Here is a 144,179-nt window from a genome sequence, read left to right as displayed (position 1 = left end):
GAGTCATGTTCCATCTGCTCCTCCCCCTCTTTTGTCCCTCTGTCTCTGGACAGCGGGACACGTCCAGTCATGTCCCAGCATGTTGGACAGTCTGTCTAACATCTGGTAAAAGACAGAAGTTGAAAAGGGACAACCCGCCAAATTTAAAGTCCCTTATGGCATTTTATTGTGAAGGAAATTTGAAGTTGTCAAACTTTTTCTACGTGTAAAATATTTTAAAAAAAGAAAATAAGTGTTTATGAATGATTTATTCTTATTTTTCAACTTCTTAAATGTGAATATTTTACTCCACACAACAAGGAAATCATTCGATCAATAATCATTAAATCAACATTTCCAGGTTTGGGAAACAATCTTCAACTTTTTCTACATTTTCTTACATTTTATGGACCAAAAAAACTAAGTAAAACTAACTATATTATCACATTTATATATATATATATATATATATATATATATATAAACAATATATGTATATATATACATATGTATGTATGTGTGTGGAATAATAATAATAATTAGATTCATTAATTTATAACATTAAATCTCTAATTTTTCTATTGATTTATATATATTTTTAATTGGTGCATGTTTTTGTTCTGCCTTTGGAGACTAAATAAAATAAAATAAAAGCATTCCCAAATGATGAATTGTGTCATATATATATATATATATATATATATATAATTATGAACAGCTGTAATTAGTCTTGTGTTGTTATCATTATCATAATAATAACAATAATAATAATAATAATTGATTAAATGTGGTTATTTAATATATTTAAGGCATATCATTCGTCATACACAGTCATTCACGTCATCTTTAAAAAGCTTCACAAATTCTGGATTCTGGATACAATTATTATTATTATTATAATTATAATTATTACTATTAACATTATGATTATTTTGTAGTAACTTCTACAGAATAAACACCATAAGCATCCAACACAAGTCACATGACCCGGAGGTTGCGAGTTAAGTCAAGTTAGAAAGACGTTTAAGGGAAACATCGCAGCCAGGGACCGTCTACAAAGTGCAGCGCCGTCAAACTTTCTGTCAACTTTACAGCGAAAAAGTGTAAAAACAGTTTGCCCACGTGTGAAGCTCCTCCCCCATCACAGGTCACAGTCATGGATGTATTATAAGAACTGTTCACATAGCCGAAAGGCATCATGGGGGGTAACACTACTGCGCATGCTCATGCTCTACACAACCAGGAAATAAACGCAGAAGTCAGAAACTTTTTTGGCATATGTGCTGGGTGAGCAACTCCATAGGAATGAACACAACCAGAGGGGCGGTGCTCTATCCAGTTCTTATAATACATCCATGATTCCAGTCCATAACTTAAAAGTATTAAAGGTATTTTCAGCTCGATTTAAGTTAGTGTCCACACACACACACACACACACACACAGATGAACAGTGGGTGTAGTTTCACTCACACTTTGGTTTTAATCTCCTGCAGAACGTTAAAGGTGAGATTTACTGTGACACTGAAGCGTTTCTCTCAAACCAGACGTTTGTCGTGTTTTTGTTTTAATGAACCAAAGTATCAAAAACAAAAGGATGGAAGAAGACGTTGCAGTTTATTCACAGACACACGCAGACGCCTGCGTCTCTTTAACCGTGTGAGAGCGGGCGACGGGTAAACGAGCCTCTGTCTGCACTTAAATAAAAACAAACAACACGTTTCCTCGTCTGCAGGGCGTGACAGATAACACACACACACACACACACCAGAGTCAGACGAGTTAAAGACGCCTCGCTGCCGACGCCACATTTATCAACTGATTGTTTTGCAAATCAATGGGATGGTTTTCATTTATTTCCTGCATGGCCAATTGTATAGAATTGATATCATTTTCATTTAAGCCTGTCATTTTTACATGCTGTATTTGTGCTACTTCTGTATTTTGTCCCAGATGCTATATGTTGAATTGTTGTATTTTCATCTTATTTTATGTAAAGCACTTTGAATCACCTTGTGCTAAAATGTGCTATATAAAGTTGCCTTGCCTACATTTTTGATAATAATAGGCTACATTTAATCAAAGTATTTTACATGACTCATCACATTTATCATACAATTGATGGTAGATTATTACATGAAGAAATGCAATGTTGGTTATCATTCTATAGGAAATAATCATATGACAGATCTATTGATTGTAAAAAAGTTATTATTTATCTAGAATCATTTTAGCAAATCAAGCAATTCAATGGAGACGAGAACCCCTATTACAGTAAGTGAATGCAGGTGACAGCAAATCAATCATCTAATTGTGGTTTGGTGTACACATTCAATCTTTTATTTTCAATGCCTCAATTTCCTTTTATTATATTTTTTTGCTAATTAGTTTAATTTTGTATTTATTTGTGTCTTATTTTTTATTATATTTTATTTTGGTGATAATGTTCTTTAATGTACTTATAGATAATATATAATTATTCGTATAAATAATTTCTTTAATACATTTTATTATATATTTTATGTTTTACATATTATTTTATCATTCCATGACAGTTGTGTGTCTCTGTTTCTATCTATTGGACATTCTTTGATCATAGATGGTGCTAAGCTTCACTTTTAGCCTGCTACAGACCAGGTTTGCCCGGCAGCATAAGTTACCATGGTTACATGGCTGGCATTCACATTAGCCACCTTGGTGGAACAGGGTTGAGGCTCAGATTGATGAAAGGAAACCTGAGCCACAGTTATGGCTTAGCCATGGTGGAGGCTTAGCCAGAGTCATAGTTTCCATGGTTACTGAGTTGGGGCTAATCTCAACCTCTTTGATGGAACCAAACTCTCACTCATATTAGCCAGACTTGGCCATTTAAGCTTGGCTTTGCCTTTAGCCTGCTTGATGGAATACCCCCCTGAGCATGAACCAACAGGCCATCATATCAGAACAATATCTAAATCCATCAACATAGACTGATGAAGAACTGAAACAATAATGTCTTATGTCTTCAGTTGTCCAATTTTCCCATCCTTCAGCACGCTTCCTACAGCATTTAAGTGTGTGTCAGTGTTGTTTGTGTGTGTTGTACGTGTGTGTCTGCGTTGTACATGTGTCTGTTCTTCTGCTTGCTTTACAGAAAATATAAAGGTTTTCCCCACACGTCAGAAATTGTTTTACTGGTGCGGCAAAAAAAATGAGTCAACAGCTTCTTACAGAAGAATTGACATCTCTTTACATTTCAAGCTGATTTTTCAAACGCTGTAGCTTTGGCTTTAGGTCTAATGAGAGCAATACCTGTTGGATGAACTGAAATGTGAGCTTCATAGTCTTGGGGTAGTTAAGATGGAGTGCATACGTGAGTCACAGAATGCACATTGCTGTCGGCAGATTTTGAATGTTGTCCATCACAGCTTCTCCCTCAGTGATGATTTGCAACGAGGCTGGACTGAGATGCTGGGAAGATGTGTGCACAGCACCTTCACGCTCAATGACAAGTGTCCCAATGTCAAGGTCACGAAAAGAATCATCATCATCATCAGATTCCTTAATAAAGAGTAACAGAAGAGCACAATCATTACATTAGAGTTCTCATTTGAAAAACAAGTTTCATCAATATAAGAGTGTCATGGCAAAAATGATAAGAAAGCAAGAGCTTACTTACAAAGCCTGCTTTAAAGAAGTTTGTGGGGTTGTCCCCAAGGATGATAGGAAGCCCTCTGAGCACCTGTGTCCGGAGCGCAGTTGGCTCTGTAGTCTTTTGGGAATTAAACACAGTAACACAAGTTAGATAGCTAAAATGAAAAACAAATAATGATCTATAAGAAAGCTTAAACAAACCAAGCAATGTTTGGATTAAATTATACAACTAATAGAGTATCATTGTGATATGATGTTTTTCAAAACCTGTGAAAAACAATGCCAAGTACAAAATGTCTATGGACCTACATTAGTCTGTTGTGAAATCTGTGTCAACAACTGTCCAACATTCCCTCTCTTGGATCCAAATAACTCCAGGAGACGAGGACTGTGCCGATCGATGTTCTCATAAAAGTCCTCCTTGAGGTTCTTGCCCACGATCCTGCTGAACTCCATGAACACCTGATAAATAAAGAGTTCCACACTAAATTAGTTACACTACTAGAGACTATTTCTGGCCTGAACATCTTCCAGTTGTGTGTTCTGTGCTCCTTACTTCTGTGTGCATTAAATGTAGAATACACATGTGTGTGAAAGTTACACTGGACTCTGTGATTTACCTTTAAATGTGTACTGTGCAAGTGAGTGAGAAAGATCGCTTCTGTGCAGGGTGCAGAAAAATCACATGACTGACAGTGAAAGGTTACTTGAGCAGTTTGACTTTTATTTGATCGTGTTTGAAACGATAATGTTTTAAAAGGTGACCCCTTTTATCACAGATAAACTCACAATACTTACACTTCCAAAGCTTCCTCACACCACAGGGATCTGTAAAAATAGAAAACGAGAACATGTTTAGTTCAACAACTCAGCTCAACAACGTCACTGTTAAATACAATAAGGTATTAGAAGCGAAACGACGCCGATGTTACAGAGAAAACTGACATGTTAACGAGCGTGTGTGTGAGAGTGAGTGAGAGGGAAAAAGAGCGGCCAAGGACGGGTCAAGCGGATCAACGCGCTGCAAGCAGCTCGCGGTGTTCGCAACGTAACCTCCTCCATAGCGCCTGCTACACTTCTTTACCCAGACAGCGGTAGAATCGCTTTTCTATTGCGTAAAATCACGGTTATAGAAATGATACAGTCGCGCACACTCGCCGGTATGTGAGCCGTCCTCAGACTGAGGACACGAAGCGAACATTAACATTCAGCTGACTCTTCTTTGAGTTAAAATTAGCTAGTGTTAGCAATTAGTACTATTAACGTGATGCACACGTTCAAAAAAAAATATAAATAAATACAAACTAATTCAAATGTGGTTAGCCCCGGTTGGAACAAGGGCCTTTCTGCATGGAGTTTGCATGTTCTCCCCGTGTGCGTGGGTTCTCTCCGGGTTCTCCGGCTTCCTCCCACAGTCCAAAAACATGCAATGTGGGGATTAGGTAAATTGGACACTCTAAATTAACCGTAGGAGTGAGTGTGAGAGTGAATGGTTGTTTGTCTCTAGTTGTGTGTGGCCCTGCGATGGACTGGCGAACTGTCCAGGGTGTACCCCGCCTATCGCCCGATGTAGCTGAGATTGGCACAGCACCCCCCACGACCCTCTGGTGGAGGATAAAGCGGTTAGATGATGACTAACTGATGATGATGACTAATTCAAATGTGAAAGTAGTTGAAGAGTTGATGGATGAAAGGAACTTGGTATGTATTAATGATGGGAGAGGAACGAGGGTGAACACAGCTACAGGTTATGAGTCAGCATTAGATGTAACACTAGTGTCAAGTGTCATTGCGGGCGTTAGTAGTTGGGAAGTCTGTGCGGATTCCACTGTAGGTAGTGACCACTACCCAGTGACATGTTCGGTAGGAGAGAGAATGGAAGTAAGTGCGAGTGTACAAATCCCAAAGTGGGTATACGCTAAGGCAAAATGAGATCTGTTTCAGGAGTTGAGTGAGGAAGAACTGACAAGAGTGGATGTTTCAGGAGATATAGAGGAGATAAATGAGAACATAACCTCAGGAATTTTAAGGTCAGCAGAGGGAGCCATCCCCCAGAGTAAGAGCAAGATAAATAGGAAACTGGTACCGTGGTGGACAGAAGAATGTCGTCAAGCTGTTAAAAAAAGAAACAGAGAATTTAAACAACTCAAAAGAACCCATAGCGTGCAGCAGCTAGTCCAATATAAGAAGGCACAGACAGTAGTGACAAGAACAATACGCCAGGCCAAGAGGGCAAGCTGGAGAGAATTATGTGAAAAAATAGGAAGAACGACACCTGTAGGAGAAGTATGGGGAATGATAAAAAAGATGGGGGGAGATAGAAAGTTATGGGATTATCCGGTCATGACGTGTGGGGAGGAGACTGCAATTTCTAACAGGGATAAGACAGAAATGATGGCAAAGTCATTTCCAGGAGTACATGGCATTGAACATCTATCAGAAGAGGGGAGGAGGAGGAGGAGGAGAGAGAAAACAATGAATCAGTATCCAGGTGTGCTAGACAGGAGGGAAGAAACAGGGGAAGCAACTGAGGGACCATTTACTATGGCAGAAATGACGAGGGCAATAAATAAATCAAGACCAACCTCCCCAGGGAAAGATAAGATATGCAATATAATGCTAAAACAACTAGGGGAGAGAGCATTATTAAAGTTGCTGCTATTGTACAACAAGGTATGGAAAGAGGGAAGATTACCAAGTGCCTGGAAAGAAGCAGTAGTGGTCCCCATAAGAACACCCAGTAAGGATCCCACACAACCCACTAGTTACAGGCCAATAGCCTTAACATCAAATCTGTGCAAAATAATGGAAAGGATGATAACAGAAAGATTAACACAATGGATGCAGTGATAAGGCTAGAGACAGAGATAAGAAAGGCACAGGCAAATAAAGAAGCAGTAGTGTCAGTGTTTTTTGATATTGAGAAAGCATATGATATGATGTGGAAGGAAGGATTATTAATAAAGCTGTGCAAGATGGGTATAAGAGGAAGGGTGTACAACTGGATTAAGTAGAGAATGGGACCCCTCAAGGGAGTGTGATTAGCCCTTTACTCTTTACAGTAATGATCAATGACGTGTTCTCAAAAGTACCAGAGGAGATAGGTATGTCAATCTTTGCGGATGATGGGGCCTTGTGGAAAAGAGGAAGGAATGTGGCATATGTTGTGGGCAAAGTACAAGGGGCTATTGATGAGGTGGTGGAGTGGGGCTATGACTGGGGATGCCAGTTCTCAGTGGGAAAAAACCTAGACAGTGTATTTTAGCAGGAAACGAAGAGAGGAAGGAATGAAACTGAAAATGTACGGGAATGAGCTGCAAAGAGTTGGAACATTTACAGAGTTGGGGAGCTAGTTGCTCGGCACTGAAAAGAGTGTATGTGGCTTTAATACCATCAGTGTTTGATTATGGCAGCATTGCCTATGGGTCAGCTGCTAGATCAAGGCTTAAGAAGCTGGATGTGATTCAGGCACAGGCGCTGAGAGTCTGCAGTGGGGCTGTTAAGACAACACCAGTACCTGCGTTACAGGTAGAGATGGGAGAGGTGCCTCTGGGGCTGAGAAGGAAGCAGTTGATGGGAAATTCGAGTCGATTAGAGTTAGAACTGTATAAGTTTATGTGTCTGAGCGAGATCATTGTTCAGTGATAAGATATGATTCTGTTAATATTTGACTGCAGTTGATGGAGTTGAGTGTAAAGTTCAGATCAGAGCAGTTATTTGATCACATTCATCACATTTCCTTCAGATAACACTTGAGAAAACTTTGGTCTGTGTTTTGTTCGCTGTTCAGCAGCAGAATCACTTCACAGACGTTCAGCAGCTTCATGACGATCATTTCCAGCCTTCACAAGGTAACAGAACTAAACTCATCTCATCACACGTGACTTTGAGTGGACGTGATGTTTTTACTGTGAAGCTCATGAATCTAACGTCACTGATTCTGTTGTTCAGCGACTAAAATGTTTGGAAATCACTGGTTTAGAGGACATTTGTGCTTTTGGTGAAAGAGAAGTTCTGCTGGACTGAAAGATCAGATAGTGACTGATCATTTTATGTTTCCGGTGAAAACAGATTACTGCCATTGTAGGTGAAAAAAAAGGATCCACAAGGTCATCTTTTGATAAGATTTAAAGAAACTAAAGTTAAATTAAACGTTTATTCTCAATCATCACAATTAATGAGATCTCTCTTTAAAGAACAGATGTTTAACATACATATGTATCTATCTATTGGGCAGCTTCTTACCTGACCACCAGAGGGCGGTCTTCTTGCTGACCGGCCCACATTAGGTCAATGTGGTCCACCCATGTTAGCAGAACTTGTAATGAGCGAGTTTTATTCTCCCAGCAGGTGGCGCTCTGCTATGAATCAGCTCAAGGACAGTGAAGAGGAAGCTCCGCCCTCTAAAACCACTCTGTGTGAGGAACATGAGGGTCAGAGGTGAGATGAGGATCTCATGGATCATGTCACAGCTCAGTGTTTTATTTACACATCATGTGTTTGTAGGAGGATCCATCAACAGAGACCAGACTCTGCTGGACCTGGACCTGGACCCAGCTGTGTGTCCATGAAGAGTGACCGGTCCATGAATGAACCTGTGAACTTCAAACAAGAACAGAGGTCAGATGATGGAGGGTGGAGGTCTTCACAGGTCAACAACTCAAATGATCCACCATGTAGCACCACAGACACCTAATATTTGAAAATTCAGACCCAGAACCAATCAGACCCAAGACATTCTGGACCCAATTCCCAAACAGACCCGTCCCCATTTAATCTCAGATCTGGACCCATGAAAAAATAAGAAGTGTTGAATAATTGTGGAACAGTCCTGGCTCACATGCTTGGGTTTGGGTAAAGTGATCTGACTGAAGATGTGGAAGTCTTAAATGTGTTAATCAGTGTAGTGTTTGACACCATCTGGGTCACACTCAACCATTTCTGACACAAACCTGTTTTCCTTGTGTCTCCTGATACTGTAGATCATTAATGAGATCAATCACAGCAGATGTTGTATTTACATGTCATGTCCTGTGTTTGTAGGAGGATCCATCAACAGGGACCAGACTCTGCCGGACCTGGACCCAGCTGTGTGTCCATGAAGAGTGACCAGTCTATAGATTGTTATATTGACTTCAAGGATGGACAAAAACATGGTGAACTGATGTAAGAATTTCACACATAGTAACACACACTTACATGATCCTCCACCAGGGGGAGCCTGTCTAGTCCAAAACATGTTGATTCCAGAAAAACACTCTTCTTCTCTTTAGTGGACCAATGTTGTTTTTCTGTCTCCACTAAACGTCTTCAGCCTGTCCTCGTCTCTGAAAATTCCAGCAGTAAATCTAGTCAGAGTCCGTGATTGGTCAGGGACTCAACGACAAGCCTCTCTGATTGTGTCTTTGAGACTTCACACATAACAAACACTAGAGACTGTCCTTCAGGGACTTTTGTCTTCAACCTGTCAAATTCATGTCATGTGAACTTGGCTGAAGAAGAATCGTAGGTGCAGCACATTGAAAACCTTGTAGAAACAAATGATTGTTTAGTAAATGACACTGAATCTTTTCTCCTCAGAGTTGATCAGCAGAGGACAGAGGTTCTCAGTGGTCAGTCTGTCCAGCAGCATGGAGCAGACCTGGACTCCATTTTTAAGGTGTGTAAATGTACAAACATGACACTACTGTTAATACTGAAGCAGAGTCCTGGTCCTGACAGTCTGGATGTTGCTCTGTGGACCTGCAGGACTTCACTCTGTCACTGATGAGCTGAAGTTAAACTTCACATGTTCTGTTCCAGCTGCTGGAGGAGAACATCATCTGCTTTGTGAAGAACGAGCTGAAGAAGATCCACAAGGTTCTGGATACAAATCACACAGAAGTCTCAGAGAGTCAGAGGGAGGATGAGGAGCAGAGGAGTAGCAGAGAGGCCTTTCTGAAGATCACAGACGACTTCTTAAGGAGGATGAAGCAGGAGAAGCTAGCTGACAGTAAGAGGACTTTTAATGTGAAAGGAAGAACATCTTATTTTCTCAATGATCCACTCACTGATTTATTTTCTTGTGTTCTGTCAGAAATCAGAGCTCCAGCTTGTCGACGTGAACTCAAATCAAACCTAAAGAAGAAGTTCCAGTGTTTGTTTGAGGGTGTGGCTAAAGCAGGAAACCCCACCCTTCTGAATGAGATCTTCACAGAGCTCTACATCACAGAGGGAGGGACTGGAGAGGTCAATGAAGAACATGAGGTCAGACAGATTGAAAGAGCTTCCTGGAAACCAGACAGACCAGAAACATCCATCAGACAAGAAGACATCTTCAAAGCCTCAGCTGGAAGAGACGGACCAATCAGAAGAGTGATGACAAAGGGCGTGGCTGGCATTGGGAAAACAGTGTTCACACAGAAGTTCACTCTGGACTGGGCTGAAGACAAAAGCAACCAGGACATACAGTTCATGTTTCCCTTCACCTTCAGAGAGCTGAATGTGCTGAAAGAGAAGAAGTTCAGTTTGGTGGAACTCATCCATCAATTCTTCACTGAAACCAAAGAAGCAGGCATCTGCAGGTTTGAAGACTTTAAGGTGGTCTTCATCTTTGATGGTCTGGACGAGTGTCGACTTCCTCTGGACTTCCACAACACTGAGATCCTGACTGACGTCACAGCGTCCACCTCAGTGGACGTGCTGCTGACAAACCTCATCAGGGGGAAACTGCTTCCCTCTGCTCGCCTCTGGATAACCACACGACCTGCAGCAGCCAGTCAGATCCCTCCTGACTGTGTGGACATGGTGACAGAGGTCAGAGGGTTCACGGACCCACAGAAGGAGGACTACTTCAGGAAGAGGTTCAGAGATGAGGAGCAGGCCAGGAGGATCATCTTCCACATCCAGACATCACAAAGCCTCCACATCATGTGCCACATCCCGGTCTTCTGCTGGATCACTGCAAAGGTTCTGGAAAACATGCTGAAAACCAGAGATGGAGGAGAACTGCCCAAGACCCTGACTGAGATGTACATCCACTTCCTGGTGGTTCAGTCCAAAGTGAAGAAGGTCAAATATGATGGAGGAGCTGAGACAGATCCACACTGGACTCCAGAGAACAGGAAGATGATTGAGTCTCTGGGGAAACTGGCTTTTGAGCAGCTGCAGAAAGGAAACCTGATCTTCTATGAATCAGACCTGACAGAGTGTGGCATCGATATCACAGCAGCTTCAGTTTACTCAGGAGTCTTTACTCAGATCTTTAAAGAGGAGAGAGGCCTGTACCAGGACAAGGTCTTCTGCTTTGTCCATCTGAGTGTTCAGGAGTTTCTGGCTGCTCTTCATGTTCATCTGACCTTCATCACCTCTGGAACAAATCTGTTGTCAAAACCAACAATTAGCCAGTTGACCAGACTGTTTAGAAAAAAACCTGAACTGAATCATCTGCACCAGAGTGCTGTGGACGAGGCCTTACTGAGTCCAAATGGACACCTGGACTTGTCCCTCCGTTTCCTCCTGGGTCTTTCACTGGAGACCAATCAGAAGTTCTTAAGAGGTCTACTGACACAAACAGGAAGTGGTTCACAGACCAATCAGGAAACAGTTGAGTACATCAAGAAGAAGATCAGTACGAATCTGTCAGCAGAGAGAAGCATCAACCTGTTCCACTGTCTGAATGAACTGAACCATCGTTCTCTTGTGGGGGAGATCCAATGGTTCCTGAGATCAGGACGCCTGTCCACAGAGACACTGTCTCCTGCTCAGTGGTCAGCTCTGGTCTTCATCTTACTGTCATCAGGAAAAGATCTGGAAGAGTTTGACCTGAAGAAATACTCTGCTTCAGAGGAGGCTCTTCTGAAGCTGCTGCCGGTGGTCAAAGCCTCGAACAAAGCTCTGTACGTGGATCAGTATATAAATATTAATAAGACATATTCTATAGAGCACAAGACAAACATGTTTAACCTTTTGTTCATCACTGTTTTCTACCTCAGACTGAGTGGCTGTAAACTCTCAGAGAGAAGCTGTGAAGCTCTGTCCTCAGTCCTCAGCTCTGTGTCCTCTAGTCTGAGACACGTGGACCTGAGTAACAATGACTTGCAGGATCAAGGAGTGAAGCTGCTGTGTGATGGACTGAAGAGTCCTCACTGTTCTCTGGAGACTCTCAGGTCAGAACTCTGACTCAGACTCTTTGCTTCTTTAGGTTCTTGTTGATTAAGATGTTTTTTCTGAATCACTGAGTTCATCATATCTTCTTAACTCCAGTCTGTCAGGTTGTCTGGTCTCAGAGGAAGGATGTTCTTCTCTGACCTCAGCTCTGAACTCCAACCCCTCCCATCTGAGAGAACTGGACCTGAGCTACAATCATCCAGGAGACTCAGCAGAGAAGCTGCTGTCTGCTGGACTGAAGAGTCCTCACTGGAGACTGGACACTCTCAGGTATTCTCCTCTTCCTCCTCCTCCTTCCTCTTCATGTTCATCAGCAGTATTCAAACTTGTCAGCAGGTTCAGGTTGAAGATGTCCTGTTATTATGTTTTCCTCTGTCAGTGAGTATAACCAAACATTAGTGACACTTTTTAAACACCTGTTGTTCTTCTCCGTCTTCTGGCTCCTCCCTTTAGGGGGCGCCACAGCAGATCATCTGCCTGATAGATATTGTTCTTGTTTGACAATAAACTAGAAAACTAGAAACAAACACTAGACTCTGGTGAGAACGAGTGAATGTCACGTAGTTCAGCCTGAGAAACGACCAGAACCATGAACTGGACAGATCATCTGCACAGAGTAGCAGCATCATGTGAGAAGTCCTGGTACTGGGTACAGAACAGTCCTGGTCCACTTCAAACAGTCTACGGTCAAACTAAAGTAAAGATGTCTTTATTCTGTGGTGTTTGTAGTGAGTTGTGTACGAGATGTTCGTCATCTAACAGCTACAATCAAGTTGTTCTTCATTCTTCATTCAACGGTGAAAACACACAAGTTTTGGAAGCAGCAGTAACAGCGACGAGCCTCCGCAGCAGCAGCTGCATAAGTAGCCATGTGTTTCCTCTGTGACGCGCAGCTGAAAAAACCACGAAAGCACTGGAAACTAGGTATCGATTCAAGCAAGTGATCAAACAACCGTAATTCAAATACAAAGTTTATGGTTTTTAGACCCACAATACTGCGATTTGAAACATTGTAAAAAATACAAATGAAATCCCTAATTTTTATCTATTTTCTTTGTTTACTTGGTTTGTGCTGGGCCAACTTGTTGCTGGTTTACTCGTGGTGGGTTTCAAATGTATAAACAGAAGTTGTCTTCTGTGTTGTCCACGTGGTGGCGCTGTTGAGTAAATGCGTAGCCTCCTGAAACTGTGGTCTCTGGTTCTGCAGACACCGGCCGTTTCTCAATATCCATACTTGTGCGTACTTGCGTACTCCGGTACTGTTTAAGTGCTGTTCCAATTCTCAAGTAAGCGAACAGCGAGGACCCGGAAGTATTCTCGCTCCGCCCATTTTTACCATTTTCAAGTTGTTGCATTATGGAAACAGGAGAAAGGCGGGAGTCGAAACCTGTGATGCCTGCAAATAAGAATGCTAGAAAATCTATATAAGGCTAGTTTTGCTTTTCTGAGGCAGAATTGTCCGGAGATTCGGCAAGAACACATTCTCCCGAGCTGCTGCAGAGCTTGGTTCTGACGCCTGACTTGTGACTAAATAAAATCCCTTTGTTCGGTACAAGTCCTGTGTCAGTGGGGTCTTTTCCTGCATCATCAACTCATCACCTATCGTTCATAAGAAGAAGGAAGCCTGACAAAAACGACATTACATTTCGGCGGAGCATAGCAGCAGATAATAGAAATAGAAATCTGAAATAAATATTTTTCTTTGTCCCGGAACAAAGTTTTAACATCATTTGAGGCGAGAAATGAGTCATTTAGAAATCAAACATGTGGTTTGTGTATGAAGATATGACGTATTTATAGTTTGGCAGCGACGTTTGTCGGAGGTGATAAGCTCCGCCTCTGCGGACGCTCGGCGCTCACTGTGCCCGGCACAGAGCAGCGTGACCTCGGCCTGTCCTGAAATGATCCGCTGGCTCAGACGTCGCTGTCATTAGATGCTCGGTGTGATCCATAGATTTGTTGTTGACGTGTTATTTTGTTTTTAATGGAAACGTTTTGACCTGACAGTTTAAAAGTTTGTATATTGTTAATGTTTTTTTTATTTTAACTTTGAATGTTAGATTTATATTAAAGTCGCACGGTCATTGTATCTGTATTTAAATATAATATGTAAATATTAGATATGTAGAGTAGTATATATTTGTACGTCATATATATATATATACTACTCTACAATGCTGTATTATATCTATTTTCCACATTGTATAATTTGTATTGTATATTTTAATAGAAATAAATTAATAAATGAAGTTAAATATTTAAAATGTAAAAATAATAACAACATATATATGCATTAATTAAAAGTATTTCATATGTTCATTTATCAACACCGTAGGTGGCGCTAATGAGGCTGCAGCACTGCAGCACTACAGCAGAACAATACATACATACTTGCATACTTGAGTATTGAGAAACAACCACATACTTGTGTACTCCCGTACTTGGCAAGTATATACTCCCAGCGTACTTCTCAAGTATATACTTCCCAAGTAAGCAAGTACATACTTGCTTACTTGAGTATTGAGAAACAGCCACCGTCTTCTCTTTGAAACACACCTGTCCTTGTAGTTCATCATTGTGTCCACCAGAGTGCGTCATTAAGACAACAGTTCGGACTCATGTTGGACAGAAACTCATTCAGACTGTTTCTTCCTCCAGGATGGACCATGCTGGAGAGCAGAGGTTAAAACCTGGTCTCAGGAAGTGTAAGTATGGATTTACAGGAAATAACAACATATCAGCTGATCATCAATAAACTGCAGCTGTGTCTCGTTGTCTTCATCAGATTCATGTGAACTGGAACTGGACACAAACACAATGCACAGAAACCTCAAACTGTCTGACGACAACAGGAAAGTGACCCGTGAGACAGAAGATCAGTCGTATCCTGATCATCCAGACAGATTTAAGTCCTGGCCTCAGCTGCTGTGTAGACCTGGTCTGACTGGTCGCTGTTACTGGGAGGTCGAGTGGAGAGGAAAAGTTTATATATCACTGAGTTACAGAGGAATCAAGAGGAAAGGCAACAGTTATGACTGTTGGTTTGGATGTAATGATCAGTCCTGGAGTCTGTTCTGCTGTGATGATCATCGTAACTCTGTCTGTCACTGTGGGACACAAACACCCATCATGTCCTCTGTCTCTCACAGAGTATCAGTGTATGTGGACTGTCCTGCTGGGACTCTGTCCTTCTACAGTGTCTCCTCTGACTCCCTGATCCACCTCCACACCTTCAGGACCACATTCACTGAACCGGTTTATCCTGGGTTCCTGGTCTGTCCTGGTTCCTCAGTGTCTCTGTGTCCTCTGTAGGACATGAAGAGACAGCAGCTTCAGTGGTGGACGAGGTCAAAGCTCGTCTCAGTCATTCTTTGTTGAAACCATCAATAAATAAAGACTTAAAAAATCAACATGTCTGTCATTAACTGAGCCGCCGTCCTGCGCTGTGAGCGCCCCCTGCTGCTGAGAACCAGCCTGAAACACACAGGTTCACACACACTGAGATAAAAATAACAAAAAGTGAATGTTTGAAAGTGAAATTAAAAGATACAGAAAGTAAAATCAATTAAAAATTAATAAATGCTTTATATAAAATAAAAAGAAAGAAGTCAAAATAATATAAAATAAAATTCAAGGTTTTCAATCAAATAGAAAACAAAGTAAATAAAGATGTTAAGAGTTTGACTCTTTGTCTGAAGAACATCATCTTCTCACTGACGAGCCTTTCTGTCCCAGCATGCACTGCTTCTCCTCCTCCTCCTCTTCATGCTGCCTGACAACAGCGCCCCCTGCTGCGTGTGAGCAGAACAACACTCAGAGTTACGCACACACACACACACACATGGAAAATGAAACACACATGAGCAGATTATGCCATGAATGAGGAAGTGTGGTTTCTGCTGTGATGCAGGTGAAACTGAGTGTGCGTGACCTCAGGATGACCTCTGTCCTCCTGCTGCTCTGTGAACGACAGCGAAGAACGTGTCCACAGTGACAGGAAACTCATGACACTCAGAGGGTTTTTGCACTTTCCAAACATCATCAGTGTCTGTGGTTTCTGTTTCTGTGGCTTAATGAAGAATGACATTTTCAACATCAATAAAAACCACATCATATCACTTTAATCTACTTTGTTGTGTTGATGACGAGGTACTGACACCTAATACAATCTATGTCAGATTAAGTCTACGCTCTTTTAGGTCATAGATTAACAGCTCCATCCACTCACTCTCCCACACCAAAGCCCATAGAGAAAACCAGTGATTTTAGCTGCGGGGACACAGGAGCTGCTGGTCCTCTGCTGCCTCGTGTGGTCACTTTGTGTCACTGACGTCAATCTGAACAAAGGATTTCAAACACTGAAGTGACAAAATAAGACATTTGAGTGAGTGAGTGTGTGTGTGTGTGTGTGTGAGTGTGTGTGCGTGTGTGTGTGTCTATGTATGTGTGTGTGTGCGTGTGTGTGTGTGGTGGAAGAAAGTATTTTAAAAAACAAAAAGCGCAGCATCCAAGACAAGAATGTTTTTTTTTTGCATGAAATAACTCAAAAATAGTTACTTGATAAAGTTTCTGTATGTTGTTATTAACCGTTTAGGTCGGTATAATACATGATGTATTTGTTTGTGTTTCCATTAGCAACAGTACCAAAATTACCAGCTCCAAGTTTGTCCGACAGTGAGATAAAGACGTGAAAATGTTCTGGAGATATCGTTGACAAAAACTGACGTAGTTTTTATCAGGTTTTCACACAGGAAACTGAAGTTTGTAAACCACACACTCTCCCACACACACTCACAAATCGCATTGCGATTTTAATTAATCGCAATGCGATTAATTAAAAAAATTAACGCGTTAATTTTTTTTGATAACGGTCCACTGAAAATGTTACCTTAGCAATTGGCTTAATAAATAGGAGAAAAGTTAGCACTAAGAGTTCAGAGTTCTGAATCTGATGTGTCTAATGACTGCAGTTTTTCATTCATTTAACTGTCATTAGGCCCTGTTCTGTTTGTCGTTTGTTGTCTACTCCCTCTTCAGTTTTAAGACCACATTGTTGTGGCATTTTATGTGCTGTGTTTTTGAAATAGAAATGTCAAGTGGGTCTATAATGCACTTTTTTATTTGAAAGAAGAAATCAAAGATAAAAGACATTTTTTCTTTGTGTTTATTTGATTCTAACTATATTTTTTATATAGAGATTAATCGCGAGTTAACTATGGAAAAAAGGTGAATTGTGAAACCCTTAGATATACACAATGTTCAGGTTTTTGTGACTTATAAAGACCAAGTAGGGATAGAGTCAGAATTTGCAACTTTGCTTCTGTTATATACGTCTGAAATATCTACATAATAATCATACATGTATATGCTCACTAATCAGGTAACCTGGTAAGAAATATCACATGTTCATACAACAAAAGTGAGCAAATGTGGTCAGTCTACTTATCATTGTGTTGGATTTATGAAGCAGTAAATGTTCAAGTGAAAAAGAAATCATGGGAACACTTTCTGCCTTTCTTGCTTTTAATGAAAAGGCAAACAAGGCCCAGAATGGGCTATGAGCAACAGGGTCATTCCTACAATTGGTGCCATTTCAGTCCCCATGACATTATATGGTATATTTTGTTTAAAATTATGCTAATATTCATTTAGAAAATCACATTTTAAATAGTAAGATCATTTCTACCATAAAACATAGCAATATATAAAAAGGATGAATTAATTAAAAATAATTTATCAGATTTTATTGCAAACAGGCCAAAGTGATGTGTCCCCATTCATGTTTGCTCAACTACACTTACAATTATAAGTAATAAAAATAAAAATATATATTTTTTTTTCATTATTGTTGTATGATCTTATTTGTCAATTTTCTGAATAAATGTTATTTTTTTATATGAATTCATTTTTAATGCTTTAACATTTCAAAATGATTTATGTCCCGGTTTTGACGTCCCCCCCGTTACTCTGATGGATAACCCTTTAAATACACCCACTGACTATTCCTCAAGTCACATGATCCTCAGGAAGTAGCAGAGATATTTGGAGGGAACTTTTCAACAAGAAGCAGAGTAAGTATCATTCTTCAATCTACTGTTTTTTAGCCTTTTAGAATGGCTCACTGACTCGGCAAAGCTTAACACGTCCATTCTGTTACTCCATTTTATTGTTGTAATTTATATTTTTTTGCAAATATTAAACTATGGTTAATAAATATGTTATAAATCCTCCTCTGTGGACACCTCGTGCTAGCATGTTGTTCATCCCATTAGCAGCTATGGCTAACTTTAGCCAAAAATGTTCACCCTGTTACTGTCCACCCTGTTACCATTTTGCACAGTAACAGGGTGGACTCATAATAACAGGGTGGACCTAAGAAGGCTAATGAATAATTATTTCCAGCATTTGTTTGTATTTTTTCTTTTTTATATAATTTTTTTATACATTTGTTGTTGTTGTTGTTTTTTACCTACTTTCAAAATGTCTGATTAAACAACATGCATCTTTTTGTCAGTGAATGGCACCGCTGTCTGCTGCAGAAAAGCAACGGCGCTACAGGGCACGGCGTGATGCAGACCCTGAAAAACAGGTTCAATACCTAAATAAAGAGAACGAGAGGTGGAGAAGTGACAGAGAGGAAGGAAGAAAAAGGAAAGTGTCAGACCTCAGTGAAAGAGAGAGGAGAGCACAGAGAAAGAAATCCACAACAACTTTGCAGCTAACGCCTCCTTCAACACCTGAAAGTCCCCCACATAACGAAAATACCCCCAAACCAGGGCCCTCAAGGTTAGACGAAAGTTGTTAGTTTAATGATAAGAGAAGTAAAATCTAAAGTTGTCTTATCTGATGGTTTTGCCCTGACTATGTGTGTGGCCATACAATTTATTTTAATGTGACTATATGACCGTCTATCCTTGTATTGTTGTATACAGAACATGTATCCACTAGTCATTGTAAATTGTAACAACATTCTTGTGTTTTAGGCAATATGTTGTTGGGCAGAGGAATGCCAGACAGGGCACAAGGAGGCTACAGAATGAAATCGAACAACTGAAGAGAGAAAAGAACAAGAAAAGAGAAAAGTAATGTAATGTCCACCCTGTTACATGTTGTCCATCCTGTTACTGCTGTGTCCACCCTGTTACCCCTGTATTTTTATGATAATAAATTAAAATGGAATAATATTTGTGCTTGTTTTTGTGGTAACTAATGTGGTGAATGAATTGAAAAACTCAAATTGTCTAAAAATGGCGCACAATTCATTTCATTTCTTTTTTTATTGCAAAAGAAATATGTTGAAACCAAATTTTGCCTTAAATTAGAACATGTTTTTTTCAAGATAATGCTTATACATGGATATTTTTTTAAATACTTTCACTGAGCAAATGAGGGACATTTTTGTTCTTAGAAAATGTAAATATCACAATGACTGTGCATTCAAGACACTTATTAATAAAGATGAGAATGTCCCATAACAGGGTGGACATTTGGCCCATGTTGTATGTCAAGAATTTGGTCAAAAGTATTATAATTCAATATCCTGAGCTGGACCAATAGCATTTTCTTGCAGTTTAATAATTCCTCGTTCAGATGAAATAATAAATTCTTGCATGGTTAAAATTTTTTTAAAGAAAGTCACAATGCTGAAATGGCACCGACTTCTTGTTCATGTGCAAGTGAGAGAGCGTTAATATCCACATGGTTGTTTTGTGTTTGTTTATTTTGCTACATTTGATTTGAGCACAAAATGGCTGCTGCTTTGAACAGGAAACCAAGTGTCAGCTCTTATCTCTGCATCAACTAGAGTCAAACATTAACAGAACAGACGTTAACACAGAACAACAATGCTGCCATCTTCAGTCAAATGAATGGATTTCTCACATGTGTCACGGGGTTCTGCTGCAACTCCTCAATAGACCCAAAGATAATGGCGTAGTCGACTGATGTTGTGTTTCCCTTTTTATTTTTCCAACCCAAGATGCATACTGTGAAAAATATTTACAGGTGAAAATCTAAAAAAATATGAAAATTGTCCCAAAATGATATTTCCAAGAAAAAACCTGTACAAGTCTCAATCAAAATAATTGCATTCAGTTGTGAGCAAAAATAGGTGTGTTACCTCCTCTGTAACCCAATATACACTGCTCGAGTGGGAGGTAGAGCGCTCTTTATATAGGTCCTCTGCCCCTCCCATCCAAACATCAATTATCCAAAAATCACAATAAATGAACACAAGCATGATTACTATAACAAACAACCCAGATGAAAATAAAGCCAAAATATGTCCCAAATTAACGGTGCCACAATAATTATTGTCCCCACCTTTAATAAACCAAATGAATAGATAATAGATAGAATAGAATAGAATAGATAGATAAAAAAAACTACAAACAAAAGTGACGACACACTAAGCGTCCCGCCATCGTCGTCATTTAAGTGCGCTGCTGACGTAAACAATGTTTGGGGTGTGTTGACACGCGGGACGTCACAGTGGGTCGGCAGGGTGTTTGGCGGTCGGTTGGAGGGAGAAAGCAAGTTTTTTGGAATAACGAGTGATTTAACAACATATCATAGTAGTTTGAAGGAGTGTGGGAGGAGGAGGAGTTGGATTGAGTGGTAGGATGGATATCGGCCAATGACCTGTAAGCTCCGGTATACGATATCTGTGTACGACTCGTGAAGGGAGAGAGGGGGACAATGAGGGAGAGTGGAGAGGATATAAGGGTATGAACCAACGCAGCCAAGCAAAAGGGAAGAAGAGATTAAGAAGGGACAGTGATGAGCATAATGAGAGTGAAGAAGTGGGGCTTGAGCAAACACAAACGGTGAGACAGGAGAAGTGTATTGCTATACACTGTATTGTTGTCGTACTGCAGTTGGAATGAATTTCATATTAAAAATATATGACTCCTCTCATTCCCTAACTCACAGCCCAGCTGAAATAAACTCCACCTTCGCTTCCTATTATTTTAACCTGTATCAGTCCGAACCTCCTGCAAATACGACTACAATGGATCATTTCCTGGATAACATTGATATACCTACCATAGATCCTCGTATTAAAGAGGAGTTGGGAAAACCTATACAGTTGGAAGAATTAACTTCTTGTCTTAAATTAATACAAAATAATAAAGCTCCAGGGCTGGATGGATTTCCAGTTGACTTCTATGAAAGAGTAGGCTCTCTTCTTTCATCTGGAAAAAAAAGTTTCCGTTCACTAGTAATCGGCATTAGAACATACACCCCTTATTTTAACAACCCAACTGCCGGGTTATGAAATGTTTAACCCATTATGGGTTATTTATATAGGATATGGGTCACGTTTGTGCAACTCATGTGGTGGGTCAAAATCCATCAACCCAACATACATCGGTTAACTCAGCACCTGGGTTGTTTGTGCTTCGAACGTCATCACGTGGACAGAAGGTTCACACACCAAGCACCAAGCGCTCACGCGAATCAGAACCTGACTCAGCATCGTCGTCGTCGTGAAGCAGATAATAAAAGGTTTGTACACACTACATGTCACACACACATGTATATATACTATAAGTAAGTTCGGTAGCTCTCGCCCGCTCTCCCTCACAGTGCTGCAAGTATTGATGAGGGTAAGTTGTGCTGTAGCAATGCTGCTTCACATTTGCACTTTTTTAGGTTGTCATTGTACAGTTTACGGTTAAAGTCTTAATGTATGCTGTTCTCTGACATGTATAACAGCTAACCATGCTATTTATATGTCATTTATACCGCAGTTTTTTAGGCAGTATTAATGTGGTGTTTTTTGCACTATGTGTGTGTGTGTGTGTGTATATATACATATATACACATATATACATATATAAGTATATACACACACACACATACACACATACATAGGGAGAGAGGGAGGATTGGTTCACTGTTCACCCACAAACAACCTTGTTGTGTTAGCATTGGATTACATTCTGCTTCTTGTCTGCGTTGCTTTTGGCATGGTGATATGTGAATAGTTAATAGTGATTTTATTTGTGCGTTTGTTTCAGATCAATGGACAGCTTTGTCATCAATACTTTGACATAGTGGCAACTGACAGACCTTATAGAAAGATTCCAAGGTAAGACATGTTTTTCCCATCCACAGCATATCAATGTCTGCATTGCTTTTCATAGTGATCATTTGGATAGTCATTGAGTTGACTGCATTCCTTTTTGTATAAATTATTATGAAATATCTCTATATCTCTATCTCTATTTCCTCTTTTTTTCAATAGCGTCCGTGTAAAGTGTCAAAGTGACTCAAATAAATGAATAGGGCACATGCCTTTGTAGGCTTTCAATTTTTTTTAATAATAAATGATGGAATATGCATGTAGCTTCCATGTAACATTTTTGTTTTCTGCTCCTCTGTTGTAAAAACAAAGATGTCTTTTTTTCTATTTTTGTCTTTCAGAAGAGGATTGATGAGGAAAGTTTTCTTCTTTTAGATGAGGCCACCATCAAAGAGCTGATCACAAGCTGGTCCTAGGCTCAAGTTTCTCAAGAAGTTTCTCAAGAAGGATCAATTCTTCAGTTGTCCGGGAGTGAAAACTGGTCAAGTTCCTCCAAACAAGAGTACTTGCATGCAAGGAGCATGTTTAGGTGTTTACTGATACTCATTTGAACTGTTCCATGCAGTGACCTGAATTACAAAACATTTATATTGTGGATAATAATACATTTTTTCCAAGATTCCAGTATTGTTTAAGTGTTTATTGCATAATATATGCTTTGCATGACCAAATCTAGCATGTAGGTTTGTAGTTTAACAATTTTATAGATATCGGTATTGCAATTTATTTTCTTATAGATTGTACTGTAATGTGTTAGAATTAATCTGGTATATTTGATCCAGCATTTGGATATAATATAACACATATATGTAGTTGAAACAACCCATATTTGTAGTTAATTTGACCCTGCATTTGGGTAGAGTATTTAACTAGACTGTCTTGGGCACAGTTGATGCCATTCTTTTTTTGCACAGTGCTGCAAGTTAAATGCCTTCAAGAAAATAGCCATATGTGGTACAGTTTATAATATTATATGTGCTATAAGAAAACTTTAGAAAACAGGTGTAGCCTGAAGATGGGCGCTCTGTTATAGCATATGTGGTTAATATGTTATTATTTATTCTTTTTATGCAACTAATACCTACACAAATGCAAGCATCATTTTATTTTATTGTTTATTTTTATACGTAGGCTATATATATTTATTTTTATTAAGATTTTAATTTCTCATTTCCAGTGCCACTCTATGGGCTGTTTTTGTAGTATCTGATTCAGCTCAATAGTCTAGACTGTGTTAGAGATGTGCATTGAGAAGTAAACAGGACCTTCCTCATGAGAGAGTTGACTTTGCATCACCTACAATCTGGGTACAACAGAAGTCTGTATGCCAGACCTGAAAACAATGCTTGTAAAAGAAGCGCAGATGCTTCCTGTGTTGACTGAATGGCACCGATGTCCAAACCTGAGCACTCTAAGATGTACGATCGTGAGAATGTATAGAATGAGCCGACACAACTTGTTTCCCAGGAAAAGGGGGAACCGTCAAATGTGGGCTTTAAGATAAGGATGTTAGAGAAACCCTTAAAAGTAGGAACCTGCTCCTAAGCAGGCAGAATTGTTCGGAGATTCTGCAAGAACACATTCTCCCGAGCTGCTGCAGAGCTCGGTCTGATGCTGGACTTAACCAAATCAAATCCCTTTTGTTCCGTACGAGTCTTGTGTCAGAGGGGTTCTTTCTACACCATCAACTCATCACCTATCGTTCGTAAGAAGAAGGAAGCCTGACTAAAAACGACATTTTGGGAAGGTATTTTTGCTCTGGGTCAGCGGTTCCAGCGGCCTCTTCACATGGACCCACTCTTGCTCCCAGCCGGCGCTTAAAAAGGGTGAGTGTTTTTCTCACATTGGGAGCCAGTGAGGGTTTGTTGATTTGGCTGTTGTTTTGCAGCGGTCCTGTGGGCACGCTGTAAAGAGTCATTTGTGTGGGGACAGGCTGCGGTGTGTTGATGTTTTATTTATTTATTTATTTATTTATTTATTTATTTCGGTCATGACATTTAGATCACTCATCACATAACAGTGCAGTTCACACAATATACATAACCGAAAGGGAATGCGGGAGAAGCAAAGCTTAACTAGTCCCGCCCCCATTAACATCATACATTTGTTTTTTGTTTTTTTTGGTTAACTTTGCTTCCCCTGCCGTTTCCCACAGTGTCTACAGATTTCTGTCCCTGACCTTTGTCATACTTTCCTTCTGTGTCATTCTGTATCGATTAATAGTCATCTCTACATACTTCTTTTTAAATACACTCAGTTTTGCTGATTTTTTCATCCCCTCATCCAGATTATTCCACTGTCTGACCCCCGTGACTGATACAGTAAAGGATTTTAATGTAGTTCTTACCCTTCTCTGCCTGAACCTCATGTTCCCTCTTAGATTGTGTCCCTCCCCTCTGTTCAGGAATAATGTCTGTAGATTGTGAGGGAGGTTTTTGGTGGTGCAGAGGCCTCATCTAAATTTATTTAGGTATAAATAAAAAAGGGGGGAGGAAGGTCCCCTCTAAGGAGTGTTAAGAGAATGAAGAATTAAACATGGCATGTTAAGAGAATGAAGAATTTAAGAGATGTAAAGAATAAGGAATTAGAGAGAAAGAAAATTAGGCTAGTAGTTTGGCTAAAGTTATCGAATGAGTAACAAGTTGAATAAATTGAATATACGGTGCCAGATTAACAAAAGAAACTGTGAGTCATGATATTCATCTACTTTGTGAAAATTGAGCGTAAATTCAGTAGGGACAATCTAAGCGGTAAGGAAAAGGAAAAAACCTGTGCACAGGTGTATATTTTAGAGGATGAAAGTAAAATCCCATGCATGGGTTTATTTAACCAAAGAAGAGAAGTTAAAGAGAAAAAAGTTAGAATAATGAGTTGTGCAGACTAGACTATTTGTATACTGCAAGGGAATAAAGTCCCTGTAAGTCATGTACTTTGGGCGGAAAGTGTGAAAATTCAGCTAATGAGTAACAACACAGTAAGTTGAATATGCGGTGCCAGATTTCAAAAGAAACTGTAAGACATGGTATTCTTCTACTTAGTGAAAATTGAGCATAGAAGTTGTAAAACTTAAGTTAAAGAGAAGAAGAAAAGGAAAATCTCTAAAGGAAAGAAGTGAAATCCCATGCATGGGTTTATTTAACCAAGGAAGTGAAAGTGCAGATAAAAAGGATGATAAATAGCGTGCACCACATGGTACGTAGTAGAGTGAGTAACGTGAAGGCTAAACAGCCATGTTTAGAGGATGAAAAGTACCTGCATGTGTGAATCAGATGGCAGCGTGAACATTTATGTTATGTAATGGCTAGGTAATCGTTGAAGGGCTGGTTAGGTAAGAACATTCGGTAGGGATAGTCTTAGTTATCGGATCCAACCAGCAGACAAATTCAGTTGAGACAAAGATGAGTAAATGTTACTTAATCCACCAGGTCAGGCAACAAGATTCGGTAGGAAAAGACGGTATATAAATGGATCGATCCTAGACGACTGAGGGCAGAGGAAGAGAAGAAGAGGAATCGTTTTAAAAAGAGTCTTAAAATTAACATTTCTATTAAAGTCGACATCATTTACAATTGGGACTGAGTAAAAGTTCACTAAGTGTGGACTAAGTGTTGTCTTGTGTTGTTCTGTGTTGTTCTTTGTGTGCCATGGCTTTATATTGTTTGTATGTGCGTGTTGACATAAGCTCAGTCTGCAGAGCTTGTGTTTTGTGACATGTGGTCATTGCAGGCTGTGAAGCGAGAAGGGCTACAGAGGGAGAGATGGTGTTTTTAACTGATGAGTGATGACTGGAATTTATTAGGGAGTTGTTTGTTAAATCAGATGCATAGTTAAACAAAATGTGTCTTGGAATACAGTAGAAAGCAGGAACAAAGAAAGAAAGAAAAAACAGGGAAACATTTAGAATCCAGATTAATAATTGGGAAAATAATAATGATAATAGTAATAATAATGAAAGAAAGTTGAATAAAATAGACAAAGGAGATAGCTTATTTCATTTAGGTATAGTTTTTGTGGTAGTCTAGTCTCAAAGGGTGTGACATTTTGCATAAAACTGCATGAGAAAAACGGGGTGTTACTTTTTGTTATTTTGGGTGGAAATGATGTGCTTTTGAGTCTTGAGTGTCAGAGAGACCTGTATGAAATGATAAAACCTTGTTTAAGTTTTTATTGTAGCTGAATTTATTATAGCATGCGCGTTAGGCTATAACTAATAATATAATAGGATTAAGAAATAGTACACAAACTGGTTCTAATAGCTGATTCCTTGAGGTGAATGAGAACAGCTGTTCTGGTTAGACTCACATACAGTGACAGAGAGAAGAAGAGTTTCAGATACAAAAGCAAGCTTGTTAGAAAAAACTGTGGAAATGAGCCAAAATTCAAAGAATAGGTTGAAGGTTTGATTAAAATTGTTAAAAAATGAAATAATCTGTGTAATCTAGAATGATCTTCATTGACACGTCTTAAGGGTATTTGACGACATTTGGACACATTATCTACAATTAGGCTCAGGAGATATCAGAAGTCATGAGGAGAGACACAGGACGCTGTGTTCTCTTCAGGGATCCCACGGCAGAGAAGAAAACGGGGGACGCTCTGTCTCTTCTCAAGCCTTAAATAAACACAATCACTGCCCAGATGAAGTATCTCCTGAAAACATACATGCATACATTTAATATACTGTAGTGGACTGACTACTGTGATCCAATCCCTGACTCTACTAACAGACCTGACAGACTGAGAAGGAAAAGGAGAAAAAGAAAACTGTGTAAAATAAGAGATTGTACTGTGTGTGTGTGTGTGTGTGTGTCTGTGTGTAATGTGAAGAGTGTTTTGAACAGTATCAGCGTTTGTGCTGAAAGTTGTCCAAAGTGTGTTGGCAGTCAAACTTGTCTGTGTTACAGCTGAACCTCGTAATCTGAATGTGCTCAGTTACTAAATCAAATGTATTCATCTGGAAATGGTGTTTATGATGGTGTTGACATTTATTACTTTTATTGGTAAAGTTAAGATACATATTTACAGCTGATTGGAATAAAATTAACGGATAAATTAACAGTGTATCGCTGCTTAGTGACTTGAGTTATAGTGATTAGAAATGGTGCAAATAGCAACTAGAAAGTGAATGTGAAGTTAGAATTTCTGTGATTTTGGGCATAGCCTGGAGCAGTGTTCTCCTCGCTGTCTTAAAAAAAAGAAAAAAGAAAACTGGAGAAGTCAGTTTGAAGAAGGCGGGGCTATCTATGTTACCCTATAATTCTGTACAGTCACCTCCCAGTTCCTCTGTGAGACCTCAGTCTCCGCCCTCTCTCTTCCTTTCCTCAGCACAGACTCAAAACTTTGAGAAGGAGAAAACAGGATGATTAAAGCCGCTGTATGTAAGCTGCAAACACACAAGAGAGATTTGGTTAAAGACATTTAAATTGAACATATTTAAAAGACTTCAGATATATGCAAATATGTTGGTAGATGGATTTAGATCTTTAGGCTGTTTCTCATAATGAATTGTATTTTGCTGTAGCATTGAAACACTTTTCAACTAGTGCCTAGTTTGAATGAGATCAGGGATGTCATTTAAAAGTTTAAAGGAACAAATGTGGAGATTTAAACAATATTGGAGAGATTAACAATGTATATGATATCAGATATTGGTGTGGGGAGTAAACATCCTGACCTCATGAAGGGCATTCAAAAGATATCAGTGAAATGGGAGATACAGGATTAGAATGCATGGCCAAATGTGTGGAGTGAGGACATCTGAATTACAGATCAACAAAAGAAAAGGCAAAAAGCAGAAAACAGAAAACAACAAAAGAAAAGAAATTGGAATTTGTAATAATATGTTTCTTAAAAGACAGGTTATGATCTAATATACAGGCCCAACATACACCCACCAGATAGACTTTCTCCTGGTTAGTATACTATTTTAATTAAAGGTACTCAGGGTCGTTAGGTACCATACACTTGACCTTGGGAGGCTGATGTCCTGACTGCTAGACATTCATGAGGGGGCTAGTGAGTGGATGAGAGCATATGAAGAGAAAACAGTGGAAGACAATCTTGACACTTGGGGACTCAAGGTCTTGGGACATCAACAGTGGAGAACCTATACTGCACTCCAGATGAGATGAGACCAAGTTCAAGGCTTCTCAAAAGATGATGTGGAGAGAATGATGTGAATCTCCCACTACAATAGATCCAGAGGCACTGAAAAGTGAACATATTTTTGAGATACAAAATGAGACCATGACGAGAAAGCTGGCACAGTTAGAGCTTTGGGAATTGAAAATAAAAGCAAGATCGAAGACACAAGTTCCAGTGATGAACAGTGACGTGGACAATGTAACTCACAGCAGTGAATGATGACTTAAAGGACGCTGCCGCACCAGATGTGTGCTGTGGATGTGGTGAAACTGGACACATTGTGGAACACTGCACAAGTTCACGAGCTGACCCTGGTTGAGTGCAACGTGGTTGTGGAGCTCAGCCTGGTCAAGGTGAAGGTGTTAGTACATTTGTGAGCATAATATTTCTATAAGGGGGGAACTTTTGAAAAGTGACCACCAAAAAGGCCAAATTTGGCTTCTGCCCAAAGTTCCATTCATCAATTGGCAAGAAATGTGTTCAACAAGTAAACGATTATAAACTGTTCTCTACTGGAGATAAATTCATTTTGGAACAGTTTTGGAACGATCAAATAAATTTGTATGCAGAGTAGTTTAATACTACACTGAGAATCTCATTCCCAGATGGACGGTTTGGATATTTAATTATGAACCATGTAGGCATTAGAAATAATAAAGCAATACATAGTGATAGTGTTGAACCATTTTGGTCATTAGATTAAAGTAGTACCATCGGACGACCTTGGAGCAGAAACGGTTGATGAAAGATGTTTTTAGAATTTGAAAAAATGATTTGAATTGACTATTGGATTTGAATTGAATATTATTAAACTAAATGTAATCTGAGTTGGGGATTAGGTAAATTGGACGTTCTAAATTGACCATAGGTGTGAGTATGAGAGTGAGTGGTTGTTTGTCTATATGTGACCCTGCGATGGACTGACTGTTACTTAAGGTATGTCTGAGATTAGCACAGCATCTCTGCAATCCTCATATGGAGGATGGAGCGGTAGAAAATGGATGGATGGTTTGTCTATATTTCAGTATTTGTGTTGACATATATTAAATATCCTAAGGTAACTAAGAATTAAACAGCACGTATCATATCATATCATATTCAAAGCCAAGGTTTGGTTTAAGAGAATTAATGCAACGTTGACAACTAAGTTAAATGAAACGTGTACTAACACTACACTAAATTGAGAGTATGTTGAGTCACTGCATGCTAATTCACACCGGTGTTAACGCTGCATGAAATGCTAACAGGTCGATCTTTACTAATACTGCTGCTGAAAAGACTCACAATTGCTTCATCAAATAACCCACATTAGTTGACCCTCCGTAGGCTTGACCGTAGGTCTGTTTACTTTCAGAAAAGATGGTGGGAGGAGCCTTGCTGGAGACAGGAAGTTGAGTGACTGATGCTGCCTGTGAACCTGTGCACCTGAAGGGGGTCCAAAGAGAAGTGGAATGAGCCAGTGAGAGAAGAATCCTGTACTATGAGATGAGACCAACTTCATGAGCAGTCTAGGCTACAGAAGCGTGGCGTTGTGTCAACTGAGCCAGTGCATAGAAGTGTTGGACAAAATCAAGGATGAGAGCTGTTTTCAATCCAATAAACTGGTTTGGATGTTTTTCCAAGAAACATCTTCAAGTAAAAGGGAGCAACAGCTCAAGTGTGGACAGAAAGCATGGACTGTGGGCCCTGAACACGACAGGATGATTCAACCTATTCTGGACATTATATTATATTACATTGCATTAGGAGGCAACACTACTGAAGTTTTAATGTTCAAATAACACATGGAATCATATGATTGTGAATTGTTTACATATAGAAACCTGTATTTCTTATGTTCTCCTTTATTTCACTATGTATCTTTTATAGCATAGAATTTTGTTTTTTGTGATATAATCTCTGACACTGTTATAGATGTTTGAAACATTTTTGTTGTACACCAATATTACTCTTTGATAATATTGATAGAGAAAGTGTTACATGACCAAAAAAAGGGTCATAAAATTAGAAGGTAAATGGTAATTGTTAATTTTAATGGAGACTCCTTGTCCTGATTGGTTTAAGGATAGGTTTCTCCAATTTCACTTAGAAAAGGTCTCCTAGTCTTTTCCAAACCTTTTAGGAGAGGTGGTTTTCCTGATTGGGAGATGACAGCTGATCCTTGGGTTCCCTTACACCCACACGTGAAGAGTATTTGTTTTAAAGGAGTCTGACTGGAAGGAGATCAACGGATGTGGCTAAGTGTAGCCGAATTTGATCTGATTAAGATAAGTGATTAGTTTACCTAGTCTAAAATAGTTAAAATAATGTGCTACTAGGACACCAAATAGGAAATTACTTAATTAGCTGATCCCAAAATTTAAGTTTTTGAATAAAGTTTCTTACATTAGACATAAAACTGAATGAAGTGGATTTTGTTGAAGCAAGCAGGCAAGCATGTCAACGTACTGTGACAGAATATTGGCCGTGTCGCATTTCGGGACTCTATGAAGTCCCGGAGGAGGGAAATGTAGTGTCTGATTCAGCTAAATTGTCTAGACTGTGTTAGAGATGTGCATTGAGAAGTAAACAGGAACTTCCTCATGAGAGAGTTGACTTTGCATCACCTACAATCTGGGTACAACAGAAGTCTGTATGCCAGACCTGAAAACAATGCTTGTAAAAGAAGCGCAGATGCTTCCTGTGTTGACTCAATGGCACCGACGTCAAAACCTGAGCACTCTAAGATGTACGATCGTGAGAATGTATAGAATGAGCCGACACAACTTGTTTCCCAGGAAAAGGGGGAACCGTCAAATGTGGGGTTTAAGATAAGGATGTAAGAGAAACCCTTAAAAGTAGGAACCTGCTCCTAAGCAGGCAGAATTGTTCGGAGATTCGGCAAGAACATTCTCCCGAGCTGCTGCAGAGCTCGGTCTGATGCTTGACTTAACCAAATCAAATCCCTTTTGTTCCATACGAGTCTTGTGTCAGAGGGGTTCTTTCTACACCATCAACTCATCACCTATCGTTCGTAAGAAGAAGGAAGCCTGATTAAAAACCACATTTTCAAGCACATTTGTCAGACAGAATAAAAGCCTTATTCAATGACATATTTAACGTGTATTTAATAGAGGCGGGGCGGGGTGTGAAAATAGATGCGGTTGTGCGTGCGGGATGGAGCGGGTCAAATGATTAAATAAATGCGAATGTCTCTGCTGCCAAACAGCAGAGACAGTAGTTGACCGTTGATTTTTATTGTGCCTTAAAATGGAGCAATAATCTGTGATGGAGCAAAAACCTCCTTTAACCACAAACACAAATGTTCTCCACATAACATGGAGTAGAACGAAACAGGTTCATTAAGGAGACAATCCTTTACTAGTCTCCCATAGAAAACCACGTCATCATAGTTTCACGCAGGCTTGCTGTGATGACTCCGCCCACTTTGAGGAGGCGCTATGAAGTCATGAAAACAACATGGCTGATACTAAAGTGAGTCGAGTCGATTAGAGTAAAGTTGAGATCAGAGCAGTTATTTGATCACATTCATCACATTTCCTTCAGATGAGACTTGAGAAAACTTTGGTCTGTGGTTTGTTTCCTGTTCAGCAGCAGAATCACTTCACAGACGTTCAGCAGCTTCATGACGATCATTTCCTGCTTTCACAAGGTAACGAAACTAAACTCATCTCATCACACGTGACTTTGAGTGGACGTGATGTTTTTACTGTGAAGCTCATGAATCTCACGTCACTGACTCTTGTTCAGTGACTGAGGTTTTTACACAGAATGAATTGACCCTGGAGTGACTTAGAGAGGCTTAAATGTCTGGTGTAATACTGCAAACTTGTCTTATTATGGGATGTGAACATGTCCTGGTTCCTCTGAACGTGAAGAAGGCCCAACCCTTTTAAAGCAGCTCTGCTGACACAGTATAAATGCTGACATCTGCTGGTTGACATGTGATATTACACACTGGAATCACGTGGATGCTCACAACCCACGAGCTGAACTTCTGTATGGTCTTAATTCACTGAGTGATGGTTTGACATCAAACATATTTAAATGTAACATCTATAAACACAAAGTCTTGTTAACGACCAGATGTTGTTTGGAGCTCAAACGTCACCTGGTTGTAACAAAAGACTTTTCTACAAGTTCACTGTGTTTGTTTTTGTAGAGAGAGTCGTGTTCCTTTGTCACAGCTAAAGAATCAATCATGGAGTAAAAGTGACAGCTACAGTGAAAAGTGGAATTTCCTGTTCAATAATTCCTAAGATATGAACTCGTTTTCTTTTACTTTGACCTTTGTCTGAAAAGTGGATCCTCTCTCAGCTAACTTGGCTAGTGCTGCTAACTGCAAAACAATCACTTCCCTGTTACAGATCCATCATGTTCTTATGACTTAACTCCGCCTCCTCTGACTCACTCTGTCTCCATCAGCTGTTTAGTTTATTTCACATAGAAACAATATAAAAAAACACATAGACGATAACACATAAAAGTACATGTGACGTGCAGCAGAAACACGGATTGAAAAAGAAATGCACTGAAGATGAAAAAGTTGTGACTTTTTGTCGACGTGATGTTTTTACTGTGAAGCTCATGAATCTCACGTCACTGATTCTGTTGTTCAGCGACTAAAATGTTTGGAAATCACTGGTTTAGAGGACATTTGTGCTTTTGGTGAAAGAGAAGTTCTGCTGGACTCAAAGATCAGATAGTGACTGATCATTTTATGTTTCCGGTGAAAACAGATTACAGCCATTGTAGGTGAAAAAAAAGGATCCAGAGGACGAGGTCATATTTTGATAAGATTTAAGAAACTAAAGTTAAATAAACGTTTATTCTCAATCGTCACAATTAACGACATCTCTTCAAAGTCCAGATGTTTAACATACATATGTATCTATCTATTGGGCAGCTTCTTACCTGACCACCAGAGGGCGGGCTCTTCTGTTAAACCAGTGGACTCACCTGCAGTGAAGGGCTGTAAAGTGTGATGCAAACAGCGTCTTGAGTGAGTTGTGAGTCGAGCTGTGACGTTCATGAACGAGTCAAATCTTTTAACGGCTCTTTGAAATGAACCAGTAACTGAGTGACTGACAGTCCATTATTAGCATAAACCAATGGGCTGTGCCGATTGTTCAGTCAGCCAATGAGGGTCATGTCGGCCAATTCTGTGGTTAAAAAAAGTCTTCTTGCTGACCGGCCCACATTAGGTCAATGTGGTCCACCCATGTTAGCAGAACTTGTAATGAGCGAGTTTTATTCTCCCAGCAGGTGGCGCTCTGCTATGAATCAGCTCAAGGACAGTGAAGAGGAAGCTCCGCCCTCTAAAACCACTCTGTGTGAGGAACATGAGGGTCAGAGGTGAGATGAGGATCTCATGGATCATGTGACTCGTCTCCATGTCACAGCTCAGTGTTTTATTTACACATCATGTGTTTGTAGGAGGATCCATCAACAGAGACCAGACTCTGCTGGACCTGGACCTGGACCCAGCTGTGTGTCCATGAAGAGTGACTGGTCCATGAATGAACCTGTGAGCTTCAAACAAGAACAGAGGTCAGATGATGGAGAGTGGAGGTCTTCACAGGTCAACAACTCAAATGATCCACCATGTAGCACCAGAGACACCTAATATTTGAGAATTCAGACCCAGACCCATGCAGACCTAAGACATTCTGGACCAAGTCACAAACAGACCCGTCCCCATTTAATCTCAGATCTGGACCCATGAAAAAAATAAGAAATGTTGAATAATTGTGGAACAGTCCTGGCTCACGTGCTTGGGTTTGGGTAAAGTGATCTGACTGAAGATGTGGAAGTGTTAAATGTGTTAATCAGTGTAGTGTTTGACACCATCTGGGTCACACTCAACCATTTCTGACACAAACCTGTTTTCCTTGTTATCTTCCTTCATGTTATTGTCCAACCTTAATGAGATCAATCACAGCAGATGTTGTATTTACATGTCATGTCCTGTGTTTGTAGGAGGATCCATCAACAGGGACCAGACTCTGCCAGACCTGGACCTGGACGCAGCTGTGTGTCCATGAAGAGTGACTGGTCCATGGATCAACCTGTGAGCTTCAAACAAGAACTGAGGTCAGATGATGGAGGGTGGAGGTCTTCACAGGTCAACAACTCAAATGATCCACCATGTAGCACCAGAGACACCTAATATTTGAGAATTCAGACCCAGACCCATGCAGACCCAAGACATTCTGGACCCAAGTCCCAAACAGACCCGTCCCCATTTAATCTCAGATCTGGACCCATGAAAAAATAAGAAATGTTGAATAATTGTGGAACAGTCCTGGCTCACGTGCTTGGGTTTGGGTAAAGTGATCTGACTGAAGATGTGGAAGTCTTAAATGTGTTAATCAGTGTAGTGTTTGACACCATCTGGGTCACACTCAACCATTTCTGACACAAACCTGTTTTCCTTGTGTCTCCTGATACTGTAGATCATTAATGAGATCAATCAGAGCAGATGTTGTATTTACATGTCATGTCCTGTGTTTATAGGAGGATCCATCAACAGGGACCAGACTCTGCCAGACCTGGACCTGGACCCAGCTGTGTTTCCATGAAGAGTGACCAGTCTATAGGTCGTATTATTAACTTCAAGGATGGACAAAAACATGGTGAACTGATGTAAGAATTTCACACATAGTAACACACACTTACATGATCCTCCACCAGGGGGAGCCTGTCTAGTCCAAAACATGTTGAATCCAGAAAAACACTCTTCTTTTCTTTGGTGGACCAATGTTGTTTTTCTGTCTCCACTAAACGTCTTCAGCCTGTCCTCGTCTCTGAATACGTTTCCAGCAGTAAATCTAGTCAGAGTCCGTGATTGGTCAGGGACTCATGGACAAGCCTCTCTGATTGTGTCTTTGAGACTTCACACATAACAAACACTAGAGACTGTCCTTCAGGGACTTTTATCTTCAACCTGTCAAACTCATGTCATGTGAACTTGGCTGAAGAAGAATCGTAGGTGCAGCACATTGAAAACCTCGTAGAAACAAATGATTGTTTAGTAAATGACACTGAATCTTTTCTCCTCAGAGTTGATCAGCAGAGGACAGAGGTTCTCAGTGGTCAGTCTGTCCAGCAGCATGGAGCAGACCTGGACTCCATATTTAAGGTGTGTAAATGTACAAACATGACACTACTGTTAATACTGAAGCAGAGTCCTGGGGCCTCATGTATAAACCGTGCGTACGCACAAAAAGACGGCGTACGCTTGCTTTCACGCACAGACGGCATGTATAAAAATGTACTTGGTGTGGAAGTTTGCGCATCGCAGCGCAAACTCTGGAGCTGCCGTGAGAATTTGCCGAGAGCTCCGCAAACTCTTGTCAGGTGGAGACGCTGCAATATTAAGCTCTGAAACTTATCACAGTGTTTGAAAATAATATTATTAATGTGTCTACAGTGACAAACATGAATTTTCTGTGACAAACAATACTGATACACCACGTACGTTTGAACATATGTGGATAACATCAGAGAGGACACTGAAGACAAAACTGATCCTGTGAGCGAACACACACACACTACAAACCTGTGTGTGTGTGTGTGTGTGTGTGTGTGTGTGAGAGAGAGGGAGACTCACTTATTTACTTTGAGCAAATTACTGAAATTAATTTTCCACAGATGAATATTTTCTTTATGTAACACAGTGATGTAAACACAGCTGCTGACATGAACACATGAACACATGAACACACGTCAGTCTATAATGTTTCAAACGCAAAATAGTGTTACAGACTCATTTGTTGTAAGAAAACGGGACTTGAACGTTGAGTAGAACATTTTCTTTATCCCATTTTAATCCACACGATAACGAAATAACTACGAAAAAGTTATTCCGCCACCGCTGCGCCTTTCATCGGAAGAGAAAGGAGCAGCATCCACAACACAATCAGTGACAGTAATGAATGGTTACATGGAGTAACTCCGTGAACTCTGTCTGCTTATTTTGTGCGTAATGTGTGTCGATGATGACGTGTGACACTTATAGATTGTTGAAATAATCTGTAAATTCAGCTCACATGGATCAGTCATGTCTAAACATACATGTTACACCAGAAAAAAACATGCACAGGATCAACTATCAATGCACAGCCAGTTTTTTAAGCATCAATATTAATATGAGAGCAGTCGCTGTGACCCTGACATTTAGTTCCTTTGTGTTTATAACTAATTCCAAAAAAAACCAACCAAAATAATCTATTTTTACAGATTTATACATCATAAATTGACGAGTTGATCGTGCACTTTCCTTCTTTTTCTTTTATTTCCCTCTTTCTTTGCTGCAGCAGTTGTCCTTTTTCTTCAGGACGAAGGCGTTTTAGAGTCATTTGTATATTCATTTGTGGGTGGGCGTGGTGTGTTCCTCATTCATCTCCGCTCAGTTTCACCTTTGATGGGATGTATGAAGAAAAGGTGCGCAGGACTTGGCGTACGCCCAGTTTTATAAATCTGAGATTTTCTTTGCGTACGTACTTTATACATTTTGTGCGTACGCCGTCTTTTAGTATGAAAGCTGCGCACTCTTTTATACATGAGGCTCCTGGTCCTGACAGTCTGGATGCTGCTCTGTGGACCTGCAGGACTTCACTCTGTCATGATCATCTGAGGTTAAACTTCACATGTTCTGTTCCAGCTGCTGGAGGAGAACATCATCTGCTTTGTGAAGAACGAGCTGAAGAAGATCCACAAGGTTCTGGATACAGATCACACAGAAGTCTCAGAGAGTCAGAGGGAGGATGAGGAGCAGAGGAGCAGCAGAGAGGCCTTTCTGAAGATCACAGGGGACTTCTTAAGGAGGATGAAGCAGGAGAAGCTAGCTGACAGTAAGAGGACTTTTAATGTGAAAGGAAGAACATCTTATTTTCTCATTCTCCACTCACTGATTTTTTTTTTCTTGTGTTCTATCAGAAATCAGAGCTCCAGCTTGTCGACGTGAACTCAAATCAAACCTGAAGAAGAAGTTCCAGTGTTTGTTTGAGGGCGTGGCTAAAGCAGGAAACCCCACCCTTCTGAATGAGATCTTCACAGAGCTTTACATCACAGAGGGAGGGACTGGAGAGGTCAATGAAGAACATGAGGTCAGACAGATTGAAAGAGCTTCCTGGAAACCAGACAGACCAGAAACATCCATCAGACAAGAAGACATCTTTAAAGCCTCAGCTGGAAGAGACGGACCAATCAGAAGAGTGATGACAAAGGGCGTGGCTGGCATTGGGAAAACAGTGTTAACACAGAAGTTCACTCTGGACTGGGCTGAAGACGAAAGCAACCAGGACGTACAGTTCATGTTTCCCTTCACCTTCAGAGAGCTGAATGTGCTGAAAGAGAAGAAGTTTAGTTTGGTGGAACTCATCCATCACTTCTTCACTGAAACCAAAGAAGCAGGAATCTGCAGGTTTGAAGACTTTAAGGTGGTCTTCATCTTTGATGGTCTGGACGAGTGTCGACTTCCTCTGGACTTCCACAACACTGAGATCCTGACTGACGTCACAGCGTCCACCTCAGTGGACGTGCTGCTGACAAACCTCATCAGGGGGAAACTGCTTCCCTCTGCTCGCCTCTGGATAACCACACGACCTGCAGCAGCCAATCAGATCCCTCCTGATTGTGTGGACATGGTGACAGAGGTCAGAGGGTTCACGGACCCACAGAAGGAGGACTACTTCAGGAAGAGGTTCAGAGATGAGGAGCAGGCCAGGAGGATCATCTCCCACATCCAGACATCACGAAGCCTCCACATCATGTGCCACATCCCAGTCTTCTGCTGGATCACTGCAACAGTTCTGGAGAACATGCTGAAAACCAGAGATGGAGGAGAACTGCCCAAGACCCTGACTGAGATGTACATCCACTTCCTGGTGGTTCAGTCCAAAGTGAAGAGGGTCAAATATGATGGAGGAGCTGAGACAGATCCACACTGGAGTCCAGAGAACAGGAAGATGATTGAGTCTCTGGGGAAACTGGCTTTTGAGCAGCTGCAGAAAGGAAACCTGATCTTCTATGAATCAGACCTGACAGAGTGTGGCATCGATATCAGAGCAGCTTCAGTTTACTCAGGAGTCTTCACTCAGATCTTTAAAGAGGAGAGAGGCCTGTACCAGGACAAGGTCTTCTGCTTTGTCCATCTGAGTGTTCACGAGTTTCTGGCTGCTCTTCATGTTCATCTGACCTTCATCACCTCTGGAACAAATCTGTTGTCAGAACCAACAACAAGCCAGTTGACCAGACCGTTTGGAAAAAAACCTAAACTGAATCATCTGCACCAGAGTGCTGTGGACGAGGCCTTACTGAGTCCAAATGGACACCTGGACTTGTCCCTCCGCTTCCTCCTGGGTCTTTCACTGGAGACCAATCAGAAGCTCTTGAGAGGTCTACTGACACAAACAGGAAGTGGTTCACAGACCAATCAGGAAACAGTTGAGTACATCAAGAGGAAGATCAGTGAGAATCTGTCAGCAGAGAGAAGCATCAACCTGTTCCACTGTCTGAATGAACTGAACCATCGTTCTCTTGTGGAGGAGATCCAAGAGTCCCTCGCATCAGGAAGCCTGTCCACAAAGACACTGTCTCCAGCTCAGTGGTCAGCTCTGGTCTTCATCTTACTGTCATCAGGAAAAGATCTGGAAGAGTTTGACCTGAAGAAATACTCTGCTTCAGAGGAGGCTCTTCTGAAGCTGCTGCCGGTGGTCAAAGCCTCCAACAAAGCTCTGTACGTGGATCAGTATATAAATATTAATAAGACATATTCTAAAGAGCACAAGACAAACATGTTTAACCTTTTGTTCATCACTGTTTTCTACCTCAGACTGAGTGGCTGTAACCTCTCAAAAAGAAGCTGTGGAGCTCTGTCCTCAGTCCTCAGCTCTGTGTCCTCTCGTCTGAGACACGTGGACCTGAGTAACAACGACCTGCAGGATCCAGGAGTGAAGCTGCTGTGTGATGGACTGAAGAGTCCTCACTGTTCTCTGGAGACTCTCAGGTTGGTGCTCAGCTGATTTATTTGGACAATTCTACTCTGATTATTTTTTTATTTTATTTTTTTATAATTGATTTTTTATTGACATTCAGAAACAGACATTCACATCCGGCAAAACATACATGCATACATCTCACATCTGTTGTCTGCTCTAAATGCCTAGACAAAAAAAAACAAACAATGAAAAAAGGAAAAACACACATTAGCAAATATGTACAAGTTAGATATCCACAGTTCCTCCAGCAGACAGGGGAATTATCATCATAGTGAGACTTCTGAGAAGGTGTAATAAAGTACCTAATCAAGCGTTTCCATCCAAATTCCCTCCACTTCTGTGAGCTGGTACATCTCCATTGATACCTCCAAATTGTTGTCCATTCTTCCTCCGATATATTTATCCCTCCTTCCTTCTCCCATTTTATTTTAATATATGAAGTAGAGTGAGATTTCACATTAGACAGACCCTTATATAAGCATGACACAGTTTTAATAATAGCTTCCGAATCGTAGGCTTTTGTAAATAATTGAATTAGACATGTGTTTATCTTTGTTAGATTTTTCATCTTTGTATTGACGTAATGCCGTAACTGCAGGTATCTATAAAAGTCTTGTTTTTCTAAAACATGTGTCCTTTTAAGCGTTTCAAAACTGAGTAACTTTCCATCTTTCATTACTCTACATAAGGCTGTTATACCGTTAGCTATCCAGTCCTTAAATCTAGAATCCAATTTATTAGGTCTAAAATCCGAATCATAAGCACACCATTTAAGAGCCAAAATATCATTTTCAAGTTTATGTTCTTTTATAATAATTTTCCATACTTTAAGGGTCCACGCCACCCATGGATTATCAATGTTATTTATGTGGGTTTGCAAGTTATTATCAGCTAAAATTGCCTGTATGGGGATGGAGGGCATTTTTTCCTCAATGCTTTTCCATTGAGCTGTATATGACGGGTTGCACCAGCATACCACTGCTCTCATCTGTGCTGCAAAATCATAATATCTAAAATAAGGCAAGCCCCATCCTCCCTTTTGTTTAACCAGCTGTAAGGTTTTGAGGCGAACTGCTATATACCTGGATAGCAGTTTGTCCCACTCGTTAAATTGGTTTTGGTTAATCTCTATTGGCAATGTTTGAAATAAATATTAAATTCTTGGCAATATAATCATTTTAATAGAGTCAATTGTTGAACTAAGGCTAAAGAAGGGAATTAAGTTCCATCTTGCTATATCATCCTTTATTTTTTTATGTATGGGTGAATAGTTATATTCCGATCATTTTGTAAGATCTTTTGGTAGGTTGATGCCTAAGTATTTAAAGGACTCTGTTTGCCATGTCAAGGGGTAGCTACTTTTGATTTCTCTTGGTGGGCTTTACTCATGTTGCTTTACTCATGTTGATTTTGTACCCAGATAATTGGCCATATTGTTCAAATGCTTGCATCAATTTAGGCAGAGAGTGAGTTGGTTGCGCAAGGTATATCAAAATATCGTCTGCATAACAGGCCAATTTATATTCCGTCCCTTTAATAATGATTCCCCTAATATCTTCTCTTTGTCTGGAAGCTAGTGGTTTCAAATATAATGCGAAGAGTAGTGGTGACCATGCACAGCCCTGTCTGGTGCCCCTTTCTAGGGTAAAACTATTTGACAATATCCATTGACCTTGACCCTGGCGGTAGGTTTGTCATATAGTGCCTGTATGGTTTTAATAATTGTATCGTGGAAGCCAATTCTATGCAACACTCTGTAGAGAAAAATCCAGTTAACCGAATCAAAGGCCTTTTCAGCATCTACGCTCATCACAATTGCTTCAGTTTGATTTCTTTGTATATGATCCATAATATGTAGTGTCTTTGGTATATTGTCTTGTGTTTGGCGTTGGTGTATGAAATCTGTCTGATCATTATGTATCAGTGTCGGCAGGAATTCTTCTAATCGTTTGGCCATAACAGAAGTAAATAATTTATAGTCCACATTAAGAACAGAGATTGGCCTAAAAGAGCCACACTCCACTTTATCCTTGCCTTCTTTTGGTATGGCTGAAATTATTGCCTCCTTCCAGCTGGGTGGCGTTTGCGCATTTTTTAAAGCCCAATTCAGAGTAGGAAGTAAAACAGGTATTAGTTCTTTTTTAAATTCCTTGTACCACTCTGCCGTGTAGCCATCAGATCCTGGTGATTTGCTTAATTTAAGTCTACCAATTGCAACTTTTAATTCTTCTTCAGTTATATCCGCAGTCATCATTTTATTTAGATTTTCATCGAGAGTGGGTAAATCTAGGGAATTCAGGAAGCTGTCAATTTGGGCCACACTCCCACCTGGGACTTCAGAATATATGGTTTTGTAAAACAAAAGCTTCCTGAATTTCATTTAGTTTATTTTTTATCGCTTTTGTCCTTGGATCCCTAATTTTATGAATTGTATTTTCGGCTATCCTTTTTTTCAATTTCCATGCCAATACTTTCATAGATTTGGAGCCACTTTCGTAGTGTTTCTGTTTCAGAAACATTAAATCTTTCTCGATTTCTTGTGTGGCCAAATTATTAATTTCATTCCTGGTGTGTCTAATTTCTCTCAATGTATTCTGTGCCAAATCTAATTTATGTTTTCCTTCTAGTACCTTTAGCTTGTTTTTTAAATCCTCTAACTTTTTATTCCTATTTTTCTTCTTAAATGATGATATTGCTATAATTTTTCCCCCTCAGAACAGCCTTCAGAGTATCCCATAACATGGGAGGTAAAACCTCTCCAGTATTATTGAATTCTAAGAAGAGACACATTTCTGATTTAATTTGTGCCTTAAAAGACAGATCATTCAACAGACTGGAATTCAATTTCCATGTATTATTTTTTGATCGCAGGCCAAAATCAGCGGATAAGTATACTGGTGCATGGTCACTTAGATCTATTGTCCCGATTCCACAAGTATGTATTTTATCTTTATCCTTCCCAAATGTTATGAAATAATCTATTCTTGTACAGAGAGAGTGAGGAGCAGAGTAGTAAGTGTAATCCCTTCTGTTAGGGAAAAAATCTCGCCATATATCAATCAAGCCCACCTCCTCAAATAGGAGTGTTTACTTTCTTATAGAAGGACTTCCTATCCTGGGTTTTTCCACAAGATGAGTCCAACTTTGGCTGCAGATGTATATTTAGATCCCCTCCACAGATCAAGAGGCCTTCTGTTTCAGTTACCATGATATTGGTTATTTTTTGGAAGAAACTAATGTCACTCCCTGGGGGTGCATAGACATTCAGTAAGGTAATTGGATTCCCATCTATCTTACCCCATACTTAAAATAAACGTGCCCTCTTTATCACCCATTTCGAATACTTTTTCAAAATGTAGCTTGTTTGAAATGAGAATAGCAACTCCTCTTCTATGCCCTGATTTGTATGAAGAAAAAAACAGATTTGTAAAGCCCCTTTTCTTTAGCTTTATATGCTCCTTGTCTGTCAAATGGGTCTCTTGTAAATAAACCACATGGGCTTGTTCTGTTCTCACTTTAGATAGGATTTTACTACGTTTAACTGGATTCAACAGCCCATTGACATTAAAGGAAATTAATTTTAATTTGTCACTAGCCATACTTATTTACTTGTAAGTGCACCTACAAACTTAACAAGATGAAAATTGAAAGATCTGCTCCCTGAACAAATAACAACACCAAACATAAGCAAGAAATAGAAAAAAGGACAAACAAAAAGAGTGATCCCAAGGCCGGGGTCTCTAAGAAAAGACCCTGGCCTGAGCTAGATAAAATATCTAGCTGTGAGGGAAAGCCTCTCCCACCTGTGGGCTGAGGGCCCCCACCATGGCGCTCTAAAAAAGAAAAGAAAAGGTCTCTGTTCATTCCACAGAAAATGTGTCCTTATACAGCAACCCTCGCCTGTATATATATTCTCATCATGTGGTGAATATAGCACGTTCTGTTTAGCTTTCCAACTCTTCAAAAATCAGTCAAAGCTTATACTTCTTCTGGAGAGGATGGGGACTGCCTTCTGAAAGCTCGCAGTTTCTCCTTGATACCCTTCTCTCGCTCCTCACCTGTCCCTGATTATTTTTTTAATTACATATGTGAATAGATTTTCTTGAACTCCTCCTCAGAATGAGTGGCTGTAAACTCTCAGAGAGAAGCTGTGAAGCTCTGTCCTCAGTCCTCAGCTCTGTGTCCTCTTGTCTGAGACACGTGGACCTGAGTAACAACGACCTGCAGGATCCAGGATTGAAGCTGCTGTGTGATGGACTGAAGAGTCCTCACTGTTCTCTGGAGACTCTCAGGTCAGAACTCTGACTCAGACTCTTTCCTTCTTTAGGTTCTTGTTGATGCAGATGTTTTTTTTCTGAATCACTGAGTTCATCATATCTTCTTAACTCCAGTCTGTCAGGTTGTCTGGTCTCAGAGGAAGGATGTTCTTCTCTGACCTCAGCTCTGAACTCCAACCCCTCCCATCTGAGAGAACTGGACCTGAGTAACAATGACCTGCAGGATCCAGGAGTGAAGCTGCTGTGTGATGGACTGAAGAGTCCTCACTGTTCTCTGGAGACTCTCAGGTCAGAACTCTGACTCAGACTCTTTGCTTCTTAAGGTTCTTGTTGATGAAGATGTTTTTTCTGAATCACTGAGTTCATCATATCTTCTTAACTCCAGTCTGTCAGGTTGTCTGGTCTCAAAGGAAGGATGTTCTTCTCTGACCTCAGCTCTGAACTCCAACCCCTCCCATCTCAGAGAACTGGACCTGAGTAACAATGACCTGAAGGATCCAGGAGTGAAGCTGCTGTGTGATGGACTGAAGAGTCCTCATTGTTCTCTGGAGACTCTCAGGTCAGAACTCTGACCCAGACTCTTTGCTTCTTTAGGTTCTTGTTGATAAAGATGTTTTTTTCTGAATCACTGAGTTCATCATATCTTCTTAACTCCAGTCTGTCAGGTTGTCTGGTCTCAAAGGAAGGATGTTCTTCTCTGACCTCAGCTCTGAACTCCAACCCCTCCCATCTGAGAGAACTGGACCTGAGCTACAATCATCCAGGAGACTCAGGAGAGAAGCTGCTGTCTGCTGGACTGAAGAGTCCTCACTGGAGACTGGACACTCTCAGGTATTCTCCTCTTCCTCCTCCTCCTTCCTCTTCATGTTCATCAGCAGTATTCAAACTTGTCAGCAGGTTCAGGTTGAAGATGTCCTGTTATTATGTTTTCCTCTGTCAGTGAGTATAACCAAACATTAGTTACACTTTTTAAACACCTGTTGTTCTTCTCCGTCTTCTGGCTCCTCCCTTTAGGGGGCGCCACAGCAGATCATCTGCCTGATAGATATTGTTCTTGTTTGACAATAAACTAGAAAACTAGAAACAAACACTAGACTCTGGTGAGAACGAGTGAATGTCACGTAGTTCAGCCTGAGAAACGACCAGAACCATGAACTGGACAGATCATCTGCACAGAGTAGCAGCATCATGTGAGAAGTCCTGGTACTGGTTACAGAACAGTCCTGGTCCACTTCAAACAGTCTACGGTCAAACTAAAGTAAAGATGTCTTTATTCTGTGGTGTTTGTAGTGAGTTGTGTACGAGATGTTCGTCATCTAACAGCTACAATCAAGTTGTTCTTCATTCTTCATTCAACGGTGAAAACACACAAGTTTTGGAAGCAGCAGTAACAGCGACGAGCCTCCGCAGCAGCAGCTGCATAAGTAGCCATGTGTTTCCTCTGTGACGCGCAGCTGAAAAAACCACGAAAGCACTGGAAACTAGGTATCGATTCAAGCAAGTGATCAAACAACCGTAATTCAAATACAAAGTTTATGCTTTTTAGACCCACAATACTGCGATTTGATACACTGTAAAAAATACAAATGAAATCCCTCTATTTTATCTATTTTCTTTGTTTACTTGGTTTGTGCTGGGCCAACTTGTTGCTGGTTTACTCGTGGTGGGTTTCAAATGTATAAACAGAAGTTGTCTTCTGTGTTGTCCACGTGGTGGCGCTGCTGAGTAAATGCGTAGCCTCCTGAAACTGTGGTCTCCGGTTCTGCAGACACCGGCCGTTTCTCAATATCCATACTTGTGCGTACTTGTGCGTACTTGCTAGAAAATCCACGGCATGTGGAAGTTATATGGCAGTTTTTTGTGATTTTTGTTGCCATGGTTACTTGAAACGCTTAGTAATAGTCAAAGCACACAAGTCCCGGTCGAGCCGCACGTTTTGATATAACGTGTGGGGGTTTTCTCAAAACTGTGGGAGGAGTTAGACGTCAAAGTTTTGGGTGGAAGAATACAGAGAGACTGACAAGCCCCTCCCAAAGTCCCCTCTGCTCCTTACACACGCGCACGCACACACACGCCTGTCTCTATCTCTCCAAAATCAGCAGAGAAAGCAGAGAAAACAGCATGTTTTAAAGTTGTCATATTTCAAGAACGGTTGATGATAGAGATACAATTTTTGGTTTGTGAGCGTCAGGAGGCTTTCGGCAACTCCCACATTTAAATTTGTGACAAACGGACGTTTTATATACTGAAAAAAATGCTGGAAAATCTATATAAGGTTAGTTTTGCTTTTCTGAGGCAGAATTGTTCGGAGATTCGGCAAGAACACATTCTCCCGAGCTGCTGCAGAGCTTGGTTCTGACGCCTGACTTGTGACTAAATCAAATCCCTTTGTTCGGTACAAGTCCTGTGTCAGTGGGGTCTTCTCCTGCATCATCAACTCATCACCTATCGTTCATAAGAAGAAGGAAGCCTGACAAAAACGACAAAAACGATAAGCTCCGCCTCTGCGGACGCTCGGCGCTCACTGTGCCCGGCACAGAGCAGCGTGACCTCGGCCTGTCCTGATGAAATGATCCGCTGGCTCAGACGTCGCTGTCATTAGATGCTCGGTGTGATCCATAGATTTGTTGTTGACGTGTTATTTTGTTTTTAATGGAAACGTTTTGACCTGACAGTTTAAAAGTTTGTATATTGTTAATGTTTTATTTATTCTAACTTTGAATGTTAGATTTATATTAAAGTCGCACGGTCATTGTATCTGTATTTAAATATAATATGTAAATATTAGATATGTAGAGTAGTATATATATTTGTACAAGTCATATATATATATACATATATACTACTCTACAATGCTGTAATATATCTATTTTCCACATTGTATAACTTGTATTGTATATTTTAATAGAAATAAATTAATAAATGAAGTTAAATATTTAAAATGTAAAAATAATAACAACATATATATGCATTTGTTAAAAGTATTTCATATGTTCATTTATCAACACCGTAGGTGGCGCTAATGAGGCTGCAGCACTGCAGCACTACAGCAGAACTACAGCAGAACAATACATACATACTTGCATACTTGAGTATTGAGAAACAACCACATACTTGTGTACTCCCGTACTTGGCAAGTATATACTCCCAGCGTACTTCTCAAGTATATACTTCCCAAGTAAGCAAGTACATACTTGCTTACTTGAGTATTGAGAAACAGCCACCGTCTTCTCTTTGAAACACACCTGTCCTTGTAGTTCATCATTGTGTCCACCAGAGTGCGTCATTAAGACAACAGTTTGGACTCATGTTGGACAGAAACTCATTCAGACTGTTTCTTCCTCCAGGATGGACCATGCTGGAGAGCAGTGGTTAAAACCTGGTGTCAGGAAGTGTAAGTATGGATTTACAGGAAATAACAACATATCAGCTGATCATCAATAAACTGCAGCTGTGTCTCGTTGTCTTCATCAGATTCATGTGAACTGGAACTGGACACAAACACAATGAGCAGAAAACTCAAACTGTCTGACGACAACAGGAAAGTGACCGGTGTGACAGAAGATCAGTCGTATCCTGATCATCCAGACAGATTTGACGTCTGTCCTCAGCTGCTGTGTAGACCTGGTCTGACTGGTCGCTGTTACTGGGAGGTCGAGTGGAGAGGAGATGTTTTTATATCACTGAGTTACAGAGGAATCAAGAGGAAAGGCAACAGTTCTGACTCTTTGTTTGGAGATAATGATCAGTCCTGGAGTCTGTTCTGCTCTGATGATGATGGTTACTCTGTCCTTCACTGTGGGACAGAAACACCCATCATGTCCTCTGTCTCTCACAGAGTATCAGTGTATGTGGACTGTCCTGCTGGGACTCTGTCCTTCTACAGCGTCTCCTCTGACTCACTGATCCACCTCCACACCTTCAGGACCACATTCACTGAACCGGTTTATCCTGGGTTCCTGGTCTGGCGTGGTTCCTCAGTGTCTCTGTGTCCTCTGTAGGACATGAAGAGACAGCAGCTTCAGTGGTGGACGAGGTCAAAGCTCGTCTCAGTCATTCTTTGTTGAAACCATCAATAAATAAAGACTTAAAAAATCAACATGTCTGTCATTAACTGAGCCGCCGTCCTGCGCTGTGAGCGCCCCCTGCTGCTGAGAACCAGCCTGAAACACACAGGTTTACACACACTGAGATAAAAATAACAAAAAGTGAATGTTTGAAAGTGAAATTAAAAGATACAGAAAGTAAAATCAATTAAAAATGAATAAATGCTTTATATAAAATAAAAAGAAAGAAGTCAAAATAATATAAAATAAAATTCAAGGTTTTCAATCCAATAGAAAACAAAGTAAATAAAGATGTTAAGAGTTTGACTCTTTGTCTGAAGAACATCATCTTCTCACTGACGAGCCTTTCTGTCCCAGCATGCACTGCTTCTCCTCCTCCTCTTCATGCTGCCTGACAACAGCGCCCCCTGCTGCGTGTGAGCAGAACAACACTCAGAGTCACACACACACACACACACACATGGAAAATGAAACACACATGAGCAGATTATGCCATGAATGAGGAAGTGTGGTTTCTGCTGTGATGCAGGTGAAACTGAGTGTGCGTGACCTCAGGATGACCTCTGTCCTCCTGCTGCTCTGTGAACGACAGCGAAGAACGTGTCCACAGTGACAGGAAACTCATGACACTCAGAGGGTTTTTGCACTTTCCAAACATCATCAGTGTCTGTGGTTTCTGTTTCTGTGGCTTAATGAAGAATGACATTTTCAACATCAATAAAAACCACATCATATCACTTTAATCTACTTTGTTGTGTTGATGACGAGGTACTGACACCTAATACAATCTATGTCAGATTAAGTCTACGCTCTTTTAGGTCATAGATTAACAGCTCCATCCACTCACTCTCCCACACCAAAGCCCATAGAGAAAACCAGTGATTTTAGCTGCGGGGACACAGGAGCTGCTGGTCCTCTGCTGCCTCGTGTGGTCACTTTGTGTCACTGACGTCAATCTGAACAAAGGATTTCAAACACTGAAGTGACAAAATAAGACATTTGAACTTAGTGATGGAGGCAGCAGTGTGTGTGTGTGTGTGCGTGAGTGTGTGTGTGTGTGTGTTTGTGTGTGTGTGAGTGTGTGTGTGTGTGTGTGTGTGCGTGTGTGTGTGTGTGTGAGAGAGTGCGTGTGTGTGTGTGTGTGTCTGTGTATGTGTGTGTGTCTTTGTGTCTGTGTGTGTCTTTGTCTGTGTGTGTGTGTTGTTTGACGCGCGTCAGTATGTTAATTACACCTCAGACCCTGAGATCACACATTCCTGTCAGAAGTGTGTTGACATTATATCTGTTTATCTTATCATTACACGAGTTTGAGCTCAATTAAAGGTCTATTTAAATTTCTACTTTTTCTGACTGAAAACTGAAGTTTGTAAACCACTCACTCTCTGCACCAAACTCCAGAGAGAAATGAGTCATTTGACATGACAGCACACAGGAGTCGTTGATCCACTGCTGCCTCCTTCACTGAGTTCATATGTGGTATGATAGGACCTCGGTGTATGAAAACCACAGTGACACAAAGTGACCACACGAGGCAGCAGAGAAGCATTTAAAATGGTGGCTCCAGAAAGCAAATCTTTACTCAAGTTCAATTCAATTCAATTGTATTTGTACTGCGCCAAATCATAACATCCATTATCTCAAGGCTCTGTACAAAGACATCATGGAGAAATCTGTGACAGAACCAGACTCACAGACGTGCAGCAGCTGCCTCGTCCGGTTGGGGTGAAAGAGGAGAGGAGGGGGAGAGACAAGGGGGGAGAGGTAGAGACCAGGAGCAGATACACAACAACTGTATCACGTTCTAAGTTTATACAGGACACTTAGAGTCAGAGATGTGTGATGATGACATGTTCATAGGACTATGATGTCATTTATAGAAGCAGCAGCAGAGACTGTTGATACAAGTTATACTGATAAGCACTTTTAATGATGGCATCATTATAATAATGCTGATGATCTATTCACACCATATTCATATATATTCATATTCACACCCTGAGTGTGAGAGAGTGCAGTCCAGGTCTACAGCAGCATAACCAAGAGCTGCTCCAGGTTTATCAAAAAGGAAATATTCCTCTATTTAAATATTCATATTTCATTGCTCTTATGACTTCTCATGTGTGACATGTCAGGTGTCAGCCTCGTTTCACAGCTGTTATATTTAGTGTTAGTCCAGTTTAGTTCTAGTTATTTTAATCACAGAACAGGAAGTGCTGCAGGAAACGGCTTGAATTAAAAAACAGAAGAAGAAAAGAAAAGTGGCAGCAGTGACCTGTTCTAACGGAAGCATTTTTAATCTGGTCCAAGGATGAGGATGAGGGTTTGACGTGAGTCATGGCGTCCGTGTGGGCGCCAGAGGAAATGAAAGACACTTATTGTGGAAGAAAGTATTTAAAAAAACAAAAAACGCAGCATCCAAGACAAGAATGTTTTTTATTGCATGAAATAACTCAAAAAAAGTTACTTGAGAAAGTTTCTGTATGTTGTTATTAACCGTTTAGGTCGGTATAATACATGATGTATTTGTTTGTGTTTCCATTAGCAACAGTACCAAAATTACCAGCCCCAAGTTTGTCCAACGGTGAGATAAAGACGTTAAAATGTTCTGGAGATATCGTAGACTAAAACTGACGTAGTTTTTATCAGGTTTTCACACAGGAAACCGAAGTTTGTAAACCACGCCCACACACACACACGCACACGCACTCACTCTCCCACACACACATATTGGTTTATATGGTTCCGGGGGACCAACTTTTTAATCATCACCTGCGGGGACCACCCTTTCTAGAGGTCTTAGAGGTGTGAAAAAAATTCAGCTCACTCATCAGTGTGTAGTTAGCTCATACATGCCTTAAAATCTTTAAATTTCCATTGAAATGTTCTCCCCATCCTTTTTGGGGACCTCTGAAAAATCTAGTCACCGTGTTAATAGGGGACCACATTTCCATATCATTTGCATCTTTCGCACTATCATACTTCTTTGTGGGGACCATGCTGGAATTATTAGTATCACATTTATTATCAATATTATTGTAATAATAATAATAACAGTAATAATAATAAATCATGCATCTTTTGCAATTTACATTTGATATAACTATGTCAAGGTCAAACCACAAATTATAGCATTTGATCAACTAAACATTGTAGGACCCATGAGAGAGAGAGAGAGAGAGAGAGAGAGAGAGAGAGAGAGAGGGAGAGGGAGAGAGAGAGTGGAGGTACCATGTAGGAGGAGTCGGGCAACCCATCCATTTATCACCTGACACAAAAGCCTTCTACCTGCCACCTGGACGATGGTGTGTGGTCCACTGGCAAAGTAGCAACAGCACATGATATTAGTACAGTATGAAGCACATTATGTGAACTGTTGGGTTTCTCTGCTCTCCATAATTTATTATTATCGTTATTATTATTAGTTCATTTTTATATTTGATTTGTTTTAGTTATTTTCTACAGGACTTTGTTTCAGCTGTTGTATTTTAAAGTGCTTTATAAATAATGTTGGATTCGACATCATCACCCCTTCATGTGATGTAGTCCTTAGTAATGAATATCAATAAGGGCCAACTCCTAATCAAATTGAAGATGTCCACTGTTTAATGAACAGAGTTAAAGCCAGAATTAAAGCCAACAGGGAAAATAAACAATACAACATCAGAACCAGCCTTTTCATTTGTCATCACCTTACAAATTACGCTGGACTTTCTTTTTGTAGGCTGTGATGCGGTTATACACATAATATTTCAACGTTTGCCAGTCACGGTTCTTAAGAGCTGCAGGCTCCGCCCTTAAACATTTCTCGCAGTCATTCATTGTTGGTACAATGCAAGAAGTGATAAACTGCTTCATGTTCCTTTCAACAGCTTTTACCTCTTCCTTCTGCCATGTTCTTTCTTGAGTAGATTTACCTGTAAGTGGGCAGAAAAAAAAGATGTAAACACAAATAGACCTTATACCTATGCAGCACATTTCTTGTTTTTTGCCACCATACAAAACACTGAACATGGGTGCATTCACCATTTCACACACATTCATACACAGGTAGCTGATACCACCTTCTCATCAGGAGCAATAGCCATTCACACACTGAAGGGAGAGTCATTAGGAGCAATTTGGGGTTTAGTCTCTGGATCAAGGACAACTTCACTGCAGGGTTGAACTGCGCTATGTTAGAATGAAAAAGATAAAAAAAAGAAAGAATTATCACCTTTGACAGACGTCACAGCTCTGAGTCCGTCATCCTTTCCTGATGGTGGCTTGCTTCTCTTGCTTGTTGATGGGACTTTATTCCTCGCCTCTGATGACGATTCCAACAAAAAGTAAATAATATATTCATCAGGTATACAGATAGAGGGAGATGCATGAAAAGCAGATGCCTCTGTGCAGCATGACTTATTGAATGCTTGATGAGGGTTAAAAATGTGAACTTAAATTCATCTGTTGAAGAGCTGTAAAATGTACATTTTAACACAATATAAATGATGATAATGTTTGATGTTCTTTGTATCTTAACAGTTATATTTCATCCTTCTTAGTGAGGCTTTTGAATTACATTGAATCTGTTTCATGAAACAAAGCTAGTTAAGTAAGCAGGTAACAAAATGTTAGCACTTAGTATTAGTATCAGCACCACTGTTTCCGTCCAATTCTTCTTACTATCCATTCATCCAATCTGTAATTTATTCAGACTCACAGGCGCTGTGACCAAGGCCATATTTAGGTTTATGTGAGTTGGGCTACTGTGTCTGCAATATTGTCTCTTGCTGAACACCCTGTTGCCATTCCTCTTTTAGTTTTTTTGTCACTGTAGAGCTGAAGAACTACATAGGCCTGTCTTCAGGAGGGGGCAGTAGAAGCTAGAGCCAATTCTATTTATCTTAAAATGCAGCTATATGTGAGTTGGGCAGCTGTGTTCTGATGAAGAGAAGGACATGTTTAAGATGTTTATCTGTTACTACAAAAAACCTTCAACAGGTGTCACAGCTCCAACGCTGTCATCCTCTGCTGATGATAGTTTGTGTCTCCTGTGTAGTGGTGGGATGTCATTTTCCTCTGTAGGTGGAAGAGTCTCTTCTGCCAAAGACTCTAGGAAAAAAGTACATGACATATTGAATAAACATATTCCATATGTATGTCAGTATACATATGTGTACAAAAGACAGCTGACAACTATTAGCATCAGAATTTGTAAATACAGAACATATTTAAGTTCTGCTTAATATCTTCAAACTGCTGTATGCACAGCTGGTTGAAGTGTGAAGTGAGTCGTTATGTCGTCTTCCAAAATAAATGCACATCGAAAATGGTGACCGAGATTTATGCTGATGGTCTCATAGTAGAGCTGAAACAATTCATTGATTACTAAATTAATCGAAAACTCTTTTGATAACCAATTAATTGGTTTGAAGCTTTTTTCATGATTAAAACAAGATTTCCAATTGTTTAAACTTCTCTAATGTGAGTATTTTCTTAATTTCTTTGCTCTGGATAAAAAAGAATCATTAAAAGTTTATCATTTTGGTTTGTTGACATTTGAGAACATCATCATTTCCAAGTTTGATCAACACCAATCAACATTTTATAATTTTTCTAATATTTTTCTAATGTTTTCTAATATTTTATGGACCAAACGATTAATCGAGATGAATCGATTATACAAATAGTCGTAACAGCTCTATCTCATGCTGCTCTGACCAGAGTAATCAACTAAAGGTAAAGGTTCTGGACAGAAGCTTTAACTTGAGATTTATGAATGCATACCTTGAGATGAATAGTGTCCTTCTCTGGTCTCATCCGTCTCATCGGTCTCATCATGACAAAGAACTGTGTCTGTGGGAGACACAAAAAGAAGAGTTTAATGTCAGCAAACTAAAATAAAATCATGGTGGACAAAAGAAGAACGACAACACACCATCTGGACCTATGGTGATTTCATCCAGGTTCTTGCCATGGAACTCGGCCAGTCTTCCTTGCTCGAGGGCCATTAGAAGTTTGCTGACCTTGGCAAGCTGCAGTGTTTTCTCAGGTAGTCGATAGAACTCACGATGGACTCTAATGTCATGCCCAAGAAAGTTGGCCAACTGGTCCATCTCTGTGTCTGTCATGTTGAGGACTGTTGACAGTGTTGCAGCATGTTTCCGTACCCTGGTGGAAGTCAGTGCCTTGGGACACGTTGCACCACATGCTCCTGAAAAAGCACGAAGACAATCTGAGCCACGGAAATGCGTTTTAGCTGCTGGTCTTGCAAACATGTAGCCATTCTCTTCGAGAACCCCGCATGCCTTTCTCTCTAAAACCAGGAGTTCCAATGCATTCAGCATTTTCTGGGTCACGAGTATTGGAACCGGTCTACCTCTTTTCCCTCTGATCACAATCCTTGTGAAATGTCTGCAGAGTGTTTTCTCTACTTCAGAGAGTGCCCAGTCCAAATCCTGGTGAGGAGCGGACTTGTCCCTTGACAAAAACGCAGACAAGGGCATGCTTGCCACCTCTCCTTCCCTGCGACGGTTAAAGAGGATGATCTGTGCTAAGCACACCTTTGCCAGGTCTATCCAAGTGTTAGTGGAAGGACTGTCAGAGAGTTCACTGATGCACTCATCTTGCTTTTGATTGAGAAACTTATGCAGTTTCTGAACATCTTCCGTAAACGGCATCAGAGTGGGCACGTTCCACTTTGCTTCATTGATGTTACGCAGTGCTGTCGAAGAAATCATTTCATTCCATCTGTGATTGTGGACTTCCTGAAATTCAGTGGCATTTTTCACAAGCTCAGCGTTGTCCATTATCAAGCCCTGAGCTTTTAGGAGTTTGCTGGCTTTAACCAATGTATGGCCAAGTTTATTGGCAAGTGATGGAATCGCAAATTTGTTAGAATCAGTGTCATAGCCACACGTCACCTTGACAGCTTTGATCACCTGCAAGTAATTCTTTGGAATTATGAAATCTTCCATTGTTTTTAAGGAGGTAACTCTTCTTGCATTATGAATCAGTCTTCCTATTTCTCGCATCTTTTCACGCACACACTGTTGATTCTTGGCCGACATCCCACCCTTGTTCAATAGGTGCTGTCCAACTTGGATGATGACATTATCATTTTTCACTGATGACTCCCCACATCTGTTTACCGATGTGCGAAGGCACAGGTTGCATGAATGTGCACATGGACTGAACACGATTCTTTCCTGGTTTGACAGGCTGAAGTTTGCAACTTTCCATGTGTCGCCACAGGACTTTTCGTGTAAAAAGTGCTTGGCAGTATGCACAGTGCATGAAATCCTTCCCCTGTGCATCTTTAGTTGGGCGTTTAAATGGAACCAACTCCCCTTTCCCTGACTCTATAACAGCAGCATTGTGGGCATAGTTGCCTCTGTTGCGAATGTACTCGAGCTGTTTCTTTCTCTCCAAGGAACCTTTTGGTAAACTAAGAGCTTTAGCCACATCCAGTTTATTATGGTGTGCACGTTCTAGATGTCTTGCCATCTTTGCATAGGCCTTCTTACAATACAAGCAATACTGTTTCTTGTTGTACACTCTATTGCCATTTCTCTTTTGGCAAGCTTGCACAACTATGGTGTCAATTGCATCCTGACTTGAACAGGGTTCTTCATTCACACTGATGTCAGATGTACTGCTGTTGTATCTCAAGCTTTCAAGGTGTGGTGTCGTGGTGTCACACACTGGAGGACACGATTCAGATTCAGAGTCATGACATAATTCAGTCAGGGGCCACGGTTTTGTCCCAATGGCTGATGTGAGGTTGAAATCACTGTCATCACTTTCAGTGGTGGAATCTAGCACATACTCATCACCACTATCTGATGTAGAATCATATAATTCATCAGGGTCTTCGAAATCTGTTTTTTCCATCTGAAAACACATTAATGGACTTAGATGATAGAGTGTATATTAGACATTAATAGCATACAATGTATCATTTAAACATAATTACATTAAGTGCAGTATGATACGACATTTCAATCAATCTTACTACGGATCCAGACATGAAATTGAGTACTTACTATGATACTTTTTGTCCGTCTAAGTTTGGGGACAAAAGTCCCATCTTCATTTCCGACGTCTGTCGCAATCTGTGATGAATAGCAAAACAACAGACCATTAAAACATCTTAGACATGTTTGTAAAGAGTCAACAATGGTTACCAACTCAGAATTGTTCTATTGTAGGAATATTTTAAGGTGTTAACACTGGCATTGTTTCTGCAAATGGTTTATACAGTATTGTCTCTTTTCTCAGTTTATCTCAAGATAGGGAAAGTATTATTATTCATATTACTATTTATTTTACTAAAGACACAGCTCTGAAATTAGATACATGGTAAGAGAAACCAAATATGAGAGATGAAATATCAACTGCAGTGATTCTTGCTGCTTTGTGAACCACTTGCTGATTTCACACTAACTGAAGGAACAAGCTTTGTGGGGACATGTCAAACACACACTCGAGTCAATACTTGTGGGGACCGCTTGTTAAGATTGAAGCAAGTCAAGACTTCACACAATCTACAAGCTCACACTGAGGGGAAAGTGTGTTGTGGGGACGTCGTAAATGCCCCTGAATAGAAGGATATTTTATCAAAATGTACAATCTCTACAAAGGTAAAATTGTGTCCAGAACATCCCATTATCATTAGCCATCTTTCAGCATAACGTGAAATTAGTGTAACGGATTCACTCAGGACAGAGCCCTGATCTGAAGTAAATCAGTTTCCATTAGTTTAAATAAGTTTCAAATTAGTCACTGTCAATCACTAAGTTATTCCAAAACATTTGAAAATAGTGCAGAAGTTCCACATACTTGAATTCTCCAGGGGCAGTCATCCCCTCCGTAGTCATAGGTCATTTCCTCCCCCTCATTAATGTCTTTGATGGCGAAAAGACACAAGTGCGGCTTTCCATCTACATCGATCTTTTTCATCCTGCAGTTTGGGCCTTTGTGCTGATCATTAACTAGTCGCCCCAATGAATTGTCTTCTCTTGAGGCATCAATGCTTAGAAGGACAAATAGAAGGGAAAGTGAGTGAACCCATTTCATATACATATGTACAGTTCCTCTACATAGAAATGCTATTGACATACATGTTAACATATGGTACAACTTGATCAATTGTCCATTCTTTTTGAGTTGTTCTTTTTGCATACAAAGTAACGTTCATTTGCAAATTACCACCATCATTTTCCTCTCCACTTGAAAGCAAAAAAAAAAGGCAGTGCATGATGGGTGGAAAATCTTTCGTCTTCTTTGGGCTTCAGCATCATTGATCATATCATCCCTGTATTCCACTACAAATTCTCCGCAGCAGAATGTCTTTCTGGCAAATACTCCTCGTCCTTTAAAAACAACAAGATATTTTTAGCGGAACAGGAAGTATCATCTACTCAAATTCATCTACTCAAATATCTACAAATAAGAGAGTCTTGAACTTCACTTATTGTCAAATAATACGACTCTAATATTACTGACAATATGTTGTTTCTCATAATTAGACATTTGATAAACAGAGTGACTGCAAATTTAAAAAGCTTGGGAAAAAAAATTCCATGTCCACTCTGGCACTTCAGGTCATATCACATCACTTCACTTTTCAAACTATTACTTAATTTTTGACTAAATCTGTTGTTTAAAGAAACATTTAATTCCCACTTTGCTAGCTCAATATTACTAACTTCCTATTGTTAGCTCACGTGATCGTCGCGTCATAACCAATTGCAAGCACCTGGACACGTAGCACTTAGCTAAAAAAAACAAACGTAGCACTTAGCTACGCTGCTATATAATTAACGAGTGTGATTAGCATCCTTAACGGACAGTTTTTATTTTATGAGAAATACTGTGACACTTACCAAACACAATCGTCTCCAATCTTGATTCTGAGCTGTGTGAACTTGTGCACGAAGCGAGAGAGGTTGTTTACTGTTAAGCTGCGGTCAAACGTACAGCCGGCTTCCTGTGTGATTTCAAAGTAAAAGCCTTTCGCCGGAAGTCAGAGTTGCACATATACCCCATCGTATTATATTGCAGAATTATATCTCAGGTACAGAGCCTCTTTTATTAAACACTATTAAATAGTTTTTTCTACAACTTCTCCTCCACACTCAACTACTGTATGTCTTGTTGTGCAACTCTGTTACGTAGAATGACAAATTACCTTCAAATGCTCTTGAGTAATTTTATTGCTGCATCTGTCATTCACATAAAGTGCAAACCCCCCTTCCTTCTTCTTCTTCTTCTTATTGTTATGCTTGTGCAGCCACAAAAACAACATTTCCAATAAAACACTGAACATTTCATTGGCTCCTTAAAACCTTACTAATGGGGACCAGGAAGTGGGCGGTCCTAACCATATTTGGAAGATGCGTGTGTGTGAAGTGGAAGGTGCAATTACCAGCGAAGGCCTTTAGGGGGAGCAGCTTCTCTCACACTCACACAAAAAAATACAGAAAAATGTGCTTTTTGGGCCAAGGCTAAAAATCACTTAGGCACCTTCAGAACAACTCCTGAAGGCTTTTAAAAAGAAAAACGTTATGGGACCTCGATTTTGGTCCCCAGACTGTCAGCGGTCCCCACACCGTGACTGTGTAAACAGACCGATGTACCCACAATGTGATAATTACCAGAGCACTCACACACATACACACACTCACTCTCCCACACACACATACACACACACACACTGCCTCCATCACTAAGTTCAAATGTCTTATTTTGTCATTTCAGTGTGTAGCACTCCCCTCAATAGACCTTATACTAAGGGCAGGCTTCTGGGTTCATTTACTGTATTTTAACCCTAATTTTCAAGTAAGTTATTTGGATTTCGTTTGTTAATACACACTCAACTGATACACCTAGATTAATTTACTTTTTTGGCATAGAACTTTGAATAAAATGTTTAATCTAACTGTCTGTAATCTCAACGTGAACTATGGTGACTTTAAAGAATTATCACAAGACTATTTTTAGGAAAAATAAACAAATCAATTATTTAATTCAGGTTTTAAATGTATTCGAACAAAACACACATGCAAAAATACTTTCAGATGAATCAAATTACATTCAAACCCCTGAATATTCAGATTTCAGTAACTTTCATTAATAAACTTAGACAAAACAGTGGGCCCACACTCACACACACATACACACAGCCGGCAAACAAAATAACCTCGTTGCAGGCCTGATATGGTGACTTCTGAGTGCGCGGAAATCCAACTGCTCCGATGATCCAGGAAAGTAAAGGGAAAGTGTTACCTCCAAGCAGACGACACTACAGGTGGACTGAAGACAAACCGGTGAACAGAGATGGAGCCACCCTCGCAGCCCGGGACGTTGTCCAACGATGACGAGTCTCACACACACACTGCCAGCGTCTGATGCCGAATCCTTATGTTCCCGCGTTGAGACCACAAGGCACAGCCGATAACAGAAGCTGATTTAACTCCTCGCGGCTAAACACGTTCGCTTTGATAGCGAATGCTAACGCTCGAGTTAGCTCAGTAGCTGGGCTAAGCTAAATCTATGCAGCTTCGCCAGAAGTCCCGCGTTGAAACTTCTTGAACTGTACTTTAAACAACAGTAGCTCCAATGTCCGTGAGTGCCGAGCAGACAGTCTCTTAAACGCTGAAAACTACACACTTGAATGACTAAATCTATAAAAGGTAACACTCGCAACATACATCTCCGTTGTGCACTCACGCCGTCGTCCCTCTCTCTCTCACTCCGTCAAGTTCCCTTCAAAAAACACACACTCTCCACTCGCTCACCTCCGGTCTGAACCTGTCAATCACACCTTAATCAAATCAATGACCAGGATTCACACTTCTTCATCAGTACTTCCTCTCTCCCTACGAATTTCTTCAAAATAAAATAAAATATTAAATATGTACATTTATGTCATTTAAATCTTATACTCTTTTATCAAACTATTTTAACCTTTATGAACTATTCCTTTTTTACATTTTTAATACACTTTTAACCAAATATGAACCTTTTTTTAAACCATGAATTCCTTATTATTTGTTTTAGTAAGGATTCTTAACCGGGTTACAAGTGTTTGAAATCCTGCATCACAGCAGAAACCACACTTCCTCATTCATGGCATAATCTGCTCATGTGTGTTTAATTTTCCCTGTGTGTGTGTGTGTGCGTAACTCTGAGTGTTGTTCTGCTCAGACGCAGCAGGGGGCGCTGTTGTCAGGCAGCATGAAGAGGAGGAGGAGGAGAAGCAGTGCATGCTGGGACAGAAAGGTGAGAAGATGATGTTCTTCAGACAAAGAGTCAAACTCTTAACATCTTTATTTACTTTGTTTTCTATTGGATTGAAAACCTTGAATTTTATTTTATATTATTTTGACTTCTTTCTTTTTATTTTATATAAAGCATTTATTCATTTTTAATTGATTTTACTTTCTGTATCTTTTAATTTCACTTTCAAACATTCACTTTTTGTTATTTTTATCTCAGTGTGTGTGAACCTGTGTGTTTCAGGCTGGTTCTCAGCAGCAGGGGGCACTCACAGCGCAGGACGGCGGCTCAGTTAATGACAGACATGTTGATTTTTTAAGTCTTTATTTATTGATGGTTTCAACAAAGAATGACTGAGACGAGCTTTGACCTCGTCCACCACTGAAGCTGCTGTCTCTTCATGTCCTACAGAGGACACAGAGACACTGAGGAACCATCCCAGACCCAGAACCCAGGATAAACCGGTTCAGTGAATGTGGTCCTGAAGGTGTGGAGGTGGATCAGTGAGTCAGAGGAGACGCTGTAGAAGGACAGAGTCCCAGCAGGACAGTCCACATACACTGATACTCTGCGAGAGACAGAGGACATGATGGGTGTTTGTGTCCCACAGTGAAAGACAGAGTAACCATCATCATCAGAGCAGAACAGACTCCAGGACTGATCATTATGTCCAAACATGTCAGAACTGTTGCCTTTCCTCTTGATTCCTCTGTAACTCAGTGATATATAAACTCTTCCTCTCCACTCGACCTCCCAGTAACAGCGACCAGTCAGACCAGGTCTACACAGCAGCTGAGACCAGGACTCAAATCTGTCTGGATGATCAGGATACCACTGATATTCTGTCACATTGGTCACTTTCCTGTTGTCGTCAGACAGTTTGAGGTAACTGTTCATTGTGTTTGTGTCCAGTTCCAGTTCACATGAATCTGATGAAGACAACGAGACACAGCTGCAGTTTATTGATGATCAGCTGATATGTTGTTATTTCCTGTAAATCCATACTTACACTTCCTGAGACCAGGTTTTAACCTCTGCTCTCCAGCATGGTCCATCCTGGAGGAAGAAACAGTCTGAATGAGTTTCTGTCCAACATGAGTCCAAACTGTTGTCTTAATGACGCATTCTGGTGGACACAATGATGAACTACAAGGACAGGTGTGTTTCAAAGAGAAGACAGTGGCTGTTTCTCAATACTCAAGTAAGCAAGTATGTACTTGCTTACTTGGGAAGTATATACTTGAGAAGTACGCTGGGAGTATATACTTGCCAAGTACGGGAGTACACAAGTATGTGGTTGTTTCTCAATACTCAAGTATGCAAGTATGTACTTGCTTACTTGGGAAGTATATACTTGAGAAGTACGCTGGGAGTATATACTTGCCAAGTACAGGAGTACACAAGTATGTGGTTGTTTCTCAATACTCAAGTATGCAAGTATGTATGTATTGTTCTGCTGTAGTTCTGCTGTAGTGCTGCAGTGCTACAGCCTCATTAGCGCCACCTACGGTGTTGATAAATGAACATATGAAATACTTTTAATAAATGCATATATATGTTGTTATTATTTTTACATTTTAAATATTTAACATTTATTAATTTATTTCTATTAAAATATACAATACAAATTATACAATGTGGAAAATAGATATATTACAGCATTGTAGAGTAGTATATATATATATATATATATATATGACTTGTACAAATATATACTACTCTACATATCTTATATTTACATATTATATTTAAATACAGATACAATGACCGTGCGACTTTAATAAAAAATCTAACATTCAAAGTTAAAATAAAAAAAACATTAACAATATACAAACTTTTAAACTGTCAGGTCAAAACGTTTCCATTAAAAACAAAACAACACGTCAACAACAAATCTATGGATCACACCGAGCATCTAATGACAGCGACGTCTGAGCCAGCGGATCATTTCATCAGGACAGGCCGAGGTCACGCTGCTCTGTGCCGGGCACAGTGAGCGCGGAGCGTCCGCAGAGGCGGAGCTTATCACCTCCGACAAACGTCGCTGCCAAACTATAAATACGTCATATCTTCATACACAAACCACATGTTTGATTTCTAAATGACTCATTTCTCGCCTCAAATGATGTTAAAACTTTGTTCCAGGACAAAGAAAAATATTTATTTCAGATTTATATTTCTATTATCTGCTGCTATGCTCCGCCCAAATGTAATGTCGTTTTTGTCAGGCTTCCTTCTTCTTATGAACGATAGGTGATGAGTTGATGATGCAGGAAAAGACCCCACTGACACAGGACTTGTACCGAACAAAGGGATTTTATTTAGTCACAAGTCAGGTGTCAGAACCAAGCTCTGCAGCAGCTCGGGAGAATGTGTTCTTGCCGAATCTCCGAACAATTCTGCCTCAGAAAAGCAAAACTAACCTTATATAGATTTTCTAGCATTCTTATTTGCAGGCATCACATGTTTCGACCCCCGCCTTTCTCCTGTTTCCATAATGCAACAACTTGAAAAACAAGTCGGGTCCGGATATACCATACTGTCCCATGATCTTTAAATTGGACAATATCACCATTTAGTCAAACAAGAGACATCTATATTTCCTAACTAACCATATTCAAAACAGACCCTCAAGTTTCCTGTCCTATACAGGATGCCTATTGTAAAACGTATGGTCTGACTTGTCATGTGTCCAAGAGACCCTCTTGTCTCATGTTTACTTATTAATGTCAATCATCAATACATTTAAGTATTAAACTTTAGCTGTGTTAATGTGTTCTTCTTAGTTCATATACTTCAGTATTCTGGGATACATGGCCATCCCAAGTACGCTTAAGTCACCTCCGATGCATACCTGGTAAAAATGGGCGGAGCGAGAATACTTCCGGGTCCTCGCTGTTCGCTTACTTGAGAATTGGAACAGCACTTGAACAGTACCGGAGTACGCAAGTACGCACAAGTACGCACAAGTATGGATATTGAGAAACGGCCGGTGTCTGCAGAACCAGAGACCACAGTTTCAGGAGGCTACGCATTTACTCAACAGCGCCACCACGTGGACAACACATAAGACAACTTCTGTTTATACATTTGAAACCCACCACGAGTAAACCAGCAACAAGTTGGCCCAGCACTCACCAAGTAAACAAAGAAAATAGATAAAATAGAGGGATTTCATTTGTATTTTTTACAGTGTTTCAAATCACAGTATTGTGGGTCTAAAAACCATAAACTTTGTATTTGAATTATGGTTGCTTGATTGCTTGCTTGAATCGATACCTAGTTTCCAGTGCTTTCGTGGCTCGTCGCTGTTACTGCTGCTTCCAAAACTTGTGTGTTTTCACCGTTGAATGAAGAATCAAGAACAACTTGATTGTAGCTGTTAGATGACGAACATCTCGTACACAACTCACTACAAACACCACAGAATAAAGACATCTTTACTTTAGTTTGACCATAGACTGTTTGAAGTGGACCAGGACTGTTCTGTACCCAGTACCAGGACTTCTCACATGATGCTGCTACTCTGTGCAGATGATCTGTCCAGTTCATGGTTCTGGTCGTTTCTCAGGCTGAACTATGTGACATTCACTCGTTCTCACGAGGTGTTTAAAAAGTGTCACTAATGTTTGGTTATACTCACTGACAGAGGAAAACATAATAACAGGACATCTTCAACCTGAACCTGCTGACAAGTTTGAATACTGCTGATGAACATGAAGAGGAAGGAGGAGGAGGAAGAGGAGAATACCTGAGAGTGTCCAGTCTCCAGTGAGGACTCTTCAGTCCAGCAGACAGCAGCTTCTCTCCTGAGTCTCCTGGATGATTGTAGCTCAGGTCCAGTTCTCTCAGATGGGAGGGGTTGGAGTTCAGAGCTGAGGTCAGAGAAGAACATCCTTCCTCTGAGACCAGACAACCTGACAGACTGGAGTTAAGAAGATATGATGAACTCAGTGATTCAGAAAAAACATCTTCATCAACAAGAACCTAAAGAAGCAAAGAGTCTGAGTCAGAGTTCTGACCTGAGAGTCTCCAGAGAACAGTGAGGACTCTTCAGTCCATCACACAGCAGCTTCACTCCTTGATCGTGCAAGTCGTTGTTACTCAAGTCCACGTGTCTCAGACGAGAGGACACAGAGCTGAGGACTGAGGACAGAGCTTCACAGCTTCTCTCTGAGAGTTTACAGCCACTCATTCTGAGGAGGAGTTCAAGAAAATCTATTCACATATGTAATTAAAAAAATAATCAGAGTAGAATTGTCCATATAAATCAGCTGAGCACAAACCTGAGAGTCTCCAGAGTACAGTGAGGACTATTCAGTCCATCACACAGCAGCTTCTCTCATGAATCCTGCAGGTCATTGTTACTCAGGTCCACGTGTCTCAGACGAGAGGACACAGAGCTGAGGACTGAGGACAGAGCTTCACAGCTTCTCTCTGAGAGGTTACAGCCACTCAGTCTGAGGAGGAAGACAGTGATGAACAAAAGGTTAAACATGTTTGTCTTGTGCCGTTTACAATATGTCTTATTAATATTTATATACTGATCCACGTACAGAACTTTGTTGGAGGCTTTGACCACCGGCAGCAGCTTCAGAAGAGCCTCCTCTGAAGCAGAGTATTTCTTCAGGTCAAACTCTTCCAGATCTTTTCCTGATGACAGTAAGATGAAGACCAGAGCTGACCACTGAGCAGGAGACAGTGTCTCTGTGGACAGGCGTCCTGATGTGAGGGACTCTTGGATCTCCTCCACAAGAGAACGATGGTTCAGTTCATTCAGACAGTGGAACAGGTTGATGCTTCTCTCTGCTGACAGATTCTCACTGATCTTCTTCTTGATGTACTCAACTGTTTTCTGATTGGTCTGTGAACCACTTCCTGTTTGTATCAGTAGACCTCTTAAGAGCTTCTGATTGGTCTCCAGTGAAAGACCCAGGAGGAAGCGGAGGGACAAGTCCAGGTGTCCATTTTGACTCAGTAAGGCCTCGTCCACAGCACTCTGGTGCAGATGATTCAGTTTGGGTTTTTTTCTAAACGGTCTGGTCAACTGGCTCGTTGTTGGTTCTGACAACAGATTTGTTCCAGAGGTGATGAAGGTCAGATGAACATGAAGAGCAGCCAGAAACTCCTGAACACTCAGATGGACAAAGCAGAAGACCTTGTCCTGGTACAGGCCTCTCTCCTCTTTAAAGATCTGAGTGAAGACTCCTGAGTAAACTGAAGCTGCTGTGATATCGATGCCACACTCTGTCAGGTCTGATTCATAGAAGATCAGGTTTCCTTTCTGCAGCTGCTCAAAAGCCAGTTTCCCCAGAGACTCAATCATCTGTCTGTTCTCTGGACTCCAGTGTGGATCTGTCTCAACTCCTCCATCATATTTGACCCTCTTCACTTTGGACTGAACCACCAGGAAGTGGATGTACATCTCAGTCAGGGTCTTGGGCAGTTCTCCTCCATCTCTGGTTTTCAGCATGTTCTCCAGAACTGTTGCAGTGATCCAGCAGAAGACTGGGATGTGGCACATGATGTGGAGGCTTCGTGATGTCTGGATATGGGAGATGATCCTTCTGGCCTGCTCCTCATGTCTGAACCTCTTCCTGAAGTAGTCCTCCTTCTGTGGGTCCGTGAACCCTCTGACCTCTGTCACCATGTCCACACAGTCAGGAGGGATCTGATTGGCTGCTGCAGGTCGTGTGGTTATCCAGAGGCGAGCAGAGGGAAGCAGTTTCCCCCTGATGAGGTTTGTCAGCAGCACGTCCACTGAGGTGGACGCTGTGACGTCAGTCAGGATCTCAGTGTTGTGGAAGTCCAGAGGAAGTCGACACTCGTCCAGACCATCAAAGATGAAGACCACCTTAAAGTCTTCAAACCTGCAGATTCCTGCTCCTTTGGTTTCAGTGAAGAAGTGATGGATGAGTTCCACCAAACTGAACTTCTTCTCTTTCAGCACATTCAGCTCTCTGAAGGTGAAGGGAAACATGAACTGTACGTCCTGGTTGCTTTTGTCTTCAGCCCAGTCCAGAGTGAACTTCTGTGTTAACACTGTTTTCCCAATGCCAGCCACGCCCTTTGTCATCACTCTTCTGATTGGTCCGTCTCTTCCAGCTGAGGCTTTAAAGATGTCTTCTTGTTTGATGGATGTTTCTGGTCTGTCTGGTTTCCAGGAAACTCTTTCAATCTGTCTGACCTCATGTTCTTCATTGACCTCTCCAGTCCCTCCCTCTGTGATGTAGAGCTCTGTGAAGATCTCATTCAGAAGGGTGGGGTTTCCTGCTTTAGCCACGCCCTCAAACAAACACTGGAACTTCTTCTTCAGGTTTGATTTGAGTTCATGTCGACAAGCTAGAGCTCTGATTTCTGACAGAACACAAGAAAATAAATCAGTGAGTGGATCATTGAGAAAATAAGATGTTCTTCCTTTCACATTAAAAGTCATCTTACTATTAGCTAGCTTCTCCTGCTTCATCCTCCTTAAGAAGTCCTCTGTGATCTTCAGAAAGGCCTCTCTGCTGCTCCTCTGCTCCTCATCCTCCCTCTGACTCTCTGAGACTTCTGTGTGATCTGTATCCAGAACCTTGTGGATCTTCTTCAGCTCGTTCTTCACAAAGCAGATGATGTTCTCCTCCAGCAGCTGGAACAGAACATGTGAAGTTTAACCTCAGATGATCAGTGACAGAGTGAAGTCCTTTTTTTGTATTTTGTATATTTTGAAGTATTTTGGTCGTTTCATTTAGAATTAGTGATAAACACAAAGGAACTAAATGTCAGGGTCACAGCGACTGCTCTCATATTAATATTGATGCTCAAAAAACTGGCTGTGCATTGATAGTTGATCCTGTGCATGTTTTTTTCTGGTGTAACATGTATGTTTAGACATGACTGATCCATGTGAGCTGAATTTACAGATTATTTCAACAATCTATAAGTGTCACACGTTTAAAACATTATAGGCTGACGTGTGTTCATGTGTTCATGTGTTCATGTCAGCAGCTGTGTTTACATCACTGTGTTACATAAAGAAAATATATTTATCTGTGGAAAATTAATTTCAGTAATTTGCTCAAAGTAAATAAGTGAGTCTCTCTCTCTCTCTCTCTCCCTCTCACACACACGCACACACCCACACACACACACACACACAGGTTTGTAGTGTGTGTATAGGAGCCGAAAGTGTTTGATTGTGTAATGAGGTTTGGTGTAATTCACTCAATGTGTGTGTGGGGTCGCTGTGCTCTCAGAGGGGGGAGCTCAGGTGTATATAGTTGGTATTATCACTGTCATTGTCAGGTTTGTGAACCGGAAGGGCAAACGGATTTCGACCGCTGTACCGCGGAGACGCTTCTCATGACTGTATTGGATTGTTTGATGGAATGTCCTTATGCAAAGAAAACGCACAGCAATAAAGCCAAAATATTGCAACTAAACGAACAGCGTGGACATTCAATCTGAGAAGTTCAAAAGAGCGATCGCCAAGGCAAAGCGCGTCAACCAGGTTATCCGGAGTTAGAGACCTCAGTAGCGGAAGTTTTAGGCTGAGCTGCTATAATATTAGTCGAAAAACCTGCACCAGTTGGAACTTTGTGGGACACTTCGGCACGTTTGGTACGGAACGAAGAGAACGCCGGAGGTCCAGATCCCGCGAACGCCGTCGTCGCACCCGCTCACGAGAGCGCAAGACGGGGGGAGCTGCTGGAAGCGGTTTGGACTTTGAGGGAATTTGGAGAGCGTCTGGACGTGGATATCGAGACGCCGGAGGGCGGTGCTGGAGCTGAACCTGGCTGTGGAGCATCGGATCATCGGACCATTGGAGCATCGGAGCATCGGATTATCGGACCATCAGACCATGGAACTACCGCATGGCGCCCAACGCACGGAGGTATGTGTAGCGCTACACCGGTAAATGGCCATTCAAATTGTGTGCACACATCGCCGGGCATAAACCCAATGCATTGGTCGCAGAAGCGAGGGGGACAATAAACTTTGCGTCGGATCCGTTGATTGCTGCTGGCTGTTTATGAACTGACTATTCATCATGAGAAGAAGCAGCGCTATATCGGACACAATTAAAGCTGCTGGGACTAATGTGCAAAATGTTATTACATCTAGAAGTGTGGCTGGCGGTATTGAAACGCAAAAAACGTGTGGTTAAACTCACTGCAAAGGCGCTTGTTAATGAATTAGACAGGTTGCAGTCTGGCAGAAAAACTAAGTTAAATCAAACAGCCATCATAAGAAAATCAATACAAGATTTGATGCTAAAGCATGATAAAACAAAGGTACAGGATGCTCTTGATGAATTGTTGGAAGTCTGTTATGAAGCAAAATACATGCATAATAATTTGTTGGATTCTTTGCCATGTGAGGAAAAGGAAAAACATGAAATATGGTTCAAGGCAAAAATGTTGCCTATTAATGAGTGTATTGCTAACACAAAAATGTGGGTATCAAATGATGACAGTGTTGCAAACGAAAATGGTGATGTTGTGGATGAAGTTAATCCTAATGACAGTGTTTCAAATATTAGTAAGCAATCGAGCCATAGGAGCCGTAGTAGTGCAAGATCAAGTACTGTATCCTCTGCAGCCATAAAGGTTGAAGCAGAAAGGGCAGCGCTTGTTGCTCTCGCTGCAGCTTTAAAAGAAAAGCATGACTTGGAGGAACAGGAACAGCAGCTGAAAAGGAAAAGAGAACAGCTTGATTTACAAGCTGAAATAGCTGCATCCAATGCTAAGCTGGCTGTATTACAGGCTTCAGAGCGGAGAGGTTCTTCCCAAGCACACAGCAATGGCATGAATTCCTATTTGGAAAAGGAGAAAAGGAAAAGGCTTGAAAACTCTGTCACCACGTTGAACCCTATGGCAAAGACGTACCGTCCTGTTGCATGGAAATCAACACAAAATGAACTGTCAAAATGGTCACTACCACCCAAGGAAACTGAGCAATGGGTCCAAGCTGCTTCAATGCACCAGTGCAGCCAAAAAGAGCAGCAACAGGTCAACATATCTGAAACATTGCTGCATTTTCAACACCAGTCATCAACTGCTCAACCTATGCAACAACACCACATTGGCCAAAGTCCACCTGACATACTTACCATAATGCAAAGGCAAAATGAAATAACAGCAGCTCTGGTACAGCAACAGCATATGATGACACTGCCACCACGAGATATTCCCACATTTGAGGGGGACCCTCTCCATTACAGGACGTTCATCAAAGCCTTTGAGCAAGGAGTAGAGGAAAAGGCAGGACAAGCGGATTGTTTGTACTATCTGGAACAGTTCACAAGAGGACAGCCACGTGAACTGGTGCGAAGCTGCCAGCATATGGCTCCAGAGCGTGGTTATGCAGTGGCAAAGGAACTTCTCCAGAAACATTTTGGAAATCAGTACAAAATCGCAAGTGCTTATATGGAAAAGGCTCTGGCCTGGCAGACAATTAAATCTGAGGACGTAAGAACTCTGCAAGCCTATTCCTTATTTCTGCGTGGATGCTGCAATGTAATGGAAGAGCTTCAGTACATGCAGGAACTGAATATGCCAGTAAATATAAGAGCCATTGTGTCAAAGCTGCCATTCAGAATGAGGGAGCAATGGAGGACCATAGCCCATGCCATAATGGAGACAACCAATCTTCAGCTTGCTTCATGGATATGGTCATGTTCATTGAGCGTCATGTCAGGATTCTTTCTGACCCTTTGTTTGGTGAGATACAGGAGTCATCTGGTGTTGCTGGGATAAAGTCTGTCACTGGGTTTAAAGCACAACCTCGATACATTATGAAAGGAAATGTCATGGCCACCACCATAACATCTATGGAAGCGCCGGAAAAGGTTGAGGAGCCCACAGCAGGCCCAGAAAAGACTGAATGCCTTTGCTGTGCTCGTAGCCATTCTTTGGAGGACTGCAAACAGTTTAAGGGTTGGAAGCACAAGGAAAAGATTCAGATTCTGAGGCAAAGGGGGGTTTGTTTTGCATGTTTATGTGTGGGACACATGAGTCGTGACTGTGAAGATCGCTTGACATGTAAAATATGTAGTCAAACCCATCCCACTGGGCTTCATATTAAAAGGCAACCAGCCCCGGAAAAGTCTGAAACATCTCACCAGCCAACTTCACCTAAAACATGTGGATATACAGGGGCTGGTAAGGACCGGTGTGTGTTATCTTTCCTGCCTGTGAAGGTCAAAAGTGCAAAGGGAAATCACATAATAAAAACTTATGCCTTTTTGGACCCAGGAAGTTCAGTCACATTCTGCTCAGAACAACTAATGCGGAAGCTAAACATCCCAGGGAGAAAAAACAACTTCCTGTTGAGCACGATGGGGCAGAAAACAGTGGTTTCAGCATATTCATTAATTGGCTTGGAGGTATCTAATCTGGACAGCAATGACTTTCATATTCTCCCAGAGGTTCTCACACAAACACAAATGCCAGTCAATGTTAACAACATGGTGACATCCGAAGAACTGGCAAAGTGGCCATATTTGTCCAAGGTAAACATCCCAAACATAAAAGCAAACGTCGACCTGTTAATTGGAACCAACGCTCCCAGGATTTTAGAACCCTGGGAGGTCATTAACAGTAGCGGGAATGGCCCATATGCTATAAAGACAGTGCTTGGATGGGTTGTTAACGGACCACTGAATGGAAAACAGTGGTGCTTCGGAGGTGGAGCTGCCCTTGGCGATGGTGAACAGGATTTCTGTGTGCAAGCTCGAAGAAACGCTGGACGACAGCAGGTACAGGCTACTTGAGTCTCGACTGGAGGAAACTGTCCAACAGTCAATAAAGATAAAGGAGGAGAAAATCTGCACTCTTAATAAGAAGCTTCAGGAGAGCAAAGCACTCAATGTTGCACTGCGTGCCGAGCTAACCACTGCTCATAAGACAGTTAATGCCCTGAGTCAGAAACAGGAAGAGCAGAAAAACACCTCCCGGCAGTTCTCAGGTGACAGGAGTCAAGGGTCAGCAACTGCTGAGCTTCTGCGAATCAAAGATCATCTCATCGATGTAGAGAAGAGTAATGCCTCTCTGCAGACAGAGAGCAGCCTGTTGAAGGACCAGATCAAGCAGTTGGAGAACCAGAACACTTCTCTTAACAACCAGATGGTGGCACTGCAGCGACACACCACCACCCTACAGGAACAGAATTCAGGCTTATTCACACAAACGGCAAAACTGCAGGTGGAGAACTCCACACTCTCCTCTCAGAGTGTGTCTCTGACGGCCCAGAATGCTGTGCTGCAAGGTCAAGTCACAGCCTTGGAGACGGAGGTAGAGTCGTGGCAGCGACAGTGTGAGGAGGCATGGCGGGCTCGAGAAAGTGTGCTCAGTGACCACGAACGCTTGCTGAGCGTTCACGAAAGGCAAGCGCACGAGTATGAGCAGCTGATCAGTCAGCATGCATCGTTGAAAGGCAAACAGAGGGCACTAGAGAATGTACACAGGACGCTGCACAACAAGTATTGTGTTTTGGTGCAGCAGGAGGAGAAATGGGACGAGCATGAAGGGCGTGGTCAGAAGGAGAAGGAGGAATTAAACCAGGAGACTCAGAAGAATCGGCTTCTGCAGCAAGAGAATCTGCAGCTGAAAACAGAAGTAGACAGACTGACAGAGAGCCAATCAAAGCTCTCAGAGGATGCTATGGCCTGGAACCTCTCATCGCTGCTTGGCAGGGTTCTGGAGGTTTTTCGAGATAAACAAGGGCTGGTGCGTTCCGTGAGGTTACAGACAAGGGCCAACATTATTGAAAGGCCAGTGACGAAACTTTGTTTGGTACATGGAATATAGATTTGTCTGTACTGTACTTTAATCAACACATTATTTGCTCCTGTCTTGTTGTGTTTGAATTGTTATGTCAGGCTGCCATTAACAATTAGGGGCCGGTGTATAGGAGCCGAATGTGTTTGATTGTGTAATGAGGTTTGGTGTAATTCACTCAATGTGTGTGTGGGGTCGCTGTGCTCTCAGAGGGGGGAGCTCAGGTGTATATAGGTGGTATTATCACTGTCATTGTCAGGTTTGTGAACCGGAAGGGCAAACGGATTTCGACCGCTGTACCGCGGAGACGCTTCTCATGACTGTATTTGATTGTTTGATGGAATTTCCTTATGCAAAGAAAACGCACAGCAATAAAGCCAAAATATTGCAACTAAACGAACAGCGTGGACATTCAATCTGAGAAGTTCAAAAGAGCGATCGCCAAGGCAAAACGCGTCAACCAGGTTATCCGGAGTTAGAAACCTCAGTAGCGGAAGTTTTAGGCTGAGCTGCTATAATAGTGTGTGTTCGCTCACAGGATCAGTTTCGTCTTCAGTGTCCTCTCTGATGTTATCCACATATGTTCAAACGTAGGTGGTGTATCAGTATTGTTTGTCACAGAAAATTCATGTTTGTCACTGTAGACACATTAATAATATTATTTTCAAACACTGGGATAAGTTTCAGAGCTTAATATTGCAGCGTCTCCACCTGACAAGAGTTTGCGGAGCTCTCGGCAAATTCTCACGGCAGCTCGAGAGTTTGCGTTGCGATGCGCAAACTTCCACGCCAAGTACATTTTTATACATGCCGTCTGTGCGTGAAAGCAAGCGTACGCCGTCTTTTTGTGCGTACGCACGGTTTATACATGAGGCCCCAGGACTCTGCTTCAGTATTAACAGTAGTGTCATGTTTGTACATTTACACACCTTAAATATGGAGTCCAGGTCTGCTCCATGCTGCTGGACAGACTGACCACTGAGAACCTCTGTCCTCTGCTGATCAACTCTGAGGAGAAAAGATTCAGTGTCATTTACTAAACAATCATTTGTTTCTACCAGGTTTTTAATGTGCTGCACCTACGATTCTTCTTCAGCCAAGTTCACATGACATGAGTTTGACAGGTTGAAGACAAAAGTCCCTGAAGGAGTCTCTAGTGTTTGTTATGTGTGAAGTCTCAAAGACACAATCAGAGAGGCTTGTCCATGAGTCTCTCACCAATCACGGACTCTGACTAGATTTACTGCTGGAAACGTATTCAGAGACGTTTAGTGGAGACAGAAAAACAACATTGGTCCACAAAAGAGAAGAAGAGTGTTTTTCTGGATTCAACATGTTTTGGACTAGACAGGCTCCCCCTGGTGGAGGATCATGTAAGTGTGTGTTACTATGTGTGAAATTCTTACATCAGTTCACCATGTTTTTGTCCATCCTTGAAGTTAATAATACGATCTATAGACCGGTCACTCTTCATGGACACACAGCTGGGTCCAGGTTCAGGTCTGGCAGAGTCGGGTCCCTGTTGATGGATCCTCCTACAAACACAGGACATGACATGTAAATACAACATCTGCTGTGATTGATCTCATTAATGATCTACAGTATCAGAAGACACAAGGAAAACAGGTTTGTGTCAGAAATGGTTCAGTGTGACCCAGATGGTGTCAAACACTACACTGATTAACACATTTAAGACTTCCACATGTTCAGTCAGATCACTTTACCCAAACCCAAGCATGTGAGCCAGGACTGTTCCACAATTATTCAACATTTCTTATTTTTTCATGGGTCCAGATCTGAGATTAAATGGGGACGGGTCTGTTTGGGACTTGGGTCCAGAATGTCTTGGGTCTGTTAGGGTCTGGGTCTGAATTCTCAAATATTAGGTGTCTCTGGTGCTACATGGTGGATCATTTGAGTTGTTGACCTGTGAAGACCTCCACCCTCCATCATCTGACCTCTGTTCTCGTTTGAAGTTCAAAATTTCATCCATGGACTGGTCACTCTTCATGGACACACAGCTGGGTCCAGGTCCAGGTCCAGCAGAGTCTGGTCTCTGTTGATGGATCCTCCTACAAACACATGATGTGTAAATAAAACACTGAGCTGTGACATGGAGACGAGTCACATGATCCATGAGATCCTCATCTCACCTCTGACCCTCATGTTCCTCACACAGAGTGGTTTTAGAGAGCTTCCTCTTCCTGATCTGATTCACAGCAGAGCGCCACCTGCTGGGAGAATAAAACTCGCTCATTACAAGTTCTGCTAACATGGGTGGACCACATTGACCTAATGTGGGCCGGTCAGCAAGAAGACTTTTTTTAACCACAGAATTGGCCGACATGACCCTCATTGACTGACTGAACAATCGGCACAGCCCATTGGTTTATGCTAATAATGGACTGTCAGTCACTCAGTTACTGGTTCATTTCAAAGAGCCGTTGAAAAGATTTGACTCGTTCGTGAACGTCACAGCTCGACTCACAACTCCCTCAAGACGCTGTTTGCATCACACTTTACAGCCCTTCACTGCAGGTGAGTCCACTGGTTTAACAGAAGAGCCCGCCCTCTGGTGGTCAGGTAAGAAGCTGCCCAATAGATAGATACAAATGTATGTTAAACATCTGGACTTTGAAGAGACGTCGTTAATTGTGACGATTGAGGATAAACGTTTAATTTAACTTTAGTCTCTTAATCTTAAATCTTATCAAAATATGACCTCGTCCTCTGGATCCTTTTTTTTTCACCTACAATGGCTGTAATCTGTTTTCACCGGAAACATAAAATTATCAGTCACTATCTGATCTTTCAGTCCAGCAGAACTTCTCTTTCACCAAAAGCACAAATGTCCTCTAAACCAGTGATTTCCAAACATTTTAGTCGCTGAACAACAGAATCAGTGACGTGAGATTCATGAGCTTCACAGTAAAAACATCACGTCGACAAAAAGTCACAACTTTTTCATTTTCAGTGCATTTCTTTTTCAATCCGTGTTTCTGCTGCACGTCACATGTACTTTTATGTGTTATCTGTGTAAAAACCTCAGTCACTGAACAAGAGTCAGTGACGTGAGATTCATGAGTTTCACAGTAAAAACATCACGTCCACTCAAAGTCACGTGTGATGAGATGAGTTTAGTTTCGTTACCTTGTGAAAGCAGGAAATGATCGTCATGAAGCTGGTGAACGTCTGTGAAGTGATTCTGCTGCTGAACAGGAAACAAACCACAGACCAAAGTTTTCTCAAGTCTCATCTGAAGGAAATGTGATGAATGTGATCAAATAACTGGTCTGATCTCAACTTTACTCTAATAACTCGACTCAGTTTAGTATCAGCATGTTGTTTTCCGTGACTTCGTATCGCCTCCTCAAAGTGGGCGGAGTCATCACAGCAAGCCTGCGTGATACTATGGTGACGTGGTTTTCTATGGGAGACTAGTAAAGGATTGTCTCCTTAATGAACCTGTTTTGCCAGTTTCCAGCAACATTTGTAGACCGTCAAGGGTGCACACTTGCTGCTCCTACATAATCATCCTGTTAACATTTCTCACTCGTTTCCATTACTCCCTTTAAATGAAATTCTTGATCCCCTAATTTCCTTAGATTATTTTTCATCACCTCTCTATTTGCCTCATATGCCCTACACCTCAAAAGTACATGTTCCACAGATTCCTCCTCTTCCTGACACCTCTCACACAGTCCTGTCTGATGTTTCCCTGCCAATTTAAGTGATTTATTCAGTGCACAGTGCCCTAGCCTCAACCTCATTATCACAACCTCCTCTCTCCTGTGTCCCATACCTACCCTATTGACCCTAACACTGTTCTGTATTTGATATAAATGCCTCCCTCTACCCTCTCTATCCCACCTCTCTTGCCACATGTGGTTGTTTTCCCCCCAGATGACACTCTTAACCTCAGCCTTACTAACACTCACTTCCATTTCCACTCTTTCTTTCCTTAATGCCCTCTTTGCCAATTTATCTGCCCTCTCATTCCCCCTCACTCCTACATGCGCTGGTACCCACATAAATCCAACCTGACGTCCTCTGTTCATTACTCTAGTAACTGACTGCAATATTTCATACAACATGTCCTGAGGAGGAATCTGAGCAAATCAGTACCCTGTTGTGTCTGGCCTCTTCCACCCATCTTAGAGCTACCAACACTGCCAGCATCTCCACCGTGTAGACCCCCAACATATTCGATGTTCTCCTACTTAGCCCAATCCTGCTCTCTGGCACAGCCATCCCAAATCCTGTCACTCCTGTTTCAGGTTCCCTAGCCCCATCTGTATATATCAGCACAAAGTCTCCATACTCTCCCATTACATGACGTTCAAACGCACCTACCAAATCTATTTGACCCTTTCCTTTTCTTTTAATTTCTAACAGATGCCAGTCTATTTTTGGGCCCTCAAGCATCCATAATGGTGTTGCTGGACTACAGACTATTGTGGGGCTTATTCTCACCGCTAAGACTCCCAGTTCATTTGCCAATTCCTTTCCTACTCTCCCTCTGATTTTCCCTCTGACTCTTCCCATTCTCCCAGCACTCCTGCAGTACCACTTTCGTCGGGTGAGAATCATTGTGTCCCTTCAAATTCGCCCAGTAATTTCCCATCAACTGCTTCCTTCTCAGCCCCAGAGGCACCTCTCCCATCTCTACCTGTAACGCAGGTACTGGCGTTGTCTTAACAGCCCGACTGCAGACTCTCAGCGCCTGTGCCTGAATCACATCCAGCTTCTTAAGCCTTGATCTAGCAGCTGACCCATAGGCAATGCTGCCATAATCAAACACTGATGGTATTAAAGCCACAGACACTCTTTTCAGTGGCGAGCAACTAGCTCCCCAACTCCTACCTGTCAACCATCGCAACACATTGATCACTTTTTTGCATTTCTCTTCTATTCTACCAATATGCCCTGCCCATGTTAACTGTGAGTCAAACACTACACCCACAAATGTAAATGTTCCAACTCTTTGCAGCTCATTCCCGTACATTTTCAGTTTCATTCCTTCCTCTCTTCGTTTCCTGCTAAAATACACTGTCTAGGTTTTTTTCCACTGAGAACTGGCATCCCCAGTCATAGCCCCACTCCACCACCTCATCAATAGCCCCTTGTACTTTGCCCACAACATATGCCACATTCCTTCCTCTTTTCCACAAGGCCCCATCATCCGCAAAGAGTGACCTACCTATCTCCTCTGGTACTTTTGAGAACACGTCATTGATCATTACTGTAAAGAGTAAAGGGCTAATCACACTCCCTTGAGGGGTCCCATTCTCTACTTAATCCAGTTGTACACCCTTCCTCTTATACCCATCTTGCACAGCTTTATTAATAATCCTTCCTTCCACATCATATCATATGCTTTCTCAATATCAAAAAACACTGCCACTACTGCTTCTTTATTTGCCTGTGCCTTTCTTATCTCTGTCTCTAGCCTTATCACTGCATCCATTGTATTTCTTATGGGGACCACTACTGCTTCTTTCCAGGCACTTGGTAATCTTCCCTCTTTCCATACCTTGTTGTACAATAGCAGCAACTTTAATAATGCTCTCTCCCCTAGTTGTTTTAGCATTATATTGCATATCTTATCTTTCCCTGGGGAGGTTGGTCTTGATCTATTTATTGCCCTCGTCATTTCTGCACCTTTTCGGATGGAACCAACGTTGTCACGTTGCCCCGGTCCCCGCCGAGGGCCGTGGGGTGATGGCCTGTTGGTTCATGCTCAGGGGGGTATTCCATCAAGCAGGCTAAAGGCAAAGCCAAGCTTAAATGGCCAAGTCTGGCTAATAGGAGTGAGAGTTCCGTTCCATCAAAGAGGCTGAGATTAGCCCCAACTCAGTAACCATGGAAACTATGACTCTGGCTAAGCCTCAACCATGGCTAAGCCATAAATGGGCTCAGGTTTCTGTTCCATCAATCTGAGCCTCAACCCTGTTCCACCAAGGTGGCTAATGTGAATGCCAGCCAAGTAACCATGGTAACTTATGCTGCCGGGCAAACCTGGTCTGTAGCAGGCTAAAAGTGAAGCTTAGCACCATCTATGATCAAAGAAAGTCCAATAGACAGAAACAGAGACACACAACTGTCATGGAATGATAAAATAAAATGTGAAACATAAAATATATAATAAAATGTATTAAAGAAATGATTTACACTAATAATTATATATTATCTATAAGTACATTAAAGAACACTATCACCAAAATAAAATATAATAAAAAATAAGACACAAATAAATACAAAATTAAACTAATTAGCAAAAAAATATAATAAAAGGAAATTGAGGCATTGAAAATAAAATATTAAATGTGTACACCAAACCACAATTAGATGATTGATTTGCTGTCACCTGCATTCACTTACTGTAATAGGGGTCCTTGTCTCCATTGAATTGCTTGATTTGCTAAAATGATTCTACATAAATAATAACTTTTTTACAATCAATAGATCTGTCATATGATTATTTCCTATAGAATGATAACCAACATTGCATTTCTTCATCTAATAATCTACCATCAATTGTATGATAAATGTGATGAGTCATGTAAAATACTTTGATTAAATGTAGCCTATTATTATCAAAGATGTAGGCAAGGCAACTTTATATAGCACATTTTAGCTTTACATAAAATAAGATGAAAATACAACAATTCAACATATAGCATCTGGGACCAAACACAGAAGTAGCACAAATACAGCATGTAAAAATGACAGGCTTAAATGATTCCTATAATCAATCGTGCAATATTGTCCTTGGATCTGTTCTAAGATTCCATTTTTAATTTTAATTTTAGTTTTGGTTTTTTTTAGTCTGTACATTTTTAACTTGTTAAGTTATATATATATTTTTATTTCATTTTTTTCGTGTGACCAGGGAAATGTGCAAAGTAAGAATTTCATTGTGCAGTGTGACGTCTGTCTTAACTGAACATATGACAATAAACCTCTTGAATCCTCTTGAATCCTTGAATCCTTGAAATTATATCAATTCTATACAATTGGCCATGCAGGAAATAAATGAAAGCTATCCCATCGATTTGCAAAACAATCAGTTGATAAATGTGGCGTCGGCAGCAAGGCGTCTTTAACTCGTCTGACTCTGGTGTGTGTGTGTGTGTGTGTGTGTCTGTCACGCCCTGCAGACGAGGAAACGTGTTGTTTGTTTTTATTTAAGTGCAGACAGAGGCTCGTTTACCCATCGCCCGCTCTCACACGGTTAAAGAGACGCAGGCGTCTGCGTGTGTCTGTGAATAAACTGCAACGTCTTCTTCCATCCTTTTGTTTTTGATACTTTGGTTCATTAAAACAAAAACACGACAAACGTCTGGTTTGAGAAAAATGCTTCAGTGTCACAGTAAATCTCACCTTTAACGTTCTGCAGGAGATTAAAACCAAAGTGTGAGTGAAACTACACCCACTGTTCATCTGTGTGTGTGTGTGTGTGTGTGTGTGGACACTAACTTAAATTGAGCTGAAAATACCTTTAATACTTTTAAGTTATGGACTGGAATCATGGATGTATTATAAGAACTGGATAGAGCACCGACCCTCTGGTTGTGTTCATTCCTATGGAGTTGCTCACCCAGCACATATGCCAAAAAAGTTTCTGACTTCTGCGTTTATTTCTGGGTTGTGGAGAGCATGAGCATGCGCAGTAGTGTTACCCCCATGATGCCTTTCGGCTATGTGAACAGTTCTTATAATACATCCATGACTGTGACCTGTGATGGGGGAGGAGCTTCACACGTGGGCAAACTGTCATTTTTTTACACTTTTTCGCTGTAAAGTTGACAGAAAGTTTGACGGCACTGCACTTTGTAGACGGTCCCTGGCTGCGATGTTTCCCTTAAACGTCTTTCTAACTTGACTTAACTCGCAACCTCCGGGTCATGTGACTTGTGTTGGATGCTTATGATGTTTATTCTGTAGAAGTTACTACAAAATAATCATAATGTTAATAGTAATGATTATAATTATAATAATAATAATAATTGTATCCAGAATCCAGAATTTGTGAAGCTTTTTAAAGATGACGTGAATGACTGTGTATGACGAATTATATGCCTTAAATATTTTAATAACCACATTTAATTTTTATTATTATTATTATTGTTATTATTATGATAATGATAACAATAACACAATGTCAAGAATAATTACAGCTGTTAATAATTATATACATATATGACACAATTCATCATTTGGGAATGCTTTTATTTTATTTTATTAAGTCTCCAAAGGCAGAACAAAAACATATGCACCAATTAAAAAAATATATAAATCAGTAGAAAAATTTGAGATTTAATGATATGAATTAATAAATCTAATTATTCCACACACATACATATATGTATATATATATATATATATATATATATATATATATATATATATATAAATGTGATAATATAGTGTATTTTTTTTGGTCCATAAAATGTAAGAAAATGTAGAAAAAAAGCTGAAGATTGTTTCCCAAACCTGGAAATGTTGATTTAATGATTATTGATCGATTGATTTCCTTGTTGTGTGGAGTAAAATATTCACATTTAAGAAGCTGAAAAATAAGAATAAATCATTTTACAAATTTCCTTCACAATAAAGTGCCATAAGGGACTTTTAATTTGGCGGGAAGTCCCTTTTCAACTTCTGTCTTTTACCAGATGTTAGAAAGACTGTCCAACATGCTGGGACATGACTGGACGTGTCCCGCTGTCCAGAGACAGACATACACACACACACACACACACACGCACGCACGCACGCACACGCACGCACACACACTCACACACACACACACGCGCACACGCACACGCACACACACACACACACACACACAGTGTCTGTGACGACCACTTTATTACTTCATTAAACAGCCTTTAATAACAGGAACATTCAGTTTGTGTCACTTTGTAAACTCACACACACACACACACACACGCGCACACACACAGTGTGGGAGAGTGAGTGTGTGTGTGTGTGTGTGTGTGAGTGTGTGTGTGTGTGTGAGTGAGTGTGTGTGTGGGAGAGTGTCAGACCTGAGACTCCACTCTAGCTCGGCCACCAGATGGAGACATTCTGCGCATCCAAGACTCAACCAAGTGCATTGGGGACCTCACTCTCTGGGAAATTCTATTTGGAACTAACCTCCTGTGGATTACTTGTTTTGTTACCTGTTTTGTGAACTTTTGAGCGTCCTTTTCCTGGAACTCCTTTGGTTGAGATAGTGACTCTTTAAGTTTTTGTTTGTTGAATGCTCAAACACCTTTGGTTGAGACACTGACTCGTCAAGCCTTGCTTGCTCATGTTCAAACTCTTTTAGTTGAGAATTTAAGTTGACGTTAGTCCCGAGTGCACAATAAACTGTGGAACTTTCTCAAAACCCTCTCTGTCTGCACTTGTGCTCAGAAACCCCTGTCGTGACAGCATGTCTGAGCCAGTACAGAGCACAGCAGATGAGGAAAGGCTCCAGAGAATGCTAAGCAATCATGGCACCTTGCTTAGCGAACAACAGGCCTTCCTCCAGCATTTGAAGCAGAACATGATTTGTATGGGGGAGGCTGTGAAACAACTACGTGACCAAATGCTGTTGGGCACACCACCTGAGCTCAAGGGAACTACGCCCTCCTCTGGAGGAAATGCCACTCCTCAAACCCAGCTGCGATGTATCAATCTCCCAACTCCCAGCAAGTTTGACGGCTCCCCAGAGACCTGCAGGGGCTTTGTGACTCAATGCACTCTTATTTTTGAATTCCAACCTGACCAATTTGCCTCAGAACGCGCCAAGGTGGCATACATTGTCGCCCTTTTGGTTGGGAAGGCCTTGGAGTGGGTCGCTCCGATTTGGCGCCAACAAACACCTGAGTGCGCAGACAGCAAGGCTTTTCTGTCTCTACTGGAGAGCGTATTCGACCATCCGGTGAGGGGGAGAGAGGCTGCACGACGCCTCATCGCTCTCAAGCAGGGACGCCGCTCGGTGACAGATTACGCCATTGAGTTTCGAACTCTGGCCCCGAGAGTGAGTGGAAGGGAGAGGCCCTTATCACCTCCTTCTACAATGGCCTTTTCGAGGAACTCAAGGACGAGCTAGCAAGTCGCGACTGGGGAGATGCCGTCGAAAGCCTCATCACCATGGCTACCCGTTTGGATCTGCGCATGAGAGAATGGCGACGAGAGCGAGACCGAGGAGGACCTTTCTTCTCTTCAGGGAGGAGAGAGGACAGCCCTTTGCCCAGCCAGCCCACGCCCCAATTGCCGGAGAGGGAGGAGCCCATGCAGTTTGGACGTTCACGCCTGGCTCCAGAGGAGAGACAGAGCAGGATGTGTGAGGGGAGGTGTCTGTATTGTGGGACTACAGGCCATCTGCGCGTTCAGTGTCCAAGACTGCAGGGAAAAGGCAGACCTCACCAGAGAAAAGGGGAGTCCTGGTGAGTGGAGCAATCACCTCCCCTACTCACACTCCAAGGCTGGTAATGGCTGTTTCTCTGAGTTGGAGGGAGAAACAAGAACATAAGGTGAGACTTCCAGCTTTAATTAACTCCGGGGCTGCAGAGAACTTTTTAGACATTACATTAGCCTAGCAACTTGAGGTTCCTTTTGAGGAATGTGACACTGCTCTTATGGTCCAAGCTATTGACGGGCGGCCCATCGGCTCAGGGAGATTAAAATACCGTACCAAACCTTTAAAGATGATTATGACAGACTCCCACACGGAGATGATTCTTTTTTTTTTGATTGAGACTCCTCACGACCCTATTGTTCTAGGCTATCCCTGGCTGCAGATCCATTTTACATCAAGATGGCGCCGCGGATGGTTGCCTCGGTGTGTTGGTGCGCGTTGTTTTGTCTTGTTTTGTGTTTTAACTCCGTTTTTTGCGATTATACCCGGAGCTCTTTCACCAGAGAAGAGCTCATGAACATCAGGGTAACAACACCAGCGGACTTATTTCCTACTTTTCTTCTCCCCACACTGGAAATTTTGGACATTATGGTCAAAGGTGTGCTCACCTTCGTTCACGCAGTGAAACGCCGGAGGAGAGGGAAACGGGCCGGTGCGCTTGTGCGTCTTCGCCAGCGCGGATTACGCACAGCACTACCGGGTATATTTCTCTCTAATGTGCGTTCACTGGCCAATAAACTGGATGAATTACAACTGCTGTTGGGGAAAAACAGGGACTTCTACTCATCGGCTGTTTTGTGCTTCACGGAGACGTGGCTGTGTGGAATAATACCGGACTCTGCGCTGCAGCTGGCAGGCTTCCAACTCTACAGAGCGGACAGAGACACGGAACTTTCCGGCAAAACCAAAGGTGGAGGAATCTGTTTTTACATCAACAGTGGCTGGTGCAACGACGTGACAGTGATCCAGCAGCACTGTTCTCCTGACCTGGAATCTCTCATCATAAACTGCAAGCCTTTTTATTCACCCCGTGAGTTTGCTTCATTCATTCTGGTCGGTGTTTACATCCCACCGCACGCCAGCGTGCAGGAGGCACAGCGCATGCTCGCCGATCAGATACTGTGTGTGGAGCGGATCAACCCGGACTCTTTAGTTATTGTCCTAGGTGACTTTAACAAAGGAAACCTCACTCGCGAACTCCCCAAGTACAGACAATTTATTAAATGCCCGACCAGAGAGGAGAACATTCTGGATCACTGTTACACCACAGTCAGGGATGCTTATCACGCCGTCCCCCGTGCTGCACTGGGACTCTCTGACCACGTCATGGTCCACCTGATTCCTGCTTACAGGCAGAAACTAAAACTCTGCAAACCTGTAGTGAGGACATCAAAGAAGTGGACCAGTGAGGCTGTGGAGGATCTACAGGCGTGTTTGGACTCTACTGACTGGGATGTATTCAGGACTGCTACCAACAGTCTGGATGAGTACACAGAGGCTGTGACGTCATACATCAGCTTCTGTGAGGACTGCTGTGTTCCATCATGCACCAGGGTGAGTTACAACAACGACAAACCCTGGTTCACAGCCAAGCTCAGAAGGTTAAGGTTGGATAAGGAGGAGGCCTTCAGGAGTGGTGACAAAGACAGACTTAAAGAGGCAAAGTACAAGTTTAGCAAGGCGGTGAAAGAAGCTAAACGACTGTACTCTGAGAAGCTCCAACACCAATTCTCAGCCAACGACTCTGCGTCTGTCTGGAAAGGGCTTAGGCAGATCACCAACTACAAGCCTAAAGCCCCCCACTCCTTTAACGACCAACGCCTAGCCAGCGACCTGAACGAGTTCTACTGCCGCTTTGAAAGACAGAGGGACAGTCCTGCAACCATCCCCCATAACACCTCCCAACACCCCCAGCTCCAGTGTTTCACCTCCACCTCCCCCACCTCAGCAGGGGCCTGGGCATCTCCACCAATGCCCACCTTAAAGGTCCCCCCCCCCTCCACCCCACCACCCACCTCAGTGTTGACTCTTTCCATCCACGAGAGGGACGTCAACAAACTCTTCAGGAAACAGAATCCCAGGAAAGCAGCTGGTCCGGATTCTGTCTCCCCATCCAGCTTGAAGCACTGCGCTGATCAGCTGTCTCCAGTGTTCACAGACATTTTCAACACCTCATTGGAGACATGTCACGTGCCAGCCTGCTTCAAGACCTCGACAATAATCCCTGTTCCCAAAAAGCCAAGGACCACAGGACTTAATGACTACAGACCCGTCGCCCTGACCTCTGTGGTTATGAAGTCCTTTGAGCGTCTTGTGCTTTCACACCTGAAAGCCATCACCAACCCCCTCCTGGACCCACTGCAGTTTGCCTACAGAGCCAACAGGTCTGTAGACGATGCAATTAATCTGGCCCTCCACCACATCCTCCAGCACCTGGACTCTGCAGGAACCTACGCCAGGATCCTGTTTGTGGATTTCAGCTCTGCCTTCAACACCATCATCCCGGCTCTGCTTCAGGAGAAGCTCTCCCAGCTGAGCGTGCCTGACTCCATCTGCAGGTGGATCACTGACTTCCTGTCTGACAGGAAGCAGCATGTGAAGCTGGGAACACATGTCTCCGACTCACAGGTCATCAGCACCGGATCCCCCCAGGGCTGCGTTCTTTCTCCTCTGCTCTTCTCCCTGTACACAAACAGCTGCACCTCCAGTCACCAGTCCGTCAAGCTCCTGAAGTTCGCGGACGACACCACTCTCATCGGACTCATCTCTGATGGTGACGAGTCCGCCTACAGGTGGGAGGTTGAACAGCTGGTCACTTGGTGCAACCGTAACAACCTAGAGCTCAACGCTCTAAAGACAGTGGAGATGGTTGTGGACTTCAGGAAGAACTCAGCCTCACCTGCACCCATCAACCTCTGTGACTCCACAATTGACACTGTGGATTCCTTTCGCTTCCTGGGAACTATCATCTCCCAGGACCTCAAGTGGGAGCTGAACATCAGCTCTCTCATCAAAAAAGCCCAGCAGAGGATGTACTTCCTGCGGCAGCTGAAGAAATTCAACCTGCCAAAGACAATGATGGTGCACTTCTACTCCTCCATCATTGAGTCCATCCTCACCTCCTCCATCACCATCTGGTACGCTGCTGCCACGGCCAAGGACAAGGGCAGACTGCAGCGTGTCATTCGGTCTGCAGAGAAGGTGATTGGCTGCAATCTTCCATCTCTCCAGGACCTGTTCGCCTCCAGAACTCTGAGGCGTGCAGGAAAGATTATGGCTGATCCCTCCCACCCCGGTCAGAAACTTTTTGAGTCACTCCCCTCTGGCAGGAGGCTGCGGTCCATCAGGACCAGAACCTCACGCCACAAGAACAGTTTTTTCCCGTCTGCTACTAGCCTTATCAACAAGGCCCGCAGCCCCCCCCTGACACTCTGACTCCTCACACTCCTCCTCTGCCTCTACATGTCACATTATCATTACATCTTTTTTATGCGTTACATTAACGTCATTACTGTGAACTTTTGCACCTGGTGAATATTTCACTGTTACTCACTTCTGCCCAGCTGTACTGCTCTTTCTGTAGTGCTCTTTTCATCTTTTTAAAAAAAAAACATTTATATACTGTGTATATTAAAATTTTGTATGCTTGTTATGCACCAATGACACCAGAACAAATTCCTTGTATGTGCAAATCGTACTTGGCAATAAAGCTCTTCTGATTCTGATTCTGATTCTGATTCTGAACCACAGTTCTCATGGGGGAGGGGTGAATTGCTTCACTGGGGCCTAGCTTGCGAGACCTCCTGCTTCCAAGACCCCGTTCCTGTCAACACAGTCCGTAGATCTCCCAAATGTGACATTAATCCTCCTGTGCATTTTCCTCTTACGGTCTCACATAACACCCCTGATCTTTCCAAACTCCCTTTACCCTACCACGACCTGGCTGAAGTTTTCAGTAAATCTAAGGCATCCACTTTACCCCCACATCGCCCTTACGATTGTGCCATTGAGCTGCTGCCAGATACTATGCCCCCTAGAGGAAGGGTTTATTCCTTGTCCATGCCTGAGACTAAGGCTATGGACGAGTACATCCACGAAGCTTTAAGCAATGGCTTCATTAGACCGAGTACTTCTCCTGCGGGTGCTGGGTTTTTCTTTGTGAGCAAAAAGGATGGGGGGGCTCAGGCCATGCATTGATTACAGGGGCCTTAACAAGATTACTGTTAAGAATAAGTATCCATTGCCTATAATGACTGCCGCCTTTGACAGACTCAGGGGAGCCAAAATGTTCTCAAAACTGGATCTAAGAAAAGCCTATAATTTGATTCGCATACGTAAGGGGGATGAATGGAAAACGGCGTTCAACACCCCGAATGGACATTACGAATACCTGGTTATGCCATTCGGACATGTCAGACAAGTTCTTCAGAGACTACTCCGGAACAATCTGTATGTCAAATTGGAGAAGAGTGAGTTTCACACCACTAATACTTCCTTCTTAGGATACTGTGTTGATCCTGACGGAATCTCAATGGAACCGGGTAAAGTGCTGGCTATCACTGAGTGGCCTGCCCCTACTAATCTGAAGCAGATCCAGCGTTTTTTAGGGTTTGCTAACTTCTACAGAAGATTTAAGATTCAAGATTCAAGATTTCTTTATTGTCATACCAACACACATTAGACATGAGGTCAGAACGAAAATCAGTCTCTCCAGAACCCGGTCGGCCCAGCAATAAGAAGAATAAGAAAATAAGAAATAAGAAATAAGAACCAACAGTTTAACTTAACAAAATATAAATTAAAAGAGATCAAAACTTTAAACCTCTGGAGGTAAGGTGCTGTGCAAAAAAAGAATTTGGTGCAAGGGTGTGTACGGTACTGGGGGCATGTGCAAAGTACAGTACGTGGGGGGGGTGGGGGCTACAGAGAGTTCAGGAGTCTGACAGCTCCAGAGAATAAGCTGTTCCTCAGTCTCGTAGTTCTGCTCTTGATGCTCCTTAGCCTCCTGCCTGAGGGGAGGGGGGTGAACAGTGTGTGTGCCGGGTGAGTGGGATCTCTCATGATGCAGGTGGCCCTTTTCCTGCATCTGGAGGTGAAGATGTCCGTGATGGTGGGGAGGCTGCTGCCCACGGTTCTCTGTGCAGCTTTCACCACTCTCTGCAGAGCCTTCTTCTCTGCTGCAGAGCAGCTGCCGTGCCACACAGTGATGCAGGAGCACAGGACACTCTCCAATACACATCTGTAGAAGGTGATAAGGGCTGACCTTCCTAGTCCAGCGCGTCTCAGCCTCCTGAGGAAGTAGAGGCAGTGGTGTGCCTTCCGGACCAGGCTGGAAGTGTTGCTGCTCCAGGTGAGGTCGTCCTTGAGATCTCCAGGTACCTGAAGCTGGAGACCACTTCCACCGCTGTTCCTCCGATGTGCAGGGGAGAATGGGGGGGATGTCTGCTCCTCCTGAAGTCCACGATCATCTCCTTTGTTTTCTTTGTGTTGATGCAGAGGTTGTTTACCCTGCACCAACCCTCCAGGTGTTCCACTTCCCTCCTGTAGCTGGACTCATCGTTGTTGCTGATGCGTCCAACCACTGCTGTGTCATTAGCAAACTTCACAAAGTGACAGCTCGGATGTTTAGGTGAGCAGTCATGAGTGAGCAGGGTGAACAGAAGGGGGCTCAGCACGCAGCCCTGGGGGGAGCCAGTGCTGAGGGTGATGGAGATGGAGGAGATGTCGTGAATCCTCACTGACTGCGGCCTGTCTGTCAGGAAATCCAGGACCCAGTTGCAGAGGGGGGGGCTCAGTCCAAGTGAAAGGAGTTTATGGATCAGGGTCTGTGGTATGATGGTGTTGAAAGCAGATGTGAAGTCGAGGAAGAGCAGGCGGACATATGAGTCTTTGCTCTCCAGGTGAGTGAGGGCTGTGTGGACCACAGAAGAGATGGCGTCCTCTGTGGATCTGTTGTTCCTGTATGCATATTGGTGGGGGTCCACAGTGATGTCGATGCTGTCCTTGATGTGCATTCTGACCAGTTTCTCGAAGCACTTCATGACTATCGGGGTGAGAGCTACTGGCCGATAGTCATTCAGGCCTGTCACTGTGGAGCCTTTGGGGATGGGGATGATGGTGGCAGTCTTCAGACAGGTGGGAACAACTGACTGCCTGAGGGAGGTGTTGAAGATGTCTGTGAACACCTCCGACAGCTGGTCAGCACAGCCTTTCAGCGCCCGCCCAGGGATGTTATCGGGACCAGCGGCTTTGCGGGGGTTGATCCTCCTGAGGATATTCCTCACCTCTGCCGTGGTCACGCTGAGGGGCGCATCGCCTGGTGTTGGGGTGAGCCTGGTGCTGGTAGAGCTTCTGGGAATCTCAAAGCGAGCGTAGAAGCTGTTCAGAGCATCGGGCAGAGAGGGGTCCCGGGGGCACTGTGCATCTTGAGTGTTGTAGTCTGTGATGCATTTTATGCCCCTCTACATGCTCCGTGGGTCATTGGAGGAGAAGTGATCCTGGACCTTCTGAGCATAGGTGGATTTTGCCCTCTTGACCCCTGCGATCAGCTCCCTCCTGGCTGCCCTGAGAGCCAGTGCATCTCCTGACCTGAAAGCTGCATCCCTAACCTTGAGCAGAGACCGGACCTCTTTGTTGAGCCAGGGTTTCTGGTTTGGGTACGTTGTCACTGTCCTGGTGGTTGTGACGTCCTCCACGCACTTGCTGATGTAGCCCAGGACAGCTGACGTGTACTCCTCCAGGTCAATGTCCCCCTGACGATCAGCTGCTTCCCTGAAGACATGCCAGTCTGTGCACTCAAAGCAGTCCTGCAGTTCGGCGTCGGCATCGCTGGGCCACACCGTGATCGTCCTCTGTGCAGGTCTGTTTCGTCTACGCAGTGGCTGGTAAGTAGGGACCAGCATGATGGAGATGTGATTGGAAAGCCCGAGGGGGGGGCGAGGCACGGCTCTGTATGCATGTCGAATGTTGGAGTATACACGGTCTAATGTGTTGTCTCCCCGTGTTGGAATGGTGACGTGCTGGTGGAATTTGGGCAGGATGTCTGTCATGTGTACGTGGTTGAAGTCTCCAGCTACCACGTAAAAAGCCTCCGGGTGCTTGTTCTGTAGCGAGCTGATGTTGTTGTGCAGCTCCGCTAGCGCATCGTTAGCTTTAGCATCCGGTGGGATGTAAACAACCATGACGAACACCGCCGTAAACTCCCGAGGCAGATAGTGTGGCCGGCACTTAACAGTCATATGCTCTATTGCCTCGGAGCAGTGGCTTTGCACCAAAGTACAGTTTGTGCACCAACCTTTGTTAACATAGGCGCAGAGTCCACCCCTGCGGGTCTTTCCCGTTAGCTGGTTGCGGTCGGCACGGAAGAGTAGCAAGCCGTCGATCTGGAAGGCTGAGTCCGGCATGTTGTTAGTAAGCCACGTTTCCGTGAAGCATAATACATCACAAATCCCCAGCTCTCTGGAGACCCTCAGTCGAAGAAGGTCCGTTTTATTGTCCAGTTGAGCGGACATTAGCCAGGAACATGGACGGGATCGGTGGTCTGTTGGCGTTAGCCTTTAGCCTAGCTAGAAGGCCTCCCCGCTTCAAGTAGGTCCAGCTGCAGACCCGCAGACCACTCAACGAAACGCCCCTTTACTCAACGAAACGCCCCTTCACTCAACGAAACGCCCCTTCACACTACACGACACTCTGATTGGCTCTCAAGAGACTGCGTCTGAAACGTGATGACGTTTACTAACGTGATGACGTTTACTAACGTGATAACGTCTTCTTTTATTGAAACTTTATTTACACACGCGTATTTCACAGACACTTGTTGACAAGAGACTTTTATCCCGGTGTGCGACAGGAATAGAGAAGAATAAATACTCGTGTTGACTTTTATGAACACAGAAATGTACTTTCTGTGAAATTTGTGAATAATTAATGTCACTTTGTAAAGTATGAAATGTTATAGCCAAACTGCTAAAATATATAAATGCCGATTGGAAAAGTTCTTTGAACATCACGTTTACACAATATAGTATCACGTTTTTGTGATATAATTATCACGTTTATACAATATAATATCACGTTTATGTGATATAATTATCACGTTTATACAATATAATTATCACGTTTATACAATATAATATCACGTTTATACAATATAATTATCACGTTTATACAATATAATATCACGTTTATACAATATAATTATCACGTTTATACAATATAATTATCACGTTTATACAATATAATATCACGTTTATACAATGTTTATACAATATAATATCACGTTTATACAATATAATATCATGTTTATACAATATAATATCACAAATTCCACTTTGAACACACACTTTGAATAATTTCATTTGTTTTTGCAAACTTCCAACATCATGGCAACCTGTATGTTACAAAAAGGTGTGTTTAATATAGGCCTACATTTATTGAATGTCTTATTAGTCTGTAGTTTGACATGTTGTTCAACTGGACAGAACAACAATTAGAACTAATAAAAGTCTACTTGATCAGGTTTTTAACCTGAAAGAAACCCTCCTAAAATTCTGTGCTGGTGTGGTCCAGGTGGTGGTAGACAGAAGTTAAGTAGACAAGATCTGCTGAGTATGTCATTAAGGAGATGTTACCTATTTCCAGGAAGATATGTGAAACATTGGTATCTGAATCAAACCCAGCCAGTTGGACATCAGTAGGTCTTTTGATGAAAGTAAAACAAATGCACTGAAACCCTTGATTCTGCACAGAAAGTTGTAGAGTTGTAACTTTCAAATCCATGTAATGAATACAAGTGATGAATGATATATTTTCTTTATTTTATACACAACAGACTATCCAGCAGACACATTCACTACCCAGGGATTACAGGCGCCTGAGGAATTCCTCAGACTCCAAGGCTTTCTTGTAATTGCTCAGGAAGCTATCCAGTTTCTGCCTCGCTTTTGAGGAAATGTGGCTCTGAAGCTGTTCCCCAAGCTGGGTTATCTCGCTGACAAGACAAAATGATATAGCAAAATAATTAAGTCGTTAAAGACACTCAAATACATAATAAGATATAAACTGAAAACCTAAACTATCCGGCTTACCTTGAGTCAAACTCTGTGCCACGCATGTACATCTCCTTGGCTTTGTCCAGGGAGATGGAGTGAACAGCTCCGAGGGCGTATACTGTTGCCTGTGGCATGAAGATTAAGATTTAAGATTGTGTTAGACAGTGACCATGTGTTAGGGTTAGGGTTAGACATATGCAGTCACATAAAACATGTAGTCTACAAATCAGTGTCAGTGTCTGAGATCTCACCTCTGGCAAAAGTACATCCATTACGAATGCCACTGGATCTGCAAACCTCTTGTCTGTCTCAGTACGTTCGAGTACTTCAGACAAGAAGTGCATGACTTTGTCCACTTGTTCATCATCTTCAAAAAGAAGGATGACCCTGTCCTGTTTCTTGGCCCAAGGAGACACCGTGTTGCCTGTGATGATGTTCTATAAAAATTGTATAGGATTTTAGTTTGGGTATTCATATACAAATACACAAACACCACACTAAATGCCATTGTCACTCACTTTAAGGTGTTGCAGCATGCCCTGATCCTCTGTGATTACACTGGTTAACAGACAACATGCCTCGCGTCGCTTCTGTTGGGCTTGTTGGACCCTTTCCTAAAATTAAATTACACATAATATGCAACACTGAATACATGTGATTAAGAACTTTGAATAAGACATTTTCTTTCCCTGATATATTAGGCAAATTGTTACATTACTTCTGAGAACAATCATTATTATTAGGGGCATCTATAAAAATGCAGGAATCTTGAAACTTTTTCTCAATATCTAAATTCTCAACAAGAGTGAAAATAAAATACACATTGACTTAAGATTCTACACACATGAAGTACAGTACACATAGATGAAATGGCTCCAGCATTAGTTTACTTTACTTTACTTATTTTGAGTTTCTGATACTCAAATGGATGAGTTGAATAGTTTGATGGTCACAGTTATCCATGGTCAGGACAAACAGAAATAACATCACATTTAATAATACATAAGGCTCATGGGGAAATTAAAGCCTTTCAGCGTTGAAATGAAAAAATATTTGATAATTTAGGACTTACCACCGTACTCCACCATTGACCTTTGGTGTCCCTGCAGATGGGACACAAGCTTTGCATAGCTCCCCTTTTTTGTGCAGATCGGACACTGATAAGTGTCCGAGTCGCATCTCCTCAGCTCAGGGTCTGCTCCTTCACTGAACGTAGTGTTGCTCTATAAGAGAAAATGTAAATTAAAATTGTATTTTGTATTTTTAACATGGAAACATTTTTAATCCAGAATCAAGTAGTAATGAACTGGACTGCATTTGCCTTTAAGACTTTCCCTGTCCTAAAATATATGCAGGCTAACTGAAATAAATCAAATCAAATGACACTGTTGACTGTGATTCAACAGAACTTCTAATTTCTAAACATGAAAAATATTATTCATCATCAAATCTTTTATCTTAACAATTGTAGAACTGAGGTCACACGTTTTCAAATGAGCAAAGCTGTGTGCAACTTATCAGAGTCATTTAAAGATTAAAAAACAGATAAATACTAATATATAGAGATCATATAGTTTATCTTATACGTTTCTTGGTTGAAAATGAGACAATGTTATATTTTCAATGTTATAACCTATACATATAAATAAAAGAAAAAAAGGAAAAAAAAGAAAAAAAGGGAGAAAATCGCTGCGTCTTGCTTGCTGTTACAATCGCTATCGTTACAGCATGCAGACATAACTGGTTAATAAACCGCACTTAATTGATATAATGGATACAAATAATGACTATTCATCCAGTGTTCAATATCTAAATGTGTTTTTTATCTATTCTTACCTTTTCCTCCGTTATTTTCCCGTGTTTTAACCGTGTTACTTTTTCGGGTTCTCTCTTCATACTCGGTCAACGTAAACTTCATCACGTTTCAGACGCAGTCTCTTGAGAGCCAATCAGAGTGTCGGGTAGTGTGAGGGGGTGTTTCGTTGAGTGTGAGGAGGCGTTTCGTTGAGTAAAGGGGCGTTTCGTTGAGTGAAGGGGCGTTTCGTTGAGTAAAGGGGCGTTTCGTTGAGTGGTCTGCGGGTCTGCAGCTAGACCCTTCTCCCCCGCTTGCCCCGCTTCTGTTTCCGCTCATGCCGCTTCCTCTTGTCCGGTGTCCTCCCGAGCCGTAGCTTAGCTAGCTTAGCTCTGAGCTCGGGAGCTGAGGTTGTTGTTGTTGTTGTTGTTGTAATTGTAGCCAAACAGTTCCTAATCTCGATAAGTACTGTTCGGCTGTATATAAACTGTCGGTTCGCACGCTCTTCTACACAAGCAAAATAATTACAGTCGGCTGTTAAACCAACTAATTTGAGCATAGCCCCAGGAGCTAGAGAAGCCGCTGCACTCATGCGCGCCGCCATTATTCGTGGTTTTAGTGCAGTGGCAGCCCCGATCACTGAACTCACTAGAGGGAGCCCGTCTAAGATTAACTGGACCCCAGCAGCGCAGAAGGCCTTTGAGAAACTAAAACATAGGTTTACCACAGCTCCCATACTGATTCACCCTAACCCAGACATGTCCTTCATCGTAGAGGTAGACGCCTCAGAGGTAGGGGCGGGGGCTATACTCTCCCAGAGGTCCGGTAAGGACGGTACACCCTTGCGCCTTTTTCTCGCGACGATTCTCTAGAGCAGAACAGAATTACGATGTTGGCAACCGAGAGTTCTTGGCCATCAAACTGGCACTAGAAGAGTGGAGACAGTGGTTAGAGGGGGCCACACACCCATTCATGGTCTGGACGGACCACAAGAACTTGGAATACATCAAGGAAGCTAAGCGATTGAACCCCCGCCAAGCTAGATGGTCCTTGTTTTTTACCAGTTTCCACTTCACACTGTCTTATCGCCCAGGTTCTAAGAACACCAAGGCAGATGCCATGTCGCGGCAGTTTGATCCTTCGGAGGACAGTAGTGATCCAGAACCCATCCTTCCCCCAGCTCACATTGTGGCCCCTGTCCGGATCACCATTGAAGAAAAGGTATGCCAAGCACTTGACTCAGAACCTGTGCCAGAAAACACTCCAGAGGGTCGCTTGTATGTCCCTAATAACATGCGATCTGAGGTCTTACAGTGGGGACATGGGTCTAGACTGGTGGGCCACCCTGGAGCTGACCGGACATCAGAGTTCATCCAGAGACGTTTTTGGTGGCCAAAAATCTCCTCTGATGTCAAGGAGTTTGTGGCTGCCTGCCAGACCTGTTCTAGTCAGAAGTCGTCCACTCAGCGACCTGCTGGGCTGCTACACCCACTCCCCATCCCTCACCGCCCATGGTCCCACATATCCATGGATTTCATTACAGGCCTACCAGAATCCCAAGGGAACACTGTGATTCTGGTTATTGTGGATCGCTTTTCGAAGGCCGCACACTTCATTCCCTTGCCCAAACTACCGACGGCTTAGGAGACTGCAGACCGGGTTGTGCAGGAGGTGGTAAGGTACCATGGGGTGCCATCGGACATTGTGTCAGACCGAGGGCCACAATTTTCGGCACGTTTCTGTTTTAACACTTCAATTAGTCTCTCCTCAGGCTATCACCCAGAGTCCAATGGCCAGACAGAGAGGATCAACCAGGAGTTGGAGAAATACCTGAGGTGCATGACTGCCCAAAACCCCTCTTTATGGAGTCAAAATCTCATTTGGGCAGAGATGGCACACAACCAACTTGTTTCCTTCTCTACTGGCATGTCACCATTCCAGCCTCTTCTCTTTCCTGACCAACAGAGGGCAGTGGCAGTACCATCAGCTGAGGCGTCAGTGAGACGCTGCCGTCAAGCCTGGAGGAGGGCTCGACAAACCCTCCTCAAGATGTCGACTCGCCACCAGAGACAGGCCAACAGACAGAGACAACAGGGACGTTCCTTCCGTGTGGGCCAGAGAGTCTGGTTGGCCACCAAGAATCTGCCCTTAAAGACCGAGTCTAAGAAGTTCAATCCTCGCTACATTGGGCCTTTTCGTATCACGCAAAGGATAAATGCAGTTGCGTTCAAGCTGGCAATTCCCAAGACCCTTCGGGTGAGTCCAGTGTTTCATGTTTCTCTGCTGAAGAAAGTGAATACTTCTCCCTTGTCTCCCCCAGGTCCTGCTCCCCCTCCCCCTCGTTTTGTCGCAGGTGGACCTGTTTATACGGTCCGACGGCTGTTGGACTCCCGACAGGCAGGACGAGCCGTCCAATACCTGGGAGGGTTATGGACCAGAGGAGCGCTCCTGGGTTCCTGCCAGACACATTATGGACCCTGCCCTCATACACGATTTTCATGCAGCCCACCCTGGCCATCCTAGGCCAGCAAGAGCCGGCCGTCAGAGGGGGGTACTGTCAGACCTGAGACTCCACTCTAGCTCAGCCACCAGATGGAGACATTCTGTGCATCCAAGACTCAACCAAGTGCAATCAAGCCGGAATGAATTCACCTGCTCCCCATGTGACACCAGGAGGAGCATTTAAGCAGAGTAGAGACTCTCCCTCAGTGCTCAGACATGATCAACTGTTGGCGTGGATCTACCTCCTGCGTTGGGGACCTCACTCTCTGGGAAATTCTATTTGGAACTAACCTCCTGTGGATTACTTGTTTTGTTACCTGTTTTGTGAACTTTTGAGCGTCCTTTTCCTGGAACTCCTTTGGTTGAGACACTGACTCGTCAAGCCTTGCTTGCTCATGTTCAAACTCTTTTAGTTGAGAATTTAAGTTGACGTTCGTCCGGAGTGCACAATAAACTGTGGAACTTTCTCAAAACCCTCTCTGTCTGCACTAGTGCTCAGAAACCCCTGTCGTGACAGAGAGTTGAATTGAATTGAAGAAAATAAGAACAATCATAGATTTCTTTTTAGCACTGTACACAGCAAAAACGTCAGTGTTGATTTAACACCCACAGTGTTAAATTTAACACCAAGAAAGTGTCTATATGCAGGGGTGCACATAACTTTTTCAGTGAGTTACTCAGGTGAGTACCAGGAGATGGTGTTTGGTACTCACCCCATATGTAGCGTGGTCTTAATAAGTGCAGTCTCCCTCACTGTCCTCCTCAGTGTCGCCCCCACTGTCCTCTGCTTCAGCTTCCTGCATGGTACATGATGAAGACGCTGCAGATGCACCTCCCTGTCCTTGGTTGAGCCTCCGATTAGCTGTCTCCATCCACAGGTCAACAGCTTGCTTTGGGTCGAATGTCTCTGTGGTCTGCTTTGACAGGTGAATGTGCATCAGGGCTGAGAGACGAGCATGTGACAGACGTGATCTGTACTTGGTTTTTATTATGTTGAGATGTGAGAATCCCCTCTCACAAGCTGCACTGCTTAAAGGCAGTGTAAGAGACAGCTTAACCACCTTGTTGATGTTGGAGTAAGCATCTGGGTTACTTGTATTTATTATTTGGACCAAATCATACACAGAAGAGGCTCCCAGGCGTTTTCCTGCCTGCTTTAAGCGCATCCATTCTGTCACAGTGGTGTCTTTGTCAAGTTGCAAGGTGGCCTCATATTTCTTGAGAATGCTGCAAACTGTTGTGTTTCCAAAACTGTGGAGGTCTTGCATTTCCTGAGGCCATGTTGAAGGATCAAAAACTAAGAAATGATTACATGACTTGAGGGAGTCATATCTGATTTCAAATTCTTCAATTAACCCCCTGAGTAAGTTTGTCTTGTCTCTGTCAGCATCAGCATTACAAACAGTGTGTGCCCTGTGGCCTTCACCATCAAGCAGAAGTGTGAACTGTCCAATGGCCACCATGAGTTCATCCTTACATTCTCCAATGGTCAGCTTTTCCTTCTGAAACCTAATGGATGTGGTCTTCAAAATGTTGCCAATATCAAGCATGTTTGACAGAAAGCACTGAAAACGCTCTGTGCAGATATGCTGCAAGTCCCTGTTATCACTCATAGCCAGTTGCATTTTAATGGCTGGCAATAGTCTTGATATTTTTAACAGTGTTTCATGCCTCCATGCAGACCATCTGATATTATGAAACTTACCCAGTTTCACAAAGGAGATCCCATTTTCTTCACACAGCTTCTTCAGTGCAGCAGTTTTTTTTGCTCCACCTTTTTGTAAATAAAACTGCAGCAGCTTGACCACAGAGCTATTAAATGACTCACAGTAAGGAACGTTGCGATCAGCTGCTTTTGCGCAATTCTCCAGTGTGTGTGCGGTGCACAGAATGTGCACAAGGGAATCTCCAACTGCAGCAAGTCGCCGGAGTTTTGGCACAACGCCGTTGTAGATACCGACGTTGACAGCAGCCCCGTCTGTGCACACAGCGACCAACTTTGTTGTCCAGTCATCCAAGCCTGTGTCCTGGAAAAGTCTCACAAGTCCGTCTGTTATGGCCTGCGCGGTTCGGTCAGCACCCAATTCAATCAGTCCAATAAAGTCCGAGGTAAATTCTCCGCTGCTGGACACAGACACAATGTAAACGATTTCCTGCTCAGTTTTTGTGATGTCCTCAGATCCATCAAAAAGCAGCCCCCAAAAATCAGCAGACTGCAACTTGGCACGTAACTCCCTGCTGATGGAGTGAGCGATGCTCTGCATGATTCGTGTCCCCCCTTCACGTGAATGATATGCACCTCCGACGTTTACTCCAAGCCGCTTCAGTAAAGGAACATCCTCAGAATAGGAAGACATGGGACGTGCGTGTTTAGCTTTATGGAAGGCGAGGAGAAAAATATTAAACAGAGCTTGTCGCTGTTCTTCATTTAACTTGTCTCGCCATCTGGCAAGTGGGCGACTGGATATTTCTTCTCGGCTAGCGTGTTTATTAGCAATGGCTTGCGCCACATTTGTGTGCTCCTTGCTCTTTTCATGTTTGTCAAATAAAGGATGGTTGAAATTATTTGAGCCTTTATAAAACGCACCTGTTTTGTCTGCTAGCTGTGGATTTGAGCGGCAAATCTTGCACCACATTTCAGTGCGCTCATCGTTCGTTTCAAGCCACTGCACATCCTGGAGCCACTTTTCTGAAAAAAGTCTTTTATTCGGCTCTGGCTCAAGTTGACGTTTCTTTGTAGGTGGCGAAACGCCAAAGAAGCTGCTTAATGTCTGTTGCTTTTTGGACATTTCTGACAGTAGTTGACAACCAACATGCAATGTGTAAGGTCAGATGAGGATCAGTAAAGTACGCAAGGGCGCATAGTTACACACACGTCATTACGCATTCCTGATTTTTTTCGCGCATGCGTACCTGCGTACCAGTTATGTGCACCCCTGTCTATATGTGTCCACACTAGCTGGTGTTAAAGTAACATTCTTGAAAGTGTTAAAGGATTAACACCCATTTTTTTGTTAACTTAACACCCCATATTGTCAAAAATGTAACACTGCACAACACTCCCCAGTGTAGTATTTACACTACACTGGTGTTGGTGTTAAAATATAATGTTAAAAGTAACACTGTAGTTTTCAACACCAACGCCAGTTAGTGTAAGCACAACATGTGGTGTTGAAAATGTATGTAATGACGACACTTATGGGTGTTAATACCAATACTTTTCAGTGTATAAAAATAACACTATTTTTCAACACCAACCCCAGTAATGCTAACATTATTCAGTGTAAAAATTGCCCACACCCAACTACCTTACATTAAAGACATAACACAGAATTGTAACTCTGAATGGATTTAATACAGAGTTCAGTCAATATTGCAGACCTAAATAAATGTACAGCTCATACAAAACAGCAATGGGGCACAATATATGTTCTTTCATCATTTTCTGGCGAAAACTGTCTGTCATAAGCTCGATAATAAATAAGCTCAGACACACAAATAATAGCAAAGACATCATCCACATCCTCAATTCTGAAACCATTAAGGTGATCATCAAAATACAGTGTGATAACTTTAGTGGTCAAAAGAAATGCATCACCATCCTTGATAATGATATTGACAATTTTTTTGAACACAGGCATTTCATTTTCAGTACTCGTACAGACAAACATTCCAATGCGGTATTCTGTTCCATAGTTTTTCACCCATGAAGTAGTAGAGACACAAGGCATATTTAAGTTAAAGCAAGACCTCAAAACCTCACAACCGTCTAGTTCACTTGTTGGGGAATCCTTAATCGGGCCAAACTGAAACCTCTGGAAATAAAAATTCTCCCAATGAAAAGCCAACTGATTCTGGTGTTTCTTTACCAGTGTTTTGGTTATGTTCTTAAAATTCTTAACAGACTTCTTAAAGAAATTATGTTTGCCTTCAAACCTCATACACCACATATGTATTAGAGGCCCTATTTTCCTAATACATCTGGGATAATGAATCATAAAATGATGCTTCGGAATTAGTCTCTTTTCTGTAAACAATGACTTGAAGAGTTTGTGATGGTCAGAAATTAAATGCTTTAAGAAATAAGTCATACCATTTGTGATGATTGGCGAGAACACAATATTGACAATTTGAATTAAAAGAAGAATTACTCGCCAGTAACTGTTGTCCCTGTCAACCAGATCTCCAAAAATCAAGGGAGTGTTACGCAGGAGGCACCATGACTGAATGGCATTGAGGCCAAGGTCATTGCTACCATCATCAACTTTGATGGCACTAGGTCTGTTGTTTCGCTCACTGTATCCATAGTTAAAGCTCTGGATCCTTTCCGAAAGGGTGTTTTTGTCTATGGAATTCCTAACTAAGTACTGAAAAAGAAGCTTAAGTTCAAACTGCACAACTCCCTCCAACAGGTCGTGCATAATATCGACTGCATAATTGTCTGAGGAATGAAAAAACTGCAATGCATTAAGAGGACAGGCTTTTTTCACACCAAATGAGTGAACTAGATTGGGATTGTGTGCCATATTATTGCAATGTTCTAAATAGAGCTCTTTTGTGCGAAGAATTAGGTCTGGGTCATCCTCACTAAATACAGACTGCAAACTTGTTTTGTCAGTTAAACAAAATCGGCAACAGTAAGTTGCACTGAACGATTCAACCATACCAAAAAGGCCATGTAATGCCAAATTATCACCGGTAACCTGAACAACAGACCCCCTCAATGGCGTATCTGAAAACGGTACCTGGATTCCCTGTGTCTCCAGAGTTTTCAAATCATTAACTAGAGGTTGTAAGATTGGACTAAAACCATATTTCTTAATGTCATCAGAATGAAAGAGAGACACCAGATGAATGTTCATCAAAACAGAATTAAGCTTAGTTCTTAAAATGAAGTAAACACAGCCAAGTTTGTGTACTCCCTTTTTAGATCCAAGCGGATTGGCAGTTTTGAAGTCATCGTAATAAATCTGAATTTGCAGTGCATGTTCTTCCTCTGAAAATAAAGGGTGATTCCTGAAGTATGAACCATCATTGATGTCTCTATAAATGCCATCTTCATGACACTTAACTTGCTGAAAGCAGGCACGGAGTTCCTGGTTGGTAAACATTGACTGAAGCGTTCCTAAAATTGGTACGTACATGAATTTATCATTAACAGGAATTTGACTGTATACACCAGTGGTTTTATCTAAGCGTGTATCATAACGTACACCAAGAACATGCTCTACTGGCTCAACAATTTTCCATTTTTTTTCAAAATGTCTTTGCCTCTTTGTTACCGTGTTTAGAAGCGAGAATGGATTTTCTAAGTTCTCCAAACATTCTTTGACTTTGTCTAAGGTCTGTTCATTCACCTCAGACGAAAGACATTCAAGAACAGCATCCTGTGCTTGAATATGGACGTCATTCACAACCTCTTCCATTGAACAAGCTAAAGATTGCACTGTATTTTCAGCAACTCCAGCTGCTTGTACTTGAGCGATAACAGAGCTACACATATCTACAAATGAACTTTCTTTCAAAAGATTTTGGTGACTAACAGAAGAATCTGGACCTGGCAAAGGCTCAGTGGCACAAAAACTGTCCATGTCAACACTGTCCATACCAACACAGTCCATATTATCAACAATATCTCGGGCCAAACTGTCTCCATGTACCTTCAAGAGGTGTTTCTTGAACCCAGAATAAGTGTAAAAAACAGATGGACAACCATGTTCCCCACATTTCAAACGCAATGTGCGCCCCGGATACAAAGCATGACTAAACTTCAAATGCTGGAAAAGAGCAGAACAATTTCTGTGCTGAACCTTACACTTGTAACATGTTAACATAAATTCAAATGTTACTAATTCTCACTCTGATTTCCTTGACTCTTGGGCTCTCCTTTGCGGTGGCCACATCAATGCCATAGATGGTTGTTTGGATGAAGGTGTAGAAGTTGAAGAGGGTCTCATCATAAGACACAGCAAACATGAAGTGCGCCTTAAACAGTTCGTCGAAGGCAGCCACAGCAGTCTGTGCCACACAAGGAATGGGCTTCTGGTCCAGAACGATGTAAAACTTTTGGATGCTGCTCTTCTTTTCGCCAACGCAGAGAAGGAAGGGTTGTGCAGATCCAATTCTGCCAAGGAAAGTCGCCATGCTCGTCCCCACCTAAGATTGAAAGACAGAACATTAGAAAGAGAGATTTGTGCTTGTTCACTCCCAAGTGATAAGATTTACTATTTTAATTTTGAACATTTTCCCACTTCCTTCACCTGCAAACATATGAAAAAGATCTAAAAAGAGGATGAGCTGTACTAAAGATTACATAATCAACAGTGAATGAAACAAAACATCCATTAATTCATGTCAAAAACATACCTTCATGAACTTGATTACGTGGTCAGCAGCCTCAGATGCACTGATTTTCCCGTGTCTTTTCCCCTTTGCCGTCGGAGGTAAGAGATGAACCAGCAGGAGAATAGCGGCCACGTCACTGTCCCATCCTAATTGAATCACAACACACAGCCCATCTGTAGTCAGATTATGCACAATTGTTCACGTACAGAACATAGGTGAACGTGCTCATCCGTTAACACCTACCACAATCATTGGATTCCTCCTGAGCAGACAGGAGGTCATCCAGATGAGTACTCTGGTGAAGGCTTTTGCTGATGGTGATGACCCTAGGCTTGTAGAACGTTGGCCATTTTGCAATAAACTTGCCGGAGATGTCTTTCCCAAAGAGCATGGTGAAGTCCTGATCAATCTAATACAGACAAAAATCATATCAAAATACAATTCAACACATCAATTAAGATGTACATCAACCAGTCTCAATCCCTTACCAAGCCAGGTATATCCAAGAATCTTGGGAAGTGATCTAGGATGAGTGAAGACTGGTCTGGACTGTGTAGCATTTGTTGTCTATACTTGAATGTTGCTTTCATTTTCTCCTTGACGACTACCAGGTCTGCCGAATGCTTCATCATGGACATTGCTTCTTTGCAGTCATCACCAAACAGCTGTTCAGATGTTGAGGTCTCACGTAGAGTCTTTGGGCCACCTTGATATTTAGCTTTGGAGCCCCTTTTGGTGTCACTTGCACTGTTGCGCTGAACCGTCTTCAATCGGTAGGCCAGGTAGCCCTGTCCACTGTGAGGATCATAGTAATGCTCCTATCACACAAGAAAACAGAAAAGACATACTGTATTAGATTCCATACAAAAGAACAACCAAACAGATCTAGTCCCTACATGACGAAATAAGGGAAAATGAATTGATCTTGAAATTTCATACTCACATAACCAGTGGCTGATTCCTTATCTCTCAGATTGGGGAAAAGAGTGACAATTCCAAGGGCATAGGTAATGCGTACATTGACTGGAGGGATCCTCCTAAAACACAACCAATTATCAAATTACATTTTAACATGCAGTTCAAACAAATTGACACAAACTGTGGAGAGGGTTGAGTGGTAGAGTAGAGTAAAGTAAACTTTACTACTTACCCATGACTTTCAATCATATCTGCCACCAGAATGTTGACAAGTTTCTTTCTTGTATGATCAGAAAGACCATTTGTGTTGTTGTACTCTTTGAATACATCTTCACCCCCTGGTTTTTGATGCAGAGCTACATAGACAATCTGCAATAGAGGTCACATGTCAGCCTGCTATGAATTTTGAAAAAAGATTAACATTACACCAAAAACCTGAAATCAACTCACATTTTTTGCAACCTTACTGTCAGGTGGTCCCTCAACTAGTCGCCTTTTCCGTGCTGTGGTGCTCTCTGTTATCACTGTGGAAGAGGAACTTGCAGAGCTGAGAGACTCAATTGATGAGTATGACCCCTCCCAAGATTTATCACACGGCATTGTATCTGCATTGGCACTACTATGTGTAATTGTTTTTCACAACTGCAGTTGTACCAAATTGATGAATACAAAGTCAATTTTTATGCGTTCATGTCTTACCAGTGTGCTCTGTGACCACTTTGAAAGACATTGTAGAAGATCTCAGCAGTTCATCAAAAATATCAGCATCCACAACGACTCCAGATGAGTCATTCAGCTCTGCATGGATTTCATTTGGCAAGCTGAATTTAGCATAAACTAGAGGAGAACAAAAACACTTGTCTGTAGTACACTACAATTTACAACAAATTATTTGTAATAATTAATCAAAAAATAATAAACTTAATCATGTCCATCACTTTTGACAGAACCCACAGATTTCTATTAAAATATGAGCTGTTGGCTTCAAAAACATATTTAGTAATTAAATGACTTGACACTGAGGGAGGCGAGTAAACAAGCAGGATGCATGTGAAAGACAGATGGATCCCTCTTTGAGAAATACCACATTTTAAAACCAAAATCATTAGCCTTCCATTTGCATTCCAACTTGCCAATGCCAACATTGGGTCCTCGTCATCTAATGTGGGACCGTAGCTGTAGCTGAACTGTTGAATCGACTAAGCTACAGGCTCTGAAGGACAACTAAGCGAAATGGCGTTGTCCCTAATTATTTCTAGCTTACAACGCGCATATATGTATTTTAAGTTTGCCTTACAATTAAATAAAGGAGAACCCACCAGGGAATTCTGAAATAAACGTTACTGACTTACACTTGTAGGTGGTATAATAACGTGACCTACCAGGATTCTTGGACTGTCTGTAAAACCATGACATGGCGCCGTTAACTAGGCTAACACTACTATGGAACAGCAACGGGGCCAACCGCCGTCAGGATAGCATAACTTCTATCGATTTGAATGCCGCGAAACCATTTGTTCATAAAACTATGCCCATGATTATCACAGTCCTAACATCATTACTAACACCAGTATGTCTTTTAAGTTACGCCGTTACGATAGCATCATTTCTAGCGGTCTGGGGTAGATTATCATACCAGTTTACAAACCAACGACATTAGCATTGAACTTACCCTCTTCTATGAATTTCACGTAATCGTAGCAGTCGTCAGTATAATAACGTGACCTACCAGGATTCTTGGACTGTCTGTAAAACCATGACATGGCGCCGTTAACTAGGCTAACACTACTATGGAACAGCAACGGGGCCAACCGCCGTCAGGATAGCATAACTTCTATCGATTTGAATGCCGCGAAACCATTTGTTCATAAAACTATGCCCATGATTATCACAGTCCTAGCATCATTACTAACACCAGTATGTCTTTTAAGTTACGCCGTTACGATAGCATCATTTCTAGCGGTCTGGGGTAGATTATCATACCAGTTTACAAACCAACGACATTAGCATTGAACTTACCCTCTTCTATGAATTTCACGTAATTGTAGCAGTCGTCAGTACTTGGAACACGAACCCATTTCTTGACACTCTTGTGCTCCACTTGGACTAGCATTTCTATGAAACACAGCAAAAAACTCAAGCTTCGACAACACGATAGAAACATACCTACGTACCCCTAGATCTCTGTGGCTTATATTGAGGTAATTTTATCCAGACTAAATGTAGAACACGTTTCCCCCTCGGCTAGCTGCAATGTAGCTTTACGTAAGCTAGTCATGCCCTATAGGCTACATAACATCAAACACTATCAAACCATTTCCACAGTTTTAATAAGGTAGCCTAACACTAATTATTAATAACACTAGTGATACTATTAATTACCATACAACTACACAAATGTTCATTTGGGTGTAAACTGACGACTATATCTATCACTATTTTAACATTAACTTACCGTTGGCTAGATGTGAGCAGAAGGCACGAGACTTCAAGTTTTCTTGCTTTTAGAGTTTTCTGTTAACATCCATGTAAAATAGGCAGTCAGAATTTAAACCATAATCGAAGTTGCTGAGCTAAATCATATTCTCATCAAAAATACCTCTCATGTGAGCGTTTTGCTTACCTTCAGAAACATACATTGTCCTCATGGAAAATGGAAAAATAATGGCGTCGACAAAAAGTGGATTTCGCATTCAACAGCCGTTACGTCAAGGCGTGGCTTAATTTAACACCAACAAGTTAACGGTCCAATTTGACAACATAAAGGTGTCACAAGCAACACCGCCAATGTTATTTTAAAGCTGTCTAGTGTTAAAACAACACCAACACTCTCTATTTAACACTGTCCCCAACATTTTAACACTGGCATTTTTGCTGTGTAGCCACGCTGACACAGAGCCACAGCTCCACTGAACCATCTATTCCTTTAACACTGAGCAGTGATGACTTTATCAACTTTTTTGTGAATAAAATAACATCAATTAGAGAAAAAATGGATCATCTCCTCCCTCATATTGGGACTGACTCATCTTTTAGCACAAGAGCTTTAGAAGCACCAGGTGCACAGTTAGACAGATTCTCCCCTATAGATCTCCCTGAGTTAACATCATTAGTTTCATCATCTAAGCCATCAACCTGTCAGTTAGATCCTATCCCCACCAAACTGTTTAAAGATGTGTTTCCTTTAATTAACAGCTCTATATTAACTCAAATTAATCTATCCTTATTAACTGGATATGTGCCCCAAACGTTTAAAATAGCAGTTATTAAACCCCTTCTCAAAAAAGAGACCCTTGACCCAGATATTTTAGCTAACTACCGACCTATATCTAATCTTCCCTTTGTTTCTAAAATCTTAGAAAAGGCAATTGCTAATCAATGATGTGAATATTTGCACATTAATGGCTTGTTTGAAGATTTTCAGTCAGGTTTTAGGTTAAACCATAGCACAGAAACAGCACTAGTTAAAGTTGGTAATGATCTTCTCTTGGCTTCAGATAATGGTCTAGTCTCTTTACTTGTCGTGTTGGATCTTAGTGCTGCATTTGACACCATAGATCATAATATTCTACTGCAGAGACTGGAGCAGACCCTTGGTATCACAGGTGCTGCCCTCTGCTGGTTTAAATCATACTTATCTGATAGATTCCAGTTTGTTCATGTTAATGATAAAACCTCACTACAAACTAAAGTTAATTGTGGAGTTCCACAAGGCTCAGTGCTTGGGCCTATACTTTTTACCTTATACATGCTTCATCTAGGGAACATTATTAGAAAGCACAACATACACTTTAATTGTTATGCAGATGACACACAGCTTTATTTATCAATGAGGTCGGATGAAATAAATCAGGTTGTTCAACTCCAGGAATGTCTCAGAGACATTAAGTCCTGGATGACCTGTAACTTTCTACTTTTAAACTTTTATACTCGGCCCTAAACACCTCAGAGAAAAACTTTCTGATCACATTGTCACTTTAGATGACATCACCCTGGCTTCCAGTTCCACTGTGAGGAACCTTGGAGTTACTTTTGACCAGGAAATGTCATTTGATTCACACATAAAACTAATTTCTAGAACAGCCTTCTTCCACCTGCGGAACATTATGAAAATTAGAAACATTCTGTCTTTACAGGATGCTGAAAAACTAGTTCATGCTTTTGTTACATCTAGATTACATTACTGTAACTCCTTATTATCAGGATGTTCCAACAAGTCTGTTAGAACCCTTCAGTTAATTCAAAATGCTGCAGCACGAGTTCTGACAGGAACTAGAAAGAGAGACCATATAACTCCAGTGTTAGCTTCTCTACACTGGCTCCCCGTACAGTTTAGAATTCAATTTAAAATCCTCCTCCTCACGTACTGAGCACTTAATGGTCAGGCCCCTTCATACCTGAAAGACTTAGTCTTACCTTATCGCCCTAATAGACCACTTAGGTCACAAAATACAGGTTTACTTGTGGTTCCCAGAGTATGTAAGAGTAGAATGGGAGGCAGAGCCTTCAGTTACCAGGCTCCTCCTCTCCTGTGGAACCAGCTCCCAATGATAGTTCGGGAGGCGGACACTCTTTCTGTATTTAAAGTTAAACTTAAAACTTTCCTTTGATAAAGCTTATAGTTAGAGCTGGTTCAGGGAAACCTGGACCAGCTCTTAGTTATGCTGCTATAGAACTAGACTGCTGGGGGATTTTTCTGTGGTGCACGCACATTCACTCTCTCACACTCAGGATATGAATATGACTTTTTATATGTCATTAACCTTGTCTCTTTCTCTCCCTAGTTTGTGTATTTCCTTCCTTCCCTCTCTCTCTCTCTGTATCCTCATCTTGCAGGTTGCGGGACCAAGATTCAGTTTTTTTTCATCACCATTATTACTGTGCTATAATTAAAAAGTCTATCATTAACTGTATAAACTTGTAACTTGATACAGTTGTGTATCTGCTCCTGGTCTCTCTCTCTTTTCTGTCTCTACCTCATCTCCCTCTTGTCCCCCCCCCCCCCCCCCCCCCCCCCCTTTCTGTCCTCCACCTCTCCGCTGTCCCCCATTTTCCTTTCACCCCAACCGGTCGAGGCAGATGACTGCACATTTCTGAGCCTGGTTCTGTCAGAGATTTCTTCCTGTTAAGAGGGAGTTTTTTCTCTCCACTGATGCCTAGTGCTTGCTCATTGTGTGAACTATTGGGGTTCTCTGCTCTCTTTGATGTTGTCTATGTACAGTGCCTTGAGATAATGTATGTTATGATTTGGCGCTATACAAATAACATTGAATTGAATTGAATTGAGAGTGTGTGTGTGTGTGTGTGTGTGTGTGGGGGGGGGAGAGTGAGTGCGTATGTATGTGTGTGTGGGAGAGTGAGTGCGTGTGTGTGTGTGTATGTGTGTGTGGGAGAGTGAGTGCGTGTGTGTGTGGGAGAGTGAGTGCGTGTGTGTGTGTATATGTGTGTGGGAGAGTGAGTGCGTGTGTGTGTGCTCTGGTAATTATCACATTGTGGGTACATCGGTCTGTTTACACAGTCACGGTGTGGGGACCGCTGACAGTCTGGGGACCAAAATCGAGGTCCCCATTACGTTTTTCTTTTTAAAAGCCTTCAGGAGTTGTTCTGAAGGTGCCTAAGTGATTTTTAGCCTTGGCCCAAAAAGCACATTTTTCTGTATTTTTTTGTGTGAGTGTGAGAGAAGCTGCTCCCCCTAAAGGCCTTCGCTGGTAATTGCACCTTCCACTTCACACACACATCTTCCAAATATGGTTAGGACCTCCCACTTCCTGGTCCCCATTAGTAAGGTTTTAAGGAGCAAATTAAATGTTCAGTGTTTTATTGGAAATGTTGTTTTTGCGGCTGCACAAGCATAACAAGAAGAAGAAGAAGAAGGAAGGTGGGTTTGCACTTTATGTGAATGACAGATGCAGCAATAAAATTACTCAAGAGCATTTGAAGGTAATTTGTCATTCTACGTAACAGAGTTGCACAACAAGACATACAGTAGTTGAGTGTGGAGGAGAAGTTGTAGAAAAAACTATTTAATAGTGTTTAATAAAAGAGGCTCTGTACCTGAGATATAATTTTGCAATATAATACAATGGGGTATATGTGCAACTCTGAATTCCGGCGAAAGGCTTTTACTTTGAAATCACACAGGAAGCCGGCTGTACGTTTGACCGCAGCTTAACAGTAAATGACCTCTCTCGCTTCGTGCACAAGTTCACACAGCTCAGAATCCAGATTGGAGACGATTGTGTTTGGTAAGTGTCGCAGTATTTCTCATACAATGCAACCTATTCAATCATTGTAGAGTTGTTTGCCGTGTGACGCGGTTTATTGATAAAAACTGTCCGTTAAGGATGCTAATCACACTCGTTAATTATATAGCAGCGTAGCTAAGTGCTACGTGTCCAGGTGCTTGCGATTGGTTATGACGCGACGATCACGTGAGCTAACAATAGGAAGTTAGTAATATTGAGCTAGCAAAGTGGGAATTAAATGTTTCTTCACACAACAGATTTAGTCAAATTAAGTAATAGTTTGAAAAGTGAAGTGATGTGATATGACCTGAAGTGCCAGAGTGGACATGGAATTTTTTTTTCCAAGCTTTTTAAATTTGCAGTCCCTCTGTTTATCAAATGTCTAATTATAAGAAACAACATATTGTCAGTAGTTTAGAATCGTATTATTTGACAATAAGTGAAGCTCGAGACTCTCTTATTTGTAGATATTTGTCTGTAGTTTGAAATGCCACCAAGGCTCAGTCCGACAAATGATGCCATCCATCATGTTCTCTCAAAGATGGATAAAACATCAAAACTGGAGGTGAAATACATAAATGCAGAGAAAGGTAAGACATTGTGAGATGTGGTATTTTGCGTTTTAATTTCTACAAGTAATTGAGAATTTGAGTAGATGATATTTCCTGTTCCACTAAAAATATCTTGTTGTTTTTAAAGGATGAGGAGTATTTGCCAGAAAGACATTCTGCTGCGGAGAATTTGTAGTGGAATACAGGGGTGATATGATCAATGATGCTGAAGCCCAAAGAAGACGAAAGATTTTCCACCCATCATGCACTGCCTTTTTTTTGCTTTCAAGTGGAGAGGAAAATGATGGTGGTAATTTGCAAATGAACTTTACTTTGTATGCAAAAAGAACAACTCAAAAAGAATGGACAATTGATCAAGTTGTACCATATGTTAACATGTATGTCAATAGCATTTCTATGTAGAGGAACTGTACATATGAATATGAAATGGGTTCACTCACTTTCCCTTCTTTTTGTCCTTCTAAGCATTGATGCCTCAAGAGAAGACAATTCATTGGGGCGAGTAGTTAATGATCAGCACAAAGGCCCAAACTGCAGGATGAAAAAGATCGATGTAGATGGAAAGCCGCACTTGTGTCTTTTCGCCATCAAAGACATTAATGAGGGGGAGGAAATGACCTATGACTACGGAGGGGATGACTGCCCCTGGAGAATTCAAGTATGTGGAACTTCTGCACTATTTTCAAATGTTTTGGAATAACTTAGTGAATGACAGTGACTAATTTGAAACTTATTTAAACTAATGGAAACTGATTTACTTCAGATCAGGGCTCTGTCCTGAGTGATTCCCTTATACTAATTTCACATTATGCTGAAAGATGGCTAATGATAATGGGATGTTCTGGACACTATTTTACCTTTGTAGAGATTGTACATTTGATAAAATATCCTTCTATTCAGGGGCATTTACGACGTCCCCACAACACACTTTCCCCTCAGTGTGAGCTTGTAGATTGTGTGAAGTCTTGACTTGCTTCAATCTAAACAAGCGTTCCCCACAAGTGGTGACTCGAGTGTGTGTTTGACATGTCCCCACAAAGCTTGTTCCTTCAGTTAGTGTGAAATCAGCAAGTGGTTCACAAAGCAGCAAGAATCACTGCAGTTGATATTTCATCTCTCATATTTGGTTTCTCTTACCATGTATCTAATTTCAGAGCTGTGTCTTTAGTAAAATAAATAGTAATATGAATAATAATACTTTCCCTATCTTGAGATAAACTGAGAAAAGAGACAATACTGTATAAACCATTTGCAGAAACAATGCCAGTGTTAACACCTTAAAATATTCCTACAATAGAACAATTCTGATTTGGTAACCATTGTTGACTCTTTACAAACATGTCTAAGATGTTTTAATGGTCTGTTGTTTTGCTATTCATCACAGATTGTGACAGACGTCGGAAATGAAGATGGGACTTTTGTCCCAAAACTTAGACGGACAAAAAGTATCATAGTAAGTACTCAATTTCATGTCTGGATCCGTAGTAAGCTGATTGAAATGTCGTATCATACTGCACTTAATGTAATTATGTTTAAATGATACATTGTATGCTATTAATGTCTAATATACACTCTATCATCTAAGTCCATTAATGTATTTTCAGATGGAAAAAACTGATTTCGAAGACCCTGATGAATTATATGATTCTACATCAGATAGTGGTGATGAGTATGTGCCAGATTCCACCACTGAAAGTGATGACAGTGATTTCAACCTCACATCAGTCATTGGGACAAAACCGTGGCCCCTGACTGAATGATGTCATGACTCTGAATCTGAATCGTGTCCTCCAGTGTGTGACACCACGACACCACACCTTGAAAGCTTGAGATACAACAGCAGTACATCTGACATCGGTGTGAATGAAGAACCCTGTTCAAGTCAGGATGCAATTGACACCATAGTTGTGCAAGCTTGCCAAAAGAGAAATGGCAATAGAGTGTACAACAAGAAACAGTATTGCTTGTATTGTAAGAAGGCCTATGCAAAGATGGCAAGACATCTAGAACGTGCACACCATAATAAACTGGATGTGGCGAAAGCTCTTAGTTTACCAAAAGGTTCCTTGGAGAGAAAGAAACAGCTCGAGTACATTCACAACAGAGGCAACTATGCCCACAATGCTGCTGTTATAGAGTCAGGGAAAGGGGAGTTGGTTCCATTTAAACGCCCAACTAAAGATGCACAGGGGAAGGATTTCATGCACTGTGCATACTGCCAAGCACTTTTTACACGAAAAGTCCTGTGGCGACACATGCGAAGTTGCAAACTTCAGCCTGTCAAACCAGGAAAGAATCGTGTTCAGTCCATGTGCACAGTCATGCAACCTGTGCCTGCGCACATCGGTAAACAGATGTGGGGAGTCATCAGTGAAAAATGATAATGTCATCATCCAAGTTGGACAGCACCTATTGAACAAGGGTGGGATGTCGGCCAAGAATCGACAGTGTGTGCGTGAAAAGATGCGAGAAATAGGAAGACTGATTCATAACGCAAGAAGAGTTACCTCCTTGAAAACAATGGAAGATTTCATAATTCCAAAGAATTACTTGCAGGTGATCAAAGCTGTCAAGGTGACGTGTGGCTATGACAGTGATTCCAACAAATTTGTGATTCCATCACTTGCCAATAAACTTGGCCATACATTGGTTAAAGCCAGCAAACTCCTAAAAGCTCAGGGCTTGATAATGGACAACACTGAGCTTGTGAAAAATGCCACTGAATTTCAGGAAGTCCACAATCACAGATGGAATGAAATGATTTCTTCGACAGCACTGCGTAACATCAATGAAGCAAAGTGGAACGTGCCCACTCTGATGCCGTTTACGGAAGATGTTCAGAAACTGCATAAGTTTCTCAATCAAAAGCAAGATGAGTGCATCAGTGAACTCTCTGACAGTCCTTCCACTAACACTTGGATAGACCTGGCAAAGGTGTGCTGAGCACAGATCATCCTCTTTATCCGTCGCAGGGAAGGAGAGGTGGCAAGCATGCCCTTGTCTGCGTTTTTGTCAAGGGACAAGTCCGCTCCTCACCAGGATTTGGACTGGGCACTCTCTGAAGTAGAGAAAACACTCTGCAGACATTTCACAAGGATTGTGATCAGAGGGAAAAGAGGTAGACCGGTTCCAATACTCGTGACTCAGAAAATGCTGAATGCATTGGAACTCCTGGTTTCAGAGAGAAAGGCATGCAGGGTTCTCGAAGAGAATGGCTACATGTTTGCAAGACCAGCAGTTAAAACGCATTTCCGTGGCTCAGATTGCCTTTGTGCTTTTTCAGGAGCATGTGGTGCAACGTGTCCCAAGGCACTGACTTCCACCAGGCTACGGAAACATGCTGCAACACTCTCAACAGTCCTCAACATGACAGACACAGAGATGGACCAGTTGGCCAACTTTCTTGGGCATGACATTAGAGTCCATCGTGAGTTCTATCGACTACCTGAGAAAACACTGCAGCTTGCCAAGGTCAGCAAACTTCTAATGGCCCTCGAGCAAGGAAGACTGGCCGAGTTCCGTGGCAAGAACCTGGATGAAATCACCATAGGTCCAGATGGTGTGTTGTCGTTTTTCTTTTGTCCACCATGATTTTATTTTAGTGTGCTGACATTAAACTGTTCTTTTTGTAATTCAAGCCGTCCTGAGGTCACGCACACTCAGTTTCACCTGCATCACAGCAGAAACCACACTTCCTCATTCATGGCATAATCTGCTCATGTGTGTTTCATTTTCCATGTGTGTGTGTGCGTAACTCTGAGTGTTGTTCTGCTCACACGCAGCAGGGGGCGCTGTTGTCAGGCAGCATGAAGAGGAGGAGGAGGAGAAGCAGTGCATGCTGGGACAGAAAGGCTCGTCAGTGAGAAGATGATGTTCTTCAGACCAAGAGTCAAACTCTTAACATCTTTATTTACTTTGTTTTCTATTGGATTGAAAACCTTGAATTTTATTTTATATAAAGCATTTATTCATTTTTAATTGATTTTACTTTCTGTATCTTTTAATTCCACTTTCAAACATTCACTTTTTGTTATTTTTATCTCAGTGTGTGTGAACCTGTGTGTTTCAGGCTGGTTCTCAGCAGCAGGGGGCGCTCACAGCGCAGGACGGCGGCTCAGTTAATGACAGACATGTTGATTTTTTAAGTCTTTATTTATTGATGGTTTCAACAAAGAATGACTGAGACGAGCTTTGACCTCGTCCACCACTGAAGCTGCTGTCTCTTCATGTCCTACAGAGGACACAGAGACACTGAGGAACCAGGACAGACCCAGAACCCAGGATAAACCGGTTCAGTGAATGTGGTCCTGAAGGTGTGGAGGTGGATCAGTGAGTCAGAGGAGACGCTGTAGAAGGACAGAGTCCCAGCAGGACAGTCCACATACACTGATACTCTGTGAGAGACAGAGGACATGATGGGTGTTTCTGTCCCACAGTGACGGACAGAGTTACCATGAACATCAGAGCAGATCAGACTCCAGGACTGATCATTATATCCAAACCAACAGTCATAACTGTCGCCTTTCCTCTTGATTCCTCTGTAACTCAGTGATATATAAACTCTTCCTCTCCACTTGACCTCCCAGTAACAGCGACCAGTCAGACCAGGTCTACACAGCAGCTGAGGAAAGAACTCAAATCTGTCTGGATGATCAGGATACGACTGATCTTCTGTCACACGGGTCACTTTCCTGTTGTCTTCAGACAGTTTGAGTTTTCTGTTCATTGTGCTTGTGTCCAGTTCCAGTTCACATGAATCTGATGAAGACAACGAGACACAGCTGCAGTTTATTGATGATCAGCTGATATGTTGTTATTTCCTGTAAATCCATACTTACACTTCCTGACACCAGGTTTTAACCTCTGCTCTCCAGCATGGTCCATCCTGGAGGAAGAAACAGTCTGAATGAGTTTCTGTCCAACATGAGTCCAAACTGTTGTCTTAATGACGCACTCTGGTGGACACAATGATGAACTACAAGGACAGGTGTGTTTCAAAGAGAAGACGGTGGCTGTTTCTCAATACTCAAGTAAGCAAGTATGTACTTGCTTACTTGGGAAGTATATACTTGAGAAGTACGCTGGGAGTATATACTTGCCAAGTACGGGAGTACACAAGTATGTGATTGTTTCTCAATACTCAAGTATGCAATTATGTATGTATTGTTCTGCTGTAGTTCTGCTGTAGTGCTGCAGTGCTGCAGCCTCATTAGCGCCACCTACGGTGTTGATGAATGAACATATGAAATACTTTTAATAAATGCATATATATGTAGTTATTATTTTTACATTTTAAATATTTAACTTCATTTATTAATTTATTTCTATTAAAATATACAATACAAATTATACAATGTGGAAAATAGATATACAGTATTACAGCATTGTAGAGTAGTGTATATATATATATATATATATATATATGACTTGTACAAATATATACTACTCTACATAGCTAATATTTACATATTATATTTAAATACAGATACAAAGACCCTTGCGACTTTAATATAAATCTAACATTCAAAGTTAAAATAAAAAAAACATTAACAATATACAAACTTTTAAACTGTCAGGTCAAAACGTTTCCATTAAAAAAAAAATAACACGTCAACAACAAATCTATGGATCACACCGAGCATCTAATGACAGCGACGTCTGAGCCAGCGGATCATTTCATCAGGACAGGCCGAGGTCACGCTGCTCTGTGCCGGGCACAGTGAGCGCCGAGCGTCCGCAGAGGCGGAGCTTATCACCTCCGACAAACGTCGCTGCCAAACTATAAATACGTCATATCTTCATACACAAACCACATGTTTGATTTCTAAATGACTCATTTCTCGCCTCAAATGATGTTAAAACGTTGTTCCGGGACAAAGAATATTTATTTCAGATTTATATTTATATTATCTGCTGCAAGCTCCGCCGAAATGTAATGTCGTTTTTGTCAGGCTTCCTTCTTCTTATGAACGATAGGTGATGAGTTGATGATGCAGGAAAAGACCCCACTGACACAGGACTTGTACCGAACAAAGGGATTTTATTTAGTCACAAGTCAGGCGTCAGAACCAAGCTCTGCAGCAGCTCAGGAGAATGTGTTCTTGCCGAATCTCCGAACAATTCTGCCTCAGAAAAGCATAACTAACCTTATATAGATTTTCTAGCATTCTTATTTGCAGGCATCACATGTTTCGACCCCTGCCTTTCTCCTGTTTCCATAATGCAACAACTTGAAAAACAAGTTGGGTCCGGATATACCATACTGTCCCATGATCTTTAAATTGGACAATATCACCATTTAGTCAAACAAGAGACATCTATATTTCCTAACTAACCATATTCAAAACAGACCCTCAGGTTTCCTGTCCTATACAGGATGCCTATTGTAAAACGTATGGTCTGACTTGTCATGTGTCCCAGAGACCCTCTTGTCTCATGTTTACTTATTAATGTCAATCATCAATACATTTAAGTATTAAACTTTAGCTGTGTTAATGTGTTCTTCTTAGTTCATATACTTCAGTATTCTGGGATACATGGCCATCCCAAGTACGCTCAAGTCACCTCTGATGCATACCTGGTAAAAACGGGCGGAGCGAGAATACTTCCGGGTCCTCGCTGTTCGCTTACTTGAGAATTGGAACAGCACTTGAACAGTACCGGAGTACGCAAGTACGCACAAGTACGCACAAGTATGGATATTGAGAAACGGCCGGTGTCTGCAGAACCAGAGACCACAGTTTCAGGAGGCTACGCATTTACTCAACAGCGCCACCACGTGGACAACACAGAAGACAACTTCTGTTTATACATTTGAAACCCACCACGAGTAAACCAGCAACAAGTTGGCCCAGCACAAACCAAGTAAACAAAGAAAATAGATAAAATAGAGGGATTTCATTTGTATTTTTTTACAATGTTTCAAATGGCAGTATTGTGGGTCTAAAAACCATAAACTTTATTACGGTTGTTTGATCACTTGCTTGAATCGATACCTAGTTTCCATTGCTTTTGTGTTTTTTTCAGCTGCGCGTCACAGAGGAAACTCGTCGCTGTTACTGCTGCTTCCAAAACTTGTGTGTTTTCACCGTTGAATGAAGAATGAAGAACAGCTTGATTGTAGTTGTTAGATGACGAACATCTCGTACACAACTCACTACAAACACCACAGAATAAAGACATCTTTACTTTAGTTTGACCGTAGACTGTTTGAAGTGGACCAGGACTGTTCTGTACCCAGTACCAGGACTTCTCACATGATGCTGCTACTCTGTGCAGATGATCTGTCCAGTTCATGGTTCTGGTCGTTTCTCAGGCTGAACTACGTGACATTCACTCGTTCTCACGAGGTGTTTAAAAAGTGTCACTAATGTTTGGTTATACTCACTGACAGAGGAAAACATAATAACAGGACATCTTCAACCTGAAGATGCTGACAAGTTTTAATACTGCTGCTGAACATGAAGAGGAAGGAGGAGGAGGAAGAGGAGAATACCTGAGAGTGTCCAGTCTCCAGTGAGGACTCTTCAGTCCAGCAGACAGCAGCTTCTCTCCTGAGTCTCCTGGATGATTGTAGCTCAGGTCCAGTTCTCTCAGATGGGAGGGGTTGGAGTTCAGAGCTGAGGTCAGAGAAGAACATCCTTCCTCTGAGACCAGACAACCTGACAGACTGGAGTTAAGAAGATATGATGAACTCAGTGATTCAGAAAAAACATCTTCATCTACAAGAACCTAAAGAAGCAAAGAGTCTGAGTCATAGTCCTGACCTGAGAGTCTCCAGAGAACAGTGAGGACTCTTCAGTCCATCACACAGCAGCTTCACTCCTGAATCCTGCAAGTCGTTGTTACTCAGGTCCACGTGTCTCAGACTAGAGGACACAGAGCTGAGGACTGAGGACAGAACTTCACAGCTTCTCTCTGAGAGTTTACAGCCACTCATTCTGAGGAGGAGTTCAAGAAAATCTATTCACATATGCAATTAAAAAAATAATCAGGGACAGGTGAGGAGCGAGAGAAGGGTATCAAGGAGAAACTGCAAGCTTTCAGAAGGCAGTCCCCATCCTCTCCAGAAGAAGTATAAGCTTTGACTGATTTTTGAAGAGTTGGAAAGCTAAACAGAACGTGCTATATTCACCACATGATGAGAATATATATACAGGCGAGGGTTGCTGTATAAGGACACATTTTCTGTGGAATGAACAGAGACCTTTTCTTTTCTTTTTTAGAGCGCCATGGTGGGGGCCCTCAGCCCACAGGTGGGAGAGGCTTTCCCTCACAGCTAGATATTTTATCTAGCTCAGGCCAGGGTCTTTTCTTAGAGACCCCAGCCTTGGGATCACTCTTTTTGTTTATCCTTTTTTCTATTTCTTGCTTATGTTTGGTGTTGTTATTTGTTCAGGGAGCAGATCTTTCAATTTTCATCTTGTTAAGTTTGTTGGTACACTTACAAGTAAATAAGTATGGCTAGTGACAAATTAAAATTCATTTCCTTTAATGTCAATGGGCTGTTGAATCCAGTTAAACGTAGTAAAATCCTATCTAAAGTGAGAACAGAACAAGCCCATGTGGTTTATTTACAAGAGACCCATTTGACAGACAAGGAGCATATAAAGCTAAAGAAAATGGGCTTTACAAATCTGTTTTTTTCTTCATACAAATCAGGGCATAGAAGAGGAGTTGCTATTCTCATTTCAAACAAGCTACATTTTGAAAAAGTATTCGAAATGGGTGATAAAGAGGGCACGTTTATTTTAAGTAAGGGGTAAGATAGATGGGAATCCAATTACCTTACTGAATGTCTATGCACCCCCAGGGAGTGACATTAGTTTCTTCCAAAAAATAACCAATATCATGGTAACTGAAACAGAAGGCCTCTTGATCTGTGGAGGGGATCTAAATATACATCTGCAGCCAAAGTTGGACTCATCTTGTGGAAAAACCCAGGATAGGAAGTCCTTATATAAGAAAGTAAACACACTATTTGAGGAGGTGGGCTTGATTGATATATGGCGAGATTTTTTCCCCAACAGAAGGGATTACACTTACTACTCTGCTCCTCACTCTCTCTATACAAGAATAGATTATTTCATAACATTTGGGAAGGATAAAGATAAAATACATACTTGTGGAATCGGGACAATAGATCTAAGTGACCATGCACCAGTATACTTATCCGCTGATTTTGGCCTGCGATCAAAAAATAATACATGGAAATTGAATTCCAGTCTGTTGAATGATCTGTCTTTTAAAGCACAAATTAAATCAGAAATGTGTCTCTTCTTAGAATTCAATGATACTGGAGAGGTTTCACCTCCCATGTTATGGGATACTCTGAAGGCTGTTCTGAGAGGGAAAATTATAGCAATATCGTCATTTAAGAAAAAAAATAGGAATAAAAAGTTAGAGGATTTAAAAAACAAGCTAAAGGTACTAGAAGGAAAACATAAATTAGATTTGGCACAGAAAACATTGAGAGAAATTAGACACACCAGGAATGAAATTAATAATTTGGCCACACAAGAAATCGAGAAAAATTTAATGTTTCTGAAACAGAAACATTACGAAAGTGGCTTCAAATCTATGAAAGTATTGGCATGGATATTGAAAAAAAGGATAGCCGAAAATACAATTCATAAAATTAGGGATCCAAGGACAAAAGCGATAAAAAATAAACTAAATGAAATTCAGGAAGCTTTTGAAGTGTTTTACAAAACCTTATATTCTGAAGTCCCAGGTGGGAGTGTGGCCCAAATTGACAGCTTCCTGAATTCCCTAGATTTACCCACTCTCGATGAAAATCAAAATAAAATGATGACTGCGGATATAACTGAAGAAGAATTAAAAGTTGCAATTGGTAGACTTAAATTAAGCAAATCACCAGGATCTGATGGCTACACGGCAGAGTGGTACAAGGAATTTAAAAAAGAACTAATACCTGTTTTACTTCCTACTCTGAATTGGGCTTTAAAAAATGTGCAAACGCCACCCAGCTGGAAGGAGGCAATAATTTCAGCCATACCAAAAGAAGGCAAGGATAAAGTGGAGTGTGGCTCTTTTAGGCCAATTTCTGTTCTTAATGTGGACTATAAATTATTTACTTCTGTTATGGCCAAACGATTAGAAGAATTCCTGCCAACACTGATACATAATGATCAGACAGGTTTCATACCCCAACGCCAAACACAAGACAATATACGAAAGACACTACATATTATGGATCATATACAAAGAAATCAAACTGAAGCAATTGTGATGAGCGTAGATGCTGAAAAGGCCTTTGATTCGGTTAACTGGATTTTTCTCTACAGAGTGTTGCATAGAATTGGCTTCCACGATACAATTATTAAAACCATACAGGCACTATATGACAAACCTACCACCAGGGTCAAGGTCAATGGATATTTGTCAAATAGTTTTACCCTAGAAAGGGGCACCAGACAGGGCTGTGCATGGTCACCACTACTCTTTGCATTATATTTGGAACCACTAGCTCAGTACATCAGACAAAGAGAAGATATTAAGGGAATCATTATTAAAGGGACGGAATATAAATTGGCCTGTTATGCAGACGATATTTTGATATACCTTGCGCAACCAACTCACTCTCTGCCTAAATTGATGCAAGCATTTGAACAATATGGCCAATTATCAGGGTACAAAATCAACATGAGTAAAACCCAAATACTCTAAAAGTATATAATAACCCAAAAGTAGCTACCCCTTGACATGGCAAACAGAGTCCTTTAAATACTTAGGCATCAACCTACCAAAAGATCTTACAAAATGATCGGAATATAACTATTCACCCATACATAAAAAAATAAAGGATGATATAGCAAGATGGGGGCCACACGGTGGTGTAGTGGTTAGCACTCTCGCCTTGCAGCGAGAAGACCCGGGTTCGAGCCCCGGTTGGAACAAGGGCCTTTCTGCATGGAGTTTGCATGTTCTCCCCGTGTGTGCGTGGGTTCTCTCCGGGTTCTCCGGCTTCCTCCCACAGTCCAAAAACATGCAATGTGGGGATAGGTAAATTGAACACTCTAAATTGACCATAGGAGTGAGTGTGAGAGTGAATGGTTGTTTGTCTCTATCTGTGTGTGGCCCTGCGATGAACTGGCGAACTGTCCAGGGTGTACCCCGCCTATCGCCCGATGTAGCTGAGATTGGCACAGCACCCCCCGCGACCCTCTGGCAGAGGAGAAGCGGTAGATGATGACTGACTGACTGACTGATAGCAAGATGGAACTTAATTCCCTTCTTTAGCCTTAGTTCAAGAATTGACTCTATTAAAATGATTATATTGCCAAGACTCTTATATTTATTTCAAACATTGCCAATAGAGATTAACCAAAACCAATTTAACGAGTGGGACAAACTGCTATCCAGGTATATAGCAGTTCGCCTCAAAACCTAACAGCTGGTTAAACAAAAGGGAGGATGGGGCTTGCCTTATTTTAGATATTATTATTTTGCAGCGCAGATGAGAGCAGTGGTATGCTGGTGCAACCCGTCATATACAGCTCAATGGAAAAGCATTGAGGAAAAAATGCCCTCCATCCCCATACAGGCAATTTTAGCTGATAATAACTTGCAAACCCACATAAATAACATTGATAATCCATGGTTGGCGTGGACCCTTAAAGTATGGAAAATTATTATAAAAGAACATAAACTTGAAAATGATATTTTGGCTCTTAAATGGTGTGCTTATGATTGGGATTTTAGACCTAATAAATTGGATTCTAGATTTAAGGACTGAATTGCTAACGGTATAACAGCCTTATGTAGAGTAATGAAAGATGGAAAGTTACTCAGTTTTGAAACGCTTAAAAGGACACATGTTTTAGAAAAACAAGACTTTTATAGATACCTGCAGTTACGGCATTACGTCAATACAAAGATGAAAAATCTAACAAAGATAAACACATGTCTAATTCAATTATTTACAAAAGCCTACGATTCGGAAGCTATTATTAAAACTGTGTCATGCTTATATAAGGGTGTGTCTAATGTGAAATCTCACTCTACTTCATATATTAAAATAAAATGGGAGAAGGAAGGAGGGATAAATATATCTGAGGAAGAATGGACAACAATTTGGAGGTATCAATGGAGATGTACCAGCTCACAGAAGTGGAGGGAATTTGGATGGAAAAGCTTGATTAGGTACTTTATTACACCTTCTCAGAAGTCTCACTATGATGATAATTCCCCTGTCTGCTGGAGGAACTGTGGAAATCTAACTTGTACATAGTTGCTAATGTGTGTTTTTCCTTTTTTCATTGTTTTTTTTTTTTGTCTAGGCATTTAGAGCAGACAACAGATGTGAGAATGTATGCATGTATGTTTTGCTGGATGTGAATGTCTGTTTCTGAATGTCAATAAAAAATAAATTATAAAAAAAAAAATAATCAGAGTAGAATTGTCCAAATAAATCAGCTGAGCACCAACCTGAGAGTCTCCAGAGAACAGTGAGGACTCTTCAGTCCATCACACAGCAGCTTCACTCCTGGATCCTGCAGGTCGTTGTTACTCAGGTCCACGTGTCTCAGACGAGAGGACACAGAGCTGAGGACTGAGGACAGAGCTCCACAGCTTCTTTTTGAGAGGTTACAGCCACTCAGTCTGAGGTAGAAAACAGTGATGAACAAAAGGTTAAACATGTTTGTCTTGTGCTCTTTAGAATATGTCTTATTAATATTTATATACTGATCCACGTACAGAGCTTTGTTGGAGGCTTTGACCACCGGCAGCAGCTTCAGAAGAGCCTCCTCTGAAGCAGAGTATTTCTTCAGGTCAAACTCTTCCAGATCTTTTCCTGATGACAGTAAGATGAAGACCAGAGCTGACCACTGAGCAGGAGACAGTGTCTCTGTGGACAGGCGTCCTGATGTGAGGGACTCTTGGATCTCCTCCACAAGAGAACGATGGTTCAGTTCATTCAGACAGTGGAACAGGTTGATGCTTCTCTCTGCTGACAGATTCTCACTGATCTTCTTCTTGATGTACTCAACTGTTTCCTGATTGGTCTGTGAATCCCTTCCTGTTTGTGTCAGTAGACCTATTAAGAGCTTCTGATTGGTCTCCAGTGAAAGACCCAGGAGGAAGCGGAGGGACAAGTCCAGGTGTCCATTTGGACTCAGTAAAGCCTCGTCCACAGCACTCTGGTGCAGATGATTCAGTTCAGGTTTGTTTGGTTGTATGGACCACTGGCTCGTTGTTGGTTCTTCTGACAACAGATTTGTTCCAGAGGTGATGAAGGTCAGATGAACATGAAGAGCAGCCAGAAACTCCTGAACACTCAGATGGACAAAGCAGAAGACCTTGTCCTGGTACAGGCCTCTCTCCTCTTTAAAGATCTGAGTGAAGACTCCTGAGTAAACTGAAGCTGCTGTGATATCGATGCCACACTCTGTCAGGTCTGATTCATAGAAGATCAGGTTTCCTTTCTGCAGCTGCTCAAAAGCCAGTTTCCCCAGAGACTCAATCATCTTCCTGTTCTCTGGACTCCAGTGTGGATCTGTCTCAGCTCCTCCATCATATTTGACCCTCTTCACTTTGGACTGAACCACCAGGAAGTGGATGTACATCTCAGTCAGGGTCTTGGGCAGTTCTCCTCCATCTCTGGTTTTCAGCATGTTCTCCAGAACTGTTGCAGTGATCCAGCAGAAGACTGGGATGTGGCACATGATGTGGAGGCTTCGTGATGTCTGGATGTGGGAGATGATCCTCCTGGCCTGCTCCTCATGTCTGAACCTCTTCCTGAAGTAGTCCTCCTTCTGTGGGTCCGTGAACCCTCTGACCTCTGTCACCATGTCCACACAGTCAGGAGGGATCTGATTGGCTGCTGCAGGTCGTGTGGTTATCCAGAGGCGAGCAGAGGGAAGCAGTTTCCCCCTGATGAGGTTTGTCAGCAGCACGTCCACTGAGGTGGACGCTGTGACGTCAGTCAGGATCTCAGTGTTGTGGAAGTCCAGAGGAAGTCGACACTCGTCCAGACCATCAAAGATGAAGACCACCTTAAAGTCTTCAAACCTGCAGATTCCTGCTTCTTTGGTTTCAGTGAAGAAGTGATGGATGAGTTCCACCAAACTGAACTTCTTCTCTTTCAGCACATTCAGCTCTCTGAAGGTGAAGGGAAACATGAACTGTACGTCCTGGTTGCTTTTGTCTTCAGCCCAGTCCAGAGTGAACTTCTGTGTTAACACTGTTTTCCCAATGCCAGCCACGCCCTTTGTCATCACTCTTCTGATTGGTCCGTCTCTTCCAGCTGAGGCTTTAAAGATGTCTTCTTGTCTGATGGATGTTTCTGGTCTGTCTGGTTTCCAGGAAGCTCTTTCAATCTGTCTGACCTCATGTTCTTCATTGACCTCTCCAGTCCCTCCCTCTGTGATGTAAAGCTCTGTGAAGATCTCATTCAGAAGGGTGGGGTTTCCTGCTTTAGCCACGCCCTCAAACAAACACTGGAACTTCTTCTTCAGGTTTGATTTGAGTTCACGTCGACAAGCTGTAGCTCTGATTTCTGACAGAACACAAGAAAATAAATCAGTGAGTGGATCATTGAGAAAATAAGATGTTCTTCCTTTCACATTAAAAGTCCTCTTACTGTCAGCTAGCTTCTCCTGCTTCATCCTCCTTAAGAAGTCCTCTGTGATCTTCAGAAAGGCCTCTCTGCTGCTCCTCTGCTCCTCATCCTCCCTCTGACTCTCTGAGACTTCTTCGTGATCTGTATCCAGAACCTTGTGGATCTTCTTCAGCTCGTTCTTCACAAAGCAGATGATGTTCTCCTCCAGCAGCTGGAACAGAACATGTGAAGTTTAACCTCAGATGATCAGTGACACAGTGAAGTCCTGCAGGTCCACAGAGCAGCATCCAGACTGTCAGGACCAGGAGCCTCATGTATAAAAGAGTGCGCAGCTTTCATACTAAAAGACGGCGTACGCACAAAATTTATAAAGTACGTACGCAAAGAAAATCTCAGATTTATAAAACTGTGCGTACGCCAAGTCCTGCGCACCTTTTCTTTATACATCCTATCAAACGTGAAACTGAGCGGAGATGAATGAGGAACACACCACGCCCACCCACAAATGAATATACAAATGACTCTAAACGCCTTCGTCCTGAAGAAAAAGGACAACTGCGGCAGCAAAGAAAGAGGGAAATAAAAGAAAAAGAAGGAAAGTGCACGATCAACTCGTCAATTTATGATGTATAAATCTGTAAAAATAGATTATTTTGGTTGTTTCTTTTTTAGAATTAGTGATAAACACAAAGGAACTAAATGTCAGGGTCACAGCGACTGCTCTCATATTAATATTGATGCTTAAAAAACTGGCTGTGCATTGATAGTTGATCCTGTGCATGTTTTTTTCTGGTGTAACATGTATGTTTAGACATGACTGATCCATGTGAGCTGAATTTACAGATTATTTCAACAATCTATAAGTGTCACACGTCATCATCTACACACATTACGCACAAAATAAGCAGACAGAGTTCACGGAGTTACTCCATGTAACCATTCATTACTGTCACTGATTGTGTTGTGGATGCTGCGCCTTTCTCTTGCGATGAAAGGCGCAGCGGTGGCGGAATAACTTTTTCGTAGTTATTTCGTTATCGTGTGGATTAAAATGGGATAAAGAAAATGTTCTACTCAACGTTCAAGTCCCGTTTTCTTACAACAAATGAGTCTGTAACTTTATTTTACGTTTAAAACATTATAGACTGACGTGTGTTCATGTGTTCATGTCAGCAGCTGTGTTTACATCCCTGTGTTACATAAAGAAAATATTCATCTGTGGAAAATTAATTTCAGTAATTTGCTCAAAGTAAATAAGTGAGTCTCTCTCTCTCTCTCACACACACACACACACACACACACACACACACACACAGGTCTGTAGTGTGTGTGTGTGCTCACAGGATCAGTTTCGTCTTCAGTGTCCTCTCTGATGTTATCCACATATGTTCAAACGTACGTGGTGTATCAGTATTGTTTGTCACAGAAAATTCATGTTTGTCACTGTAGACACATTAATAATATTATTTTCAAACACTGTGATAAGTTTCAGAGCTTAATATTGCAGCGTCTCCACCTGACAAGAGTTTGCGGAGCTCTCGGCAAATTCTCACGGCAGCTCGGGAGTTTGCGCTGCGATGCGCAAACTTCCACGCCAAGTACATTTTTATACATGCCGTCTGTACGCCGTCTTTTTGTGCGTACGCACGGTTTATACATGAGGCCCCAGGACTCTGCTTCAGTATTAACAGTAGTGTCATGTTTGTACATTTACACACCTTCAATATGGAGTCCAGGTCTGCTCGATGCTGCTGGACAGACTGACCACTGAGAACCTCTGTCCTCTGCTGATCAACTCTGAGGAGAAAAGATTCAGTGTCATTTACTAAACAATCATTTGTCTCTACGAGGTTTTCAATGTGCTGCACCTACGATTCTTCTTCAGCCAAGTTCACATGACATGAGTTTGACAGGCTGAAGACAAAAGTCCCTGAAGGACAGTCTCTAGTGTTTGTTATGTGTGAAGTCTCAAAGACACAATCAGAGAGGCTTGTCCATGAGTCCCTGACCAATCACGGACTCTGACTAGATTTACTGCTGGAAACGTATTCAGAGACGAGGACAGGCTGAAGACGTTTAGTGGAGACAGAAAAACAACATTGGTCCACCAAAGAGAAGAAGAGTGTTTTTCTGGATTCAACATGTTTTGGACTAGACAGGCTCCCCCTGGTGGAGGATCATGTAAGTGTGTGTTACTATGTGTGAAATTCTTACATCAGTTCACCATGTTTTTGTCCATCCTTGAAGTTAATATAACGATCTATAGACAAGTCACTCTTCATGGACACACAGCTGGGTCCAGGTCCAGGTCTGGCAGAGTCTGGTCCCTGTTGATGGATCGTCCTACAAACACAGGACATGACATGTAAATACAACATCTGCTGTGATTGATCTCATTAATGATCTACAGTATCAGGAGACACAAGGAAAACAGGTTTGTGTCAGAAATGGTTAAGTGTGACCCAGATGGTGTCAAACACTACACTGATTAACACATTTAAGACTTCCACATCTTCAGTCAGATCACTTTACCCAAACCCAAGCATGTGAGCCATGACTGTTCCACAATTATTCAACATTTCTTATTTTTTCATGGGTCCAGATCTGAGATTAAATGGGGACGGGTCTGTTTGGGACTTGGGTCCAGAATGTCTTCGGTCTGCATGGGTCTGGGTCTGAATTCTCAAATATTAGGTGTCTCTGGTGCTACATGGTGGATCATATGAGTTGTTGACATGTGAAGACCTCCACCCTCCATCATCTGACCTCTGTTCTTGTTTGAAGTTCAAAGGTTCATACATGGACCAGCCACTCTTAATGGACTCACAGCTGGGTCCAGGTCCAGGTCTGGCAGGGTCTGGTCCCTGTTGATGGATCCTCCTACAAACACAGGACATGACATGTAAATACAACATCTGCTGTGATTGATCTCATAAATGATCTACAGTATCAGGAGACACAAGGAAAACAGGTTTGTGTCAGAAATGGTTGAGTGTGACCCAGATGGTGTCAAACACTACACTGATTAACACATTTAAGACTTCCACATCTTCAGTCCGAACACTTTACCCAAACCCAAGCATGTGAGCCATGACTGTTCCACAATTATTCAACATTTCTTATTTTTTCATGGGTCCAGATCTGAGATTAAATGGGGACGGGTCTGTTTGGGACTTGGGTCCAGAATGTCTTCGGTCTGCATGGGTATGGGTCTGAATTCTCAAATATTAGGTGTCTCTGGTGCTACATGGTGGATCATATGAGTTGTTGACATGTGAAGACCTCCACCCTCCATCATCTGACCTCTGTTCTTGTTTGAAGTTCAAAGGTTCATACATGGACCAGCCACTCTTCATGGACACACGGTTGGGTCCAGGTCTGGCAGAGTCCGGTCCCTGTTGATGGATCCTCCTACAAACACAGGACATGACATGTAAATACAACATCTGCTGTGATTGATCTCATTAATGATCTACAGTATCAGGAGACACAGGGAAAACAGGTTTGTGTCAGAAATGGTTGAGTGTGACCCAGATGGTGTCAAATACTACACTGATTAACACATTTAAGACTTCCACATCTTCAGTCAGATCACTTTACCCAAACCCAACCACGTGAGCCAGGACTGTTCCACAATTATTCAACATTTCTTATTTTTTCATGGGTCCAGATCTGAGATTAAATGGGGACGGGTATGTTTGGGACTTGGGTCCAGAATGTCTTGGGTCTACATGGGTCTGGGTCTGAATTCTCAAATATTAGGCGTTCCTGGTGCTACATGGTGGATCATTTGAGTTGACCTGTGAAGACCTCCACCCTCCATCATCTGACCTCTGTTCTTGTTTCAAGTACAAAGGTTCATCCATGGACCAGTCACTCGACATGGAGACACAGCTGGGTCCAGGTCCAGGTCCAGCAGAGTCTGGTCTCTGTTGATGGATCCTCCTACAAACACATGATGTGTAAATAAAACACTGAGCTGTGACATGGAGACGAGTCACATGGTCCATGAGATCCTCATCTCACCTCTGACCCTCATGTTCCTCACACAGAGTGGTTTTAGAGGGCGGAGCTTCCTCTTCACTGTCCTTGATCTGATTCATAGCAGAGCGCCACCTGCTGGGAGAATAAAACTCGCTCATTACAAGTTCTGCTAACATGGGTGGACCACATTGACCTAATGTGGGCCGGTCAGCAAGAAGACTTTTTTTAACTACAGAATTGGCCGACATGACCCTCATTGGCTGACTGAACAATCGGCACAGCCCATTGGTTTATGCTAATAATGGACTGTCAGTCACTCAGTTACTGGTTCATTTCATGGTTTAAACAGAAGAGCCCGCCCTCTGGTGGTCAGGTAAGAAGCTGCCCAATAGATAGATACATATGTATGTTAAACATCTGGACTTTGAAGAGATGTCGTTAATTGTGACAAGTGAGAATAAACGTTTAATTTAACTTTAGTTTCTTAAATCTTATCAAAATATGACCTCGTCCTCTGGATCCTTTTTTTTCACCTACAATGGCTGTAATCTGTTTTCACCAGAAACATAAAATGATCAGTCACTATCTGATCTTTCAGTCCAGCAGAACTTCTCTTGCACCAAAAGCACAAATGTCCTCTAAACCAGTGATTTACAAACATTTTAGTCGCTGAACAACATAATCAGTGACGTGAGATTCATGAGCTTCACAGTAAAAACATCACATCGACAAAAAGTCACAACTTTTTCATTTTCAGTGCATTTCTTTTTCAATCCGTGTTTCTGCTGCACGTCACATGTACTTTTATGTGTTATCGTCTATGTGTTTTTTGATATTGTTTATATGTGAAATAAACTAAACAGCTGATGGAGACAGAGTGAGTCAGAGGAGGCGGAGTTAAGTCATAAGAACATGATGGATCTGTAACAGGGAAGTGATTGTTTTGCAGTTAGCAGCACTAGCCAAGTTAGCTGAGAGAGGATCCACTTTTCAGACAAAGGTCAAAGTAAAAGAAAACAAGTTCATATCTTAGGAATTATTGAACAGGAAATTCCACTTTTCACTGTAGCTGTCACTTTTACTCCATGATTGATTCTTTAGCTGTGACAAAGGAACACGACTCTCTCTACAAAAACAAACACAGTGAACTTGTAGAAAAGTCTTTTGTTACAACCAGGTGACGTTTGAGCTCCAAACAACATCTGGTCGTTAACAAGAGTTTGTGTTTATAGATGTTACATTTAAATATGTTTGATGTCAAACCATCACTCAGTGAATTAAGACCATACAGAAGTTCAGCTCGTGGGTTCTGAGCATCCACGTGATTCCAGTGTGTAATATCACATGTCAACCAGCAGATGTCAGCATTTATACTGTGTCAGCAGAGCTGCTTCAAAAGGGTTGGGCCTTCTTCACGTTCAGAGGAACCAGGACATGTTCACATCCCATAATAAGACAAGTTTGCAGTATTACACCAGACATTTAAGCCTCTCTAAGTCACTACAGGGTCAATTCATTCTGTGTAAAAACCTCAGTCACTGAACAAGAGTCAGTGACGTGAGATTCATGAGCTTCACAGTAAAAACATCACGTCCACTCAAAGTCAAGTGTGATGAGATGAGTTTAGTTTCGTTACCTTGTGAAAGCAGGAAATGATCGTCATGAAGCTGCTGAACGTCTGTGAAGTGATTCTGCTGCTGAACAGTAAACAACCACAGACCAAAGTTTTCTCAAGTCTCATCTGAAGGAAATGTGATGAATGTGATCAAATAACTGCTCTGATCTCAACTTTACTCTAATCGACTCGACTCACTTTAGTATCAGCTATGTTGTTTTCATGACTTCATAGCGCCTCCTCAAAGTGGGCGGAGTCATCACAGCAAGCCTGCGTGATACTATGGTTTTCAAAATAAGACGTTACTAATAAAAGTGCAATCAATCGTGCTGATTTTAAGACATTGGGTCACATTGTCCAGAAGCTTTTGAACGAAACATTTTCCCTAATTTATTTAGATTTTTACTGTACAATAAAATCACTTTGGGCCATAAGTTCTGGATATCTGGATATCAAAAAATATCAAAAAAATATCAAAAAAATATCAAAAAAGTATTTTTATTATTATTATTATTATTGTCAGTCAGTCAGTCATCATCTACCGCTTTATCCTCTGCCAGAGGGTCGCGGGGGGTGCTGTGCCAATCTCAGCTACATCGGGCGATAGGCGGGGTACACCCTGGACAGTTCGCCAGTCCATCGCAGGGCCACACACAGATAGAGACAGACAACCATTCACTCTCACACTCACTCCCATGGTCAATTTAGAGTGTCCAACTCACCTATCCCCACATTGCATGTTTTTGGACTGTGGGAGGAAGCCGGAGAACCCGGAGAGAACCCACGCACACACGGGGAGAACATGCAAACTCCATGCAGAAAGGCCCTTGTTCCAACCGGGGCTCGAACCCGGGTCTTCTCGCTGCAAGGCGAGAGTGCTAACCACTACATGTGTGTCTGAACGTGTCTGAATTCAATTACTTTTTCAGTATGTTATGATTATATTTCCAGAAAGAATATGTTTATTTTTTGTGAAGCTGAGCTGGATTTTCCTGGATGTCATTAAACGCATCATAGCTCCGTGGACCTGCTCTAGTAGTATTGCTGGCCTTTCGTTGAAGCTGCCATTTCCTATTTGGTTATAACTTTGACTGACGTGTGTCGTCAGCCAATCAAAATGTGATGCATAGTGACAGAACGCCCCAGGCCCAGCGATGTGTCTGGCGCTAGCCCCCGCTGTTGTCATCAACAACGTTTGAACCTTTGGCGGGTTTTGAAGTAAGCTATGGCCACTGCACTAACACCACCGATCCATCATGTTTCTGATCTCCTTCGTGTGAACTTTTCACGGCGATCGTTTGGGGAAAAGAAGGAAATTATTTCAAGAGGAAGACCTACACCGAAGAGCTACATCATTTACGGTAGTTCCAGTGTTAATGATAAATTGATAACATTTTTTAGAAGTTGTTGCGTGTGGCCATGACATCACTCACTCATTAAGACATTTATTCAATCCCTGTGCTGTGCTTAAACCTGCATGTCCTTTTCTTATCAGGCTGGCTCACTCAGGCTGACACACCTGCAGCAGATCCAGCATCGTTACCACCCAATTACCAGCCTGCTATAAAAGCCAGCAGTTCAGTTGCTCAAGAGACTGAGACCCAGCAACACCTTAGTCCCACAGTATCATTTGTTAAATACCTTTTCCTTTCAGTAATCCTTGATTTAGTTGTTATTTTATTTTGGCCTGGAGATGGCCGGCAGTCCTACTTTTCGTTTAGCTTTAGTTTATTATTTGGTTTTGTCAGGGAGGGAGGGAGGGGGAACCAGCTTCAACAGCCCTATAGGGGGTGGCCTGGGCCCCCCTCCATTTTGCTGAGTTTGGCTGGCATCTCCAGGTCCCTTTTGGTTTGCTGATTCTTTGTTTGGTAAGGTATTTATATTATTTATTATCTTTAGTTGTGGTTTTCTTCAAGAATATTCATTTCCCTGTGGGAGAAGTTGATGAATAAAACCAGTTAAAACGTTCAATTTTCTGGTGTCCTTCTTTTATGTTAAGGTCTCCAATTTGAGCCACTGAGTGTTTTATTTAATTGTTTGGAGGCCGTAACATAATGGGGGCTCGTCAAAACATTTTGGATTTATTTTGTCCACCTTAATTAATTAAATTGATTGGTCTATCTTTTGTTTGCAAAAAATATCAGTACTTTATTTCAGTATTAGTTACAGGTAATTTTTACTGAGTTTCTGATTTGTTATTTGCATTGGTATACCTCAATTGTTCGCACATCATTTATCAGGACACCACTTATGTAGTGCTGGGTGGGCAGTGTTTTTCATTGCTGGCCTGTGTCTCATTGGATGGTTTTTTTTTTGCCTTATTTGTATTTTTTACAAGCGTTTGAGGTGGCTTTTTTTTTGATGCGCTTGTTTTTCTTCACTTTGTGATAATTTTTCAATACAAATAAGTTAGTAGCCATAGTTCAGGATGGAGTTTATCTTAGAGTTTGTTAAGCAGCCTTCTCATGAGGTGTTTAATAAATGCACTAAAGATAATTTGACTTATATTGCTAGTCATTATAGTATCATAGTCTCAAAGACAAAAGCAAAGAAGGTGATAAAACATGAATTATGGACTGCATTGTTTGAGAAAGGCATTTTGCCTGATTCACCAATAAAACAGGCCTTTCCTGATCAAAGCATTAGGAAATTGGAATTGGAGCTAGAGCTGTGGCGGCTAGAGTTGCAGGACAAACCTAGTGAGAGGGAGGCAGCAGCCAGGCTTAAAGAGCAGGAGTTCAAGTTTAAACAAATGGAAATGGAGTGGTGCACAAGCTGATTTCGATGTAAACAAATGTATCCGTATGATTCCTCCATTTAATGGTAAAGATGTTGATGAATACTTTGTTCTGTTCGAGCACACGGCTGACACTTTAAAATGGCCCAAAAAGGTTTGCCCTTACTATTGCAATGTGTGTTAACTGGGAAAGCCCAGGAGGCATATACATCATTGTCTCTTCTCACTCAGACAATGTAAAAACCTATGTTCCATTTGTTAAACAGGTGTGTGAAGAGAAGCCTGAAAAGTCAGACAGTGGGGAGGGTGTGAAGGAGAGACCAACTTGCAGTTATTGAAGAGAATTGGTCACACCATTAACAAATGCTTTACTCTTAAGAACAAGTCTCAACCACCAAAATCTGTTGTTAATTAAAAGTGAGTCTTTGATTTCAGCCTCAGCAGAGCCGGTGCGCATTCTGTAATGGCATATTACATGCACACAGATGTTTCTTTAGGTCACACAAGGTTCAGTGGATAGTTGTTTCCTTGGGTCACACGAGGTGTAGCGGACAGTTATGAGTTTCCTGTTCTTATCTCAAGGTCCCTGTCCTCCCAAGAAACTCCCTGTTCTCTATTGATATCTGCGTGTTTTCACAACACCTTATTGGCATCATATCAGACAACTACTCTATCTGACGAATATCCTGTTTCTTTCTATATCACGTACACATATTGCTGAAGACATGTTTATATACGCCTTGTTTCTCTCTGCTCAGTGTTGTTCACTTTGCAGACTCTTCGACTCTGTTAACTGTGCTCCTCTGGTTGCAACTCAGATTAAATCAACTTGCTTGTATTCATCCGACTCAGTTCTCGTGCTTCATCTCACTCACAAAAGTTCCCATAACAATTTGGTGTCAGAAGTGGGATCGTCTGAGAGTCCGTCGGGATCAAAAGGACGTCGGCAGCGCGCACCTGGAATCCAGGAGATCTTCCTCTACCTCCAACCAAGTATTCAGAGAGAGGGGACCGGCGATCCAATTGACTGACTGGCTCCACGACGATCCAAGATAAAGCTAACGTCCGATTGAGATGTTGACTTTCCAAATTCCAAATTTACCAATGATTCATGAATAATGATTCTGTAATCAATAGAGATACGTTTTTTTTAATGTATTTTCTGAGTCTGTGGATACTTGCATTACTGCTGGTCATCATTTTCCATTGTTTACTTCCTTTTTGTTTTGGAACTTGACACGGAACTGTCATGTTGTAGGTTTTGATTGAAGGGTTTTACGCTCTTGAAATTGAAACTGAGTTTGTAGGTATAGGTTTTTATAACCTGATACTGAGTTGTAGGTACAGATCTTTATGGTCTGATACTGAAGTAGGTGAGAACTTTCCACTCTCACTGAGGTAGGTGAGAACGTTCCATTCTCACTGAAGTTAGGTGTGGGTTATAGGCGTCAAAGACCTACACCTAGGATTATTTACTAGAAGTCAGGGACTTACCGGTAGACAGGGTCTATACGAGGTAAATAATCAAAAGAGTCAGGGACTCTTGGTAAAAAGGAAACATGGGTACCCAAGGAAGTAAACAAGCGAAAAATGATCTGGACAGTCCAATTATTCTGGCCATGAAACAAAAATATGGGGATCAGAGTGTTGAATGTTTGAATTACTGGGTAACAAATCATGGATTCCCAGAAGGGGGATCGTTGAGCAAAAATCTACTGAAAAAATTACGTGAAAGTCTTGAGAAAGAAAGACAGACAATTATGAGCAAAAAGAGAGTGAAAAGTGATAAAATGAGAGAGATTGAAAAGAATGAAGGATGTCTGAAAAAGTGGGAAGATGAATGTGAAACGAGAGAAAGGAGACAAGTGTGCAAAATGATAACATGTATGCAAGTCGATAAGAAAGACAAAGGAAGTGATTTTGAACCTAAGAGTAAAAAGAATTCTCTCTATCCTAAACTGACAGGGTGCGGTCAGAGCTCTCTGGTTGATGACGCTTCCTGGTCCCTCCCTCGAAGACAACCCCCTCCCGATGCAATGGCTCTGCCTTCGGTTCCTCCATACAACGCCTCATCTGCCACGTCATCACCGATGTCATCCACATCCTCTTTTATGAACACTCCCTCACCAGGCTCCAATGTCCTCACTTCCTCCTCCCTCTCCCCTCCAATTGCAACACGAAAAGAAAAGACACTGAACACAGAGCTATGTTAACTATGCTCTCTCAACAAGTTGCAGTACCATCAATTCAACCACTTCCAGTTCAGCATTACGGTGTTTCACAACGAAGAGGAAGAGGCATGCAGAGAGGACGCAGGCCATGGCAAGGAGAGAGATCAGGTCCAAGAATGGGACCGCCACCAGGCTACGATGTGTGCTTCCTGTGTGGCAATAAAGGACATTGGGCAAAGGATTGCACACAATTCCGAGGCAGAGGAAGAGGAAGAGGTGCTCCACCTAGAGACAGAAATGACCGTTGGCAACAATCATCTGACTGATCTGAGAGACGAGGGAGGGGAGGACCGGATGCGCGCGTCACCCAGACAGCCTACCCTGAACCTTCAGAAAAGGGGAGTGAGAATGACACACACACACACCACTCACACGCTTACATCGCAGCAACAACACCAACTACTCACAGAGACTATTGAAGTTTTACAGAGAAAAACTGAGTTTAAACCTATAGGAACATACAAAATGTATGATGACTCAATGGTGCAGAAACTGCCCACTATGATTTTGAATGTTGCAGGAAAAGATGTTACTTTTATGGTTGACTCAGGTGCAACACGCACAGTGTTAAAATACTCTGAAATACCTGAGGCCAAACTCAGTGGCAATTTCATGTATTCCATTGGTGCATGTGGAACAACAGTGAAAGAAAACTATACATCTCCAACTACGTGTTCTCATCCTGAACCATTTACTAAAGTAAAGCACTCATTTTTGCTTTCCCAAGTCTGTCATTTCAACTTGTTAGGACGAGACCTGATGATGGCTTTTGGCATCGACCTGATTTCGACACCAGAAGGAGTTAAAGCTGTGAGACGAACAACTCCACCCAATCCTGAAGCCTATATAATGGCTAAGTATCAACCTGATTTAATCTCCTCACTGCTCTACATATACCAATGGAAAGTTGAGAGTGTTTTGGCTCCATCTCTAACTGAACGTGCACATGCACTGGTTAGCCCAACTGCAGTTTTCATGCAGCCTGAGGCACTCCATTGCACGTCACACGTGACAACTGACCTTGACAGAGACTATGAAACTGAATGGTGGACTGACATCAACGATACTCTACCGACTGACTCTCTCTACTGGACAGACCTGCGATGTGCACTTTCTGTCAGCTTAACAGCTGAACAACAACAATTTTTTCTGATTAACGATTCACATCCACATATTTCGCTTTCCAAAGGACAAACTGATCAATTGAGATATTTAGGTCCATGGACAAAATCATGTATTGAGCTCAAAGATTGGCAATCTACACCCGACCCACATGTGTCGTACTCGCCAAAGGGGGGTGTTTTCAAAACTGCATGCAAATTAACCGTGGCTACTCTGAAATCTGTCTACTTGTTAGACCACAATCTTGATAAAACCGAACACATACACCAAATGCTCTCCGCAGAACAGATCCATCCAGCCCTTGCACAAGTCCCACCCAAATTGTGGACACAAGGCAAATATGATGTAGGTCTCATAAAAAATTGTGAACCTGTAATAGTCACTCCTAAGTCTGACTACAGACCAAAACGAGTTCAGTACCCTCTGCGTCCGGAAGCCGTCGAAGGCATTAAACCTGTTTTTAAATCCTTATTGGAAGCCGGTGTTATTATCCCATGCGATGACTCACCTGTCTGCACTCCTATTTTTCCAGTTCAAAAAGCTAGAGAACCACCATCTCTACCCGAGTGGCGATTTGTTCAAGACTTAAAAGCAGTTAATGCAGCTGTTCATGCCAGAACACCAAGTGTTCCTAACCCGTACACTTTGCTTTCACAAGTCCCATCTTCTGCTAAGTGGTTTTCAGTTGTTGATCTATCAAATGCATTTTTCAGTGTTCCTGTTCACAAGGATTCTCAGTACTGGTTTGCATTCCAGTTCAACGGGAAAGGTTATACTTTCACCCGTTTATGTCAGGGTTTCACTGAATCACCAACAATCTACAATCAGGCTTTATGCGAATCATTGTCGCCTCTAGTGCTCTCTGATGGCACTGCCTTACTACAATATGTAGACGATCTTCTGATCTGCGCTCCAACTGAAAAACAATGCATAACTGACACTATCAAACTGCTCAAACATCTGGCAGAAGGACACAAAGCCAGCTTAAACAAGCTACAATTTGTCAAACAAGCTGTGACCTTCCTGGGTCACATAATTTCTGGTGAAGGCAAAACCATGTCTCCAAAACATATTGAAGTTATCCAAAAGATTCCAAAACCAATTACCCAACACCAAATGCTATCTTTCCTGGGGATGTGTTCCTACTGTCACGCTTTTGTCCCTAATTTTTCTGAGTTTGAAAGACCCCTCAGGACCTTGTGTCACCAATCAGGCATGACCTCTCGCTCACAACTTAAGTGGACACCGGAAGCAGACACTGCATTCCTGAACTTGAAACTTCAACTTCAGTCTCCTCTTACACTTGGACTTCCTGACCCAACCAAACCATTCACTCAGACCGTGGATGAACGTTCGGGTTGCATGACTTCTGTCCTCCTACAACCTCATGGTGATAGGCTTCGTCCTGTGGCATATTTTTCGGGTAAACTCGATCCTGTAGCAGCAGGCATGCCAAAATGTCTCAGAGCTGTAGCAGCTGCTGAAAAAGCCCTTTTGGCCTCAAGAGATATAGTTGGCTACGCTCTTTTGACTCTCCTTGTGCCACATGCGGTCTCTTTGATCCTTTCTGAGCAGAAAACTAGACACCTTAGGTATCACACGTGTCTTCTTGACATGCCTAATGTCACTCTTAAGAGGTGTACTGTTCTTAACCCTGCTACTCTGCTCCCTCTTCCACAGGATGGTGAGCCTCATGATTGCATGGCTGAAATTTCAGCATCTTGTCCTCCAAGACCTGATCTGACAGAAACGCCCTTGACAAATCCTGACCTTGTCCTCTATGTAGATGGCTCTGCTTCAAGAGACCCAGCTACAGGTCTCTGCCGTGCTGGCTTTGCTGTTTGTTCTGACTATGACGTGATGATGTCATCATCTCTTCCACCTCACTTCTCAGCTCAAGCTGCGGAACTTGTGGCCTTAACGACTGCCTGCCAATTGGCTAAGGGTAGATCTGTAAATATCTACACTGATTCCAGATATGCTTTTGGTGTTGTTCATGACTTTGGTGCACTTTGGAAACATAGAGGTTTTCTGAAATCTGATGGCAAGCCCGTTTTACATCACACACTCATTGCAGATCTCTTAGATGCCATCCTTCTTCCTTCTGCCATTTCTGTGTGTAAATGTGCTGCTCACACTAATGCCTCTGACCCAATTTCTACAGGTAACGCTCGAGCGGATGCAGCTGCGAAGGCAGCTTCTCTTCTCCCTTTCTTTGACTCTTCTGTATCACATACTTTGGTTTCAGTTTCTTCTGACGTACCATCTTCCCTCAGTGCTGTTCAATCTTTTGCGTCTCCAAAAGATAAGCAACTTTGGAGAAACGCAGGTGCTTCATGTCATGATGGCATCTGGATAGGCCCCGACAACAACCCGTGTTTGCCTTCCCATTTCTTCCCTCACTATGCTAAATTGACGCATGGGTCTGACCATGCATCAAAAGGAGGGATGCAGCAAATGATTAATACATTTTGGTTCACAAAAGGGTTTTCTGCCTATGCTCAAAAACACTGCCAAGCCTGTGTTATCTGTGCTACTCACAATGTAGGCAGGGCAATCCAACCTTCCCAACAAGCTGCTCATCCTCAACCAACTCGACCTTTTGAGCATGTCATGATGGATTTTGTAGAACTAACTCCATCAGAAGGAAAGTCTCATTGTTTAGTGATGGCAGACATGTGGAGCAAATGGGTTGAAGTGTTCCTAGCCTCAAAACAATCTGCCTCAGTAGTAGCTAAAGCCCTTCTGACTGAAATCATTCCCAGATGGGGAATTCCAGCTAAAATCTCCAGTGATAATGGTAGCCATTTTGTTAATTCAGCTATCACTGAACTGAGCCTATACTTAGGCATTAACCTGAGAACACACTGTGCCTACCACCCAGCTAGTGGAGGTGCAGTAGAGAGGGAGAATGGAACACTAAAGAACAAGCTGGCCAAGTGTTGTGAAGACACAGGTCTTCCATGGACAAAAGCACTTCCTCTAGTGCTTATGTATATGAGAATGCGAAAACGAAACAGAACTAACTTGAGCCCCTTTGAGATTCTTTTTGCAACTCCTCCTTCTGTAGGTGTGGAAACTCCCCGATCTCCACCCCCATCAACAGCTCTTTGTGATCACAACACACTAACCTACTGTACCAATCTATCCAAACAGCTCTCTGATATAAAGAAACAGGTGATCGCAGCCCTCCCTGTTCCAGCCAGTGGTCCCCTGCACCAGCTCGAACCAGGTGACTTCCTGGTCGTAAAAGACTTCAGGAGGAAGTCGTGGAGGAACAGGAGGTGGCATTTTTACTGTGCTGTTTGTCCAGCTGTATTATTCCTATGGTCAAGAAAGTTGTGGGCTCCTTGTTCTCGTTGCAGATGGTGCGCTATCACATGCTTTCTGTCTCTGCTCCTGCTCCCCAGGTGACTTTGGACGACATAGCTGCTGCTTATGCCCTGACCGTGGACACGAACACAGACGACTCACACACTGATGCTGACTCTGATGCATGTGTATAAAGGATTTTGTTTGACAGTAACCCAGTTCTCTCTTTGCTATGCTCTACTCAGGATGCTTTCATCCACAAAAACAGCTTGCAACTTTTACCTTAAGGTTTTCCATTGAATTGTATTCTGTGTGACGACTGATCGTAAACCAGTTGGAATGCTCAGTCTGAAGTTTTTGAATACTGTTCTTTTCTCCTATTTGATTGTCATCTGGGATTTTGTTGTGTTATATTGTGTGTGCATATTTTGGAAATTCTATTGTTGATTGTGTTTTATTAGTTATTGTTCTCTAACTCGTTTATCCTTAAGGATAAAAAGGGGGGAAATGTAATGGCATATTACATGCACACAGACATTTCTTTAGGTCACACAAGGTTCAGTGGATAGTTGTTTCCTGGGTCACACGAGGTGTAGCGGGCAATTATGAGTTTCCCGTTTTATCTCAAGGTCCCTGTCCTCCCGAGAAACTCCCTGTTCTCTATTGATATCTGCTCGTTCTCACAACACCTTATTGGCATCATATCAGACAACTACTCTGACGAATATCCTGTTTCTATATCACGTACACATATTGCTGAAGACATGTTTATATACGCCTTGTTTCTCTCTGCTCAGTGTTCACTTTGCAGACTCTTCGACTCTGTAAACTGTGCTCCTCTGGTTGCAACTCAGATTAAATCAACTTGCTTGTATTCATCCGACTCAGTTCTCGTGCTTCATCTCACTCACAAAAGTTCCCATAACAATATCATCACCATTATTATAATGATGCCAACATTAAAAGTGCTTATCAGTATAACTTGTATCAACAGTCTCTGCTGCTGCTTCTATAAATGACATCATAGTCCTATGAACATGTCATCATCACACATCTCTGACTCTAAGTGTCCTGTATAAACTTAGAACGTGATACAGTTGTTGTGTATCTGCTCCTGGTCTCTACCTCTCCCCCCTCGTCTCTCCCCCTCCTCTCTTCTTTCACCCCAACCGGTCGAGGCAGCTGCTGCACGTCTGTGAGTCTGGTTCTGTCACAGATTTCTCCATGATGTCTTTGTACAGAGCCTTGAGATAATGGATGTTATGATTTGGCGCAGTACAAATACAACTGAATTGAATTGAACTTGAGTAAAGATTTGCTTTCTGGAGCCACCATTTTAAATGCTTCTCTGCTGCCTCGTGTGGTCACTTTGTGTCACTGTGGTTTTCATACACCGAGGTCCTATCATACCACATATGAACTCAGTGAAGGAGGCAGCAGTGGATCAACGACTCCTGTGTGCTGTCATGTCAAATGACTCATTTCTCTCTGGAGTTTGGTGCAGAGAGTGAGTGGTTTACAAACTTCAGTTTTCAGTCAGAAAAAGTAGAAATTTAAATAGACCTTTAATTGAGCTCAAACTCGTGTAATGATAAGATAAACAGATATAATGTCAACACACTTCTGACAGGAATGTGTGATCTCAGGGTCTGAGGTGTAATTAACATACTGACGCGCGTCAAACAACACACACACACACTCACACACACAGACACACAGACACACAAACATGCACACAAACACACACACACACTCACACACACACGCACACACACACACACAGACACACACACACACGCACACATGTTCGACATTCATGACTTGAGGGGACATTGCATTGACTTACATTCATTTCTTGGAGACTTACTCTAACCTTAACCACAATTACTACTGGCCTAATCCTAATCCTAACCCTAACCCTAACCCTAACCCTAACCTCAACCTAACCATGAAACATATCTTCACCTTAAAATGTAGTAATTTACGTTATGGGGACTTGCTTTTTGTCCCCACAAGGAGGACAAGTCCCCATAATGTGACTGTGTAAACAGGTTTTGGTCCCAACAACATTAGTAATACCTGGACACACTCACACACAAACACACGCACACACACACACACACACACACACTCACACACCCACACACACACACTCACGCACACACACACACACTGCTGCCTCCATCACTAAGTTCAAATGTCTTATTTTGTCACTTCAGTGTTTGAAATCCTTTGTTCAGATTGACGTCAGTGACACAAAGTGACCACACGAGGCAGCAGAGGACCAGCAGCTCCTGTGTCCCCGCAGCTAAAATCACTGGTTTTCTCTATGGGCTTTGGTGTGGGAGAGTGAGTGGATGGAGCTGTTAATCTATGACCTAAAAGAGCGTAGACTTAATCTGACATAGATTGTATTAGGTGTCAGTACCTCGTCATCAACACAACAAAGTAGATTAAAGTGATATGATGTGGTTTTTATTGATGTTGAAAATGTCATTCTTCATTAAGCCACAGAAACAGAAACCACAGACACTGATGATGTTTGGAAAGTGCAAAAACCCTCTGAGTGTCATGAGTTTCCTGTCACTGTGGACACGTTCTTCACTGTCGTTCACAGAGCAGCAGGAGGACAGAGGTCATCCTGAGGTCACGCACACTCAGTTTCACATGCATCACAGCAGAAACCACACTTCCTCATTCATGGCATAATCTGCTCATGTGTGTTTCATTTTCCATGTGTGTGTGTGTGTGTGTGCGTAACTCTGAGTGTTGTTCTGCAGCAGGGGGCGCTGTTGTCAGACAGCATGAAGAGGAGGAGGAGAAGCAGTGCATGCTGGGACAGAAAGGCTCGTCAGTGAGAAGATGATGTTCTTCAGACAAAGAGTCAAACTCTTAACATCTTTATTTACTTTGTTTTCTATTTGATTGAAAACCTTGAAGTTTATTTTATATTATTTTGACTCTTTATTTTATATAAAGCATTTATTAATTTTTAATTGATTTTACTTTCTGTATCTTTTAATTTCACTTTCAAACATTCACTTTTTGTTATTTTTATCTCAGTGTGTGTGAACCTGTGTGTTTCAGGCTGGTTCTCAGCAGCAGGGGGCGCTCACAGCACAGGACGGCGGCTCAGTTAATGACAGACATGTTGATTTTTTAAGTCTTTATTTATTGATGGTTTCAACAAAGAATGACTGAGACGAGCTTTGACCTCGTCCACCACTGAAGCTGCTGTCTCTTCATGTCCTACAGAGGACACAGAGACACTGAGGAATCAGGACAGACCCAGAACCCAGGATAAACCGGTTCAGTGAATGTGGTCCTGAAGGTGTGGAGGTGGATCAGTGAGTCAGAGGAGACGCTGTAGAAGGACAGAGTCCCAGCAGGACAGTCCACATACACTGATACTCTGTGAGAGACAGAGGACATGATGGGTGTTTGTTTCCTACAGTGAAGGACAGAGTAACCATGAGCATCAGAGCAGAACAGACTCCAGGACTGATCATTATGTCCAAACCAACAGTCAGAACCGATGCCTTCCCTCTTGATTCCTCTGTAACTCAGGGATATATTAACTCTTCCTCTCCACTCGACCTCCCAGTAACAGCGACCAGTCAGACCAGGTCTACACAGCAGCTGAGGACAGAACTTAAATCTGTCTGGATGATCAGGATACGACTGATCTTCTGTCACACCGGTCACTTTCCTGTTGTCGTCAGACAGTTTGAGTTTTCTGTTCATTGTGTTTGTGTCCAGTTCCAGTTCACATGAATCTGATGAAGACAACGAGACACAGCTGCAGTTTATTGATGATCAGCTGATATGTTGTTATTTCCTGTAAATCCATACTTACACTTCCTGAGACCAGGTTTTAACCTCTGCTCTCCAGCATGGTCCATCCTGGAGGAAGAAACAGTCTGAATGAGTTTCTGTCCAACATGAGTCCAAACTGTTGTCTTAATGACGCACTCTGGTGGACACAATGATGAACTACAAGGACAGGTGTGTTTCAAAGAGAAGACGGTGGCTGTTTCTCAATACTCAAGTAAGCAAGTATGTACTTGCGTACTTGGGAAGTATATACTTGAGAAGTACACTGGGAGTATATACTTGCCAAGTACGGGAGTACACAAGTATGTGGTTGTTTCTCAATACTCAAGTATGCAAGTATGTATGTATTGTTCTGCTGTAGTTCTGCTGTAGTGCTGCAGTGCTGCAGCCTCATTAGCGCCACCTACGGTGTTGATAAATGAACATATGAAATACTTTTAATAAATGCATATATGTTGTTATTATTTTTACATTTTAAATATTTAACTTCATTTATTAATTTATTTCTATTAAAATATACAATACAAATTAATGTGGAAAATAGATATATTACAGCATTGTAGAGTAGTATATGTATATATATATATATATATATATATATATATGACTTGTACAAATATATACTACTCTACATATCTAATATTTACATACTATATTTAAATACAGATACAATGACCGTGCGACTTTAATATAAATCTACCATTCAAAGTTAAAATAAAAAAAACATTAACAATATACAAACTTTTAAACTGTCAGGTCAAAACGTTTCCATTAAAAACAAAATAACACGTCAACAACAAATCTATGGATCACACCGAGCATCTAATGACAGCGACGTCTGAGCCAGCGGATCATTTCATCAGGACAGGCCGAGGTCACGCTGCTCTGTGCCGGGCACAGTGAGCGCCGAGCGTCCGCAGAGGCGGAGCTTATCGTTTTTGTCGTTTTTGTCAGGCTTCCTTCTTCTTATGAACGATAGGTGATGAGTTGATGATGCAGGAGAAGACCCCACTGACACAGGACTTGTACCGAACAAAGGGATTTGATTTAGTCACAAGTCAGGCGTCAGAACCAAGCTCTGCAGCAGCTCGGGAGAATGTGTTCTTGCCGAATCTCCGAACAATTCTGCCTCAGAAAAGCAAAACTAACCTTATATAGATTTTCTAGCATTTTTTTCAGTATATAAAACGTCCGTTTGTCACAAATTTAAATGTGGGAGTTGCCGAAAGCCTCCTGACGCTCACAAACCAAAAATTGTATCTCTATCATCAACCGTTCTTGAAATATGACAACTTTAAAACATGCTGTTTTCTCTGCTTTCTCTGCTGATTTTGGAGAGATAGAGACAGGCGTGTGTGTGCGTGCGCGTGTGTAAGGAGCAGAGGGGACTTTGGGAGGGGCTTGTCAGTCTCTCTGTATTCTTCCACCCAAAACTTTGACGTCTAACTCCTCCCACAGTTTTGAGAAAACCCCCACACGTTATATCAAAACGTGCGGCTCGACCGGGACTTGTGTGCTATGACTTTTCTAAGTGTTTCAAGTAACCATGGCGACAAAAATCGC

The 144,179-nt window shown here is 41.9% G+C and overlaps 4 protein-coding genes and 2 long non-coding RNA genes across 6 annotated transcripts; 3 read left to right on the top strand and 3 right to left on the bottom strand.

The window, feature by feature from the left end:
• Positions 1-7,289: 7,289 nt before the first annotated feature.
• On the top strand, positions 7,290-12,023 carry LOC131443322 (NACHT, LRR and PYD domains-containing protein 3-like; the record flags this gene model as incomplete). Its single annotated transcript, XM_058612844.1, has 8 exons — positions 7,290-7,461; positions 7,958-8,230; positions 8,654-8,776; positions 9,191-9,269; positions 9,413-9,602; positions 9,687-11,481; positions 11,593-11,757; positions 11,855-12,023. Coding segments are annotated over exons 2-8 (2,685 nt in total), but the record flags the coding sequence as incomplete, so codon positions are not given.
• Positions 12,024-20,890: 8,867 nt separating this feature from the next.
• LOC131443523 (uncharacterized) lies at positions 20,891-22,409 on the top strand. Its single transcript, XR_009233633.1, has 3 exons — positions 20,891-21,265; positions 21,781-21,851; positions 22,187-22,409. It is a non-coding gene; the product is annotated as an uncharacterized LOC131443523 (long non-coding RNA).
• Positions 22,410-34,541: 12,132 nt separating this feature from the next.
• Positions 34,542-47,332, top strand: LOC131443504 (NACHT, LRR and PYD domains-containing protein 12-like). Its single transcript, XM_058613190.1, has 11 exons — positions 34,542-34,634; positions 35,052-35,130; positions 36,655-36,844; positions 36,930-38,730; positions 38,827-39,000; positions 43,111-43,284; positions 43,384-43,557; positions 43,655-43,828; positions 43,927-44,100; positions 46,617-46,663; positions 46,744-47,332. Exons 1-11 carry the CDS (start codon positions 34,567-34,569, stop codon positions 47,268-47,270), a joined length of 3,582 nt encoding a protein of 1,193 aa, XP_058469173.1. The 5' UTR covers positions 34,542-34,566; the 3' UTR covers positions 47,271-47,332.
• A 5,044-nt stretch (positions 47,333-52,376) lies between these two features.
• Positions 52,377-53,419, bottom strand: LOC131443528 (uncharacterized). Its single transcript, XR_009233638.1, has 3 exons — positions 53,254-53,419; positions 53,103-53,171; positions 52,377-52,427 (listed from the first exon to the last, which is right to left on the bottom strand). It is a non-coding gene; the product is annotated as an uncharacterized LOC131443528 (long non-coding RNA).
• Positions 53,420-59,904: 6,485 nt separating this feature from the next.
• Positions 59,905-127,884, bottom strand: LOC131443387 (NACHT, LRR and PYD domains-containing protein 3-like). The gene is made up of 13 exons (XM_058612985.1): positions 127,808-127,884; positions 127,613-127,726; positions 127,085-127,192; positions 126,548-126,661; positions 125,996-126,124; positions 125,500-125,578; positions 123,803-123,992; positions 121,918-123,718; positions 121,648-121,821; positions 116,964-117,137; positions 116,693-116,866; positions 114,036-114,082; positions 59,905-60,526 (listed from the first exon to the last, which is right to left on the bottom strand). Exons 1-13 carry the CDS (start codon positions 127,882-127,884, stop codon positions 60,003-60,005), a joined length of 3,705 nt encoding a protein of 1,234 aa, XP_058468968.1. The 3' UTR covers positions 59,905-60,002.
• On the bottom strand, positions 90,569-92,880 carry LOC131443434 (PWWP domain-containing DNA repair factor 3A-like). The gene is made up of 6 exons (XM_058613067.1): positions 92,660-92,880; positions 91,896-92,046; positions 91,342-91,437; positions 91,075-91,260; positions 90,860-90,948; positions 90,569-90,762 (listed from the first exon to the last, which is right to left on the bottom strand). The coding sequence occupies exons 2-6, from the start codon at positions 91,950-91,952 to the stop codon at positions 90,636-90,638; spliced, it is 555 nt and encodes a 184-aa protein (XP_058469050.1). The 5' UTR covers positions 91,953-92,046; positions 92,660-92,880; the 3' UTR covers positions 90,569-90,635.
• Positions 127,885-144,179: the final 16,295 nt, after the last annotated feature.

Source organism: Solea solea, chromosome 17, assembly GCF_958295425.1.
Source record: "Solea solea chromosome 17, fSolSol10.1, whole genome shotgun sequence".
NCBI lineage: Eukaryota > Metazoa > Chordata > Actinopteri > Pleuronectiformes > Soleidae > Solea > Solea solea.
The sequence above is the reverse complement of the archived record's forward strand: the minus strand, read 5'-3'. Positions and strand labels throughout refer to the sequence as shown.

Bases quoted from the DNA above. Each gene is read 5' to 3' on its own strand.
- LOC131443504 (XM_058613190.1), top strand. From the start codon at position 34,567: ATGAAGAGTGACCAGTCTATAGGTCGTATTATTAACTTCAAGGATGGA. The intron at 35,131-36,654 runs GTGTGTAAATGT...GTTCTGTTCCAG, and splicing joins ACCTGGACTCCATATTTAAG to CTGCTGGAGGAGAACATCAT. The intron at 43,285-43,383 runs GTCAGAACTCTG...TCTTAACTCCAG, and splicing joins TGTTCTCTGGAGACTCTCAG to TCTGTCAGGTTGTCTGGTCT.
- LOC131443434 (XM_058613067.1), bottom strand. From the start codon at position 91,952: ATGCAAAGCTTGTGTCCCATCTGCAGGGACACCAAAGGTCAATGGTGG. The intron at 91,261-91,341 runs GTGAGTGACAAT...CAATTTTTATAG, and splicing joins GCATGCTGCAACACCTTAAA to AACATCATCACAGGCAACAC. The intron at 90,763-90,859 runs GTAAGCCGGATA...TTGTCTTGTCAG, and splicing joins GGCACAGAGTTTGACTCAAG to CGAGATAACCCAGCTTGGGG.
- LOC131443387 (XM_058612985.1), bottom strand. From the start codon at position 127,884: ATGAATCAGATCAAGGACAGTGAAGAGGAAGCTCCGCCCTCTAAAACC. The intron at 127,727-127,807 runs GTGAGATGAGGA...ATGTGTTTGTAG, and splicing joins GAGGAACATGAGGGTCAGAG to GAGGATCCATCAACAGAGAC. The intron at 125,579-125,995 runs GTAAGAATTTCA...TTTTCTCCTCAG, and splicing joins CAAAAACATGGTGAACTGAT to AGTTGATCAGCAGAGGACAG.